The sequence below is a fragment of the Malania oleifera genome, chromosome 13 (assembly GCF_029873635.1).
Source record: "Malania oleifera isolate guangnan ecotype guangnan chromosome 13, ASM2987363v1, whole genome shotgun sequence".
Taxonomy (NCBI): domain Eukaryota; kingdom Viridiplantae; phylum Streptophyta; class Magnoliopsida; order Santalales; family Ximeniaceae; genus Malania; species Malania oleifera.
In genome coordinates this window covers 17791350-17935528 of record NC_080429.1, presented here as the reverse complement: position 1 = coordinate 17935528, position 144179 = coordinate 17791350, and the positions used below count along the sequence as shown (strand labels likewise).

At 36.2% G+C, this 144179-nt stretch overlaps 3 protein-coding genes and 1 pseudogene across 4 annotated transcripts; 1 reads left to right on the top strand and 3 right to left on the bottom strand.

Annotated features, from left to right (window-relative positions):
• Positions 1-17353: 17353 nt before the first annotated feature.
• Positions 17354-21998, top strand: LOC131145720 (SKP1-like protein 1A; annotated as a pseudogene).
• A 5726-nt stretch (positions 21999-27724) lies between these two features.
• LOC131146410 (LRR receptor-like serine/threonine-protein kinase ERL2) lies at positions 27725-36444 on the bottom strand. The gene is made up of 27 exons (XM_058096006.1): positions 36104-36444; positions 35395-35533; positions 35215-35286; positions 35041-35112; positions 34833-34904; positions 34660-34731; positions 34436-34507; positions 34246-34317; positions 34073-34144; positions 33902-33970; positions 32926-32997; positions 32741-32812; positions 32593-32664; positions 32437-32508; positions 32287-32358; positions 32049-32120; positions 31890-31961; positions 31742-31813; positions 31578-31649; positions 31405-31476; positions 31220-31291; positions 31074-31145; positions 30917-30990; positions 30698-30829; positions 30277-30615; positions 28878-29248; positions 27725-28367 (listed from the first exon to the last, which is right to left on the bottom strand). Exons 1-27 carry the CDS (start codon positions 36291-36293, stop codon positions 28032-28034), a joined length of 3018 nt encoding a protein of 1005 aa, XP_057951989.1. The 5' UTR covers positions 36294-36444; the 3' UTR covers positions 27725-28031.
• Positions 36445-71092: 34648 nt separating this feature from the next.
• Positions 71093-89296, bottom strand: LOC131146170 (cysteine and histidine-rich domain-containing protein RAR1). Its single transcript, XM_058095548.1, has 5 exons — positions 88987-89296; positions 76326-76408; positions 72584-72738; positions 71550-71788; positions 71093-71449 (listed from the first exon to the last, which is right to left on the bottom strand). The coding sequence occupies exons 1-5, from the start codon at positions 89074-89076 to the stop codon at positions 71354-71356; spliced, it is 663 nt and encodes a 220-aa protein (XP_057951531.1). The 5' UTR covers positions 89077-89296; the 3' UTR covers positions 71093-71353.
• Positions 89297-92045: 2749 nt separating this feature from the next.
• Positions 92046-138925, bottom strand: LOC131146169 (K(+) efflux antiporter 5). Of its 2 annotated transcripts, XM_058095547.1 has the most exons (20): positions 138483-138925; positions 136132-136175; positions 135806-135873; positions 135599-135683; positions 135431-135492; positions 135226-135301; positions 134965-135039; positions 132060-132131; positions 131831-131914; positions 131648-131716; positions 131471-131548; positions 131269-131357; positions 130822-130918; positions 114049-114102; positions 100472-100567; positions 94712-94900; positions 94543-94620; positions 93249-93293; positions 93072-93167; positions 92046-92446 (listed from the first exon to the last, which is right to left on the bottom strand). In XM_058095547.1, the coding sequence occupies exons 1-20, from the start codon at positions 138709-138711 to the stop codon at positions 92405-92407; spliced, it is 1728 nt and encodes a 575-aa protein (XP_057951530.1). In that variant the 5' UTR covers positions 138712-138925; the 3' UTR covers positions 92046-92404. The 2 variants fall into 2 exon arrangements, with proteins under 2 accessions (XP_057951530.1, XP_057951528.1); XM_058095545.1 differs by lacking the exon at positions 92046-92446 and having other exon boundaries at positions 92593-93167.
• Between the last annotated feature and the right edge of the window lie 5254 nt (positions 138926-144179).

Below are 144179 nucleotides of genomic sequence, written 5' to 3'. Positions count from 1 at the left end.
GTACGACTCCTGCTCTTAGACCTGCACGAGGAGGTTACCAGGAACCACGAGGAGGCTCGTAGAGGAATACGGCCTCAGCTGGAGTTTTCGCTTTAACGTCGGGCGACGCTGAGGCAACCAGCGACGTGGTGACAGGTACTGTTAGTATGTTTTCATTTAAAGTTATTGCACTTTTTGATTCTGGTGCCACACATTCGTTTGTGTCCTTGGAGTGTGTTAAATTATGTGGGGCGGAAACGCAATCATTAGATGTCGAGTTATTAGTAGCTACACCGACCGGGTTAGCGGTGAGGTGTAGTAGGGTACTCAGTGGTTGTCTAGTTGATTTTTAGGGGAAGATTTTATCTGCTGATTTGGTGGTATTAGATATGCACAGGTTTGACGTTATCTTTGGCATGGATTGGCTAGCGTCTAATTCTGCTATTATAGACTGTTGTGCTAAAGAGGTGATATTCAGACCTCCAGGGAAACCAGAATTTAGATTTACAGGGTCGCGGGTGCAGTCTTTACCTCAGATAGTCTCAACTATTCAGGCGAGGAGGCTGCTTCAGAATGGTTGTTTGGGGTTCATGGCTTTTTTGAAAGAAATGTCAGAAAATGAATTAAAGCTTATAAATACGCCTGTGGTGAAAGAACAGACGTGTTTTCGGATGAATTACCAGGTTTGCCACCTAAACGTGAAGTAGATTTTCTCATTGATCTACTTCCAGGTACAGCACCAATCTCCAAAGTACCGTACTGAATGGCGCCGGCAGAGTTGGCAGAATTGAAAGACCGGTTGCAGGATTTGCTTGATAAAGGCTTCATACAACCCAGTGTATCTCTGTGAGGAGCTCCATTTTTATTTGTGAAGAAGAAAGACGGGACCATAAGGATGTGCATAGATTACATAGAGATTAATAAAGTGACCATCAAGAACAAGTATCCTCTACCCCGTATTGATGATTTGTTCGGTCAGCTCCAGGGTACACGGGTGTATTCCAAGATCGATCTCAGATCAGGTTACCATCAGGTGAAGGTGAGAGCAAAAGATGCATCTAAAATGGCTTTCAAGACCAGGTATGGGCATTATGAGTTTCTTGTTATGCCATTTGGTCTGACGAATGTTCCTGCGGTATTTGTGGACTTGATGAACAGAGTCTTTCACCAATACTTAGACCAGTTCGTGGTTGTTTTTATTGATGATGTACTGGTCTATTCGAAGAGCTATGAGGAGCACGAGATACATTTGAGGTGGGTATTACAGATGCTTAGAGAGAAGAAGCTGTATGCCAAATTAAGTAAATGTGAGTTCTGGCTCGAGAAAGTGGTGTTTTTGGGGCATGTTATTTCAGGAGACGGAATTTCTGTAGATCCTAGTAAGATTGAGGCGGTGGTGAACTGAGCTAGACCAAGGAATGTCCAGGAGATTAGGAGTTTCTTGGGGTTAACTGGTTACTATCGTCGTTTCATCGAGGGATTCTTGGTTTTGTCAGGGCCCTTGACATGACTGATGAGGGAGAATGCTAGATTTGAATGGGATGACAGCTGTGAGTAGAGTTTTTAGGAGCTAAAATAGAGGTTAGTCACAGTGCCAGTATTAGTCATTCCGTCAGGGGGTGAGGGCTATACTATCTATAGTGATGCGTCCTTGAAAGGACTTGGCTGTGTGTTGATGCAGCATGGCAGGGTAGTGGCGTATGCGTCTAGACAGTTGAAAGAGTATGAAAAGAACTACCTTACCCACGATCTTGAGTTGGCTGCAGTAGTACATGCACTAAAAATTTGAAGGCATTATCTATACGGCGAGTAGTGCGAGATTTTCTCCGACCACAAGAGTTTGAAGTATTTCTTCACCAAGAAGGAATTGAACATGAGACAGAGAAGGTGGTTGGAGTTAATTTAAGATTTTGATTGTACTGTCAGTTACCACCCAGGGAAAGTAAACGTGGTAACTGATGCACTGAGCAGGAAGACCGTGAGTCTAGTGTTAGCAGTTATGGAGATCCAGCGTCCGATCATGATGGACTTAGAGAGCCTTGGCAGTGAATTGATAGAGAGTAATACTCTAGTATGTATCACCAGCCTAGTGGTACAATCTACTCTGCAGGAAAGAATTAAAGCTGCCCAGAAGGAAGATCCAGAGTTAGTAGAGGTGATGGATAGAGTGCAGAGTGGTCAGAGAGAGGAATTCTGCATTTTAAATGACGGAGCTTTACGGTTCCGTTCCAAACTGTGTGTTCCTACTGATGTTGACATCAAGAAGATGAGGCTCACAGATCTTTGTATACGGTTCATCCTGGCAGTACAAAAATGTATAGGGATCTGCGAGAGTTTTACTGGTGGAGCGGAATGAAAAGAGAGATTACTGAATATGTAGCCCAATGCTTGATGTGCCAGCAGGTAAAAGCTGAGCACCAGAGGTTGGCAGACCCGTTGCAGCTGTTGTTTATCCAAGAGTGGAAGTAGGATCATATATCCATGGACTTTGTTTCAGGGCTGCCATCGACATCACATGGTCAGAATGCGATTTGGGTGATAGTAGACCGATTGACCAAGTCTGCCCATTTTCTTCCTATCAAGATCAGCTCTTCCCTCAGCCGTTTAGCAGAGATCTACATTCAGGAGATAGTTTGTTCTCATGGGATGCCTGTATCTATTGTGTCAGATCGAGACCCGCGATTCACGTTACGATTTTGGAGGAGCTTGCAGGAGGCTCTAGGGTCTCAGCTATCGTTTAGTATGACATTCCACCCTTAGTTAGACGGTCAGACTGAGAGGATGATATAAATACTAGAAGATATGCTCCGAGCATGTGTTTTAGATTTTGAGAGTAACTGGACTTAGTTTATGCCACTGGTAAAGTTCGCGTACAATAATAGTTACCAGTCTAGTATTGGCATGACACCATTTGAGGCACTATGTGGTAGGAGATGTCAATCTCCTTTGTATTGGGATGAGACAGGTGAGCCGCGAGTTGTGGGACCAGGGCTAGTACAGCAGGTATACGATAAGGTTCGACTTATCAGAGAAAGAATTAGTGCAGCTCAGAGCCGACAGAAGAGTTATGCCGACAATCGCCGCAAGAATTTAAAGTTTGACATGGGTAACCATGTATTTTTTAAGATAGTTCCATTTAAAGGAGTTATGAGATTTGGTCGGAAGGGTAAACTTAGCACTAGGTTCATCGGTCCGTTTGAGATTTTAGAGAAAGTGGAACCGGTGGCCTACAGGTTAGCTTTACCGTCTTTATTATCCAGAATTCACGACGTATTCCACGTATCGATGTTGAGGAAATACGTCCCAGATCCTTTTCATATTATCAGTTATGATGAGTTGGAGCTTAGTGATTCACTGGGGTATGAGGAGGTACCAGTGCGGATTCTGGATAGGAAAGTATAGGAGCTACGTAACAAGAAGATTCCTCAAGTAAAAGTTTTTTGGAGGAATCATGTGGTAGAAGAGGCTTCTTGGGAGTCCGATGAGCAAATGAGACAAAGGTACCCACAATTATTCCAGGAAGTTTAAAGGTAATTAGAAATGTGAGTAAATATGTAGTTTTCTTTTGCAGGTACATGTAATGTTATAGATAGTATGAGGTAATTTAGTTTTGGGAGGAATTTCTTTTGATATATGTGATCTTCCAAGACTTGAGATGTAACCATGATATTCCTCCGCCACAAGTGAGGGTAAGTAATAAAACAAATAGACCATTTTTTCTAAAGGATGATAAACTATGTGAATAGTAAATTTCGAAGACGAAATTTTTATAAAGAAGGGAGGATGTAACGACCCAAATTTTAAATGAAATTTAAATAATAAAGAAAAGGAAATTGGAAAAATGAACAAAACAAAGTTGCCAAGCTTCGTCGACGAATAGGGGGTTTCCTCGACAAAGGCTTTAAAGATTTCGTCGACAAACACAGGGCTTCGTCAACGAGAAAATACCGAGAGAGGGTTTCTGAGCTGACTGAATTTCGTCGACGAGGAGTGGATTTCGTCGACGAAATTTGTAAAGGAGTCACTCGTCGACGAAGGTCAGGCTCGTCGATGAATTCTGCTGTCTATAAATATGAAAAATATGATTTTTATTTCATTCCAAGCTTCCTCTCCACTCTCTCTCTCTCCCTTTTGGCTCTCTCACTCTCTCTCTCTTCGATTTTGGGCTAGTTTTACGCCGGATCGAAGATTTGAGGCTACCACGACGCTCCTGGTGGAGTTCTCTACGAGTTTGCTGGAACGGATCGTTGGGAAAACGAAGTTGAAAACCATCTCTAGGTTGAGGTAAGGCGTTTTAAGCCAAATTAGACTTTATGGTAGTTATAAAAATTGATGTACGCATGAAAATACTGATGTTTAATACTGAGAGTTTTGAGTTTCAGGGTATTGATCAGGAAGTCATACGGGGTCAGGCTAGGATATTTTAGGGGGCTTTCTCAGTAGCCAGGTAAGGGAATAAACTAAAACAGTTATTTTCCACGCAATTTATTATTAATTATGAGTAAATTTATTTTCAGAAAAGTAAATGTTATACTTGTATATTATAGATGAAATGTACGTTTGGGAAATACTGCTATTACGATGAAACATATATGTATGCATGAGATGCCAGAGAATTACTATTTTAGAATAAGAACTATGATTTTATACAGTACACGTGTGGCATGAATATTATGTTATGTGAACATATTATGATATGAAAGATTTTATGAACAAAGTAGGATTTCAGGTATTATGAAAAGATATGTTATGTTACGATCATTTTGACGAATGTATGATAAATGAATTATTTTCAGAATGTATATACCTGAAACGATGTTGGCACAAGGCCATGTATTTTATGTTATCGGCACGAGGCCACATTCATGTTTTGGGGCGAGACCATGTATTTATATTATCGGCACGAGGCCGTATTTACGATTTTGACGCGAGGCCATGTATTTATGATTTTAGCACGAGGTTGTATCTATGTTTTTGGCACGAGGCCCTGATGATGTTATGTATGTTCACGTATTATATGTTATTACAATCAGGATGTTAGTTTAGTTCAGTTCATGGCTTGGTACCGTAGCTATATATGTAGATCAGATATCTACGTCAGATTAGTGCTAACCATCCCACGAGGGGATGGGAGATAAATAGTCGATGTGACTTTCGGTAGAGTGTGGACGTCCACCTGGTAGTCCGGACCAGGGTGTGGTGGGCCCATCGTACTTACAGACATATTTGAATCGGCAGTGGTCAGCCAGCCATTATCGGGTCCCGCCTTCAGGATGTACAACTCGTCATGGGGGGTAATACATGACATTAGCTAACTATTCATCCTGAGTATATTTTCAGTATTACAGTTATAGAAAATGCTTATGTATGTTATGATTTATTGACAACTATAAAAATACATGATTATCCAATATGATAGTATGATTATTTCCAGAGTTATGAAATGTACTATATATGTACAAGCACTTTAAATGTTCATGTTGCCACACGGCTGTATTTAATTTATTTTCCCTTACTGAGAAGTGTCTCACCCCTAACATTAATATTTTTTTTTAGGAAACCTAAAGAAATCGATGAGTCAATGTCGTCGTTGAGTGAGTGGAGCTTCCCTATTTGAAGGGTAAGCGTTGAACTAGGACTAGGAGATTTTTTTTGTTGTATGGTCCTAGGGTTGTTTTTGACTTTTTGGAGATTGTACATATAAACAATATATTGATGTTGTAGTAAACTCTGGTATTATGTTTTATGATTGGATGTTGAGATTTTATGTTTACTGCTGCTAGGTTTTCCGCTGTTTGACAGGTGTCCCCGTTATCCATGGGTTCAGGTTGACCATTCTTATTTATTATGTTATATTTTATTGAGGGACGTTACATGAATTATGTATTGTTTATATGTATATCACAGAAAATGCTCATGTTGTTACATACTGATATTAGTTTATCTCCCTTACTAAGAGGTGTCTCACCCCAACATTAAAAACATTTTAAGATATCTAGATAGGCAGGCGGACCGAGCTCCGCAGTAGTAGAGATTGACTGAACTACCATGTTTGGAGGGTAAGTAGGTGAACTAGGGTCATATTATTTTTGGGTTATGATCCTATGTTGCCTTTTTGGTCCTTTTCGGATGTTTGTACTTATATGACAGAATTAGTAAAGCTCTGGTATTGTGACTGGTTTGATGGTATGTATGTAAATTTATGTTTTACACTGCTTAGGTATCAGAGATGTATGACAGATATTTCCTCAGTACCTACGGGTCTGGTTTGATCATGATTAGTCCAGTTTATAAGCAGGTTAATAGGGTTATTATGTATGTTGTTATATAAAAAAAAAATATGGAAAAATTGGCAGATCGTTACAGTTTGGTATCAGAACCTAGGTTGTTAGGCTTTTAGACCAGAGAGTGCAGTGGAAAACAATACCAGAGTTTTAGGAATAAATCAGGAATTTAATGAGTCATTGTTGGGGAATGAAGAAGAGTATTTAGGGTTTTGTTTTGTGATTGTGAAGCAGAATTTTCGTGGTGGTTTTTGTGTCTTTCCTGGGATGACGATTTCAGGAAAGTCATAGTAAACTTATGTTGAGTTGTGTTTCTCAATTACTGGACTGGATCTTAAATTGAGAATAAGGACAATATATTAATTCATAGCATGAGATTTTGATTAGATAAATATGTTAGTTATGTTATGCAGAGAGTGATCTGCTAGTGTGTATTGCCAGCCTGGTTGTACAGTCTACTCTGCAAGAAAGAATTAAAACCGCCCAAAAGGAAGACCCAGAATTAGCAGAGGTGATGAATAGAGTATAGAGTGGTCAGGGGGAGGAATTCAGTATTACAGATGACGGAACTTTGTGGTTTCATTCCAGATTATGCGTTCCTGCCGATACTGAGATCAGGAAGACTATTTTAGAAGAGGCTCACAGATCTTTGTATACAGTTCATTGCGGTAGTACGAAAATGTACAGGGATCTACAAGAGTCGTACTAGTGGAGTGGTATGAAGAGAGAGATCCTCGAGTGTGTAGCCTAATGTTTGATGTGCCAAAGGTAAAGGCTGAGCACCAGAGGTCGGCAAGGCAGTTGTAGCCATTATTTATCCTAGAGTGGAAGTGGGATCATATATCTATGGACTTTGTGTTAGGACTGCCGATGGCATTACATGGCCAGAATGTCATTTGGGTGATCGTTGACTATTTGACTAAAACCGCCCACTTTATACCTATCAAGATCAGCTACTCCCTCAACCGTTTAGCGGAGATCTACATTCAGGAGATAGTTCGTTCTCATGGGGTGCTTGTATCGATTGTGTCAGATCGAGACCCGCGTTTTACGTCACGTTTTTGGAAGAGCCTACAGGAGGCACTAGGATCTTAGCTATCGTTTAGCATGACATTCCATCCTCAGTCAGACAGGCAGACTGAGAGGACGATACAGACATTAGAGGATATGCTCCGTGCGTGCGTATTGGATTTTGGGAGTAGTTGGAATCAGTTCATGCCATTGGAAGAATTTGCGTATAATAATAGTTATCAGTCCAGCATTGGCATGACACCATTTGAGGCTCTATATGGTAGGAGATGTCGATCTTCTTTGTTTTGGGATGAAGTGGGTGAGCGACGAGTAGTGGGACCGGAGCTTGTGCAGCAAGCGTGTGATAAGGTTCGGCTTATTAGAGACAAAATCAGTGTGGCTCAGAGTTGACAGAAAAGTTATACTGATAATCGTCGCAGGAATCTAGAATTTGATGTGGGTAATCATGTGTTTTTGAAGATAGCTCCAATGAAAGGAGTTATGCAATTTGGGAAGAAGGGTAAACTTAGTCCTAAGTTTATCGATCCATTTGAGATTCTAGATAAAGTGGGACCAGTAGCCTACAAGCTAGCTTTACCACCTGTGTTATCTAGGATCCACGACATATTCCATGTTACTATGTTGAGAAAATACGTTTCAGATCCTTCTCATATCATCAGTTATGATGAGTTGGAGTTTAGTGATTCACTAGGGTATAAGGAGGTACCAATACAGATTTTGGATAGGAAAGTACAGGAACTACGTAACAAGAAGATTTCTCAAGTAAAAGTTTTGTGGAGGAATCATGCAATTGAAGAGGCTTCTTGGGAATCTGAGGAGCAGATGAGACGGAGGTATCCACATCTATTCCAAGAAGGTTGATTGGATAAAATGTAAGTAGTTAGGTAGTATTTCTTTTGCAGGCACATGTAATGGTTTAATTAGTATAGCCTTTTAGTTTTGGGAGAATTTTTCTTTTGTATGTGTAATCTCCCAGGACTCGGAATATAACCACGGTATTCCTCCGCCATAAGTGAAGGTAAGTAATAAAATAAGTAAACCATTTTTCCTAATAAGGGATGATGAATTATATGAATAATAAATTTCGAAGATGAAATTTTATAAGGAGGGGAGAATGTGACAACCCGAATAAAAGTGGAATTTAAATAATAAAGAGGAAGAGAAATGGAAAGCAGTAACAGAAGGATGAAGTCGACTTCATCGACGAAATTGCACTTTGAAAGGAATAACGAGTGAATCATCAGGGCTTTGTCGACAAATACAGGGGATTCATCAACGAAGGTATTATAGAATTCATCGACAAATACAGGGGATTTGTCGATGAGGGTATAAGAGAATTCGTCGACGAATACAGGAGATTCATCGACGAGGAAATACCGAGAGAGATTTGAGCCGACTGAATTTTGTCGATGAGGACTAAATTTCGTCAACGAAATTACTGAAGGATTCGTCGACGAATGGCGTGGCTCGTCGACGAATTCCCTGCTCTATAAATATCAAAATCCAGATTTTATCTTCATTATTAAGTTAACTCTCCTCTCTCTTTCTCTCTCCCCTTCAGTTTTCTCTTTCTCTCTCTCTCTTCGATTTCGGGCTAAATTTATGCTAGATCGACAATTTGAAGCCACCGCGACGCTCCTAGGGAAGTTCTCTCCAAATCTGCCGGAGCGGATCGTTGGTGAAAGCAAGTTGGAAATCATCCCTAAGTTGAGGTAAGGCTTTTTAAGCCAAATTTGGTCTTGCGATAGTTATAGGAAATTATATACACGTGGAAATACTGAAGTTTAATACTAGAAGTTTTCATTTTCAGGGTATTGGTCAGGAAATCTTACGAGTGTTAGATTAGATTATTTTGGAGACTTTCTCAGTAGTCAGGTAAGTGGATAAATTAAGCTAGTATTTTATGAAAAATGTATGTACATTATTATAGAATTCGATTTCAGGGAAATGAATATATTTATATATGATTTGTATTTGGGAAAATACGGTTAAAATGATGGTATGTTAAATATGTGGAAAATATGTTCAATGTGGCATGAGTATAAAATGTTATGAAATACTGTTTTTTGGAATGAGATTGTGATACGGATTTTTATAATGGGAAAACGAGCATACGGGCCAAGATTTTTATATATGTTTGCTGGCGTATGGGCCGTGCTATGATGTGATTTGCCAACGTACAGGCTGTACCATAATGTAATTTGCCAGTGTACGGGCTGTGCCATGATGTGTTTGTCGGCGTATGGGCCGTGTTATGATGTGATTTGCCAACGTATGGGTTGTGCTATGATTTTTCGGCATACAGGCCGAGCTATGATAAAATGTGTAATACTAGCGTACGGGCCGATGATTTTCATGATATACATATATATGCAAAATAGTATGATTGATGTGAAAATTAATGATATGAAATATCAATATATCATAGTTTCAACATATGTTATATGGTATCAGAAACTGGTTGGCTTGGTCTAGGCTAGCATTTGCACGGTACCGTTGCTATGTGTCCATGGTCTTCGTGATCATGATATTTGTGTTAATGCTGATGTACAGAGTGGTGTGAGATTGGATGGTCGATGTGGTTTTTAAGAAGTGTGTGTGATCACCCGTGGTGTACAAACCAGGTCAGGCAGACCCATCAGACTTACAGACTGTACTTTTGACTTGGTAGTGGTCGGCCAACCATTGTCAGGTCCCGCCTTCGAGCCACACAACCCAGTCATATGGGGGTAATACATGACAACAGCCAGCTAACCTACCAGGAATGTTTTTGTGTTATTATTATTATATGAGATAAGATATGTTTATAAAAATGCAGTATGTTCTGCCATGTTTATATATATATATATATATATATATATATGTTTTCCTAGATTTGACAAACAGTTACTGGATATGTTATGTATGGTATATGTATAACATAAAATACTCATGTTGCCACACACTGGTATTAGTTTATTTCTCTTACTAAGAGGTATCTCACCCCAAAATTTTATAAACTTTTTAGGAGCCCCTGATAGGAGAGCGAGAAAAGTCTCGTTGATCTAGAACTGTTGTCTGCCCTTTTTTAAGGGTAAGTTTTAGTAGGGACAGTTGGATTTTTGTGGGAAGTGTCCCTAGATTTTGTTTCTTTTGGGATGTATATACTGAAATACAGTGGATGTAGTGACTCTGGTATTTATAGTAATGTGATGGATGTTTCCATATTTATTATATTGTGACTATATGTTTCCTACTGCTTAGGCTTTCGTTATATGTTCTGATGTATCCCCGGTACCCACGGGTCCAGGTGGATAATGATCTGCTGAACTGGGATTTGTGATATTGATTTTATTTTATTTTTTAAATGTGGAAACTAAGCAGGTCGTCACAAAGAAGATCCTCAGACTATGTTTATTTCCTTTTCAAAATGGATCCTGATTGCAGTAACATAAATGCTGGAGGTAGTGACAACATAGGGACTTTCAGCATTGGTGGCGATTATTCAGATCAGATGTTGCGTAGTGCAGGTCAGCAAGTTATAGTAGATAATGTAAGGAATTTTAGGGGACAGAACTGGTCACAAGTTGATCCAGGCTGCTCCATCAAGCAATTCACATGTATGAATCCCCCGACTTTTACGAGAAGGGCTGATGCAATTACTGCGGAGGAGTGGATCCAAGAGATAGAGGGTATATTGGCAAGTCTTCATTGTGCAGACAAATAGAAGGTGTTGTATACTGTTTTTAAGATGACTGGGGAGGCCAAGCTTGGTGGATGACAGCAAAGTTACTTGTGGAACAAAAACTAGTATTAGTGACCCTAACGTGGAATGATTTTAAAGAAATTTTCTTTGAGCAATACATTTTCCCTTCTATTCGGGATGCTCAGGCGGAGGAGTTTATGGAATTGAATCAGAGGATGAGGCCTACACCTCCTAGGTTTCAGGCCGGGCCCAGCCTAGGTCTAAGGAGGAGAGGTGGACCTAGCGATGGTCAGAGGCTAGAGACAGGGAGCTGTGAGGTTCAGGGCAGGCAAACCTATCCTGTTTTCCTGACATGTTGGAAATAACATAGGGGAGAATGTCGAGTAGGGAAGAAGATCTGCTACCAATGTGGTAGACCGAGTCATACAGCACGAGTCTGTCATGCGCAACATATTATAGCATCTACTCCCAGGCAGCTTCGGGATAATACCCAGGCGCCCCGTGGAGGTTACCATCGAAATACTAAGCAGGAGTGGGTTTACCCGTCGACACCGGGAGATGCTGAGGTTGTCGGAGACATTGTGTTAGGTACTCTTATTGTTTTACCATATAAGCCATTGTTTTTAATTTGACTCAGGTACCACTCATTCGTTTGTATTATTGGAATATGTTGAATTATTTGGGATTCTGACACGGTTGTTAGATGTAGAGTTGCTAGTAATTACGCCAACTAGATTTGCAATGGGTTGTAGATTATTTAGGAAAAAGTAGCATTAGTCGACCTTGTGGTGTTAGGCTTATGGGAGGGTTCGACATGATATTGGGGCATGGATTGCGGGCATCTAATTATGCCAGCATTGTTGCTATTAAAGAGAAGTAATCTTTAGACCCCCTAAGTGAGTAGGAATTCGGATTCGTTGGATTACGTGTGTGTGCCCCCCCACGATTAGTGTAGGTTACTCTAGTGGAAAGGCTAATACAAACTGGTTGTAAGGGGTATGTTGTGTATATCTAGCATACGTCAAAGGAAGAATTGAAACAAACTGATATTCTGGTAAAAAGAGAATTTCCAAATGTTTTTAGAGAAACTACCCGGCACCAATATCTAAAGTGCCCTACAAAATGGCCCCAGATGAGCTGAAAGAGTTGAAGAATCAGTTGCATGATTTATTGAATAAAGGGTTTATCAGACCTAGTGTATCGCCATAAGGAGCTCCAGTGTTATTTGTGGGAAAAAAAACGGGTCTATAAGGTTGTGCATAGATTATAGAGAAATGAATAAAGTAACAATTAAGAACAAGTATCCTTTACCCCATACAGATGACTTATTTTATCAGCTTTAGGGTACACGGGTCTATTCCAAGATCAACCTCAGGTTAGGTTATCACCAGGTAAAAGTTAAAATCGAAGATATTTCAAAGACAGCTTTCAGGACTTGGTATGGGCATTATGAATTCCTAGTTATGTCATTTGGTCTGACAAATGCTCCTCCTGTATTCATGGATTTGATGAATAGAATCTTTCACCAGTATTTAGACCAATTCGTTGTGGTTTTCATTGATGACATATTGGTCTACTCAAAGAGTTTTGAGGAGCATGAGACGTATCTAAGGCTTGTACTTCATATGCTTAGGAAAAAAAAATTGTATGCCAAATTTAGCAAATGTGAATTTTGGTTAGAAAAAGTTGCACTTTTGGGGCATGTTATATCAAGAGATGGAATTTCAATAGATCTCATCTCAGCAAAATAGAGGCAATGGTGAATTGGGGCAGGCCGAGGAACGTACAAGAAATTAGGAGTTTCTTAGGACTGGTAAGTTATTACCGTCGGATTGTATAAGGATTCTTAGCATTATCATGGCCTCTGACATGACTGACCAGAAAGAATACTAAGTTCGAGTGGGACGACAGTTGTGAGCAGAGCTTCCAAGAATTGAAACAGAGGCTCGTCACAGCACCAGTATTGACCATTCAATCAAGAGGTGATGGTTACGTGATCTACTGTGACACATCTTTGAGGGGGTTCGAATGTGTACTAATGCAGCATGGTAGAGTAGTGGCATATGCCTCTAGATAATTGAAATAATATGAAAAGAATTATACCACCCATGATCTTAAATTAGCTACAGTGATTCATGCATTGAAAATTTGGAGGCATTATCTGTATGGAGAGAGATGTGAAACATTTTCAGACCATAAAAGTTTAAAATACTTCTTCACGTAGAAAGAGTTGAATATGCGATAAAGAAAATTATTAGAGTTCGTCAAAAATTATGATTGTACTATCATTTACCATCTAGGTAAAGCTAATGTGGTAACTGATGCCCTAAGCCGAAAATCAAAGGAAACAGCACAGTTAGCAACAGTAAATCAGCGTCCGATCTAGATGGACTTGGAGAGGTTTGGTGTGGAGTTAGTAGAAAATGATCACCAGACATTTATTGCCAACCTGTTGGTGCAGCCTACCCTACAAGAAAGGATTAAAGTTTCTCAAATGGATAACGTTGAATTAATAGAGCTGATAGTTAAAGTGCAGGACGAATAGGGAGAGGAGTTCAGTATTTCAGATGACGGAGCTCTGAGGTTCCGTACCAAGCTATGCGTGTGTGAAGATGTGGATATCAAAAGGAAAATCATAGAGGAGGCTCACAAATCCTTTTATCTAAGAAATACAAAAATGTATAAGGATCTATGAGAGTATTTCTAGTGGAGCGGCATGAAGAGAGAGATAGTCGAGTTTGTGCAGCAGTGTTTAACATGCCAGCAGGTAAAGGCTGAACACCAAAGACCGGAGGGACAGTTGCAGCCACTTTACATTTCTATGGATTTCATGACGGGTTACTGCCGGTAAGGCAAGGACAAAATGCTATTTAGGTGATCATAGATCGATTAACAAAGATCGCTCACTTTATCCCTATCAAAGTCAACTACTCCATGAACAGACTGGCAGATATATATATATTCAAGAGATAGTATGGTCACGTGGTGTGCCAGTGTCTACAGTATCAGACCGAGACCCACGTTTCACGTCACTGTTTTGGAGGAGCTTGCAGGAGGCTCTAGGGTCTCAGTTGTCATTCAACACGACATTTCATCCTCAGGCAGTCAGAGAGGACAATTCAGATATTAAAGGATATGCTACGGGCATGTGTGTTGGATTTTGTGGGTAGTTGGACCCAGTATTTGCTGCTAGTAGAGTTTGCATACAATAACAACTATCAGACCAGCATCGACGTGGCACCTTACGAGGCTCTATATGGTAGGAGATGTTGTTCTCCTCTATACTAGGACAAGGTAGGTGAGAGGCGAGTTTTGAGACTAAAAATAGTGCAGCAGACATACGATAAAGTCTGGCTTATTAGAGAAAGAATCAGTGCAGCTCAGAGTTGGCAAAAAAGCTATGTAGATAATCGCCGTCGGAAGTTGGAATTTGAAATTAGGGACCATGTATTGCTAAAAATAGAGCCATTGAAAGGTACTATGAGGTTTGGGAGGAAGGGTAAGCTGATCCCTAAGTTTATTGGCCCTTTTGAGATACTTGGAGAGTGAGGTCAATTGCCTACCAACTAGCTTTACCACCAGTTTTACCCAGAATACACGACGTATTTCATGTTTCTATGCTGATGAAATACATTCCAGATCCCTCCCACGTGGTCAGTTATGCAGGGATAGAACTCAGAGATTCACTAGTTTATGAGGAGATACTAGTGCAGATCTTAGATAAGAAAGAACATGAGTTGCGTAATAAGAGAATTCCATTAGTGAAAGTCCTGTGGAGGAATTATGTGGTGGAAAAAGTTTCATGGGACCTTGAAGAAGAAATACGACAAAAATACCCGCACGTATTTAGTGAAGACCAGCGGTAATTAGGAAAAGGTGTAGGTGAGTATGTTAATTTTATTTTGTGTAGGTTAGTTAGTACATGTAATAATTTTTTGTTAGTAGTTAGTATTTGGTTTTTGGGAGAAATTTTCTTTTATATATATTATGTAATCTCCCAGAACCCTAAATGTAACCACGGTATTCCTCCGCTACAAGTGAGGGTAAATAATAAAATAAGTAACTCATTTTCCTCATAGGATGGTGTTCAATGCAGATAGAAAATTTCAAGACAAAATTTTATAAGGAGAGAAGAATGTAGAAACCCAAAGAATTATAGTAATTAAGTAAATAAAAAAAAGGAGAGAAAAGGATTTTTCAAAAGGGGATTGAGCAGGGTCTCATCGATGAGTGTAGAGTGCTCATCGAAGAACGGGCTCCTTGGGTACATCGACATGGACGCATGTCTCGTCGATGAGAATTCACCAAAAAGGTTATTCTCAAGGCTTGAAACTCGTCGACGAGGGTTAGTGCTTGTCTACAAACCTCCTTCTTGGACTCGTTGACAAGGCGTCGTGGCTCGTCAACGAGACCATGTGGACAACACTCTATAAATAGGTTCAAATTACATTTCCAGCAAGAAAACCTGCATGCAAACACTTTCTCTCTCTAAAAATTTGCCCCTCTGACTTCTTTCTAGGTTTCTGGTTTCGTCCTTCGCCGATTTGACGATCGGAAGCCGCCACGCTACTCCTAGGAAGATTTTCTTCAAGTCTGCTGGAATAGTTCGTTGGTTATGCCAACTTGGGCACCGTCCCAAAATCTGGGTATGTTGGTTATTTTATGTTTTATGAGGTATTTGGTGTTTCTGAACTGAAGAAAATGCTTTACATAGAATAATACTGAAGTTTTATTGGGAAAAATATAATTTCAGGGTGTTAAGCTAGGAACACCACAAGATCAGGTTTGGTTATTTTTGTAAGCTTCTCAGTAAGTCAGGTAAGAGGATAAATTAAGTCAGTTTTTTTCATAAAATTATTTATTATTATGCAAGATTTATTTTTAAGGAAATATGTATGTTATAAAACTATGTTTGGAAATACTATTGTTGAACAGGGAAATGATTTTAACACATTTTATAAGAAAATATGATTTCAGAACAAATTATGAGTTTAGAAGGTTACTTAGATTTGTGTGATATGAGTATAATATTTTCATGAAATTATGTTATATTTAAATATTATAATTTTTCCAAGATAAGCATGTTATAGTAGTTTTCAGGAAAACCCTAAAAACAGTACAGGAATTATGGTTTTAAGATTATGTTAAATAGTGCAAGAATTTATGTTTATTATGTTATGAATTATGTCGATGTAAATGCCGTGATTTTTATGTTATAAATTATGTCGGCATAAATGTCGCGATTTTTACGTTATGAATTACGCCAGCGTTGACGCCTTGATTACGTATGATATGTAAGAAATCATGAAATATGTTTATGTCAAATATTACTCTCAAATATGAAACAACTATGTTTTAATATGGAATGTATTATATGTTATCAGAACCCGGATAGTTTAGTTCAGTTTTATGAAGCACGGTACCGTAACTATATGTTCACGTTTTTGTTTATTTTAGTGTTACCACACATCTTATGTAGAGTGTGAGAGATGACAGTCGATGTGGCTTTATGGGAGTGTCGTAGTTCCCCTGGTAGTTCGGCACAAGTGGAACAGGCATATCATACTTACACACCTATGTTTGACTTAGCATGGTCGGCCAGCCATTGCTAGGTCCCGCCTGCAAGCTGCACAACCCTGTCATGTGGGGGGTAAGACATGACAATAGGTAACTATCTATCGTCAGTAATATATCAAGTATGGTATAGTCCTATAAGATGATTTTTCTATACAGAAATTTAGTATGTCAACCTATGCTATGACAAATCATGTTTTATTTATATATGATACAAAATTTTTTTACCAGATATGAATTATGTAATGTTTATATGTATATCACAGAAAATACTCATGTTGTCACACACTAATATTAGTTTATTTTCCTTACTTAGAGGTGTTTCACCCCAACATTACAAACATTTCAAGAAATCTAGATAGGCAGGCGGATCGAGCTCCACAGCAATAAAGATTGACTGAACTACCCTGTTTGGAGGGTAAGTAAGTGAACTAAGGTCAGATTATTTTTAGGTTATGATCCTATGTTGACTTTTTAGTCTTTTTGGGGAGTTTGTACTTATATGACAGAATTAGTAAAACTCTGGTATTGTGACTGGTTGGATGGTATGTATGTAATTTATGTTTTCCGCTGCTTAGGTATCAGAGATGTATGACAAGAATTTCCTCGATACCCACGGGTCCGAGTTGATCATGATAAGTCTAGTTTATAAGTAGGTTAACAGGGTTATTATGTATGTTGTTATATAAAAAAAATAAATATTGAAAAACAGGAAGATCGTTACAACGACGGCGTACCCCCATCCACCGAACCATACGGTTTTGGCGTTTCTTTTCTAGTTTCACAAGAGGAATCGACTATGTCAACAAGGAAGATCATGCTAAGGAGCTCCGACGGCGAGATCTTCGAGGTCGATGAGATTGTGGCTCTCCAGTCTCAGACGATTAAACACATGCTAGAGGACAACTGTGCCGACAACAATATTCCCCTGCCCACTGTCACCAGCAAGATGTTGGCCAAGGTAATCACATATTGCAAGAAACACGTTGAGACTCCAAAACCTGATGATCCAAACACCAACGGCAAGCTCAATTCATAGGACACTTGTAGAGACCCGGATAATTTCCATAAATTAATAACAGGAGAAAGAGAGAAAAGAAGAAATTAATATAGGATCTTGTCGACGAACACAGGGGTTTTGTCGATGAGCCCACATAAGGGTTTCATCGACGGTGGCTTGTCTCGGCGACGGGAAGACACCGAGAGGCTATTTTCCAAGTTTTGAATTTTGTCGACGAGTAGTAGGCATTCGTAGATGAACTTCCTTCTTAACTTTGTCAACGAAGTGACGTGGCTTGTCAACGAAGGTCAGTGTATAAATAGCCTAAACTTCATTTTCAGCTGGAATTTCACACACAAAACCCTTTTCTCTCTCTACTTCATCCCTTACCCCTTCTCTCTAAGTTTCCGGACTAGATTCTCACCAGTTCAACGATCCGAGGCCACCAAGATGCTCCTGGGAAAGTTCTCTTCAAGTCTGTCGAAGTGGATCGTTGGTGGGGCTGGTTTGAAATTCATCCCAATTTCAGGATAAGACATTATAATTAGTATTTGCCTTTCCCACAGTTATAAGAAATCTAATATATGAAGAAATACTGATATTTTGTTCTGAGAGATGTCGTTTTCAAGGTGTTGAATGGGGAACCCTGTAAGTGTAGGGCCAGTATACAGTAGGGGCTTTTCAGAAATTAGGTAAAGGAAATATGCTATGCTATGGTGGTTTTAGAATGTATAACAGAAGATTATGTATGTATATTTTCAAGCATGTTGATCAGTTTATTTTTCCAGAATATCATGAGTATTATTATTTCAGTGAAATTATAGAAATGAAGCATGAGATTTTAATTACACAGTTGTGTGGCCTGAGTTTATTATAGTTTAATATGTTGATTATGAAATTTTACAGATATCCAGTTATACAATTTATTAGCAGAAAGTAAGATTTATAACATTTCAGAATAACATGATTTCCAAACCATAACACTCAGACATATATTACAGATATTTCATATAGATATTTTAGAAATTACAACTCGGATTTATAATGTTATAGTTTTTTTGAAATCATGTTAAAACAACAAGATAAGTATATTTATATATATAGTATTACACAATATCAGATCCCTGAGGATATTATAGATATAGATACAGACAGCAGAGCACAGTACCATTGCTATTACAGATAGAGTGCAACCACATACTCAGATAGTATGTAGATTCCATCTAACCGCGCCAAGAGAGATTACATTTTCCCCAACAGATTGGGTTGAGGTGGCCGGTTAGACGAGATAGATTTGGAGATTGCCCAGAGAGATTGCAGTGGGCCAAATTAGCGGATGTTAGAGATATTGTTAGAATTGGTGTATTCCCAAAAGGGGGAGTGAATTGGAATTTAAAACATTTTTACCTAGGTTAATCTATCCAACAACAGTATATACACAACCTAGGGTCAGTCTATGCAATTTCCAAATGCGTAGATAAATATAATGTGAAAATTAAGTCATATGCATCATTCACCCATAACATACATGTGCGGTAAATATAAAATGCTGAAATATAAACAAACACACGATATGTTATCGGGGTTCGGCCAACTGTGCCTACGTCTCCGCCTCTAGCTTGCAAGCCCGAGGCTTCCACTAATAGCTCACTTAAGGGTGAAGTGGCACCGATTACAACTAGGTCAAATTAACATAGGGCTGACCTCAACCTTAACCAGGTCAATTAGCGGGGCTGACCTCAACCTACACGCCTTACTAGGATGACGCACCTAGCTTTCCTAACCGGGTCTAAGTCAATCCGAGACTATTCCAGGGCTAATCTCCCTCTTCAGGCCCGTGTCTGGAAATACAACAGTATTTAAAATACAACCAAATGGTACAATGAATATGCTTTCAAGTAAAGCAAATGTGTACCCAGATACGCGCAATTACATACCCAGATACACGCAATTACATACACCACCAATGATATAATATGTAAGCTCAGTGTGGTCCAATATTTCAACTCTCAGATATATATATATATATATATATATACTATCAGTGTAATGAGTGTGTGAGAGTATCAATCAAGCAATCTTTGTATCACAAGATATTCAGGTAAGATGTTCATACAAAGATACTATCCAAACAATGTATATTTCAATGAGAGGGTTTTCTCAATCGTATGATGCTCTAGTAATGTTTGGTTTGCAAAGGGATATTCAATCTTTGTACTCTGCAAAGCATATATGAGTTAATGAGTATTGCAACAAAGATTTTATCATATAAACAAATATCTCTTTAAATGTATTTTTCAATATAAAGCACACTGGATATTTGAAAGTATTTTGAAAATATTTTGCAACCAAAAACAAATACAATCTTCTCAAGATATTGCAACAAAGGTGCAAGCTTACAAGATCTAACAAAGTTTTCTTACGATAGAGTTATCAACAAAGTCTCCTAAGAATCCTTAGGTTTGGCTCTCAAGAAAATCGTGTCAATCAAATAGACTAAGGAGAGCAAACCTTTCCAAAACAAACATTCAATCAACTTACAGATGATGTGGGCAGCATGAGTGAATGAGGCTAAAAAATGAGTAGAATAGGCTTTTGGATTTTCAGAGAATTCTCTCCTAATCAAAGTAGTTAATTCATACTAATTTTCACAAATGATCTCATATATATAGACATGGGAGAAAATATGACCGTTAGGGACCTTTTGGGTATTATTAGGAAAGTTTAATGATATTTCAAATATTTTAACCCTGTTTAAAAAATGTTTAACTATGGTAAAAATCAGGGCAACCCGAGAGGTCTGGTCGACCAGAAATGTTTCGGTTGACTAAGTCTCAAATGGTTCAGTCAACCAGGGGGATTTTGAACTAAAGGTTCGATCGACCAAGAGAAGGCGATTTTTCAAATCTTCGAGATTCGGTTGACCAAACCATTGGGATTTTTCCCAAGGACCCTCGGTCGACCAGGTAGTTGGTATACAAAAATGGCTCGGTCGACTAGATGGTCAAATTATTGACCTAGGGAGGTTTCGGTCAACCGGGGCTTTTTGAACTACCTAGTTCGGTTGACCAGGACCTTGGTCAACTTTTGACCCAGGCCTGGTTCAGTCGACCAGGACAAAATGAACTGAGTTGGCCGGTCGATAGTGTACCAAGTGTGCATTTCGATCCTGTCTTAAACTGTACAAACCCTTTTCAAGTGCCTAATACATGAAAGTGCAAAGGTGAGTGTCCTAAGGTCACTTGGGGTCCAATTTTGAAGACACCGAAAAAAGTCCGGTGTCGATCGACCGAAGGGAAAACCCTAAGGTCATTTCTCATTTATGGTTTGTTTGAGCTTACGTATTATTATACATGTGATGTGTGTGAGCTTATTACAAACTAGAGCCTTAGTTACTATTACAGACCAATTAAATGAAATATATTACAACATTGAATAGAAATTGGTCTTCAGGCTTTAGTTGCTTTGTGCACATATTGATCTTAACAATCTTAGTTCCTGTACAAAACCTCAAATACCCATTAGATACAATGAGTATTTGTCATAATCAAAACCGGGCGTGACCTATAAGGTCAACAGATATAAATTGACTTACTTGGTAGGCCAACCAGAGTAAGTCCAGCCTACGGGCCGCACAACCCTGTCATAAGGGGTTATATCATGAGATACAGATCCCAAGGTATAGTAGAAGTTCCTATGTATATACAGATATATCATATAGCAGCAGTTTATATTATCATATTAGCAGTATGTACAAATAGCAATCTCAGATACACAGTTGTATTTTAAACTACACCACATGTGTTTTGTATAGTATATCAGCTTACTCGTTTTACAGTATTAGTATTATTTCAGTACATTAAATGTGTAACTCAGCCGCCACACACTAGTGATAGCATATTTCCTCTTACTGAGTGTTGTCTCATCCTAGTGACTTACTATTTTTAAAGAGATCCAGCTAGGCAAGCAATCAGGCTCGTGGGTAGAGATTATCTTGCACCACCCATACTGGATGGATAAGTGTTTCTATGATACCAGTGGTTTGGGGTAGATTCTAGGTTTTGGTAATGTCACTGGGTATTTTGTAATATTTACATATACTGTGAGATTTATAGTTTTCTGGTATTGTATATAACAGTTTACAGTTTCTTGTATACCGCTGCTTAGGTATATATGACGTATAGAGTATCCTCAGTGCTCCTTTGAACTTGAGATATCTTCAGTAGTATTTTAGACAGATGGTTTTTATGTTATATATTTATGGGGAAAAAATGTTATATAAGTAGCAGGTCGTTACAACACTGATTTTGTCAAGGTTGACTAGATGACTCTTTTCGATCTCATTCTGATTGCGAACTATTTGAACATCAAAAGCCTGCTAGATCTTACATGCCAGATGGTTGCTGACAGAGAGATTGAGATTGATGAGAAAATGTTGAGGTAGGGTCTATCTTGGTTGGCAGACCAGACCTCGTTTAATTATTACAGAGCTTCATCTTCCACAAATATTTCTTCGAGTTCTTTAGCCCAAAGAGGTAATTTTTTACAAGCTTTGAATATAACTTCTAAATCCAAAACTCTTTGGATTATTGATTCCAGTGCTTCTGACCACATAACTGATGTCTATCATCTCTTCTCATCATATTTACCCTATGCTGGAAATTTGAAAATTAAAATTGCAGATGGATCACTCTCGTCTATCGCAAGCAAAGGGAATATCCAACTCTCTGACTCCATCATACTAGAGTTCGTTCTTCATGTTCATATTTTATCCTGTAACTTACTATCCATTAGCCAGTTGACTAAGAATTCCAATTGTTCTGCTAAATTTCTTCTCTCTCATTGTGTTTTTCAGGACCTATCATCGGGGAAAATAATTTAAAGTGTTAAGGAATGTGAGGGACTCTACTACTTTAAGGAGGCAAATGTGAGTAAACAATGTAAAACTGCTATTTATGATTCTGTATCTAATTCTAAGGATAGTGAAATTTTTTAATAGCATTCTAGGCTGAGTCATCCAAATTTTCAATATTTAAGACATTTATTTCCTTCCATTTTTTCAAATAAAATGTCTTCTGAATTTCATTGTGAGATTTGTGAACTTACAAAACATCAACGTAATTCATTTCCAAAATTCAAATACAAACCATCCAAACCCTTTACTATGATTTACAGTGATTTATGGGTGCCCTCACGCTCTCTTAATCGCACTCGCACAAGATGGTTTGTTACTTTTATTAATTATCATACTCGTATTTGTTGGGTTTACTTGTTGAAAGATAAAACTAAAGTCCGTTCTATTTTTTCCAGTTTCCACTCCATGATTTAAACACAATTCCAAACTCACATTCAAATTTTACGTACTAATAATGGTATGAAATATTTCAATAATATCTTGGGACATTACCTTCAAGAAAATGGAATTGTTCATCAAAGTTCCTGTGCGGATACCCTTCAATAAAATGAGGTTGCTGAACATAAAAATAGGCATATTTTTGAAGTAGCTCGGATTTGATGTTCACTATAAATATGAAAAAATATTTTTGGAGCGATGTCATTTAAACAATTACATATCTCATTAATCGAATGCCTAGTCGGGTTCTTTCTTTTGCCACCCCTCTCCAGAAATTCAAAAAATGTTTTCCCAACTCTCGACTCCACTCCAATCTCTCTCTGAAAATTTTTGGGTCTACTGCATTTGTTCATATTCATGCTCTCAATCGGTACAAATTAGAACCTTGTGCCTTTAAGTGCGTTTTTATTAGTTACTCTCCTACTTAGAAAGGCTACAAATGTTATGATCTTGTCACGAAAAAAAAAAATTTTATGCCTTGATGTCACATTCTTTGAAACCACTCTTTACTTCCCAAAGTCCTCTCTTTAGGGGGAGAAATGAAGTGAAGATCAGTTCTTTGATTTCTTTGTTGATGAGTCTACCATTGCACCATTTCCTGACTTGTCATGTGCAAAAGATCAGTTAAACTCAGGGGGAGATGCAGAAAAACAAAACAACACAGAATTACTTGTTTACTCAAGAAAGTCAAACACAAAGAACAGAGAGTTGGAACCGATGATAACTCCGAGCAACCATGAGTCCATGCCCAATCCCGATTAGGTAATAAATGGCCATAAGTTCCCTTCTGATAAGACTGTACCTGATGACATCAATTTACCCATAGCTGTCAAAAAACAAACTCGGTCATGTACTCAATATCCCTGGTCAAAATACATGTCTTATAAAATTCTGTCTATAGAATATTGTGCTTTTACTTCTAACCTTGACAGGATAAAATTTCAAAGAATATCCAAAAAAGCTTGGAAATTCTTCAATGGAGGGAAGTTGTCATAGAGGAAATGTGGACTCTAGAAAATAATGGAACTTGGGACGTTATGAATTTGCCAAGAGGAAAGAAGCCAGTAGGCTGTAAATGGGTCTTCATAGTGAATAGAGCTGATGGGACAATTGAACGGTATAAAGTCTGACTTGTTGCGAAAGGGTTTACACAGACCTCTAACATTGACAACACGGAGACATTTGCATTGGTGGCAAAATTGAATACAGTTCGGGTCCTCCTGTTTTGACAGCCAACTTGGATTGGCCACTGCAACAACTCGACATTAAGAATGTGTTTCTAAATATGATGATACCTCCAAGCTTCAGTAAGAGCGGTGAAGAAGAAAGGTGAAGAAAACGAGATATGTAAACTCAAGAAGCCTCTGTATGGACTCAAGCAATCTCCTAGAGCATGGTTTGACAGATTTGTGAAAGTAATAAAAAACCAGGGATATCAACAAGGGCAATCAGATCACACTATGTTCTTCCAACAGTCTGAAAGTGGTAAGAAAACAATTCTGATAGTGTATGTTGATGATATAATTTTAACTGGAGATGATACAGTGGAAATGGAAAGATTGAAGAAAGTCTTAGCTACCGAGTTTGAAGTTAAAGACCTGGGACAAATGTGCTTGATCAAAAAAGGGTATCAGTGTCTCTCAACGAAAGTATATCCTTGATCTCCTAACCGAAATTGACATGCTTGGATGCAAACCTAGTGAAACCCCCATTGAAGCAGTAAAGCAAGTTGAAGACTGCAGAAAATTAGTTGAAAAGGATAGGTATCAGAGATTGGTTCGTAAACTCATCTATTTATCACATACCAGACCCAACATTACATTTGCAGTTATTGTGGTAAGCCAACACATGCATTCACCCAAAAAGATTCATCTAGATGTCGTGTACAAGATCATTAGATACATTAAGGGTTCTTCGGGAAAAGGACTCTTCTTCAATAAGTGTGAAAGCAAGAAAGTAGAAGTTTTCACAAATGCAAATTGGGTAGGATCAACAGAAGATAAAAGGTCTACCACCGGATATTGCACCTTTGTATGGGAAAATTGGTGACTTTGAGGAGTAAAAAATAGAATGTAGTGGCTCGAAGAAGTGCTGAGGCTAAATTCAATACAGTTGCACAAGGGATATGTGAAGGACTATGGTTATGGAAACTCTTGGAAGAATTACAGATTCTAGTGAAATTCTCTATTAAACTCTACTATGACAACAAAGCAGTCATCAGTATCTCTCTGAATCCAGTTCAACATGATAGGATTAAGTATGTAGAAGTGGACCGACATTTTTTAGCATGAAGAAGGAATCATTTGTATGACGTATGTACCTACCAAGGAACAAAATCCAGACATCTTTACCAAAGGGTTAGTTTGACAGAGTTTCGATGATTTTATCTGCAAGTTGGACATGATCAATATTTTTATGATCCAATTTGAGGGGGAGTGTAGAAATCCCGCGTATATTGGAGAGATCACGTGTATATTAGAGAGATTTAGGGGGTATTTATTGTATATTATTGAGTGAGATTTTTTTAGGAGATTGTTTCTATATTTAGAGTAGAAATTGTATTATAAGTAGTTTGTATTGGCTTGTACAAAATTATTCAAGAAATACAGAAATTTCATTCTGTTGTCTTGATAATTGAAATTGATTTAGACTTAAGGGAAGCTAATTAACACATTTTCTTTGCTTTTATTGAAGGGACGTTCCAATTTTGAAGTTATTTTTTGCATTGCTAATAGGTATTAAAATTTGATTATTATGTCTTTGAATTTCTTCAAAATTTTTGATATTCTTTTCAATTTGATCTACATAATTTCTCTTATTTACCCTTGCAGGACCTATTTGTTAGAGGTCCATGGTGCACTCGCTCATAGCTTTATCTACTACTGAGTCAGAGTACATGGCAATGGCTGAAGCTGGCAAGGAAGGGTTGTGGCTTACGGGATTAGTCAGGTAGCTGAGTGTCCAGTAAGGTGGAGTTCGGCTACATTGAGTATCCAGTAAGGTGGAGTTCGGCTACACTATGATAGTCAGAATGTCATATACTTGGCGAAGAAGAATCAGATGTACCATCTGAGAACAAAGCACATTGATGTGTGGTTTCATAGAGTTAGGGAATTGATTATTTCATGAAAACTTCTACTCGAGAAGGTTCATACGTCTGACAATGCAACTGATATGCTGACAAAACCATTTACAATGAACAAGTTCAAGCATTGCTTGGACTTGATCAACGTCTCCAAGTGCTAGACGAAAGACGACCCCATTCTAATGTCCCAAGAGGAACAACGATTATGTTTTCGAATTTCTCAAAAGTAGTGAATATCCGACAAGACAGAGATTGTTGCGTTTGTAACTCATATTTTGAGTGGAACGCATGCACCAAGCAAGCATAGGAACTAGAGAAAAATCTGCAAGACAAAAACCAATGATAGTTTGCTCGATAATTTCAGAATTAAGGGATAACTGTCAATGATTTGAGTGTAAACGTCGATGATTTTAGGCAAAATTTTGGGAGTTTCTTCTCGGCTTCAAACTGTCGATGGATTCGTTTGGCACAAGTTACAATTTTTGAATTTAGAGATCAATAAATTTGAGGGATTTAAGGGTTTTCCTTTGGGGGTTGCTACAGGATGATTTAGATAGATTCTAAGTTTCTTATACGCTTAGGGTTCTTATATGATCATATTTTATAACTCTAATTGTAAGTTTGACATTACTATGATAATGAAAATTCAATTGCTACTCCCATAAGCAGATTATCGAACTACGCAAATCTTGTATCTTTAATTATTACTTTTATTGATTCTCTTTGTGAGTAATTGCTTATCTCGTATTGTTCATCATTGAATGATTGCGTTACTTGTTTTGAATTAATAGTGTGATTTCCACTATGCACTTGCACCAACAAATACACTTAAAAACATATCCAAGTGTCACTATATATTCAATAGGAAATCTAAGAATCGCCTCATAATTTTTCTTAGGGGATGTAATGAGTAGCGATGAAGGGGGGCATTTACCTTCATATAAAGTCAATAACCCTCTAAAATAAGGATAGAGAATATTTATACCACGAGAACTCTCCCGTAAAAGATGTAAGAAAGTCGAGGGAAGGCCGTAAAGAGTATTCTACTATCTAATGCATTTTCTATAACTATAATTATAACACACTTACTCAATTCCAACTTTGACTTGAGCTTTAGAGAAGCACAGGAGACCCTTGGATGAACTAGGATCTCCCACACTCCCTCTTCCCTTCTATCCCTTTGATTGCAAGTAATCATTATGATCTATGTATGCGGCGATCAGGACCTAATTTTTTACCTAAACAAATTGGTGTCATCACATAGGGGAAGTTTGTCTCTCTCATGATGATCCTAGTAAGTGGAGAATAAAAAACATAAATAAATAAAGAATAAAAAAAAGAAAGTGCACCAAACACAGTTAAAAAATTTCTGCCTACTATAGTCGATTTATTTCTTAGTTCAAATGTAGCCATATCCTAGATATCGCCGAGCAGTGAGATTGGAATTTCCGGTGCATAAAACAGAGAACCCTGTATAAAACAGAGAACCCTCTTGAATTTGGTGGTTGGGCTCACGCAATTTTGACAGCTTTTGACAGATTCAGGCTTTAGAAATGTTCAACTGCAAACGTTTCTGCCCCACTGTGGGTTAGCAGCAGAGACCAGATACCCCAGTATTCTTAAATACTCGTGAAATCTGACACTGCATAACCCTGCTGCCTATCCTGTGCGAGGCTCTGAGCCAACACTAGACTAATATTTAATACCCAGCATTGAAAATTTCACTCAACAATTGAAACAGGCAAACCTTAGTTGATCAAATCAATATAGACAGTCTTACAGTAAGTGTACACACTACAAATCCCAAGTAGCTTGTACAAAAGAGTTGATTAGTATACCTGCTAAGATAGATTCATCTTCCAATTTCACTTATACTTCCCGCCCTCAAAACCAAGTATGGATAATTTACATCTATTCTTCAGATTCTAGAGAAGAAAACCAAGTATAATCAAAATTTGGGATCCTCTGTGCATGCACATTGTTTGATCTTTTCCCAAGGATGTAAAAACTGTGAAGCTTAATGAGTTTTAAGATATGACTTAGAACTTAACAAACCACTGCGCGTCAGATGAGTTATTGTCTGGCTGGCCAGGCGGCTGCTGCCTCACAGATTGCTGCTGTCCTTTGTCGATCACAAACTGGGCATAATCAATAGCCTTCGGGGACACTGATGAAGGTTTTGTGGGAGGAGGTGGAAGCAGAGAGACTAAAACCCGGGCAACTTCATGCATCGTTGGCCTCTCAGAAGGATTGTGCCTTGCACAAAGCAGAGCAAGTTGAAAGGTCTTTCTGACATGGTCTACATTCACACATGTAACAGAGACCTCAGGGTCGACTGCCTCCATGACCGTATTGTCATCTGCCTTTGACAATATCTGGATATAAAATAATAAAAACATGAGACTGATGTTAACAATTTATAATGGTGGCTCAATGCAAATTATTATCCAGTTGGTTAAGAGCATTGGTGCAGGGCTTATATCAAACCATCAAGAAAAAGATTTTATTGCCCCTCAATTAACTTCCTATTTTCCCAATCCCAGAGAATAATGTTCTGTTGCACACATGTAGGTAACAGAGTATATTTACAAGTTTTTCAGGCATTTCTACATATTGTTCATCCGATGAGCCAAAACTTTACAATAAGCCAAATCAACCCGCTAAGGTAAAAACTAGGGAGTTTCAAATACATAAGATAAATCATCTCACCACTAGAGACCAGGATTTTTAATTAAATAAAATGAATCACTTCACCAAGCCAAATGAAGTTTGGGACAGGGGACACACAACTTCAGGGCATTGAAGTTGACCCCTTCCAATGACAAACCCCCTAGTTCATTTTAAAGCGCGCTAATTAAATATAATCTTCGATACAGGGAACATACCAGTTGATGCAAGTTAGATTCATTGTCTACTGCCTTCTTTCCTGTCAATAGCTCTAGAAGAACGATGCCAAAGCTATAAACATCAGATTTTTCAGTCAGTCGAGAGGTTCGGGCGTACTCGGGATCAATGTAGCCAATTGTACCCAGAACATAAGTTGATGCATGAGTTTTTGCAGTTGGTATGCATTTTGCAATCCCAAAATCTGAGAGATGAGCATCAAAATCCTCATCGAGTAGGATATTTGATGACTTGACATCTCGATGAATAATTCGAGGGTTACAATCATGGTGAAGGTAAGCAAGCCCTTGAGCAGCTCCGACTGCTATCTTCAAACGAGTGTCCCAATCAAGTTTTACTTTCTTTGATGGCCCTGACACAACAACAAAAAAACCATGCCTTCAGTCCTACTTGGTGGAAATAGCCTTGACATACATCTGCAGAAAATTATGACATTTATACAAAAAGATCTGCCAGCTGACAACAATAAAAAGATGATATTACAAGCGTGATAATATAATTTATCAGGATTTGGACTGTACTAGGTTCAGCACACTTCAGGATGAGTAGAATTGCAGGCACACAAAGTTCTTCTTAGACTAAAAGATGCATGTGCGCATTTGTGAATCATGGATGTGAACACGTGCGACATAAACAGCATGGATGCGCATTTCTCAACATACATCTTTTCCACATTATGTTTTTCAACCCAAATCTTCTACAACCCACATTAGGGTCATATTACACCATTATTTTATATAGTGTGCTGAAAAAAAAAAAAATCAAACTATCATTGAAACCTTAATAAATTAAATTACTTAGCTTTGTGGATGTGATCATTCAACACTAGTCATATGTCTGAGAAGTCTTAACAGGTACCAAATAGACAATGTTTCCCTTCACAAATTCTTGCATTTTTTTTTTCTTTTTGGAAGGGGAGGCAGAGCAGGGGGAGGGAGGGTTAACAGGAACTAGTTTTGAGCAACAATCTTTGGCACACAAGAACTTCAGCAACGGGTTATAAACACTGTTCTGAAAAATGATTTTTATCAGCACAAAATTAATTGACATAGCATAAACCTCAAAAACAGCCAGAAGAAATTGATGTTCAGATTTTACAGCAGTCACAACCACAAAATTATTCTCACCCTTGCAACAACTAATAATGACCATAGTAGTGATGGTAGTAGCAGTAGCAGCAGCAGCAGCAGCAGCAAGAATGCTTCAGTTTTAGGTCATTACACATTTCATATTAATAGAGTATTTTGTTAGAAAAAAAGTTTACATCAGAAAACAAGTTTGTCCTGCAATTTAAATGCAAAGCACAGGGCCATCTGAAACCTATTCTTAGATTAAAATTTGATTTCATACAAAAAAAACCACTGATATAAGCTTACTAACCATGCAGAAGATCCCATAGAGAACCATTCTCCATGTAGTCGTAAAACAGAAGATTGCCATGCGGGGACAATGAGTAGCCATGCAAGCTGACCAAGTTTCTGTGCTTGATGCAGCCAACGGTGTCTAGTTCAGTCTGAAACTCTCTCAGGTTGTGTGAATAATGGGTGTAAAGTCGCTTAATTGCAATAGGTCGGGAATTCTTCAGTATGCACTTGTAGACAGTGCCAGAAGCACCACATCCTATGATGTACTTCTCATCCAAATTTTCAGTGATTCTCATTATATCTTCATAAGTGTGTACTGCCATATCCATGTGAAGAATCACAAGTTTTGGTTGGCCTGGAAAGAAGCAAAAAATCATCTCAGGGCAATTCAAAAAAAATTATAAAACAAGACTTGACTATCGAAAATGAATACATGCCTTGCATGGGTCTGTTGGATCTCCTCAAAAATTGCTTCTGTTTATATGATTTATAAACAGCCACTATAACCATCAATAACAATGTGATGAAGCCCAACGTCATACATGTAACTTCTACTCGGGAGAAATTGGCTGTGAAGAAACACACAGATCAGTCAACAGCCCATAAACATGAAACAAAAATAAGCTAATGGACCCACAGAGTCACCACATCAATACCTCTGGGTTTTCGTACACTAGGCCCACAAATTGATCCCAACCAATTGCCACATAGTAATGGGTTCCCAATAAAGCTGATGCACTCAAATGTCATAAAAATAAATATCAATATCTTGAAAGAAAATTTAATAATTTTGCCAGCACTTCACCATACTACCTTTCAGGTGAAAAACGAGAAAAGTTCTTCATAGGAGGTATAACACCTGACAAGTTGTTGTACGATACGTTCCTGAAAATATACAAGAATCAGCACCTCAAAAATGGCTCAATTTGTATATGATTGTGTGCAGGAAGATAACTCACAAGGTGGCAAGGCTAAAGCAATTGGTTAGCTGCTCTGGAATTTCTCCATGCAGATTGTTGTTGTTCAGTATCCTAGGGAATAGGGAATACAAATGAAAAAACCATCAAGGAGTCACCCTTAAAGCTGCAAAAAACGGAAGTGCCATGAGCAGAACATAGGATAAACGTCTAGACAGTGAACCTACAGAGATTCAATGTTCTGTAATTGCCCCAATTCTTCAGGAATACTACCCGAAAGCTTGTTGGAAGAGATGTCGCTACAAGAGTAGGGATACAAATCATTACATGAAAAATAAATTACTTAAAACCATGATACAGGTACAGTTTACAACTTCAATTTTTTCCAGCTGATACTCACACAACTTGGATACTTCTAAGATTTCCAAATTCAGCTGGCAATGGCCCATTAAGATAATTGCGGCTCAAATTCCTGTGCACAAGTTATTTTTAATTAACAATCATATTCAGATACAACCCTGAACATGACTCACCAATAGAAGCTATGCTAAAATCCATTCTTACAGTGTGAGAAGATGCTCAAGATCACCAACTGAATCCGGAATTCGTCCTGAGAAATCATTGCTTGAAAGATCCCTGGGTTTTATAACAGAAAAAACTACTTAGTCTTGGCAACAGCAAAACACACAAGGCATTATGCTATGAACCTTACAATGTATCAAGGTTGATAATGCGCCCCAGCTCATAAGGAATCCTGCCTTTGAAATTGTTCGATGAAAGATTACTGAACAGGAAAAGAGTTGCATAAATATTGATATGTAATCAGTGTTAAAACTGCAGCGGCTACCAGATATAAAATCTCAAAACTTACAGATAGGTCAAACTCCTGAGGTTCTGGAAACCCAAAGGAATAGATCCATTTAAATGGTTGCCATGCACATTGCTTGAAAAAAGAAAAGCAAAAAAATGATAATAAATAAGAAAAAGCAAAACAAAACATGCATATATGCACACAATTAAATAGATTTAAAGGTCAACCATAGACAAAAAATATAGAGACAAATTAAAAAATTGATGAATGCACTACACTGCTTCGGTTAGAATCCTACAATTGGTTTAGTGCTGTACAGGAGCTAATAGCATGTGGAATTGGTCCTTCAAGATGATTGTTAGCAAGATTCCTGAGCACAAAAAAGACAAAAATTGTCAGAACAGTAGTACACAATAAAATCCCTAACAATTATAAGTTGATGATTTACAGTTCGAACAGCTGCTCCAGCTTCCCAAGTTCAGAAGGAATCTTGCCAACAAGCTGGTTGTCATTCAATTGCCTGCATTTACTCATCTCAGACACCGTTTGAACAAAAATTGAATGTTAGTACAACAAAGTAATCATGTCAACAAAAGCATCTTACAAATAGCTGAGCTTTGACATATTCCCAAGTTCAGGTGGAATTGATCCAGTGAGCTTGTTTCCATGGAGGTACCTGTTCAACAAATAAGTGTCAGAGGCACAAAAATTAATGCCACAATAACTCACACTTCAAAGGAGACAGAACTCACAATTTTCCAGTGAAAGATAAATTTCCCAGTATTGGTGGTATTGGCCCGACCAGTTCATTTTCACTCAAATCTCTGAAGAAAAGCAGGTACATAAAAAACACATTGAATTCCTACATCTTTGGTCATAAATCAATGCAACAGTTGATCAAGATGTTTGAAATACAATAAATCCAAAAGATACTTACAAAACTGCAAGTGCTTGCATTAAGCCAAGCACCTCTGGAATCTTCCCAGTTAGCTTATTCCCTTGAAGGGACCTAATCAAAAGCAACAACGTGATGATAAATATCATACTTGCATCCATAAAAATAATTTATTGAAGATGTTACTGCAAGGAAAAATGTAAATCTCCAACTTCTAGGCAAATATTTTCAGTTAATATTTGCTCCAACACCACTAAATATTTTCAAGCCTTGCATGTGTTCTCATGGATATAGACCTCCTGGAAGAGGAGTGATCAGTCCTATAGATCAATCCTATAGATGAGTAATGGCGCCTACTTGGGTTGCAAGAATTGAGTCATCAAGCATGATTTCATTTCAAGGATAAGTGAAAAAAACTCACTAGGGAAATTGTTAAAAATTTCACTTAAATCTGTCCCACATTTGAAAAATTGAGTGGACAGTGAGTACATAAATACATGATAAGGTCTCGATGTTGATGCTCACCCATGTATATCAAACCTGCTCATGAAGACCCCTGGATCCTAACAGATCTTTGAGGGTAACTGTAGGAATCACCACTAAACCTATACCTAGTGGTGCAGATAAAATGTTTACTTGAAAAGATACAACTTTAACACTTATTTATTTTTAGGAAAAAAATTAAATAAATATATAAGTGCAAGACAAACATTCATCAATTATTTTAAACAAATGCATACATCTCTAAATTGGACCGCTTTCATGCCAGCAATGGTTCTGGTTCTCTAATATTACCCCAAAAACTCTAAATAGAATTTTGGAATATGATATGAGAGACCATTAAATTGAAATTGAATAAACTTGGAGAATTTTCAAAATGTAATTGTATAGAGTTTTGTTCAAATTCATAACCCAAATTTTGTTCCCATTCACAACTTTTAAAGGAAATTTAAGAAATCTCATCCATGTGAATTCTATCACTCTGAGATGATGCATACATTAGAGAAAGAGAGCTTACAGTGTGGCCACTTGTAGGAACCCTATGTTGTATGGAATCTCCCCTGTGATCTGATTGTATGATATATCTCTGAAACACAATTGAACAAAAAGATTACCAAGTCCTTAATCAGTTGGGTGACAATATTGCGAACAAAGAAATCCAGAACATAGCTAACAGATGGGAACCTACAAGATCTCAAAGCTTGTACAGTTACCGATGCTGTCTGGAATTGTTCCAGTAAGGTTATTGCCTCTTACATCACTGAAAGAAACATTAATTAAATTCAGAAAACCGACTCCAATCAACACTCAATGATGCCAATGGAAACAAAATCAACAAAATTAGGAGATCCAACTACGCACAAAAACCACAAGCCAGTCAACTGACACATATCAGGGGACAGAGTTCCAGACAGTAAATTGCCTCTCAAACCACTGCAAACACCATACAAACCAGAAGTAATTAATTAAAACAATCTTCAGCAAGATTAAATCATATAATCAGAGGACTAAACATGGATCATATAAGAAATTTAGCAAAGTCAGAAATTACAGGTATTGCAATACTTCGTTCCAATAGATTATCCTTGGGATCTCCCCAGTGAGCTGGTTCTTTGCAAGATCACTATTAAAGGAGGGAATCAGAAACAGGGCTTGTCAGGAAAGATTCAATATGAATGAGTAAGACCACCATAAATAATATTGCAACATACTTTCACATCTATGCTAATATCAAAACATCCCAAGGGGGCACCAACAAAGAAGAAAAGAGCTTACAGAGTCTTCAGGTTAGGAATCTGGGTCAGGGTTGAAGGGATAGGACCAGTCAATTGGTTGTTCCTCAGATTCCTGCATTGGGGCATTTTCCATAAGCAAGGTAAAAAAAAATTTATTTTTTATTAAGACAAAATGGTGTATAATACCAAATGTTATGGAACCAGCAAACTTACAGTAACTCAAGTAGTTTAAGCTTGGACAGAGAAAAAGGTATGTCTCCATAAAGCAAATTTCCAGATAAATCTCTGCATTGTGCAATGCAAAGTGCAAAATGGCCCATTAATCTTCAATCACTTACAAACCAAGCACCATGACGCTAACAAATACAACTCATAAAAAAAAAAACCACAAAACCAAACCAGAAAATTAGAGAAATATTACAGATGCGCCAGATGAATACAGTCCCCAATCTCATCTGGGATTTGACCAGTCAACCTATTCCCCTGCAAGTCTCTGCTAATTTGCATACCCAAAATAAAGAAAAACGGTGTCATGCAACAAGAAGTAGTGCCTTCAAGCAAATAATAAGAGTATATTAAGAACAAAGACATTTACATGGACTGCAGCTTGCTCAAATCTCCAATGGCCGACGAAATCTCCCCACCAAGGTTCAAACTAGACAAATTCCTTCAAACAGAGAATGGACAGAAAGCACCCAGAGGTCATCAATACACAATCAGCGAGCGAAAGTTACTCAATAAGTATAGAATCGAATAAGTTGATATGTAAACCTACAAGGAAACAACTGATAGGGTAATGTTGTCACAGAACACGCCTCGCCAAGAGCAGACATCATCGTTGTGAACACTGTCCCAGTCGAGAAGCTCGTTAGCTACGTTGCTGAATGACGACTTGATGCTCATCAACGCTTTTCCTGTATATATACACATACACACCCACACACGCACGCACAATTTCCCCATCAAATAATATTCAATAATTTTTGCATTAATTTAAGCATGAAAAGATAACAACTCCACAAATATATGCATATTATATCCAAAACGCAAGAACTCCTTCAACCCACACGTAGATTAAGCTCTCTCTCTCTCTCTCTCTCTGGCACTCGTTCGGTCACTCTAGCAAACTCTATGGGGATTGTAAGTTAGATTGGCGTGATGTGCCAATAGAGTGATCTGGGTTTGGCTTCTCTCCCTCTCATGCTCAACGGTGTTCATAGAGAAGGTATGTACGACATGAATCGTTGTACAGACTCTTCGGTCGGCATTAATGGAGATTAAGTTCTCGGAGCCAATTTTCCGAACGTTCTCAGTTTCATTAAACCCATTTGCCATTTCACTGTTCGATGAGCTAACGGACAATCTCGAACAGTATAATTTTCCACAAACGGAAAAAGAAGGGAAAAACGAGAAACAGAAAGATATAATAGAACCATGAGACTCGAAGCAAGAGCAGGAGAGAGAATGAGAGAAAGAGAGGGTACCTTCATCAGTAAGCGGCGATGCGAGAGGACAGAGAATCGCAAAGAATAAAGCCACCAACGAGCAGATAAAGACGTTCTTCCTGTATTCAAAGAACATTCGCAGCTCCATTATCGAACCAGGGAGGCTTTGGTAATGAAATGCTGAAACGGTAGAATTGAAGAACGGGCAGCCCGGCCTCCCTGCTCTCATTTAGAGAGAGGAATTGAAGCAGGCGTTTAGCGTGAGCTGCAATGGTGAGTGAAGGAGTTTATGAAGAGAGAGAAAGATCGCAGATAAGACAGGCTAGAGAGAGAGAGAGCGAAAAAGCGGTGTAAACGGCGGTGAAGAGACGTTAGTCAGTATCAGTGCAAATGGAGGTGGGGTTTTTTGTGGGGGAGGGGGAGAAATGATAAAGTGACTGACGGTCGCAGCAGCCGTCCGCCGTACTCCGCTTACGCCAAGTGCTCGCGCCGTGGCAGCGAGCCGTTTCTTTAATTTCACTCGCTGACGGAGCGCGTGTACGTAGAAAGTGTCCTGAGCCTGGGATGGATTGACCTGAACAGTAACACGCGCGATTTCTGCGCGTCCGGGAGAGAAAATTACTAATTCCACTCTGGATTCTGCTTCCCCAGATTTATTTTTGCCTTGTCGAAATACTAACCTGCTTAAATTTACTGGACAGCTGCATTAATTTTCTGGGCAATAGAAATTTAAGTGGTATTTAGTTTTGGGATTGAAATAAATGAAACTATCAAACTTGAAATTTTTATATGGGATATTTTTTTGTCCTGTAAATAATAAATTTTTTCACTTCCATAAAAATAAAAAATATTTATGACTAACCATTTCTTCTCAAAAGGTTATTAAAATTTTAAATCTAATAAATCTAAAAATCACTTTATAATACATATACTTGAGTTCGATTTTACTTTATTTACAGATTGTTACATCTGTGCACTTACATGTCTAAACAATAAAACCGTACGTACTACCATCAGGGCATTGGTGTGGTGGAAAAAAACACTAGCAATCCAATAGGGGGATTGTGTGTTCAATTCCAATTGACGTCCTCGAGTGTTCTTGGTGATGCCCTTCTTGAAAATATTCTCAGTTGATGCCTCAGAGGTGTTCCTGGTCTCGGATTTGACAAACGCCTAATCGGTGCCAGAAACCATAGCAGCATCCAATTCCCGACCAGCGAACTAGGGGGGAATGTCGCTGACCCGTGAGTTTGGTGTCGCATTAAGAGGGTCCAAAGAGTGGTTCGTTGATGGCAGAACTTATCACAATAATCCAAAAAAATAAATAAAAAATAAAATCGTTAGTTTTAGTGGTGTGCCTAAAAGATTTTACCCTCTCGATTAAAGGAAGTATGCTTTTTCTTATATTCATTCATTTGATTCACATGGATTTAGTTGTGTACGAATCATGTAAATATGTTTCAATTGGTAAGATATCGGTTTTTATTTGATCAAAATGTATGGAAATGATAATTTTTTCTCACTTCCACAATTATGAATAATAGTTTCTTCATATAAGATTATTGGACTAAAATCCTACAATTACAAAATTTATAATACATACATATATACTTAAATTAGTCATTAATAATGCTACCGTATATTGGCTTGTGATCATTACAGGCTCACGTAACTAGTAACAGAATGGATGTAGGAAGTGGGTCCCACACTGTCTTACCTTCTTTGTTGCTGTGGTGTGGAGTCGAATGGGTGCAACAGGTGGACCTTGTCTGAACATAGTGTTTGGATTTGTAAGAGATCGCTTCTTCCATTTTATTTTATTTTTTTCGAATCATTATTTGAAATTTTAGATCTTTTTCTTAATTTCCTTGATTTATTCCTTTAATTCACGAAAAAGAAGTACTTCTATTAAAAACTCTATATAAATTCACAGTATTAGGGCAAATTATATATGCATAAAGTTCATGTTTCATACAATGCATAGAATATGTTGGGATAAAAAAATTGTTGGAAAAAAGAAAAGAAAAGAAAGGAAAATGAGAAAAAAAATTCTCCCTATATTAAATACTACTAAAAAAAATGGAAATATGATAATATGGTAAAAAAATTAAGAAAAAAAATTTTTAATTGTGTATAAATCTAAATTTTTTTTATTGATTGAACATATATATATATTATTTCCTTTTTTCTTTTTCTTGATAATAAAACATGAAAATTATTATTTTTTATATATTTTTTTATTTTTTATCATATTTTTCCAAGTTCAAAATGGCATATAATGAATATTTATATCACCTATGAACTAATTCAAGTGCTTGTAATAAATAATATATATTCTGAAATATTTTTGTCATAATAACATTATATTATAACATTAAACTAATATGATGCACTAATACATTTTATATTAATTTTCAAATATATATTAATTTTTAGAATATAAACCATTAATTTAATATAATTTAAAGGCATTAATACAAACCAAAATGATGCTCACTTTTTTAAATTAAGAAACACCGCATCATGCACTGGGTATTGCATTTTGTTAATAGACTGCATCAAACAAAGCCTTGCCACGAGAAATTGGGTCACAAATACAAAAACAAAACAGACCAACAGGTTAGGAAAATTAATTTATCTATACGCATACATATTTTTATATGGATATAAAGAGAAATCCTCAAGGTTCAAGTGGTAAACTCAAGATTCCCAAAAAGTAAAAGTTAAGTTTTGAAATTTTTTTTTTTTTTGTGATAATACTTTCATATTTAAGTGAATAAGAATATACAAAGAGATAGGCTTATATATTATAAATTAGTCCAACATTCAAAGGTTTAAAATATTATAATTATTATATATATATATATATAAAGAGAGAGAGAGAGAGAGAGAGAGAGAGAGAGAGAGAGAGAGAGAGAGAGAGAGAGAGAGTGTGTGTTTTCCCATTTTAATATTATTTTATAATAAAATATTAAATAATACTTCGTTTGGAAAAAAAATTTCCATTTTGAGGCTTACGTAATCTCACAACTTGGTCCAGCAAAATTTAAACAGGTAAGGCTTCTCGTGGTGACGCATGGCCAGCTGGGAAGCAAATGTAGCAGGATCAAGCTGCGAAATTTATAGGAGAAATGAACTTTGAGTTGATGCGTGGCAAGTTGGGAAGCAAATCTCGAAGGACCAAACTGCGAGATTTGCAGGGGAAATAAAACGTGAGCGCGCTAACGCATGACAACTCTCGTAGCTTGGTCCTGTGAGATTTGCTCCAGCCCTTCAAGTGCTATTTTTCTTTCAATTTTCTGCGTCAACAGAGAGTAGAAAGACCAAAGAGGAGGAGACTGTTTATAATGCCCCAAAATTACTACCATTTTTTTTTCACCTCTGATACCATAACTGCATTACCCAAAAATACATACATGAAGCGGAATCATAAATATCAAGTTAGAATACAATATACCAGAGTTCTAATGCTATCTTATATACACATAGGTCGCTCTCCCCAAAATGCTATCATAATCCTTGGTGTACTGATACATCTCCATAAACAAAAATAATTTTCTCTCATACTTACTTTCAACACTCTCTCTCAATGCCATGCTCTGGAGCGCTAGGCTCGATCCTCTCGAGGTCCTGAAATGTTAGAATAAATATTGAGGTGAGACACATTTCAGTAAGACGGAAAAGGTTATCATTAGTATGTGGCGACATGAGTTTAAATATCATAAAACACATTTATTTAGTCAATAATTCAATCTGAGAAAAATGTCTAGATCTAAATTCATATATATATAAGACATGTGTTCTCTAGCATGTCGATACATTTAATGTTGGTTATTAATGTTTCGAAGGTCACATTGTCCCACATCAATTCTCTTCTTGCTAATTTTTTATGGGGAGAGGTGAAAGGTAAAAGGAAGATTCATTGGTCCTCTTGGGAGAAAATTTATAAACCTATCTCGAAAGGGGGTATAGGCTTGAGAGATCTTAAAGAAGTCCAAAAATCGCTTCTTATGAAATTTTCTTTCAGACTACTCACTTCTAACAATCTATGGTCAGGTTTTTTCAAGGCTAAATATTGAAGAAATGATCATTTATAAATAAGGAAGGGGAGGCCAAATGACTCTCAATTTTAGAAATCAATGATGGTCACCATTCCGAAAGTTATGGATAATGTTAAAATTTTGGTGAGAGGTGGGAACTTTTCTTTTTGGTTCAATAGGTGGATTATATCAGGCCTGTTAGTTGTGCACACTAAGGATATTTCGAATAAGAAGCTGCGTATTAAGGATTGCTGGCTGAATAATGACTAGAACTCTGATTTATTAATGGAATTGGTTGGGGTCGATAGAACAATGAAAATCTTGCATAATGTGCCAACTGGTAAAAGTGGTCAATATATATTCATTGGGAAGCCTACCCCTGACTGCAATTTCTCTACAAAAACGACATGTGAGGCAGTAAGAAGTAGAAGTGATAATTTTGAGTGGAATGACTGGTTTTGACATTCTTTATTGTCGAAAAGAATCTCAATGTGTTTATGGAAAGTTTAGTTTAGATGCTTGGCAGTAGATGATAGAATTCAGGCCAAAAGAATATCAATGACTTTGGCTTGTGATTGCTGCGTGCAGAGAATTCAGGAAAACACTAATCACATTTTTTCTTTAGGCAAGTTAGCTTCAGAGGTTTGGCGTCGGGCTAGTGTGGTGTTGGGGATTCCTTTCTAACAGTTTCTTCCCTATAAAAACAAAATTGCAAATTGGTTCCACTATGCTCAAAAATCATCTATTAAAGGTATTTTAATAGGTTTGATTTCGCGGTACCTCTGAAATCGAAGATGCAAAGCGAGAATGGAAGGAGTTTATCAAAGTGCGGATCAGACGTGGAGAAGTGTTCGATACTGGGTTAGTTCTTTAGTTGAAAGCTCTAATTCATTTCAAAAATTGAAGATATCGGACATTACGATTTTGAAAGAGTTTCAAATTCTGCATTAGGGAGTTTGTGCCAAGCCTGAAAAAATTATTTCGTGGATTAAACCCCTAGCAGGGTAGATAAAACTTAATTGTGATGGGAGCTGTAAGGGCAATCCGGGTACTTTAGGAGGTGAAGGAATTATTCGGGATTACCATGGTATGGTGAAAGCGACTTTTTTAAACTATTTTGGCAATGGTATAAACAATAGTGCGAAATTAAAAGCACTTCTGGAAGGAATTCGTTTATACAAGCGATTTCATTATTTTAATGTGATTATTGAAAGTGACTCGCAAATTGTTGTTGATTGGATTTGGAAAGGTAGATGTACCTTGTGATATCTTTAGGATTTTTGGGAGGACCTCATGGCAGACTTAAAAGAAATGAACTTTATGGTGATCCATCAATACAGGGAAGGCAATAGTGCGCCTAATTTTTTCGCTAGAGAAGGAGAAATGAGAAATAATGTCATTTACAAAGAACAACATCTTTTACCACGTTTTCTGAAAGGTATCCTTTAGATAGATAGGTTGGGTCTCACTTCCTTTCGTTATTAGTTCATCCTATCGATTTTTGTTTTGTTGGTTTAGATTTTTTTATTTTAGTTTATTTTATTATTTTTGTTTTTGATGGGCCTATTTAGATTTGTTTCTTATAGTGTAATCCTTGTGCGGGTATGCCAAGGCGGGGACGTAGGTAAGATTGACCCAATCTTGATATCATATTCGGTGTCAAGTTTACATTTCCTGTATTGTATTATGCTTTGTGCTTGATTTAAATTTCCTACTGAATATACTGCATATTTAATTGGCACAGAATTACTTTTTGGTTGAGAAATATTGAAGTTGTGGTGCATGTTCTAAAAATGGTTTAATATATCATATGTGCAATTTCATATACATTTAAACTGCCCCTAGGTTACGTAATACTGCTGCTAGATTAGTTGAACCCAGGGAACAAATTTTTTAAATCTCCAATTCACTCCCCTCTTGGGATTGCATCAAAGCTAACATAATTTATTCCCCTTACCTATTTACTAAGAGAATTCCTGCAAAAATCCTAAAACCTAAGCCCACAGTGATTCGGAGCTCAAAACCCTGAAATCACATTTTCCCAGTTCAATCAATTCAACCCCAAAATTACAATTATTTTAATATTTCTTAAGTCCACACATTCTCAATAACTAATTAAAAATTAAAAATAATTAACAAATATAATTTCATTATCCTTACCCTAACCTTAGAGTGGTGCTTAGGAAACCCAAATAAAAAATATGTTTTGCTTAAAATGGTGATAATCAAAGCTAGGACCCCAAGGTGGTGTCTGATCATCGATTTGGTTAAAGATTTAAGAAAAAATTGAGAAGAGAGAGAGAGAGAAAGTTTACCTTATCCCGGGAGAGGTGTCTACAACGCTATAATCACGAATCCACTCCAGTTAAAATGTTGGTGGCTGAGAATGGAACTCAATAGTATTTTTGTTCTTCAATCGACCAAGTATTCGCCGAGAAAATGAGGGGAGAGAGAGAGAGAGAGAAAGGGAATGCGAGGAGAGAGAGAGTTGGCATAAAAGGGGGTTTTGTGGATATTGAAATCCTAAAGCATCAAAAGAAGCTTCAAGTGTAATCTTATATATATATATATATATATATATATATATATAAATAATATTATAATATATTATTATAATATTATTAATATTAATTAATTTTAATTTAATTTAATCTATTTTATTTATTTATTTATTTTCCTCAAATCACTACACTGTTGCAAAGTAGAGGGCAAAAGGCAGAGGTCGGATGATTGGCAGGTGACCGTTGCTCGTCAAACATTGCTTATGAACGTTGAGGAGGAAGATATAAAAGGGGGAGATGGGGTAACTTCATTTTGAAACCCTAAACTCATTTGTTTTTGAATTCAAATTTATATTTTTGATTGAAGAATTGTTTTGATTTATTAATAAAAATCGTTAGTGTGGCTCATAAATTAGTACGTAGCATCTTCAATGTGCTGATTGAAGACTTCGTTTGGAAACGCCCAAATTTGAGGTTAGGGTTTTTTTTTTTTTAGTATTTTACTTCCTTTCATTTGTTATATATGTTATGTGTAATTTAATTGACAAGTATGTTATAATCTAATGTTTTAAATTTGGTATTAGAAAAAAATGAATTATTGATTAGATTTTAATTTAAAATGAATTATTGTTTGGATTGACATTGTGATTTTAGAGTTTGTATTTAATTTATCTGTATATATTATTGTTGTCCACCTTTTCTAATTTTGCATTCCATCTTCATGCTTTTAATTTACATTCTAATTTCTTAAAATGAACTCAGACTTGTTCAATAAGTATAAAATGTCTAATTATTATTCAGCTTGTCAAAATTTCAGCTTGTTGTTTGGGCATGTTAATGTGTAGCTTAGATTTGTTTTTTTTTTTTTTTCGCAATATATATGTTGAAATTCTTTGACAATAGTACCATTTAATCATTTTGGGATTTAATATAAATAATAGTACCAATATTAACACAAATTTAAAACATATGCATCATAATATATTATTTTTAATTAAAAAATAACAATATGAATTATATTAACTATAAAAATAATAATTAAAACTGTTGAAATATTATTAAAAAAAATCCACAATCATGTGTTAATTTACTATATGATATGTATTGTTGTTAATTAGAAAGTAATAATGTGAATTATATTAAGTAGAAAATAATAATTAAAACACCTAATTTAAATAAAAATATCATTAAAAAAATTAATAACTAATATACAATTGATAAGAGAATATTGACCAACACTTGATGAGAACTTTTTCAAGCAATATATCCCTTTCATAGAACTTTCTAAATGCTACTCAGTGCAAGCATGGATAAAAATTGAATATTATTAAAAGCATATTTGCATATTTGTATATCCGTTATGCCACCACGTTCTCGTCCAGAGTCATCATATTAGTTATCTCTCCATCCGCTTCGTATGGATGCTGATTACGCAATATCTTTTGGCGGAGATGATTCACAGACAGTACGACGACGGGACAGGACACCAGATGCAAATGACCAACAAAGAGAGGGCAGACGCAGACGACAACCACCCCGACCCTGGAGACAACCTCGCTGCGGCACTGAGTAGTATAACATTATGTTTATTTCATTTGTATAGCATTGATTATTTTCATTTCATTTGTATAACATTGTTATATTATTTATGTATATTTGGGAATGTTTATTCATTTTCCCCAACATGTATATGTGAATAAAAGTTGTGTATGACAGTTTCGAATGAAACACAATGTTTTCACCTATTTTTTGTGCTGGTGTGTTACATTAGTGATAGTTATTCTTTTAATATATAGTGATATAAACACAATGCATGCGTCTTTTAGCCTTTAATAATGTTCTATGTTATAATTTATTTAATTATTTATTTTGCATTTCACAACCCGAATTCATGCAAAAATGTATTTTAAATCTATTCATTATCAAATAAATAGGCATCATGATGCAAATTATCTCAAAAAATTATCATCACTATTTTAATCCTCCTATCATACATGCAATTCAACTCTAATAAAAAAAATACAAACTGAGGAAAACCTTAAAATCAAACATTCATTTCTATCTTCTTTTTTAGAATAGTGTTAAAAAAAAATTAAATGGTAAACATAAAATTTACAATGTATTGACTTTTTGAGTCTGATCCCTGATTTTGATAATGACAAACCGCAAGTTTCTTATGTGTGTATCCAGTGTTTGAGCAGACTTGATATGTTAGCACACACATAAGGGAAAGGATGGTGAAAGCCAGAAGACCTTAAAGCTCACATCAACTGACGTTTTCCATGGAAGACAGAAGAGCAAAGATGAAGAATAAGACTTATGTTTTTAATTTGTAATGCATTTTGTTTTATATTTGGTCTGTAATAATGCATGACATGCATAATGTGTATGATAAGTTCAACATGACCGTAGATTGACCATAGGGATCCAAATGACCGTAGGGCGATGCCGGATTTTTGGGGTTAACTCTAAAAAATCTCAAACTAACCATAGGTCCCAAATTATTGCATGAAAAAACCTCCAATAACTTAGAAGTAACAAATATATGAACAAGGGTGTCTTTAAAAGAGAGTTAGGAATTAAATGCATGAAGTTAGTGTGTTCGGTTGACTGAACCCTAACATACAGAGACACTTCGGTCGACCAAACCTCCCCAGGGTCAAAGGTTTTACTATTTGGTCGACCAATCCTAAAATGAACATCAACGCCCTAGTCGACCGAACTGGCACGTGGGAAATCCCAACGCCTTGGTTGACCGAACTTGAAGTTGAAAAATGGTTTGGTTAACCGAACATCCAAATTCAATTGACCGAACTTAGCCTAGTCAATCGAACCTTGGAGGTTCCAAAATCACCTCAAGTTTGGTCGACCAACACCTTAGTTCAAAAACACTCTAGTCAACCGAACTGAGTAACCTGGTCAATCGAACCTTAAAAATGGTCGACCGAACCTCTCGGGTTGTTCGAATTTTATTGAGGTTAAAACAGGGTTATTTTTTATTAACCTTTTCTTAAACTTTCTCAAATTCCTAATATGTCCCAAACGTTCAAAAAACCTCCAAAGTCTATATATACCCCCTCCATTACTCTTTTTTTTTTAACAAGAAGATTAGAGAGAAAATTCTCCCAAAAATAATTTTCTCTTCATTCAATTTTATACTATATTTTTTCATTCTTTTGAAAAATTCTTTGTTAAAAGAGAGCATTCATATTTTGGGCATTTGTTATTCAAGGTGTCACGCCCTAAACCCAGTAATGGGACCCAGGGGTAAATAAGTAACCTAACCTGTCCCTGTATCATGCAAATCATCAATGACACAGCATAATGAATGAGGGTCCGACCCTGTGGGGTTCCTGTACACCCTATACACATTCATATACATTACAGATACACAACGGAAAAATGGCTTTCTATACATATTCTGTACCATACCAAAGTCTATACAAAAGGAATCAGGATCCATAATACAAAATAGAAACCTAGGTGTCAGCCAAAACCACAAAAGACAACCCAATATAGTCCTAATACTTACCCAAGTACTTCCCGCAGTACACCGACCACTACGCCCCCAACACAAGGACGCTAGTTCTAGTTACTCGAAGGACCTGAAAAATATGTACGTACGATAGGGGTGAGACACCTCTCAGTAAGAAAGAATCAGGTTATATCGGTGTGTGGCATATGAGTATTATCATGACATAAAACATACACAATTAAAACAGTTCCAGTATTTTCACAAAATAAACAATACAATTTGGTGTTGTCACTCCCTTCGGCCGAAGCCGGACTGTCTGGTGATATTTAACACCCTTCGGCAAATGTCGGTGCCCCTGGTATAACATCAGCCCACAGTGTTGAACCAGTGCAAATCTGGTGTTTTCACACCCTTCGGCAAAATTTGGCCGATCTAGTGGTATTGCGCACTCTTCGGGCAAAATCGGACTTCAAAACCTGGAACAATTCGGAACCCCATTCCTATTTCATTTCATCAAAACACAACTCTTTTTTTTTTTTTTTTTTGTTTTTTTTAAAAGAAGGGTGACACCTCCATTTATTTATTAATAAACCCTCACTTTTGGCGGAGAAATACCGTGGTTACAAGACAATCAAAGGGAGAAACAAAAGACAAAACTTTAAAGGTCTCCAAAAAAATAACACCAACATCCAGCCAAAATAGGATTACAAGTCTAAGCAAAACAAAACAAGGACCTACAAAAATCTCATGCAACAAAACAAACAACAGATAAACAACATAAAGCATAAACCAAAACCAACGGGAAATCAGCTAAACATACCTCATATAAGTCATACCCATCTTCTCGAGTTTATACAACTCATTGATAATTCTAGAGAGTTGACTACTATTTGTAAACAAACTATTCCTTCCCATAGCATCATGACGAGCTAAGGCATCTACACAAATCATGCACAATTCCACCCCCATTTGGTAATCTAAAATCATGATTTTCCAAATAAATACAGTTTAAAAAAGTCAAGGCACGACCATCCCCGTAACATAATATATATCACAATATATTCACGGTTTTCCAACAAAACCAGAGATGCAACCCAATGCCCCCTTTTCCCGAAAATGTAACATGAAAAACCCATAATTTTACTTGTTAGATGTAAGAACCCGAACCGTGTGAGGTGGGTTTATATGTAAAAGAGGGATGGAAATGGAATTCTGCAGATTTCATTGACGAGGCCATAATTCGTCAACGAAGGCAGAAGGCTTCTTGTCAACGAAATTCAGACGTTCGTCAACGAGGAAAAGCCGAGAGGACCAAGAAAATTAAAATATCAGGGTTCGTCGACGAAATCGCTGCCTCGTCGATGAAATCCCTAAAGACTTCGTCGATGAGGACACCAATTCGTCGACAAAATCCTTTGAGTCAAAGGCTTATAAAAGATATTATTGACTTGCTTCATTTCTAAGTTTTGGCTTTCCTCTCTCTCTCTCTCTCTCTCTCTCTCTCTCTCTCTCTCTCCTCGATTGCCTCGCCGTTTGTCACCTGAATCGCAAATCCAAAGTTACTACGAGGATCAGTGAAGGATTCTTTACACTTCTAGTGGATCGGAATCTCGTTTGGAGCGATTTCGAGTTTCGAGCTAAAATCGAGGTAAGGCTCGATTTTTGTTTCCGATTCAGTATATGTGTAGTAGTACGGATTGTAAGTATGTTTTGTACTATGGTTTGTAGGTTTTGAAGTCTCGGTTCGTAGTTTTGAGGACCGTAGAGTTCGTAGTTGGTTTTCGGGTTAAGGTAAGGGGATTCTGTTTATATCAATTCATTTTTGAAATCAAGATTGGTAAGCCTGTAGGCTACGATTGTATGTACTTTTTGGCTACTTATTTAGGGAAATCTATCAGGTAAAAACGCAGGATTTTCGAGTTACAGTTTTCGGGAAAATTGGGGATTTCGGGTATCATCTTTACTTTGTTTGGAAAACTATTAGTTGTATTAAAATTGTATTATTGAGGTGACCGTAATCCATATCTGCATAAACTATATACTTGAAATTGTAAATGATATGATTTTTCGTAAACCAAATAAGTGTGGTATGTATGGTTGTATGAAATTGTTCAAGGTATTTGTAAAACAGTTATGTGGCGGCTAATTACCGTGAGCTGAAATGTATAAGAACGTGAGTTCCAAAATGATTCCAGGGATTTGTAAAACAGCCAGGTATTGAGTAGTTACCGTAGCGAGAGTGGCCGGCTCTATATCCGGGGTGTGAAATATCACCAGTATGTTCTGGCTGGTCACCGGTGGGTGTGATCTACACCGTATGTAGCAATGGATTCACAATAGGCCTAGGTCATCGCAACGTAGTTGTACATGTGGCAATATAATCGGGGTGAGATTAGGTGACCTAGTGTAGTTGAATATGTAGCAATGGATTCACTATTGGGCCTGAATTGTAGATCTTCGCAGTTGCATATGTAGTAATGTAATCGTTGTGAGACTAGGTGACCTTGTGTAGTTGCGTATGAAGCAATGAATTCACTATTCGGCCTTGATCGTCGCAGCGTAGTTGCGTAAGTAGTAATGTAATCATTGTGAGACGAGGTGACCTTATGTAGTTGCGAACTAGGGTGACGACATTGACCGTATGTATGTATGTATGTATGTATTTGGGTATCGTATGAACTGGAATGGTTTTTGTGAAAATACTGGAACTGTATGGAAATGTATGGAACTGTTTTGAAACTATACGAATTGTTTCAACTGTATCGTATGCATAGTGTTGTAAAGTATGTAAAATGACATTAGTATGCCACACACTGATATAACCTGTTTTCTCCCTTACTGAGAGGTGTCTCACCCCAAATATATAAAAATGTTTTTCAGGTCCTTCGGGTAGCTGAAACTAACATCCTAGCGTCCGGAAGCGAGGGGTGTCGTTTAGCTACTGCTAGTGCCTGATAGGTATGAGTTTGTGTAGCCGGGTTGTTGTGATGGATTTTGTAGACGCCTGTAGTATGTATGGTATTCGTAGGGATGTATATCCTTGTATGGTATAGACTCTGGTATGGTACAATTTATGTATATAAAGACCATATTCCGCTGCGTGTTCTGATGAGTATGGACGATTGTATGTATGTATGTAGGGCATCCGTTCACCCTACGGGGTCGAACCCTCTTTTTATGTTGTATCATGTATGTTTTAATTGATACAGAGACAGGTTAGGTTACTTAAATTCACCCCTGGGTCCCATTTCCGGATTCAAGGTGTGACAGCTTGGTATCAGAGCTAACCAAGTTGTTAGGTCTTGTAGACTTGGTTAGGAGTATTGATGTGTACATACCAGAGTATAGGATGTAGGAAATGGGTAGTGTTGGTCGAGGGTTGTTCTGTTACTAGATTGGGATGTGTCGGCGCTATTCCATGTTTTTCTTGGAATGACGATTCCAATAAAGGCAGGGCAGACCATTGATGGATTCGTGTTGGTGTGACTGAACAGACTTAGACCTGTGAGAGTAATAATTGACATGATTAGGTCTATGATTGTGTTAATTGCGTACGACATAGGAATTCTAACCGATTCCTATCCTATTTTTAAAATGGAGCCCAAGGATAATAACTTGGAGAGTGGCTCCAAGGAGATGGCAAGCGATGAGTCTCCTTATGTGTCTCGTGGTTTGGCGAGACAGGTGATCCGAGAGATTGGGCGGAGTGTTAGGAGACGCGAGAGTTCTTCTACTGATGCAGGGTGTACCATTGAGAGGTTCACATGCATGCACCCTTCGACATTTACGGGAGGACCTGATTCGATAGTGGCAGAGGATTGGATTGAGAATACCGAGAGGATTTTGGGAGTCCTCCACTGCACTGAGAAGCAAAAGGTCTTGTACGCTACCTTCTAGTTGACTGGGGAGGCAAGGCGATGGTGGACAGCGGTGAGTCTGCTTGAGAGGCAGAGAGCTAGTCCATCTGATATGACGTGGAGCCACTTCAAGGAGGTATTCTTTGAGAGATACTTTCCGATCTCCACTCGGGATGCGAAGGCTGACGAGTTTTCTGGCCTGATGCAAGGAAATTTGACGGTGTAGAGGTATGCTTCCAGATATATCGAGTTATCTAGATTTGCACCGTATTTGGTTCCGAATGAGCATGAGAAGGCACGGAGGTTTGAGAAGGGTCTGAGGAAGGACATCCGCCGTCTTGTAGGGAAGCTGCAGATCCATGAGTTATCCGTTCTGGTGGATAAAGCCACCATAGTTGAGACCGATCTTCGGGGAAATGAGGTAGTGCATGTTCAGGGGAAGAGGCCAGTATCTTCTGGTCCTCATAGTGGCCCTCGACAGGGTTAGTGGAAGAAGAAGAAAAACTACAGCTCTAGTTATCGACAAAACACCGAGCAGCCGAATGCTCAGGGGGATCCATCCTCCACACCATGCGCTAGGTGCCATAAATGGCACGATGGCGAGTGTCGACCATTTTGGGGTGTATGCTACAACTATGGCAAGTTGGGCCATATGACAAAGAGTTGTTAGGAATAAAGTAGGAATATGCCTGCACAAAATCAGAACCGTGGGAGTAATTAGTTGCCTCGGGGAAATTACTAGGCGACCACGGCTCCGGCGAGAGTATATTCACTTACTCCAGCAGATGCGGAACACGCTGGGAATGTGGTGACAAGTACCATGTTATTGCTTTCGAATAGAGCTGTTGTTTTATTTGATTCGTGGGCAACCCATTCGTTCATATCTGCTAGATTTGTGAAATTGTGTGGGGTTGAAACCCAACTTTTGGATAAATGTTTGGTTGTGGCTACACCGACTGAGAGTGTAACGATCTGTAGTAAGGTGTTAGGAAACTGCCTGGTTGTGATTCAGGAGAGACTGCTACCGGCGAATCTTGTAGTATACGACATGTTGGGTTTTGACGTCATACTAGAAATGGATTGGTTGTTCTCCAGTTATGCGGTGATTGACTGTCGGAAGAAGGTAGTAGTGTTCAGACCTCCTAGGAAGCAGGAGTATGATTTCATGGGATCGTGTGTGTGTTGGATGCCACACATTTTATCGGCTTTGTAAGTGAGGAGGTTACTCTTGGATTGATGTCAAGGGTACTTAACTTATGTGCATGAACTGCCGCGAGATGAGTTGAGACTCGAGGACATTCGGGTAGTCAGCGAGTTCCCGAATGAGTTTCCAGATGATTTATCCGGTTTACCTCCGGATCGTGAGGTGGAGTTTGTGATTGAGTTGCTGTCTGACAAGACACCGATCTTTAAAGCTCTATACCGGATGGCTTCAGCAGAACTTCGAGAGTTGGAGGAGCAGTTGCAAGAACTACTGGACCAGGGTTTTATTCGACGGAGTGTTTCACCCTGGGGAGCTCCAGTATTATTTGTGAAGAAGAAGGATGAGTCGATGCGTATGTGTATTGACTACCGTGAGATCAACAAAGTGACAGTGAAGAACCGTTACCCTTTGCCTCGTATAGATGATCTCTTTGACTAGCTACAGGGAACGCATCTCTTTTCGAAGATCGACCTACGGTCAGGGTATCATCAGGTGAGGGTTAGGTCTGAGGATATAGCGAATATTGCTTTCCAAACTAGATACGGCCATTATGAATTCTTGGTTATGCCGTTTGGGCTAACCAATGCGCCGGCAGTGTTCATAGATCTGATGAACAGGGTATTCCATAAATACCTGGACCAGTTCGTAGTGGTGTTCATTGACGATATTCTGGTATATTCGAAAAGTTCGGAAGAGCATGAATACCATTTGAGGTTGGTACTACAGATTTTGCGGGAGAAGAAATTGTATGCTAAATTGAAAAAGTATGAGTTCTGGTTGAATCAGGTCTCGTTCTTAGGCCATATGGTGTCTAGGGGTGGTATCTCCGTTAATCCCAGTAAGATCGAAGCTGTGGTTGACAGGGCTAGACCGAAGAGTGTACAGGAGGTTCGGAGTTTTCTAGAACTAGCGGGTTACTATCGTTAGTTTGTGGAGGGATTCTCTAAATTGTCTGGACCTCTGACACGATTGACCAGGAAAGGAGTGTAGTTTGAGTGGACCAGTGATTGCAAGTAGTGTTTTCAGGAGTTGAAGCACCGGTTGGTTACTGCTCTAGTATTGACCATTCCCTCAGGGGATAAGAGTTTTGTGATTTATAGCGACACATCCTTGAAGGGTTTGGGATGTGTGTTTATGCAACAAGGTAAGGTGGTAGCTTATGCTTCTCGGCAACTTAAGGAGTATGAGAGGAATTACCCTACGTATGATCTGGAATTGGCTACTGTAGTTTATGCCCTAAAGATCTGGCAACACTACTTGTGCGGTGTTCAGTGTGAAATTTTCACTAACCACAAAAGCCTTAGATACTTTTTCATGCAGAAGGAGCTGAATATGAGGAAGAGGGGGTGGTTAGAGTTGATTAAGGACTACGATTGTACGATCAGTTATTACCCGGGAAAGACTAATGTGGTAACAGATGCGTTGAGTCGGAAGTTTGAACATGTAGCAGTAATCGCAATTGTAGCTTAGCATCATGTTAGGCGAGATCTGAAAAGCCTTGGCGTAGAGTTGGTGTCTGGTGATCATCAGGCTTTCATTGCTAGCTTGGTGATCCAACTGACCTTGTTTGAGCGTATTAAAGCTGCCCAGCTAGTGATGCGGAGTTAGCTGAGATTGTGGAGAAAGTGTAGCAGGGTTTGACTGTGGATTTTAACATTTCTGACAGAGGTGTGTTGAGGTTTGGGACCAGACTGTGTGTTCAAAATGATGATGAGATCAGAAGGACGATTCTGGAGGAAGCACATCGTTCTCTGTATATGGTACATCCGGGTAGTACGAAGATGTATCGGGATTTGCGCGAGTCCTTCTAGTGGAGTGGTATGAAGAGGGATATTGCCCAGTTTGTGGAGCAGTGTCTGATGTGTATGCAGGTGAAAGCTGAACATTAGAGGTCGGCAGGGTCGTTGCAACCCTTGCCTATTCCGATGTGGAAGTGGGAGCACATTTCCATGGACTTTGTTACTGGATTACCGACAACACTTCACGGGCAGAATACTATTTGGGTAATTGTGGATAGGTTGACGAAATCTACTCACTTTGTATCGCTGAAGAATAGCAACCCTTTGAGTAGGCTAGCTGATATGTACATGCTTGAGATTGTGAGAATGCACGGGGTACTGGTGTCCATTGTTTCAGATCGGGATTCGAGGTTTACTTCTTAATTTTGGAAGAGCTTGTAGGAGGCATTAGGGATGAAGCTTACTTTCAGTACATCGTTCCACCCCCAGATTGATGGACAGTCAAAGAGGACAATACAAATCTTGGAGGATATGTTACGGGCTTGTGTATTGGACTTCGGTGGTAGTTGGATTCAGTTTCTGCCACTAGTGGAGTTTGCCTATAACAATAGCTTCCAGGCCAGTATAGGGATGGCACCATTCGAGGCTTTGTATGGTCGGAGGTGTCGATCTCCTTTGTATTGGGATGAGGTTGGTGAACGTCAGGTTTTAGGACCTGAACTCTCGCAGCAGGCATCTGAGAAGGTAGGTCTGATCCGGGAGAGGATTAGATCGGCTTTGAGTCGGCAGAAGAGTTACACGGATGTTCGCCGCCGTGAGTTGGAGTTCGAGGTAGGCGGTAAGGTATTTTTGCGTATCGCTCCGATGAAAGGGGTGATGAGATTTGGGAGGAAGGGCAAGTTGAGCCCGAGGTATATCGAACCATTTGAGGTACTTGAGCGAGTGGGTCCGGCAGCCTACAGAGTTGCATTACCTCCAGCACTTTCGAGGGTCCACGATGTGTTTCATGTATACATGTTGAGGAGGTACATGTTGGATCCATCTCATGTTATTAGTTATGATGAGTTGGAAGTTGGGGATACTTTAGCGTATGAGGAGATACCTGTTCAAGTTCTAGACCGTAAAGTTTAGAAGCTTTGCACCAAAGAAATACCATTGGTGAAGGTATTGTGGCGAAACCACGAGGTTATGGAAGCTTCTTGGGAACTAGAAATGGAAATACGCCGGAAGTATCTGCAGTTGTTCTGAGTAGTACTTGGATAGCAGAGTGATATGAGTATGTATGTATGTATGTAATCCTTTGTTATCATATTGTGTTTAGTGATTAGTCTTTGGGAGAGCCTTATCGTATTGTAAGCTCCCAAGGTCACGTATGTATGTAACCACGGTATTCCTTTGCCATAAGTGAGGAAATGTATGTACGTATTGTAACGGAGCTGCGTATAAATAACCGCTATATTCTCTAGAGTATGTATGTATGTATCGTGACGAGGCTGCGTATAAATGGCTGTCGTATTCTCTAGAGTGAGTATGTATGTATCGTAGAGGGACTGCGTATAGATAGTTACCGTTTCACTTCAGAGTATGTATATAGTAGTATAAGTGTGATTGTAAAGAGAGATTGCAAATTTCAAGGACGAAATTTTTGTGAGGAGGGGAGGTTGTAAGAACCCGAACCGTGTGAGGTGGGTTTATATGTAAAAGAGGGATGGAAATGAAATTCTGCAGATTTCGTCAACGAGGCCATAATTCGTTGACGAAGGCAGAAGGCTTCTCGTCGACGAAAGTCAGAGGTTCGTCGACGAGGAAAAGCCGAGGGTACCAGGAAAATTAAAATATCAGGGTTCATCGAGGAAATCGCTGCCTCATCGACGAAATCCCTGAAGACTTCGTTGACGAGGACACCAATTCGTCGACGAAATCCTTCGGGTCAAAGGCTTATAAAAGATATTCTTGGCTTGCTTCATTGCTAAGTTTTGGTTTTCCCCTCTCTCTCTCTCTCTAGGATTGAAGCTCTCTCTCTCTCTCCTCGATTGCCTCACCGTTTGTCCCTGAATCGCAAATCCAAAGTTATTGCGAGGATCAGTGAAGGATTCTTTATGCTTCTAGTGGATCAGAATCTCGTTTGGAGCGATTTTGGGTTTCGGGCTAAAATCGAGGTAAGGCTTGATTTTTGTTTCTGATTCAGTATACGAGTAGTAGTACGGATTGTAAGTATGTTTTGTACTATGGTTTGTAGGTGTCGGAGTCTCGGTTCGTAGTTTTGAGGTCCGTAGAGTTCGTAGTTGGTTTTCGGGTTAAGGTAAGGGGATTCTGTTTATATCAGTTCATTTTCAAAATTAGGATCGGTAAGCCTGAAGGTTACGATCGTATGTACGTTTTGGCTACTTATTTGGGGAAATCTATCGGGTAAAAATACGGGATTTTTGGGTTATAGTTTTCAGAAAAATTGGGGATTTCGGGTATCATCTCTACTTTGTTTAGAAAACTATTGGTTGTATTAAAATTGTATTATTGAGGTGACCATAATCCATATTTGCATAAAACTGTATACTTGAAATTGTAAATGATATGATTTTCCGTAAACCAAATAAGTGTGGTATGTATGGTTGTATGAAATTGTTCTAGGTATTTGTAAAACAGCTATGTGGCGGCTAATTACCGTACGCTGAAATGTATAGGAATGTGAGTTCCAAAATGATTCCAGGGATTTGTAAAATAGCCAGGTATCGGGTAGTTATCGTGGCGAGAGTGGCCGGCTCTATATCTGGGGTGTGAAATATCACCAGTATGTTCCAGCTGGTCACCAGTGGGTGTGATCTACATCGTATGTAGCAATGGATTCACAGTGGGCTAAGGTCATTGCAGCGTAGTTGTACATGTGGCAATGTAATCGGGGTGAGATTAGGTTACCTTGTGTAGTTGCATATGTAGCAATGGATTCACTATTGGGCCTGAATTGTAGATCTTCGCAGTTGCATATGTAGTAATGTAATCGTTGTGAGACTAGGTGACCTTGTGTTGTTGCGTATGAAGCAATGAATTCACTATTGGGCCTTGATTGTCGCAGCGTAGTTGCGTAAGTAGTAATGTAATCACTGTGAGATGAGGTGACCTTATGTAGTTGCGAACTAGGGTGACGACATTGACCGTATGTATGTATGTATATATGTATGTATTTGGTATCGTATGAACTGGAATGGTTTTTGTGAAAATACTGGAACTGTATGGAAATGTATGGAACTGTTTATACGAATTGTTTTAACCGTATCGTATGCATAGTGTTATAAAGTATGTAAAATGACACTAGTATGCCACACACTGATATAACCTGTTTTCTCCCTTACTGAGAGGTGTCTCACCCCGAATATATAAAAATGTTTTTCAAGTCCTTCGGGTAGCTGAAACTAACATCCTAGCGTCCGAAAGCTAAGGGTGTCGTTTAGCTACTGCTAGTGCCTGATAGGTATGAGTTTGTGTAGCCGGGTTGTCGTGATGGATTTTGTAGACGCCCGTAGTATGTATGGTATTCGTAGGGATGTATATCCTTGTATGGTATAAACTCTGGTATGGTACAGTTTTTGTATAGAACGACCGTATTCTGCTGCGTGTTCTGATAAGTATGGACGATTGTATGTATGTATGTAGGGCATCCGTTCACCCTACGGGGTCGGACCCTTTTTTTATGTTGTATCATGTATGTTTTAATTGATACAGAGACAGGTTAGGTTACTTAAATTCACCCCTGGGTCCCATTTCCAGGTTCGGGGTGTGACATTAGATTTCTCCAAATGAGTAACCAAAACACACATAGGACCGTGAACCACAGTTCTACTGAGTCTGATTTCGAAAATAACTGACATAAACAGAATCCCCTTACCTTTCCCCGAAAATTCAATCCCGAACTCTACGGCCCCTAAACAATGAACCGAGGTCTTAGAACCTATAAAACAGAATACAGAACATACTCACAATTATATTCCTTACATAACTACCGAAATAGAATTGAAAACCGAATCTTACCTCAATTTTGAGCCAAAACCTAAAAATGCCCAGAACGAAGATCCGATTTGCAAATCTTGTAGAGAATCCTTCCTTGATCCTCATGGTAACGTCAGATTTATGATTCCAGTCATGTACAACAAAGAAATCTAGAAAGAGAGAGAGAGAGAGAGTATTTTGAGTTTCTAGAGAGAGAGAGAGAGAGAGAATTTTATATTTCTTAGCTGAGAAATAATGGAAAATGATATTTATAGCCCTTTGACTCAGTCAACCTCGTTGACGAGATGGCGTCTTCATCGACAAGTTACTAAAGACAGTTTGTCGACGAGACGGTGGCCTTGTCGATGAGCCTAAGATTCTCGGTTTCCCGAAGCCTCTTGGCTTCTCCTCATCGATGAGCCTCTAAAATTCATCGCCGAACCTCATAAGGCTTTCATCGACAAACTCTGGCTTCGTCGACGAAGCCTGCTCAATTTCCCATTCTACCCTTGTCTTTATTTATTATTCCATATATCACGGTTTGGGTTATTACACAAGGCATCCACTCTCTCTTTGATTATAATTTCGAAAAATACTTTTGAGAGTGGTATTATTGTTTCTCCCACATATTTTCATTTGATAAATATCTTTGGGAGTAAACTTTCTATGCTTGTGAATCTTGCACATCTATTGCAAGATTTCAAAACTCATATTGTTTTATTGGAAAATCCTTTTTGAGTTTGAATCCTAAATCTCTTGCACTTCATTATTAAATATATTTTGTAGATTTCATTTGAAGTTTTCTTTAAATCTTTGAAGAGCACATATTTCATATTTCATTTTTATTAAAGATCATATATATTGTTTTTGAGAAAAATAATTTGGAAGCAAAAACCTTAGGTTCTCCTGAACTTTATTTGAAAAATTATTTTTGGGAGAAAATTATTTCTTAGAGTTTAAATCTTTGAAGTGCTTTATTATATACACCTAACTCAAAGAGTGCTTAAGTTATTTTGAGAAAATCACATACTCACTTGAGCTTATATTTCATATCATGTGTGAGTGTATTTGAGCTGTGTATTTGAGCTTCATATTGTACACATCAGTTTATATTAAAAGCATTTATTTGTACATTGTACTCCCGAAGTATGGTCGGAAGAGGGAGACTAGCCCTGTGAATAGTCCCGGACTGGTTCAGACCCAGTTAAGAGAACTAGGTGCATCATCCTAGTAAGGTATTGTAAATGGTGTTGCTCCACCCGTGAAGTGAGCAATTAGTGGAATCCTCTTACTTATTAGTTTGAGGCGGGGACGTAGGCAGTATTGGCCGAACCCCAATAACATATCTTGTGTCTGCTCTTAAATTTCTGCATTTTAATTTCCTGCACATGTATGCTCATATTTAATTATTTATGAATGTGCATGATTTAAATATTGTGAATAACTGGGAAATACTTAGACAGGCCCTAGGTTGTGCATTATTACTGCTTGTTAATTTGATCCAAGAAATAAATTTTTAAATACCCAATTCACCCTCTCTTGGAATACACAAATTTCAACACAATGAATTATCACTTCGCATGTTTTAAAATTGAGAAACATAACTTTGAAAAATATATCAAAACACACGATTTGAAAAATGTCGAATTAGTAAATAACTTTGAAAATGGTGCAAATTAAAATACAATAATCAAGACTTGCTTTGAAACTAAAACAAAAACTCATAATTTTTAAAAACTTTAAAATAGCTAATAGAATTGGATAGATAAACACTTTTTCTTTACTAGAGTGACAAATATACTATAGCGTGACAAAGTGTAGCTAATTTTTTATTTAAAATAACTGAACTACAATTTTAAAAAAGAAGTATGACTATTCACTTGTGAAAATAGTTTTATTTTTTATTTTTTATTTTTAAATTTTCAAATATTTACAAAAATGTCACATTGTTTTCAAATTATTCAAAATATAAAAAAGTTGGAAAACATCATTTTTTTTAAAAAATATTTTAAATTTTTGACTCTTACTTTACATATGTAAGAAGGTAATTATGAAAAATATTTATAATTATAGAGACATTAATTTATTTATTTTCTTTTTTTATATTTATTTTTTTAAAAGTTATATAAATATTAATTTATTTTTTAATCTCTCAATACTTGTGTTGAAAAGTTAAAAAATAAAGTATAAATTTAATACAGAGCTCACTTTTCTTTTCTGATTTTATATGGTTAGGGCAATCGTGTTTTAACACATGACAAATCTTGCAGGATAAAGCTGCGAAATTTCAAACAAATATTATTTAATATTTTATTACAAAATAATATTAAAATAGGGAAAAAAACTCGAAAGAGAGAGAGAGAGAGAGAGAGAGAGTAAAATAAAAGAAGAAGGTGATGAAAGAAGGTAGCTTTTGGTAGGGGTGAGAAAGGAGGCAGGAGTGCTACAGGGCAGGAGCAGTCTCTGCATGATGCAGGAGCAGCAGAGGAGAGCAGCAATGCGCATGTATATATTTTTATACGTGTAACATATATATATATATATATATATATATATATATATATATATATTTGCAGGTGATGGGTTGAATTCGTATAAAGCTGGGAAATGCTTCTCATGGATTTTGTCTGGACGTGGTTGGAAGTAATACACAAATGTATCTGTTGATGTACACATGCACACATTAAGTTGATCCATGCATGCATGCATGCATGCAGTTGCAGCACTTTCCTCCCTCTCCCTCTTCCTCTCCCTCTCCCTCTAGGCCTCTATCTATATACATAACCTTTCTCTGCTACTGTGTAAGGCAAGCATGCATGGCCTGGCAGCTTCTTCTCTTCTAGTTACCCACCCATTTCTAGGCCCAACTCCTATCTGCTTCCCTACTCAAGATAGCCCCCCCTGCCCATCATTTCTTTATATTTTCTTCTTCATTATTGTCTAGAGAAGCTATCATGCCAGTCAAATATATCATTATATATGTGTGGTTCATTGGTTTGACTTTTAATTTTTATGATACTATCATTTTCAAATTCTCCAAGACAATATGCAGGCAAAAATCATTATCTTCTTAATTAGATAAATGGATGGTTTAACCAAACTCTTGTTTGGTTTATTACAATTCCCCATATAAATGCATATCTTATGCTTTTGCGTATGTACCAATTAATTATCACTTTAGTAAGACATTACAACTCATGAATTGTAATTATCACCAAAGTTAATTTCTCCTTTAATTAGACATTTTTATATTGCTTAAAAAAATGTTATAGTTGTTATAAATTTTTCTAAGTTGGTTAAATCTGATTTGTGGAATGCCTATTCATAGGAATGAATTAATTTTAGTAGGGTAAAATAACATTATTTATAAACAATTAAAATTTGTCTAGCTAAAGCAAAAAATAAAAATAAAAAATTGGGTTGGTCTTAAATTACATGCCGACAACTTGTTTGATTATTTTCGAACTATCTTGTTTTCAATAGGAAATATATGAGTAGTCATTTTTTTTTTCTATTTTTGTTGTTTTTATGTTTGTTAAAAATAAATATTATATATTTACATTTTGAAATTGTGGTCACATCTTAGTCCAAGACCAATAAAATAGACTCACATAGTGTTTGAGCTTCCTTATTAGGCATGTTCTATCAAGCATGGCGACACATACGCTTGCGGTCCTCCCAATTCCTTTAGTGGTGATCAAAAATATTAATTCTATTCTCGCTTTTTTTTTTTTTTCAGGGGAGAGTGATGGTAGGGCAAAAAGGAAATGGTGTGCTTGGTCAAAGGTTTGTAAACCCTTAGATAAAGGGGGTGTTGGCGTAAGGGACCTTAATGACATTATAAAGATCTTTCCTTATAAAGTTTGCTTGGAGATTTATGACGTTAGATAATCTTTGGACCCGTTTCTTTAAAGCTAAATATGTTAAATCGGGTCATATGGCTTCAACCAATTCTACTCCTATGGGCTCTCCATTTTGGAAGACAATCTTAAAGGTTTTTCTAGAGGCTCATGAGAATGTTTATGTGAAGGTTAGATAAGGAAAAGCTTCATTTTGGTTTGATAAGTAGTTTAGCAGTGGTTCATTTGCTGAGTGTTCTTATACGGTCTATCATCCTGAGTTAAAAGTTCAAGACTATTGGGAGTCTGAGAATTGGGATACTGATATGCTGAAAGAATTAGTAGGGGTCCCCAAAACGAATGAGATTTTTTTGTCGTCTACAAAGCACAGAGCGGGGCCCAATGTGTTTACTTAGAAGTCTTCCATAAATAGAAAATTTTCAACCGCCTCGGCTTGGTAGGTGATAAGAATTAAAGGGGAGTAATGCTCGTGTATAGAGTGAGTCTGACATAAACTACTTCTTAGGAAAGCATCAATGTGTATGTGGAAAGTCATGTTCCAATGTCTTCCTGTAGATGAGAGAGTGCAAAAACTAGGATTTGATATGATCTCATGTTGCAACTGCTGCGTGGATAAAAAAGATGAGTCTCTTAATCACGTCCTACGTATGAGATCCATCGCAAGTATGGTTTGGAAGAGAGCAACATTTGACTTAGGAATTCTAAATTTTGAGGCTGAACCATGGAGGGTGAAAATCAGTAAATGGTTCAAATGTGCCAAAAAATCAACCTAAAAAGGTATGATCACCGGTTTGTTACCTAATATAATTTCTTGGAGACTATGGTTCAGACGTTGTAAAGCTCGCATGGAAGATAAGTATGAGTCGGGGAATACATTTTGGCTATCTGTGAGGTTTCGGCTCGTAATAATTGCAAAAGGTGTGAAGGGTTCCTTGCCCTTTATAGATAAAAATTTATTTGAAGAGTTTCAGGTGAAGACAAAAATGCCAAAATTTAGAACTCCTCAAAAAGTAGCATGGGAAAAGTCTCTAGTAGGTTGGTTGAAACTAAATATAGATGACTCTTGTAGAGGGAATTCAGGTTCTTGTGGTGGTGGTGGTGGTTTCATCCGTGACTTATTGAGTAATATTAATGCCACTTTCTCTGAAAAATCTGAACCAGATAGGCAGATTCTAACAATGGAATGGAGTTGCGGGCTCTTACTAGTGGTGTTCGGCTTTGTAAATAGTTGGGATATCAGAATATTTGTATTGAAAACGACTCGGAATTGGTGGTGGGATGTCTCACATATGAAATTTGTTCCTTCTGATCCTTATGAGACTTTTACGAATTGTTAGAGGAAGAGTTACAAGGTTTTTAGTTCTCTATAAAAAACTAATTTAGAAAAGATAATCAGGTGGCAAATTTCTTGACTCATCAAGGCGAGGGAGGCAACACGAGTAAATATTTTGTAGGTGATGCATGTGTTGCTGAGTAAAATGAGGAGTCTCATTCGTATGAATAAGATGAGTATTCCAAACTTTCGTCTTTAATTGTCATATTTTGACTTTCCCTATTTTTTCTCTAGTTTATGTTTGCAAGTAATTGACATCATTTTACAGGTAATTTGTTTATATTTATTTTGTTTGGTTTTGATTACATATAGACATGTTTAGATTGTTTTAGTATTGGTTTTGATGCTTGTGTCATGTTTGCAACCATGGTATTCTTTTACCATAAGTGAGAGCTATTAATAAAATTAGGATTTTCGTGAAAAAAAAATATTTGGGCTTGGATTTAAAAAAAAAAAAAAAAAAGTTTGGAAGTATAAAATTTAAACTTTAAAATTTAAATTTGAATTTGTATGAATTTAAATAGAATTTAATATGATTTTATATTACATTTCTTTTAATTTTAAATAAGTATAAATCTAAAGTCTCTTCGAAATATAAGACACAATAATTTTAACATTATGTAATATTTATTTTATATATTATTTTATTTAAGACTAACAATTTTAAATGTACACATATAATTTAAGAAGGAGATGGCACATTTTTCTCATACCTAAATTTTAGGCAGACCAGTTTAGTCCTCCAATCAAGTATTTTCATTTAATGAAAATATTTAATATAGTGGGTCCCATAAGATTAAATATAAACCCTACCATGGAAAATCTGATCGCCATAGTCCCATTTTTTTTTTTTTTTTCACTATCAAATAAAACGGAAGACACGTGGCATTATCTAACGAAACCTCCAAAACCCCACATGAGAAAATAAAAAAAAAAAAGAAAACCCCCACCAAAAGGAAAAATCATAAGAATCCAAATAAATAAATAAATAAGTAAGTGGTAAACAGGAGCAGTGTAAAAAGCTGGGGGCGGGACACAACCGGCGCCCTACCAGCCCGGCCGTGGCCCGCCGTCAGTTGCAGGGACCGTACTGCAAAGCAAAAAAGCAAAGCACAGGCTCACAAAATAAGCAGCGAGGGAAGGGTAGGCTGCCCCACAGTGGGGAGGACAGGAGCGGAGCAGCGTAGGGTAGGGGTCCCTCTCAGGCAAAAGCATTTAATAATATGGGTCTCTTCAGAAGATAAAAAAGATAAATGAGATTTCGCTTTCGAGGGCATCAGCGAGGTTATAGTTACAAGGAGGGCTCTGACCGGCCCTAGCTCTTAGGGCCTAGGCCACTTTTGGGGAATGTATTGGGATGTGTTTTCTTTTAATTGGTTGGAATTTTGGTTTTTAAAAAGTGTGTATTTGAATATTATCAGTCTGAATCTGATTAATGATTCTCGTCGTTTTAGGGTTCCGATGCTGTGGATGTGATTCGTTTCCAAGAGTTTAATGCATTTTTAATTCATAAAAATCTTCTTAATTATTAAATGCAATAAATGTGACTTTCTGTTGGAGTAAACCTAAGATAATATTATATTATATTATAATTATTATTATTATTTTTATTTCACCTAAGAGAAGAAAATCTTCTTGCTGGAAAACCTTTTATATATGTTATTGGAGTTGTAAATGTGCCGAGCGGAGTCAAGTTTTATCTTATTTTAATTTATTTATTAAATTTTAAATTAAGTTTGAACTCAAACTAAATTTTAGTATATTGATTGAAACTTGTTTATTATGTAAATGAATCGGCTTACTTATGAACCCTTATTGAGTAATTTGATTCTTTTGAAACCTTTTAGTAAGCCTCTTATATTAAAAAATGGAAAGTTTTATTAGGCAAAAATGTTAAAAGTAGCTCTTACTAGTATTGAATTAGATTTTTTTTTATAACCCATTAGTCTTGAACATTAGACTTACCACTAAATTTAGGTTATGAAATTTGAGTTAATTAATCATACACACAAGTAGTCCTACATTAGTTTAGTTTTATTGTCTTAATTTGGTTGGTTGTTGATGTTTGGTTTTTTTTTTTCTGAAATCTACCTTTTGCATATCTTATAACCATGATATTTTTTCACAAAAAGTGAGGATATATTAATAAATAAATGAAAATATCGCCCTCTTTTAGTTAAAAAAAAAAAAACGAGTTGAAACCAAGCTTATAATCGAGCTTACAATGCAAAATTTGCCCACATGAAAATTTACAAGTAAAACATTACTTTCCCCAATTCTATAAAAGATGAAGCCACCCAACTACCGTACCCCCAAAACAAAACATGATTGCCTTTCCATGAAAAAATACACTATTTATATATGGTACCAATGGCATAGGTCTATTTTCATTTTCATTTTGTTCATGGGCCACTTCATTTTGTATTTTTGTTTTTCTTCCTATTCTAGGAGGGGTCCAAATCTCCTTTAGATTTGCATGCCAATAATTTGTCCGGGAAATATTTGGATTGTAAATTAATTCAATTTTATCTCTGTTCTCCCTAGACTTTGGTACCTTTATGATACAGTTTTATATTTAACATTTTATTTTTTTTAAAAATAAATAGTATCGACAAAGAGGTAGAAGAGTTTGGCCGTTTGGGCTTATGTTAAAAAGTCATGATAAACCTTTGTTCATGCACATGTTGAAAGCCTCGTCCTCTTTCGTGTTCAACTTAGACAATATCAAGTAAGCAAAAATTTGAGAGAATAACAAATTAAGTGTGTAATTAACAAATCTATTCAACACTATTATAAAAATCAAGAGAATACCAGAGGAGTGGAGGAAAAATATGATAATTCCTTTATGCAAAAATAAAGGTGATATTCAAATTTTTGTAGTTACATTGAAATCAAACTTACGAAAGTTGTGGGAAAGGGTGTTACTATTATTGTTTATATATTTTTAAAAATATATGTTTACTAAATAATATATAACAATCCTCAATATTATTTTCAATTAAGTATATTTTAGTTTTAACATTTTTGGAATATTAACTATTTTTTTAACAGTTTCTTACTTATTATGCTGAAAGTTGTTCTTAATGTTGTCCATATAAGATGTGATCCAATTTCATATTAGAGAACATTTTCTCCTTCAAATAACTTTATCTTTTACTCTTTCTAGTGGTTCATATTTTCTTGGGTAACTAAATGATACTACATCTCTTAAAATTTTGGTGTTTGTGAGTGCACAAAAAATCAAGTCAGCTGAGTGCTTCTAAAATTTGTGCTTGCTGTAATTATATTTACTAAGATATTTTCTCTATAATAGGCACGAAATTGACTTTAAGAATAGTGATCTTTTAACACCTCAACTTCTGATAAGTACTTGCATTTTATTTATTGTTAATTTTATTAGTGTCTATTTTTCCTTCTATTATTTTTTACAACAAAGGGTAATTAAACAAAATAAGGTTAGAAACGAGCGTCCTAGAGAATCAATTTGATTTTGTACTAAGAGGTTGACAGCATAAGCTATTCATCTTTTAATAAAGTTAATGGAAAAACTTAGGAAAAAGAATAAGAATTTGCATATAGTTTTTATTAACCTAGAGAAAGCCCATGTTGGAACACCTAAGAGAGTCCTATGATGGATTTTGGAAAAGAATGGAGTATGCAGTTGAGTAGTTGACATATTGATGTCATTAAAGATATGTACAATAAAATAATGACTAATGTTTAGACTGAAGAAAAAAAGTTTAAAGAATTTCCAATCACAGCAGGAGTACATCAAGATTGTACTTCGGAGTCCTATCTTTTTACTTTAATGATCGATGAACTCATTACAAAATTCAAAATAAAATCCTTGATATATGTTGTAACGACCACGAAATTCTTATCATTTTTTTTTTATTATATACAATAAACATTCTTAAGTAGCGGAAACATAAATCATATAATCATTATACATAAACTGTACAATACCATAATCCAGAATATACAAACCATACAAAAATGCCCCTCCAGTATCATCTATCCTAAAACATACACAATTCTGTCAAAAACTCACCCTATAACCAGGGTGATTTGAGCTACACTCTATCCGCGAGCTTGATTTGCTCGCCTAACTGGCTCACTTGAAAAATGTTAAAGTAATGGGTTGAGTCGATGCTCAGTAAGTGGAAATATGCTATTACTAGTGTGTGACAACTAAGTTAAGAATACTTTTAAAATAATGACTGAAATGTAAAGCAATAAATCATCTATAAATCATATCTTTCAAACATATCTTTCTTTCTCTATTTAAAACATACTGTATCATCCGTTCTCTACTTTTCATACTGATAATATATCATACTATACTCATCATATACTGTAAAACTGTATACATATAAATATCTGTGCTTTATCCATGGGACTCTGTATGTCATGATTTGACCCCTCATGACAGGGTTGTGCGGCCCATAGGCGGGACTTCATCTGGTCTGCCCTCCAGATAAGTCAATATACTCTACACTACCTCAGCCTGACCAAACTACATACTCTCCTAGGCGCGGGACTGGCTGCTACCTCGTCAAATTGGCCCCCTCTACCCAGTGAACTGGGAAGCTACATACTCTCCGAGCTCGGCTGACGGTACCCACACACTATTTGAGATATGTGGTTGCACTCTATCTATATCTAGCAACGGTACCGTGCTCTGTAATCTGTATCTGTCTGTATATCTCCACAGGGATCTGATACTATATACATATATACATACATACTCTTTTACTGTTTTTATCATGTTCCAAAATTACCATAACTCTATCTTTCTGTACTATAAATACTGTAATCTCTGTATACTATATCCGTTGATGCTACCTCTGTATATCTGTCTATGTACGCTGTACATATACTCTGTCTATATACTCTGTACATATACTCTGTCTATATACTCCGTATGTTATGGTAATAAGAACATGACATACTATAGCTCTGTATAAATCTGTGATGTATATATGCTGATCTGAGTAAAACTGTATACATGTATAAGTATGTATATATATATATATATATATATATATATATATATATATATTTGTTTCATGAAACTATTCGTATAAAAGCTATATCTGCATGTAAATTCTTTGTATAATATTTTTGAATATATGTTTGTATCTGTATAACTCTATATACCGGGAAAAACTATATAAACTGTATATACTGACTATATCTGTGTATACTGTATAGTATGATTATAAAACTATACAAGTTTCTTTGTCACATGAAAATCTACTCAGGCCACACAAACATTTAAACTCATATACTGCAAATACTATATAATAAACTGGTATAAAAATGTGTCTATGAAATCTCTGATAGTATTATGAAAATTCCTAGCATAGCATATTTCCCTTACCTTAACTTTGAAAAGCCCCTATAAAATTCTGGCTCTATACCCGCAGGGTTCCTAACCCAACATCCTGAAAACGCAATCCCTCAGAACAAAATATTAGTATTTCTTAGTCTACATCATTTCCTATAACTGTCAGGAAATCAAAAACTGAATAAAAGACCTTACCCTGAATTTGGGATGAAATCTAATTTCGTTTTCTTGACGATCTGCTCCAGCAGACTTGTAGAGAATTCTGCCAGGACCGTCGTGATAGCTTTGGATCGTCGATTTGGCAACTGGTGGGGCTGGAATCGAAGAGAGAAGGGAGAGGGAGACGTAGAGAGAGAGAGGCGCTGGTAAATGGATAAAAATCCCGGTTTTCCTTTATTTATATTGCCAGATTCGTCGACGAGACATGTCACCTCGTCGACGGGTCCTTCATTAATTTCGTCGACGAAGCCTTGTATTCATCGACGAAATTCAGGCTACCCCAGAACTCCTCTCGGTATTTTCTTGTCGACGATGCGCTGAATTCGTCGACGAATTTCCTTATGTACTCGTCGACGAAACCCTGTATTCGTCGACGAGTTTCCTTATGCACTCATCGACGAAGCCCTGTATTCGTCGACGAGTTCTGACAATCTCTTGAAATTATTATTATCTTCAAAATGCGATTTCGTCAACGAAGCCTACTGCCTCCTTCTGTTTTGTTTCCATTTTTCCTCTCTCTTTAATATTTGAATATCAATATTTTCTAGGTTGTTATATATGTTATTTGTAGATGCTGTTCTAATTAATAAAAGTAAGAGTAGAGTAGAATATAAGTTAGAATTATGGAGAAAAACATTATAGTCTAGAGGCTTTAAAATAAGTAAGAATAAAACACGATATATGAAATGTACCTTCAACTACATAAAAGGGAATATTGGAATAAGATTAAAATTGGTGATCAAAAAATTAAGAACACTAATAGTTTTCAATTCCTTGGATTTATGGAGGGAGAGATTGAAGAGGATGCAATACATAAAGTTAAAATAGATTAATAAAATGGAGGAGCATTTCAGACATGTTGTGTAATCATAAAATACCTTTAAAATTAAAAGAAAGTTTTATAAGACAACTATAAGACCCACCTTACTATATGGATCAAAATATTGGACAATTAAGAATTCAAAAAGTAAAAGTTATGGAGATCGATGTAAATGTTAAGGTAGGTCGTAGATGAGTATAAGCTTTATAGAATTAAGAAACGAATATATTCACAATAAAGTAGACATAACACCAATACAATATAATATACGGACAACTTAAATGATTTGAGTATTTGAAAAGTAGGTCAAGAAGTGCTTTCAGCGAGGAGGAACGAGTTATTGTTAACAGTAATACAAGGAGTTGAGGTAAATTTAAAATAACTAGAAATTAGGTAAAAAAAATACATGATTTAATAAATTTTAAATTAGTCAAAGAAAATGCTCTTAATCTTGTGAATTCCACTAGAGAATAGAGGGAGGGAGAAAGACGCACGTGTGAGTGTGGAAGTGAAAAATAATAGTTTAATAAAGATAAGAAGGTAGGGTTGATGGATAAGGAAAGGGTCCACTCCACACAGCGTGGGAATTAAGTTTGGGATTGATTATACCCATCATAACACCCGTGAATTGCAATTGCATTTGGTCCCCTATCCAACCCACCTATACCTAGATCCTCAATTCCCACCTTATAATATACATACACACCTTATATAATATATACTTTTATTTATTTATTTATGATTATGATTATGATTATATAATGAGTGACCCAACAACTCCCACCTCTCTTCTTATGTACAAAATATTCTACTTTGCATTGACACAAATAAAAAATAGGCCCTCCTAGGTTAGCTAGATTTGGTCTAGTGGTAAGCACAAAATTAAATTTTGGTGATTTCAAGATCTTAGGTTTAATTCTTTACTTATAATTTATCTAATAAATTATTAAAAATGTGTCAATGAACAATTGATAACATTTTCATTCATAAATTTGATGCTGCCTATGGGATGTGAAGGACTAATCCAGATTAAAGTTTCAGATTTAGAAAAAAAAAAAAAAAAAAAATTTATTAGAGATGCATCAATAGACATATGACATTATTTTTATTTTTCTAATGTCGTGCTGCCTATATGAATCCAAAGGGTTTGTTCAAATTGGAGTTGGAGTTATTAAAAAAAAAAAAAAGGGTACCCTCCTTCAACTGTGGAATGTTGGCCTGTAAAAATCTTTAATTGCATCCAATATTTTGTGTTGTGCAAATTATGTCATTTATTTTTAATAGATTTTATACAATTTTAGTAGTAGGAAAACTTACCAAAACAATCATGCGCTTAACATAAAACTATGAAATTTATTAAATAAAAAATATAATGCATCTAAATGCACTTAAACTTTTTTTAATTTTTTTTTTTTGGTAGGGCTAGAGTGTATAAAGTTGTGGCATGCCACTTTATGCCCTTCAGGGGGATAATGGAGAGAATGGTGTCACTGCTGTTTAGGTTTGGAACATGAATTTTAAACTTAATTTAGCTTTATATGTGTTTAGAATAAAGTTAATATAAATTCATATTATATTTTAGATTTTGCAACATTCTCAAAGGTCCATAGTAACATGTACAAAATGATCTCACATCATCTATAGATTCTGTTAGGGAACAAAAAAAAATTAAGATTCATATATTGTAATATACTGAAGCAAAAAATAGGAGCCTCGAGACACAGCTAATGGTTTTTAAAAAATGATAATTTCCCCATTATTTTGGAATTTATATAACACAATTACTGGAGTATTGAAACTCTGAGGCAGGTTTTGAAAATATTGATTTTGAAAGTATGATTTAAGTTTGAATGGATTTAAAAAAATGATAAATACATTTGTTTCCCAAAAGGAGAAAATAAAAAATAAAAAATGAAGAGCACAATTTGCCTATAAAACTGTTGGTGTGGGCGAAAAGCATTCAGACTTGGTTTGGATAAAAAAATTTGTTCTGAAAATAATAGAGTAAAATAAAGTAAATATATCATTTTATTTTCTCCCTATATTAATTTTATTAAGTACAATTTGAGACTTGAAAAATATTAAAAGAAAAAAATATGATGGTACTGCCTTTTCCACATTTGATTTGTCAATGAATCGGTAAAAATAAATAGCAAATCAATGGGAACAATTTAAATTTTCACAAATTAGAATTTTATTTTTTAGAAAAAAAAAAAACAATTACCGTATCAAAGCAAATTTTTATTTTTAATAATATTTTACATAGTAAGAAACATTGTAAAAAAAATATAAATTTTTCTAAGCCTCCTTCACACAAAATTTTGGATCAATTGGAGCCTTGAGAAACAAAGCTCGGTCAAATATGATTAGAAATGAACAGTTTATGACATAAAATCAAGCCTTTAATTTTTTCTTTCTCACTTTCTCAACCAAATATTAAAAGGTGAAATTCTTCCTCTTCCTCTTTCTTCTCTAAAATTTTCCAAATTCCAAACCAAACCTAGATCTTCAAATCTGTTCATCCATAACAATACATTCTTCTGATATGATTGGGATACGACGGGATTTGAACAAAGCAATTATCTTAATTAGTCCTCAAATCACTGTGGAAAGGTGATTCTTTTGCAGAAGTTCATGGAAGCTAAAGAATTTTTAAACTTGAACCCGTAATAACATTCTAAAGACCATGAAGAAAACATAGATGAGTCGTCTCAAAATGTTTAATAAAAACTTAAAAACACCACACCACAAAGATGGTAATGGTAGTCTCTTGGTTTATACCTTGCAACTCGGTTAGATTGTCAAACATAAAATAGTATGCCACGAAAGAAATACACGAAGCAAGTCGGGTCTATCCACACACAACAATATAAAGAACGGGAACAACTTGCCTTCAATTGTGCCTGCTCCTTATGACACTGGATTTGCATTATGCCATCCCTGAGTGCACGGAGGTATGCTCATGAACTCATCGAATTCCTTAACATGCATGTCACAGCATTTCCACTGCAAAATGGAAAATGTAACCATGCGTTCAATTTAATATAAGGGTCGCAAAGATAAAATTACTTATCAAAATAAACAAAAGAAACTTATATTGTCCCACCCCTCTCATCCGGTCGTGGAAAACTGCTGGGCCAGGATGGAAATTGCATGCAGTTTCATGATTATCTTTTTCTTTGAAAGTTTTACCACAGCCCTTATTCCTACAGGTCTGCGGCTGGTTTATATCCACTTTCTTCTTTGCTGGAGCGGAAGAGCCTGCCTGAACATTCCCATTGCTTTCAGCCGGAGCAGCTGCCACTGCATTTGATGTTTTCGTATTCATTGCTTGCTTTTGAGAACCTAAAACAAGAAAAAGAGAAAAAATATTGATTTAGCTTGCAAGTCAATAAGAATCCCAATGAAAGCAAAGTTCTCCAGCTTCTGAAATCGTTTCAACGAATACTACTGGTCTACAATGTAAGAGTAAGAATTCCTGGAAGATGGTGAACCTAAATAACATGGAAGCTCTAGACTATATCATCAATAACTCAGAAAACCTTTATAGTATGCTTTCCACAGAGGAGTTAGCTCTGTTTGCTTGCTGAAAAAATAAGCAAGCGTAGAAAAGAATTTACATTCTGCGGCCTGTCTTTGTTATTACTTTGGGCTCGAAAACAAATCTTTAAGCCTCAACTCAACAACAATCAAGAATCTGGCCTAGTCTTTAGCACAAAAAACTACAAAACGTGAGATCAAAATTGTTATGTTTTTCCTTTACCCCAGTTTGACAACACCACCTGAACACTGACTGAACAATTACAGGGGGGCTGGATATTCAATGAAAATAAATCATTGCACCATGTTCAAAGCTAATTGCAATAGTTACATTCCCACTTATATTGAAACCAGTTGAAAAGGTAAATTGATTGCTTCAACTGATTCAAAGCTAACTGCAATGATTTCATTTTCTTTCATATTGAAACCAGTTCAAAATATGAATTGATTGCTTCAGCTGATTCAAAAACTGAGGAGAATTATTTTATTTTCATGGGACATGCAAAATATTCCTAATTCTTGACATGGAAAAAAAAAATGCAGAGGCAGAGTCTCTGCAACATTAAAACTAAAAAAAAAGAAACGTGCAAACAAGAATACCATGTTCTGAGCAGAAGAATCCCTGCCGGCACCTAGAGCAAGCTTGTTTTGACAAGGCATCAATTGCAGGAGCTGGAGCAGAAATTGGTTTCTTTGAAGCAACAGCCGGTTTTGTTGACACTGGCTTCTCAGTTGTGTGCTTACCTGTCTTACATCTTCATTAATAGAGGAAAAATATGAGTAACCGATACTCAAAAGATGTAGTCCAATGTTGCCTAGAACATGGAACATTCTGGTTTGTGGAAGAGAGTCAGGATCATGGGATTGCATATGCTCTAAAATGCAGCACTTTGGGGGCATACTACAATTTATTGGTGGAACTTCTATAACGGCACTTTTATATTTAAGAGAGGATGTTGAGGTGTTTCTAAATCTGAAAATGACTTTCTTTGACGAAATAGATCAATAATGACTGAATATATATATATTGTGATAATCCTCAGATTTTAAAATAGAAAATATGTATAAGAAGGAAAATATTGAACAAGAAATTCAGATATGGTGATTTACCATTTTTCAGAACAGTCATACTAATTCGCAGTTTGCTAGGCTGTGAGCATTTTCTTAAACTTAGGAGACATAAAATGATGGTCAATATAAGAATCTTTTCACATCTGAGACTCTCAGAGGGATTTAAATATTTTTCTACAAGAAAGTTTAACAGGGTCATAAATTTTTTTAATGAGGTTAGACATGTTCCTTTTCCTAATTTTAAACTAGTACGCAGTGCCATAGTAGTTAGAATCTTATGATTCACAAATTCGACGCATACGATTCATATCTATTCTGCACCAAATCGATTCGAACCTTACTAGCGAATCTAAAACCAACTGAATCGCTGCCGAATCTATAGATTCACCTCATGAATCTATCAAGTTGATCCAAATCAATCAACTCACACGATTCTGGACCTATCATATCTTGACAAACCCGACTAGTTTTAACTCCCCCCCAAAACAACATTCCTTTATTTTTTATAGCTTTTATTTTTACACAATTCCCTTCCATTTTAAACTAGTACGCAGTGCCATAGTTGTTAGAATCTTATGATTCACAAATTCGACTCATACTATTCGTATCTATTCTGCACCAAATCGATTCGAACCTTACTAGCGAATCTAAAACCAACTGAATTGCTGCCGAATCTATAGATTCACCTCGTGAATCTATCGGGTTGATCCGAATCAATCGACTCACACGATTCTGGAGCTATCATATCTTGACAAACCCGACTAGTTTTACAAACCCCCCCCCCCCCCTCCTGTCCCTCCAAACAACGTTCCTCTCTTTTTTTATAGCTTTTATTTTTACACAATTACCTTCCATTTCTTGTCTATGTCAGTTTTATGCTCAAAAGGAGAAAATAGAACTTTAGGTCTTATCTTGCGATTCTTGCCTTAACAAAACAATTCTTCGCTCTAAGAGTATAGTGCTCTGCCATTGAGAAGGAGTGGAACACTTGCCAGCTAAGGTGGTACTCATGTTTCATTGTGTTGTTAAGATTCAAAAGTTAGTTCTTTAAGTAGTTTGTTCAATTATTATCATTTTTTTGGTTAATTATTTTTTTTTCTTTTTAATCCAAGAAATAAAATGCATGAAATATATATATTTTTTAAATTGTTGATAAAAACCAAAAGTTCAATTATTTATTATTTTTTCTTGATTCCTTTTCTTAACAGCATACAGTTCATTATTTTAGCAATATTTCCTAACTCACTTTCTTACCTTTCATTTGTTCAGGGAAAACAGCATGAAATATGATTCGTTTATTATCAAAACTCAAATGTATTTTATTATTTTTCTGCTTTTTTGTAGATCAATATATGCATGTCATTTAAAATTGATTTTGGAAAATTTACCAAGTCTTATGAGTCAATTCGATTCTCAATTCTTGATTCCCAAAAGTTAAATTTTAATTCATGATTCAAATCCCGATTTGAAAACTATGCACAGTGCGACTTCACAACAGAATATAAATTCCATTGCTTGGACAAATTCTAGAAGTGTGTTTAGCTGTAGCTTCAACAAAAATGGTGCTACATTTACAATTATCTACTATATAAACATCTAGTTGGTGACCTAAAAGAAATTTACTGCCTAAAACAATTCTAATAAAGCATCTTCTTTTCAACTTTTTTTATTTTACATTAAATTTTTTTTATATATGTTTTGTTTTTCTTTCAAGAGGAGGTCTTATCTTCTTTTGTGAACTATCCTCTTCTTATATTCCCAACAAATTTCCTCTCTCATCCTCCAAAAAAAAATAGAGAAAAACATCATTGACAAGTTTTCTGCAGAATAACATTTCAAACTCACACTGATACACAATTATATGAAGATCAAAACCCAAGCTTTCTCCTTCAAGCTATTTACAAGCACATCCGGAAGTGTGTAAAGAGTGTCTTTACCCTGCTTAGCGTAAAAAAAGTGTGCTTTTATTTTCTTTATTCTTTGGGCTCTTTTTTTTTTTTTTCCCTCAGCTCACATTGGGGTTAGTGTGGATAGATAGCTTTTTTTTTGGTTTTTGGGGGGGGGTTGCATGGAGGGCAGGGAAGAAGCTCAGAACCAATCCCAAAGCTTGTAAAATTCCCAAGCACAAAAAAAAAAAAAAAACAAACTTTATTTAGAAATTAAAATAATAAAAGACCAGCGATAAGCAACCAATGACAAGCAGAAAAACAAATACATCAACAACAAAACCAAGCATTAAGTCCCACTAGGTGGGGTTGGCTACATGAATCCATTTCCACCAATTTATGTGATTATGGACCATTTCTTTTGACAAGCAGAGAAAAAAAAAAGCATGGTAAGAAGATTGGATAGGCAAGATTGTACACATGGTATATTTAAGGCAAATAATAGTTATCTTTTAAGCTTTGTGGTCACATGTTCAAAGTGACAGAAAAAGCATCTCTAACTTGCACACACATCATAACATCCCTAGACCCCCAAAATGGCATATGGGACAAGGAAAAAATGAAAGTGGCAAGAAAAAAAAAGAGTAAAATTATTTTATTTTTTTTACTTTTTTTCCCTCTCATTTAGGAGATGAGTGTCAAAGTATATATAGTCTCAGCTGCAGCACTGTTGGCACATCTTGCAAAGGTAGCTATGCTCTGATGCATTAAAGGAAATACTAAGTCAGTAAATGTTGATGTAATGCAGCTTATCATAGATATCTTAATTACATGTCTGCATGAGAAATCACAACTACAGAAGAAGATGCATCTTGAGTTGGTATGTAGAACACTCAGGCTTATTGAATGTTGTTTAGTTAGCTTTTCCCGATTTTTAAAGGGGATAAAATATCCAGACACCTCTGTTGGACTCTCTTATTTATCATAAAATGTGAACTGTTCATGTGGCATATCATGAAGACTGTACCAGTTCCCTGTATTTCAAATCTGAGTTCACTGTATTTCAAATCTGAACTAGATTAGGAATGTGATATGAAGATGTCATAGTACTGACAGGAGCAAAGAAAAGATGATTGATAAAAATCATGACATGCACCTATTTGAAAAAAAAAAATGTCGACTACAACGATACTGAAAACAGTGATATCATTTAGCCTATGAAGAATTTGAAATAGCAAAATCCTTCCAAGCCATGTTAGCAGGTAATTATATAATTATTTATAGAGCCTCCTGTTAGGACACATTATGTCACTTTGAACTTTAGATTGTGAAACAGGCTGCAAAATTAAAATTTATTTTCAATAGGAATAAGGAAAAATACTTACCCCGGAATTTCTAGAAATAGAGTGAAATCATGGCTTCTTCTCTTACAACAACTCCACTCCTTCATCCCATCGTGAAATATAGGCTGAGAAATATATATATTTTAAAAGTTTAAACAATAGTGGCTCCAATGTTTCATGTAAAAACAACAATGGGTAAGGTAACTGCAAATAAGAAAACTATTTCAAAAGATTTAAATGGCTAAACACAAGATTTACTTACTCCCTGATGGAACAAGCATGCACCAATTGCAACCAAGCCCAAACATGGAGGAAGGAAAATTGGTTAGTAAAATGAGCAAGGCATATCATTGTCAAAATTCATTATGTAAATAAATGAGCAGTCCTCACAAGAAGTAGTTTCCATGCATGGTCGACAGCAAAAGAAGAAATAGTTTAAATTTATGCATAGATACAAAATGCAAATAAACTAAAAAGAAAAAAGAAAAAAGAAAAAAGAAAAAAGAAAGATGAACTAACCATAGCATCCAATCCAGTACAAGCTTCTAAAATTAAAAAAGAATGTACAGACAAGCCAATTCAATTAGGACTACATCTGGACCCAATCTAAATTTCATAGACACTGTAAGGTTCCCCATCCCACGCTGGAAAAAAGATACACGCGTGGATATGGAATATAAGTTCAACATGCTTGTTTTTTATTATGTGCCCTTAAGCATGCCTAATGAAGGAATAGAGGAAAATAGGAATTCCCCCAAAAGTATCATGGTACTTTCGTAATATGTTATGCTTAAAGAGGTTCTTCTAAAATGGCTGAATGCATGTTGGATGCATTATGTTACACATACACACCATTTTATGAATGATATGAAAAGGACATAATCCCCAAACTATGATAAATTAACATCTCACCCACACCCAAATGCCCTAAAATTCAAGAAAAAATAAGACAGAAGACGCACATCAACATTTGAAACATACTTGAGTTCATGTGATAGTGATACATGTACCAATATTCTCAGCACAAGTTAAGTTCCCCCATTCTTCTCCAGCCCAATTACAAGAATGCATATTGGTTAGACTTGGACCCAAAGTTCAAATGGTGTGGTAACTAGCAAGACACTAAGAAGAACCTAGGTTGTCAAGAGACTTGAGAGTGGCATTGTTTGCAATACATTTTTTTCCCTCAAAAAATGTGTACAGTTGGAGGCTGGTGAACTGCAACAATACCGAGGTAATAGGTCAGCACCAAAATGCTTTTGTAGAAGGGAGACAAATTATGGATTCAGCCCGCCCTCCTTGCCTCAGAAGTGGGGGACTCCCATATTAAACATGGCAAAGGGGGTAGTGCAAGCTGGACATGTAGAAAGCTTTTGATCATGTCCTTGTACCTTCTAAAAAATGGGTCTTTGGGGGACTTGCCTCCAAGTGGATTGAGATATGCATCACCATGATGACCCTCTCCATTCTCATCAACAGCTGCCCAAGTGGTTTCCTCCACCACTCTAGAGGTTGACACAAGGATCCTTTCTCGCCCCTGCTTTTGATACTGGTTTTGGAGGTCTTTAGTGTGCTGCCAAGTAAAGCCACTGAGGCAAGTGTCTTTGGAGGACTCTAATTGCTAAAACGGCTCAGATATGGAAAATTCTCATTTCCTCTTTGCAGACAACACCATCATTTTTTGTGGGGTTGATCAGGCATGTTCAGAATTTAAGATGTATAGTTCTTTGCTTCGAGGCTATTTCGGGGTCTTAAAGTAAATTTTGGTAAACTGGAGCTTATCCTTATCAGCAACGTGTTTACAATTCTTTCCGTGCAAGAACTCTAGGTTGTAGTCTGGGGCCCTCCCCATGAAATGTCTTGGGCTGCCTCTCAAAGCCAAGTACAAAGACAAAAAATTAACACACATACACACAAAAGATTCCATTGTTGAGAAATTTGAGAAAAAAGCAACAACCATTTCCATCAGGAGGTCCAAGCATTAAATTACATGTTCAGTTCAACAAAGCTTTACTAGGCAATGGTTTTGGAGATTCATGAAGGAGAAACATCTCTACTAGAGAATAATTATTGTGGCTAAACATGGGCTTGAACATAACGGTTGGAAAACTCACAAGCCTTATGAAATGGGGGCTTAGAAGTGGATTAGAAAGGTTGGGATAATTTATTTTCTTCAATAAGTTTTTCACTTTTCTAGCATAAAATGCCATTTTTTCCGTTGGTTCTTTTGATAAGAATCTAATTACAGAGGCTGAGATTAGCCTCACATTCCCCGGGAAAGGCATTTGGAAGATCCAACTCCCAAAATTGCCTTCTTCGCAAGGCAAGCCACTTTGGGGAAAGTTCTCCCTATAAAAAATCTTCAAAAACGGTGTCACTTGTGTGAGAATGAAGCTAAATCTGATAATCACATCCTCCTCCATTGTTTATGGATGAAGATTTTTTGGAATGTTGCTCTAGTTATGATAGGGCAGCAAGAGAGCCAAGGCTAATTCACTGAGATGAAGACTTGGGCTTGGAATGAATCTCATTCTAGCAAAGAGAAGAGAACAGATATCACCATGAATCCTATCACCATCTTCTGGATAGTGTGGAAGGGAAGAAATGCAGGGCTTTCGAAGGGTCAGCTTCACTGCTAATTATGCTGCTGAAGGACATATGATTGATCACTCTCACTTTTTCATTCAGGGGCTGTTTTATGCTAGATACTTTTGCTACTTTAGACTTGCCGGTGATTCCTGTTCCATTTATTGTCATATTCGGGTGGCACCCCCTTGATGCCCTTCAAAGAAATCTCTGATTTTACAAATCAATATATGTCTGTGTGTAGCTCTTACTTTCCTCCTTGTTGTATCAAATGTCATGTCGATGGGAATTCATGGAATGGCCATAGAATAAATATCTACTTTCACAGTTACACCAGCTGTGTGCCTGTGTGTTTTTGATAGATGATATCTTCTACTAAAACAAAGAGAAACTAAAACGAAAAACCAAAGGTGTTTTCTGTTTTGTAATTTCACTCCATATTCCACAAATTTAGACAATTAATTTATCTTTGCATTCCTGCTTGGACAATTAAATTAGTTCAATTTATCTTCCAAATACACAAAATTCCAAATAGATCAATGCTACATATCAACACAGCGATATAGTAATCTTGTAGGAACCAAAAGTATAAAACAGAAGATATTGCATTTTAGGATCAGTTCACTGGCAAGGCTTGCTCTTTTATTGGGAAAATAAAAAAAATTTGTTTCTAAAAACAATGGGGAAGAAAAGTGATAGATTTTCATATAGGAGAACTAAGTTCATGCAGTATGAACCAATAGATTTTGCATTTGGGGACTCAGTTTGGCATCCGTGTGAACTGGCCTCATTATTGGATTGACAGCTTCTATTGGCCTAACATAAGCATACCAAAATGACGGGAGAAGTTGAGGTTTTTGGATTGAGAATTTGAGATTGGACTTGGGACAAAATCTTGAAGAGGCACAAACACCATTTTGAATAATGGATTAAAGCCTACATGATTACTAAATGGGAAATTGATTCTACACATTATTAAAATAATTTTCTATAAGATTGTTGTAAGGAAATTTTTAAAAGATCTTGACATTCTCGGGAAGGGGACAAGAAATGATTTTAATTAATTAAAAAAAAAATTGAAAGAAGGGTTCCTTAGAAAACTTAATTATTTTTTTGGAAATGAGATATCTAAGAATACTTCAACAAAGAGGGTGCTGGGGAAAGAAAAAAGCTTAACAATTTAAGGAAAATGATTATTGAGTCTCAAGTGAATAATCCTAATAAAGCTAAAATAAAAGGGGTTAAGAAATTGATAAGCTATAAACAACAATTTTAAAAAAAAAAAAACTTAAATTTACTTTCCTCCAAGGAGATGAAGCTTCAAATTCTGAAAAATCATACTCAACTATAACTTTAGCTCGCTTGGCCAAGATGGGATTTGTGGGTGGACAGCTTAAGGTCTTCTTTCTCTTAAATCTATTAAGGAGACAAACCAAACATTGTCACTCAACTTGCCAAAGGGGTGAGTCAAGACTTGGGGTCACTAGCCCTTCAAGGATTTCAGCTAGGATAAGATTGATTTGAATCTATCAAACGGATAGATCAAGGAGAATATTTTAACTAGAGAAAACACAAATCTACAAGTGACGACGATGATCTGAAAAGGGAAGACAAAGGGACCTTGGGTATTTGTACACCTTGAGATGAGGTGAAGTTCTTGTAAACATTTGATGTGGGATAAATCAATGAGTAGGATCGAAGGCCACTTTTCACAAAATTAAGTCATTTTTCAAAACAAAACACCAAAATTGCCATGTTTGCAAACTATTTGTCAAAGTAGGCATTGTACATGAATTCGATGTTCTATGCATGCAATAGCATTACTAAAAAAAAAAAGTTAATACCAATGCTAAACTGATTAATTTCAATATAAAATTGGATGGTACCGTTAAGAAACTCAGATCTATCTTTTAACAGATACAACTAAGTCATAAGGGAAAATGACACCAAGCGCTAATAACTAGATGGATTCCCAAGATATCTGAATAAATATAAATTAAGGTCTTATTACAAGAATAAATCCCAGGACAACAGGAAGATCTATTGTGCTTCCTTAGCTGACATGTTGGACACTCGATATGAAAAATAGATTTGAAAATTGGAAGAACTTGTTGTTTTTACAGAAGTCATGGATGTCTCAAAAACGTGCATGTCATTGATCCAAAGAAACACTGTGAAAGGGAACTGGAGATGCCATATGAAAGGAACTTGAGCTTCCACCACCTCCATCAAAGTAATATAGGCCATCCTTTTCAGGCTCTCCACTAATATTCTACATAGGGTGGAGATTCTAGATAACACAATGAGAAAAATTAAAGATAAGCTGTTAAAAGGTAACTGAAAAATTGAGAGGCCTCTAATATTCTTAGTGTGGAGATCCTCAATATAACAATGAGAAGGACAAAAGATAATTGATAAAAGGTAACTGAAAAATTAGGAGGGTTTGTCAACTAAATCAGGAATGGTACAAACACAGGCGTCACAATAATCAATGCCTCTGCTACAACCACTGCCTCCTCCATGAGCTCCCAAAGACAATTTAGATGCTGTAATTTTTACTTTCGCATTATCTGTATCCACCATAAAACAGCCCTAAAAACTGAACAGGACACAACAGATATGCTGCCCAATCAACAAGGGGAGGAAATACACCACACAGCAAGAAAGATCAGCAGAATACAGAGAAGACACAAGCCAGTGCAAGCAAGCAAAAAAACATAGCTGCAGGAACACTCAAAACGGATGACAGCACACACCAGTCACCAGCATCCTGGAATAAATCATAGGCAGGAAATGGAGCCCTGTAGGGCTTAAAAGATCAGCCACAACCATAGAACATCAGCAATAGTCCCCTGCAGAATGCAACCAATAGAAGCACAGAAAGAAAAACTGGATCAAACAATCCCCGGCAATCTGCTAGCAATAAAGAGAGATCGAAGGCACTCTAGATCTTCATGAGATCAAACAGAGCAACCAAGAACCAAGCAATAACAAGTCACCAACAGCATTGCATCATTATGAATGACTTGTAACATGCAGTGCAGGAAAGAATGAAACACTAGAAAGCTTTAGGAAGTAATCACGATCTCAGCAATACATACCAATTCACAGCACAGCAGCTTTAGGCCGCACAACCAACCACAACACAACTGAGCAGGGAATGAATAGCCAAAAAGTACTAAACCAGTTAAACATGGCAGGTAAGCATCTACTTCATATAACACGCAGGCAAGGACACTTGCAGCATCCAACAAGGAAGCACGCACTTGAATTGAAACATATAAAGGGTTCTCGAATGACTCAAATCAAAATGAAAGATTGATCTAGTTGCCAATTAGTGTTATAGAGAAACAGGAAAAAAGGAGACATCCGCGAAAAATATCAATGAACAGTAGCCATGACAGTAAGTAAACGCTCACTAAACACTAGCCGTGAACACTGCTGAACAGAACTAACAGTGATTGTGAATGGTAACGGTGTAAAGTAATTGCAAACAATCAGCAAAAGCACACTTGAGTATGAAGGATCGACTCTTGCTCTATTATCACTTCATGAACCTAAAAGACACCTGGAGAATATGTATACATGTTTATATGTTGCATTTCTGCTTCTTTCTTTCTGAAGGGAGGTGAGAATGCCAACATGTGCTGGATCATCCACATCAGCTCTTCATGAAGCCTTCGGATGTGATTTTGGCATTTATTGATGAGGATGGCTGTGATGTCAAATTTGTTCTCAACTTTGTTGGCAAGCTCCCTTTGGTTATCAACAATTTGTTGCAGCGTCCTGTTTGTGCAGGGGCATTTTCTGATTGCCAGTTGAGATTCATCTGGAGAAACTTGTTTAGTAGATCCATCTGGATGGTGACAATTGGATCTTTGATCTTCCAAGAATGTTTTGTTCATGACCTTGTATCTTCATACTATAATGATGGGAAATCACCATCATCATGGGCCTTAATTTTCTCCATATACCCCCTCCTTGAGATAGTTTTTTTACAAACATCAAGGAATGTCCGTGTCTTTTTTGCAAACTTCAAGGAGGTCTATGACATTCTAGAAACCTCAAGGTTAGCATATTTTTGGCAAACCTTCGATGAGATCTCTAGAATTTTCGAAATCTTAAGGAAGGTCTGCATCTGTTCACCAAATTTCATGAGAAGTCAATGTCTTTTGCAAGGGTTTTTGGAACATTTTGGACGAGATTGGGTAAAAAAGTTAGTCCAAGAGAGTGGGTTAGACTAGCAACTTAGAATACAGGAACACTTATGGTTAAAGGCAAGGAGATAGTTCACACAATGATCATAAGAGAAATAAACATAATTTGCCTTCAAGAAGGTAAGTGGGTACGTAAATTGAAAAATCTGGATTTAAAATTTGGTTCACTTGAAAATAAAAACATAGGGATAGGGTAGGAATCATTGTAGACAAAGACCTAAAAGTAGTGTTATAAATGTTAAAATAGTTGGGCATAGAATCATAAAAATCAAGTTGGTCTTAGAACAAGATGTGATAAATGTCATTAATGGCTATGCTCCTCTAATAGGCTTACCAAAAAACTTTAAAAGACAAATTTGGAAAGATATGGATAGAACTATAAAACTGATATCAGGGACTAAGAAATTATTATTATGAGCTAATTTGGATGGACACAATAAAGGTTAAGAGAGGATACATGATGGATATGGAGATAAAATAAGCCTAGTGATATGATCTTAGACTTTGCCATGTCATATAATCTTCTTATAATGAACACATGCTTTAAGAAGAGAGAACACTTAATAAGCTTCAAGAGTCGACAAAACAAAAATAAAATAATTTTTTTCCTAACTAGGAGGGTAGATCATTTATCATTTAAGGATTGTAAAAGTTCAACTATACAACAAGTTTTAGTGTTAGATATTTTTTCAGGTAACAAAAACTTCATTAACACAAGAAATAAGAAAAAAAAAATTGCAAGAAGAAGCGGACAAGCAATCCTCCTTCACAGCAAAACACAAAAGTAAAAAAGAAACAAATTATTTTACACAAATGCTGCCTTCCAATCTCTCTGAATATTCGACTGCGGAATACCCTTAAAAACCCCAAAAGACTAAACCCAAAATGCAGCCAAAAATGAAACTTTCTCCCAATTGACCTCTGAATATCCTAGCATTCCTTTCAAGCCAACAAGTCCACAATATAGCAAAAACAACACAAAACCAAAACCTTTTCTTTTTTCTCTTCCATTCGGATCCCCAAAACTGTGCCGATATGAAATCATAAGTGGTCTTTGGAGCCACCCAATCCTACAGTGCCTTGCCACCTCATAATGTAGGACTAAATGACAATTAGTCTCACTTTCTTTGCCACACATCAAGCAGACATCAAGACTGAGCCTTATAAGGCCTCCTTAACGCATGTCATTTTTACTCACCCTGTTGAGAACCAAAGTGCATGTGAAAGCTTGAATCTTAAAAGGAGCAACAGCCTTCCACACTACTATACTCAGTCAAATGAAAAAAAAAAATACTATGGAGAGAATGGACCTGAAGATTCCCTAATCCAAAGGCTATTATCCCCCCCGTTTTGGGATGAATTCAGAACAGTCAACAGGGGCTCTGTCTCTCTGTCTCACTATAAAAGATTGGGAATAATAGGTTCAGTCAAATGAATAAAAAAAGACTTTGGAGAGAGTGAACCTGAAGATTCCCTAATCCAAAGCCTACTCCCCCCCCCTGGTTTTGGGAATGAGTTCAGAACGCTTCTCTCTCTCTCTCTCTCTCTCTCCCCTAAAAAAATGGAAGTCCCAAAACACAAGAGCCCTCTCAGAAGAATAGAATTCGGGAATAGGAGCATCATGCACAGATGAAAGTGTATACAATCAAGGCACAGTGTGTTCCAACGAAGTCTCCCACACTCAAATATCTTCCCAAAAGCAAACCTATCCCAACACAAACAGAAAAACGAATGAGAGGAAAGAAAAAAAAACTAGAAACCTGAGAGACATATGTCCAAGGACTTGCATGAGAACCAAGTCCACTCACCTTAGTATCTCACCTGTTCCTATGAATACCATACTTACTCTTCATTACTTTGTGCCATAAGGAACCAGACTCTTAAGGGAAATCTCGATAACCATTTACCTATTAAAGAAATTCTTTTCAAAACCTAACTACCGATGCCCAGGCCTCCCTTAGATTTTGCAATATTTCTAACTACTATTCTTTAAAAAGAAAATAGCATCATCAACAAATTGTAAGTGAGACGCCTCCACCTTATCCCTACCTACCACCCCCTAATCATACCATATTCCTTAGCATGCGACACCATCCTACTCAAACCATCCACAACCAATGCGAACAAGAATGGAGATAGTGAATCCCCTTGTCTTAACCCCCTAGACATCTCAAACCACTCCCTAGGCTTACCATTAATAATCATAGGCAAATTGGGTGAACTAAAGCAACCTTTGAACATTTATGCCATAAAAACCCAAAGCCCTTCTTAACCATCACCTTATCCAACAATCCCCAATTAATCACATCATAAACTTTCTCAAAATCTCATTTAAAAATAATACCCTATTTACGTTTGGTTTTAATATCCTCTACAACTGCATTAGCTACCAAAAATGCATCTAGAATTTGTCTCTCTTTAACAAAAGCCGACTGAGCTAATGAAATAGTATCCCCAAAACCTCTCTAAGTCCCTTCGACAAGACTAGTACGAATCTTATAGATGCTAGTCACTCAGCTAATTGATCTGAAATCTCTCACATTCCTCGACCTCTCTTTTTGGGAATGAGCGCAATAAAAAAGGAGTTGATGCTCTTACACGCCACCATTTTTGCGAAATTCCTTGAAAAAACTCCTTGCATCATCCTTCGAAACATGCTCACTATCCTCGAGTAAGGCCAAAGTAAAACCATCCAAACCTGAAGCTCTATCTCTATCCATCTCCATCACTACCTTTCTTATCTATTCCATTTCAAACAGTCTCTTAAGGCAATTAGCAAACACTTCCCCAATGGATTCTCAATCAAGCCCCTCCACAATCAACCTATTCCTGCAATCCTCTGGGTAAAGGGATTTTAAAAAATTAGTAATTCCTTCCTCAATTTGAAACTAATCCCTCACCATCATACACGAATCCAATTCCAATTCTTTAATCATACACTTCCTTCTCCTCCCATTAGCAACTTAATGGAACAATCTAGTATTACAATCCCTCATCCTTAGTCGAACCCTAGATTTCTTACGCCAATTTCTTTCTTCTTTGAACAAAGGCAAACCCAACTCATTGCCATGGTTATCAAAATCCAGATCTGAATCGTTATACTCTACAATCCTACAATCCATACTAACCTAACCGATTTGGATCTTAAGCAGAATCTTTATAGAGTAGGATCCCAATAGGATCCCATCTAGATCGTTAGGATCTCAGGATCATGATCCTACTTGTGATCCTACCAATCCTACTTTTGCAATGGAATATGGGTTTTCAATATTTAGGATTTTAAATAAAAGGTCCCATATATAATATTATTGGCCCATACACTTTACTTTTTGCAATAGACACAAAATTTGGTTTAGTTGGCTCAAATGCATCAAAATTAGGGCAAAATAATGAGCATGTTCTAGGATTTGGTCGATCCAAGTCAAGAGAGCAGCTAAGCTGCTGAGCATCTCTTGGAAGCTCTGTTCCTTCAAAATTGAAAGCCCTCTCAAAGCTTAGAGTTCTTGATAGGCAGATCCTAGGTTGTCTATCACTAGGCTTGGATTGTTCCGTCTTCTAGCAACAGTAGAACCAGCTGAGAGCTTTGAGATCAGCTGAGATCTTCAACAAATAGGGAGTTGGATAGTCAGGCTGAGAGCTTAAAGTTGTAGACTTGTAGTAGTTATAAATTATCTTTGTAGATTTTTTTAATTACTTTCTTCCTCTTCTTCTTCTCTTATTAATCGACAAGCCAAAGACCTACCTTTTTTCCCAGAGCAGAGAGCATATAGCTTTCCTTTTCCTCTTCTTTTCTATGCCACTAACAAAAGGTCTACCTTCAATTAAAAAACTTTTCTTTTTCCTCTTTTCTTCCTCTTCCTTCTTTTCTTTTTTCCTTTTTCCTTCTTATCCTTCTTCTTCTTCTTCTTCTTATAATCTAATGACAAAACAACAGAAGTTGAGAAATTTACATCAGTCTATTGAATTAAGATTAGCAATTTCTTTTTACTTTATCTCTTCATTCTTTTTGCTTTTATTTTTAGTTATAATTATTAGATAAATAATCTAGCAATAGTTTGCCCTTTGCAAAGAATTTTGCATTTCAAGCTACTCAAAATTTTTTTTAGGGTCAACATTGTCGAAGGAAAAACTTGCTAGGTGCTAGCTAGCTACATTCCTAAAAAAATTGTTTTAATTTCTTAAACTTACTACCAAGTTTTTCATCATAAAATGTCAAATATAAATAAATTTTTAATTTACTTTACATTGTAAGTAGAATCTAACAATCCACGATCTGATCCTATGATTCGAGCCTACAAACCCTCCCAACGATCCTATATAGGATCTTGATTCTAACAACATTGCTCATGACACAGACGGGCCCTCCTTTCTCTATCTTCCTACCTTAATAAAGCACACTCCTAATCAATCTAAACCCCTTAAAATATTCAAAATGTTATCCTTTTGATCCCCAATATTCCAAAACATCTTGTTGTTCCACAACTTCAGTCTATCTTTAACAAAAAACAACTTCTTCATTAGCCTAAAACCAGCCCACCCTACACTTGACACTCCTTCCACCATTCCCCAATTCTCTCTTGAGAAGAGGAATGAGCCAACCAAATATTCTCAAATCTAAAGGAAATGGGTCCCCATTAAATTGCATTAGGATCCAAGAGAATAGGGCTATGATCGGAGGTAGGTCAGACTATCACCTCTTGTAAAATGTTCGGAAACAATTCTTCCCAAATATTTGTAAAAAGGAATCTATCAACGTGAAAGCAAGCTCTATCCCTTGAGTCCGCCAAGTAAAAATGACATTATTTATGGGAACATCTCTACAGCTGCAATCAATTATTGAATCTTCACATCCCACCATTCAACCTACTAGCTCACAACCTCTCATTCATATTATGAACAGCATTAAAATCACCCCAACCACCCACTGCAAGTTACAAAGAACAAACAAGCTAGCCAACCATTCAGGGAAAAAAAAAAAAAAAAACTATTCCACTAAGAATAAATAGTAGGTTTGTACACAGAGGTAAACCGCCACTCCTTAAGTCCCTTAATATCTAACAAAACAAACAAGGGAAAAGAACCAAGTAAACAACCTTTTAACAAACCAACTCTGGTGTCCCAGATCACTAATTGACCCCTGAAATTAAAAGATAAATTTTATAGAATGGCTATAAGACCCAACTACGCTATATGGATCATGGGCAACAAAGAAATAACATATCCAAAAAGTGTAAGTTATTGAATTGAGAATGCTAAGGTGGATGAGTGGTATAACCTTTAAAGATAAATTAAACTTATAAACATATTTGCAGTCATTTAGGCATAGCACCTTTAAAAATAGAGCTGTGACTCAGATGGTCTGGGCATCTAACAAACGTATGTCAAATAGTACACTGATGAGTAAGGAGGAATGAGCTAGTTGCTATTAGTTGCAGTAGAAGGACGTAGACCTAAAAAACTCGAAATGAGATATTAAATAAAGATTTAATAGCCTCATCAGAGGAAATTGCCTAGGGTACTGTAAATTGATGGAAAAGGATTCATGTAGCGGATTCCACCTAGTAGCCTAGAAGGACTTCAGGTTTGGTTTGTCGTTATCATTCGTGATTGGCCTGTAATTTTTTGCCTGAATTTTGTTCTAGTATTTTTGTGTTCTTTAATTTAGATTCAACAACAATACTTCTTGTTAAGAGACCTCAACAGTGTTTACATGCGCAAAGAAGAAGTAATCTTCAAAAAGAGCAAAAAAAAAAAAAAAGGAAACATCATTCTTTCTTCTAAGAAAGAATACGAAATAACTTGCAGAAAAATCTAAAATTATGAGATTCAAATAAGGATCAAAGCCGAAACTCAACCAAATGAGAATGGAGAGAAACTGATACTATGTAATGAAGTCTCACCGAATCATGATATGTGCAGGAACCTTCGGGATTATCGTCCTCCGTGAACATGGCGTTGCAGCCTATTCTCTGGCAAAGAAGCTTCGCCATTCTCTTTCTAACCTTTTCCTCGCGCTAGATTTTTCTCTCCCTTGAGCAGGGCACTGGTTATCGGAGGCTTCGAGAAAAGCGTCATGCGTGGGCTTGGGTGAGGGAAGGAATCGGCCCGATCTTGACCGCAGCGTCAGTCCCCACAACGTACGGCCAGGATTGTGTTCAGCTGCCTTCTCTCCTCAGTCGAGCGCTGCATTTCGATCAAGGGAGATCTTCCCTTTTTACCACTAATTATTTCGAGTATTTTTGCCAAAAAATATATTTAAAAAGATGCTGAAAAAAAAAAAAAACTTTGTAACCCATGAGACGACCTGTTTGGATTTTTGCAAAATATTTACATAATAATAAAAAATAAATTACTTTCCTATATTTGATTTAAACTAAATTAATGTCGGAAAGAAAATAAAACTATAATAAATTAGTAAACAAAATTATAATCTTAAATATTGCCAATATTTTAAAAAAATTTATTTTTAATGGTATTTGACATAAAGAGAAAATACAATATAAAATTAGTTTATTTTTTATTTTCTCAACAAAATCTTGTTCTTAAAGCAAGATCAATGTACAGAGGGACTTTATTATAAGGTTAATAATTGATCATTGATACGGATAACAATATTTTTGAATTATAGCAGCTTATCAAAATCTTTTCATAAATATTTTTTGAGTTTATCATATTCATAGTTTATCAATATTTAGTTGATACAATTTTGTTTACTGAATATATTTTTTTGTCTTAGCTGTCTTTATATATTTTTTTTATATATTTTTTAGAAACATCCTCTTGACACAAAGACGAGTTGATGAAGGGAAGTAGTAAGGGAGATTTGTATCACATAAAATCTCGTGCATAAAACTAACATACCGATGTATTGGATAGTCATGGGTTGATGGGTCCCTACAAAACAATCAAAGTGTTGGAATATAAATTGCTTATTTTATGCTCATTTCATTTTCGTTCTTTACTATTTTAAAATCTTTTTAGACAATTTAATAATTTACTCCACCAATGAAGGAAGGTGGAAAGGAGATCTTTCTAAATAGGATTCCATTACTTATCACTACATACTTGATAAATGTTACGCTCTATTTAGAACTGGAAAAATTTGAGGGAAAGGAAAGAAAAAATAAATATGAAGGAATTTATTTTTTTATATTTGGTTATCAAGATAAGTAGAAAAGAAAATAAAAATATATATATTTCAAATCAATGGACAAAGGTATGATTTTAGGCACGATTTACATTTAATTTTTCTTAATTTTTAACCACACTAAAATAAATTTTCGTTTGTAGTAGTATTTGTATAGAGGAAAAATATAAAAAGATTCCTTATTATTTTCCTTTCCCCCTTAATCCAAAGTAACTCTTACCTCAAATCACCCTATAAATAATTTTAGGTACAATTTAATAAATGTTGCGGACATTATTATTTTGTCGTATTTCAACACCTTTTCAAAATTCCTTTATTTCAAGTAAACAAGTGAAAATCATCAAAATTTTGTTTATGACAAGCATAAATTTTTGTGACTGCTAAATACTTAAATAAGCCTTCCTATGCATAAAAAAAAAAAAAAAAAAAATTATCATTGTGTATTTTCTCTGCATCTCATATATTAAAAAATATGAAGATTTTCTCTAAATATGATAAAAATCAAGAAAAATTAAATGTCAATATAACATGTAAAATTAACAAATTTTAATTTTTTTTGTACATTTGATTTTCTTTCTCCTTTTTCTTCACAACAAACAAAAGAAATGAATGCCTTCATTTTCTTTTTTCTTTTTTTTCCCTTCATATTTTCTCAGTTCCAAAATCCATAAAATGCAATATCATAATATGTTTTTAATATAAAATTTTGGCCCTTGGGTTTGAAACTGATGAATTCAACAAAACTCAATACAATCTCATTTCGCATTTTATACAGATCTACATAATTTCAAATTCAAACTTCAGGTTCTCAAATGCAGTGCAAAATATTCCGTCTTTAAGTTCCTTCCCCTTGGTTAGAAATCTATTGTGGGCCAAGTCTTCCAACTACTTCAATGGCATAATTAAAGATAATTATTTCAAGCAAAATACCACACAAACTGCAAGAGTCCCTAGTCCAAAAAAGAGGCATCCAAACAGATCCTAAAAGGTCGAAATTTTAGTTCACCTGATTTTTACTCACCATATTGAGGTTCCCTAGAGTTAAGACCCCCAAAACACTAATTTAGAATTGTTGAAACTAGCTTAATTCAATGAACCATACACCTAAGCCTACGCCATAACAAGCAGCAAGAAAGAAAATTCAAGTAAAGAGAATTGTTAAACCCAACAAATTTGGAATATCAACCAAAACGACCAGGAGCAGCCATGATATATAAGAAGTTTCTTCCTCTCAAATACTGCTGTAACCTCCACCAGTTTCCTTTCCTTCTGTGGTTTCTCTCATCAAACTAGAGGCTACCGAAGAATGATGTCTGACAATGGAAGGAAGCTGTCAAGTCCACGAACTATGCTCAACAAGTGAAATGAGTGCACAAGGATATTGCTCTAAAGCCTGGAATACAAGTGTCGGAAGTACCAGAGATTTCTAGCGGCATAACATAACAAAAGCTTCCTCTACGAATTGAGTAAATCAAGAAATCTACATGAGAAACTACGGCATGAGCCAAAATGCACCAACAGCCTGAGGACACAAACCAAATGGAAGCAAAGTTCCTGTTCAAAACCCAAGAAGCGCATAAACTGTAGCCAAATCCCAAATACCAAATAGGGGAAACAACAGGAGGTTTTATTTGCACCATTAAGCCCAAACACAATCCACCAAATCCAGCTGACTGTTAAGGGGTCAGAAATCACCCACAACTCAAACCAGCCATTGGGGTCTTGATCAACATCGTTGACCTTTGTCACTATAGTATCACGTTACTTCTCCGAATGCCAAAACTTATAGTCAAAAAAATGAACAAAAATATCTTGTAAAAAAAGATCAATTTTCTCTTAATTCAACTCCTCTGGTGTGTTAAAATGATACACAGGCAGTGAATTTGTAGCACTGTTATGGATCTCATGTTACAACATGCCAAACAAAATTAATCAACACAAGTGAAAAAGAAAAATATATACATACACAATGTTCAAAGAATAGAAAATTAACAATATATATATATATATATGTACATGAAAACCCCAAGCAGAGTTTTCTTGAGTTTTGGACTGAATATGCTGCCATGCCATCCAATTTGTGTACAATAAAATGGCAGAATGACAAAATCCACAATCTCTAACATCTATTTCAGAACCTTTGATATGGTTACAGACACTCACGTGGAACATCACAACAATCTGTTGTGTGATTCAATCATGGAAGTTCTTTCCTGTAAAAAGAATTTTAGCAAAAAAAAAAAAATCATTTTTTTACCCATACAGAAAATAAATAAGGAAAATGAAGGCACCATGGCCACTAGGTGCTGGAGTTAAAAGGATGTTTAGTTAAGGATCACCAAATTATTTCTATAGGATGTCTGCCAAGGCACCACCCGTTTCAACATTAGAAACAAATGGTATTAATCTTATTAAATCAATGCCTCCAGAGTGAATTGTGACAAAATTTGTTGCAATGTTAGTCTTGCATAAAATAAGGGGAAAACACTAATTTGCAACAAAATGGCTGCAAAGAAAAAAAAAAAATGTCTCACTAGAGCTTGAGACCCTGTTTAGGATGCCTATTGAATGTGAAACAGGCCATTTCTTCAACATAAGTATTTGGCAAGGAATTTTTAGCATCTAACAACTAGACAAAAACAAATTCCCATGCCTCCAGAGGATTAGGATCTGTTTCAGCATTTGAAAGATCCACATAGAGAAATTCTAGATGTAAGCTACAAGGACTTCAATGTGCAGAAAAATTATTTGTATAGATCTGAAGTCTGCACCCAGAAGTAATGGTGTAAAAACTTTCAGGAGAGAGAGAGAGAGAGAGAGAGGGAGAGAGAGAGAGACCTCATTCTGTGTGCTGCTCTCTGAGGGAAACCAGTGCATGAGAACGCCCAAGTGCATCACAGCAGGTATCAACTTGAATAACACCGGAGTGGTTACCTGCACCAACACTCTCTTTATGAACATTGTGAAGGAAGGAAAAAATATTCAGTCGCAGTTTTTGTACAGAAAAGAATTTACCAGACTCAGAGCTGTTGTTCCAAGAAGAAGGAGATACATCTTTCCCTAAATTATTGACCAAATTTCAGTTAACAATAATAATAATGTTGAAACAGTGCTGAAGAACAGTATATAAAAAATGCAAGAAAAAAATCAGGAAAAGAAATATTTGGATGCTCTTTGGATGAATTGCAAATCATTGAAGACCCTCAGTCCACATGATCTTAAACTGGACATACCAAATGTCTTCATCTAGAGAGGAATAAGAAACCTAGATCACAATGCCAACATTATTTTCCCAGTAACATGTTAAAAAGAGCGATTTATAGTAACTGTCAATCAAGTATTGTGATACGATACAGCATGTACAAACCAAAAAAACAAGAGTTGATATTTGGAATAAAGGTTGAGCCATTGTTATTTTATGCAGTATTACAAGACTCAAGGAAAGTCTCTAAATATCACTTTTCAATATCACCTATGCTCTGTAATCTATTTAAGATCTTTTTTGGATATTCATTAACATGATTCACTCAATCCCCTTCTCGAGATGGTATTGGAGGTTCACCAATTTTGAAACCTAAGGCTTCCATATTTATTCCTTTTGCTATGCAGCAGACGATGCCATATTTTCCAATAACGTTTTACTCTTTCTGTTTTTTTTGCTTTTTTTTTTTCCTGTTTTCTATTTGGTTCTTTCCAAGTCTTTGGCCTGCCGTTTGTTCACGTTTGATTGAATTATTGTCTTCAAAACCTCCCTTTAGACTATTCTCCAGTTAAGACTCCACTACCCTCTAACATTATGCTTGAAACCACCAGCATTGTCTCCATCAAATCTGCTAGCCCTGCTACACTATTCCACTACACTGTTAATCTGCTGTGGCAAACACAATCCTCAGTTCATCACTACCATGACATCACCTCAGTTAAGGCCAGCACGACCATTGCTACTACCAGCATTTGTGCTAGCCCCCAACTTTTCTTGACCGTGTTTCTTCCAAGGACCAAAGTTGACCATCATGTCATCAACCAATATTTTTTCACATTAAATTTCATTTTCCAAGAACAGTATGCATCATCAACATGAGTAGCATCCCATACTCAAAAGGACTACAAATGTCAATGTATATCCAATTATCAATAGAAGTAACAAAAATGGAAGGATCACCGAGAACTGGTGAATGTTAAGTTCGGAATCCTTGATGCATTATAAATACTGCAAACACATCACTAATAAAGATATCAAATCAACAGTAAAACAGCAAGGCTCAAGCATTAATCAACTTGAATTCAAATAGAGAGAGAGAGAGATCACCTCAATAAGATGAAGATTTGAGGCACGACTTAGGAGAACAAAAGCAAATTCTCCAATTTGAGCAAGCGATACTCCAACCTATAAAATTTAAACCCCAAACTTAAAATATATATTATACAAGTTAATATATGTAACAAGATTTTTCTTGACATTTAGAAATTCAACTTACAAGAAAAGATGTTCTATTGCTATAGCCAAAGGCTTTAGTGACAATAGTGGCAACAGCTGTCTTAATAACCACAACAAGAATGACAGATGCAAGCAAAATATCCACATGGTGCCATAGGAACTGCACACGTATAAGCATCCCAATACTTGAAAGGAAGAGAGCTGCAAATAAGTTACGAATTGGTTCCACCTATGACATAGAAAAGTAAAATATTTAAAAACTCTGCTCTTATTATTTTCACAATAATAGAAGCACAATTTGTAACTAGTAGAATCCTGAAAGTAAATCAAGGTGAAGCAGAAACTTCTAACTCAAAGCATGCATTTTGCAGCTAAATATTATCCATGTTGTGCCAAAACATTTATCGTATATTATATCAAGGCACATACTCTATCCCAGTTAATTGAACAGTATTGGACAAGAAACATCTCATTCAAGTCTTCATAACAAAAGCACAAATTTCCCATGGTCGAAAAAAACTGTGATGCAATGGCATTGTTGGACAAAAGGCAGCAAGCATACCCTCTCTTTCTGTGAATAATTTCTGATTTTGAATGGGGAATATGAGAAAGTATGTGCATCAGTTCCATTACAATACACACTGGAATTATAGTAAGCCGCTCCTTAGCAAAGTTGAGCATGTATAAACTTTCGACTATTAAATGATTATCATTTGCTCAGGACATGAATCTTTGACAAATTGATTTCACGGGGCATTTCAAAATTCAAGCTAATACAAGATGAATTCAACTAATGGTATTAGTAAAAAGACATCCTTAACTCTTAAGTGCGGCGAAAGTATATTTTTTGATTCATGGATTTGCGGCACCATCTAGTGATAATCCAAACAGGGCCAGTGAACAGAGAAAAGTGCATAAACGTGGCAGATTGGGAACTTCATGCCCTCTCTGACTTTTACAGATTTCTCTATAAATTCCATCACCAAAACATTCCCAACGAACGAACCAAAATGGACTTTGGACAAAAATGGTATTTTCACAGTTAAATTTTTCTATGAGAATCTCCCATCATTGGGAACAAATTGCAACAACTCCCCTTGGATTCACATTTGGAGGATGACAGCCCCTTCAAAGTTACCTTTTTTGTTTGGGAATCCATACATGGAAATATTTTAGCCCTCAACAATCTACAGGAAAGAGGGTTTATAGTCACAAATAGGTGTTTTCTCTGTATGGCTGATGAAGAATCAGTCAAATACATTCTTCTCCACTGCCCCTGGACAAAAAACGTGTGGAATTTGGCTGTTTCCTTGACTGGACAGGAAGTGGGTTACAGAAAATTCAGTTGGCAGGAAGATTTGGGTTTGGAAAGGCATCAAAGCCACCAAGGAGAAACGAAAGGCTTTAAATCTCATCCCTCTCACCATCTTTTGGTGTGCTTGGAAAGAAAGAAATAAGAGAGGCTTCAAAGATTCAACAACTACACTTCAGACTTGCAAGGACCAATGGATTGTTGCTGTCTCCCGCTCGCCTAGTGAGAAAATTGTCAATGATCATTATTTAATCCTTGATGTTTACAACACTCTATAGAGTGGTTGATGTTTTGTACCACAGGTTGGCATCTCCTTGATGACTTACTAAAATTATTTTCTCTTTTCTGATAAAAAAATTTATTTCTCATTAATTTTCTCTTTGCTCATAAAAAAATTTATTTTTCATTCGATTGAAAATAACCAAAACTGTTTTTTGAGACTAGACTGTTATTGCTTCTTTTCTTTTGCTCTGCTTATTCCATACTTTTGCCCCTTGTTAAGTCGAAGCTTGATCCTGGACTTGAGTCTAAATCAATTGTTATTGAAGCTAAGAAATATCCAAGCTAAACACTGCATTTCAAAATGCCAAAGCAAGGTGTATTTTAACTATATTAATCTCCAGTGATGGAAATGGAGCTTCTTTTAACATAAAAGCATTAAGGTGGAGTTGGGAAGAGGACATAGGGAGAGTTTGGGAAGGTTTAAGGTTTATGAGGAAGTTTAAACACCTAAAGAAGAAGCAGAAACCTTGGAATAAGGAGGAATTTGGTGATATTAGAGTTAGAAATACAGAACCCTAGGTGAGTTTGAATTTTTGGATAGAAAGAACAAGGAGAATAATCTCTCCGAGAGTTAGGAGGTAAGAAGGATCTCTCTGAAGAATGAACTGGAAGAGGTGATCTTTAAGGAAATGAGGAGCTGGAGGCAAAAAATTAAATTTAAATGGGTCAAAGAAGGTGATTGCAATACTAGCTTCTTCAAAAGGCTTGCTAATGGAAAGATGAGGAAAAATACGATTAGGGAGTTGGAGGTGGGGGGAGGGAGAGTTATTAATGATCTTAGTAGGATCGCTTCCAATATTTTGAAATTTTTTATTTTGGGGAGGAGGCTTGTAGTTCGATGGTTGATGGGTTAAAGAAAATTCCCATTTCTAGAGATCATATGTTGTGGTTAGAGAAACCATTTGATGAAAAGGAGGTGAGGGGGGTAGTTTTCGAGATGGAGAAGGATAAGGCTCTAGGTCTAGATGGTTTAAGTTTGGCTTTCTTTCAAGATTGCTAGGATATTATTAGGGATGACTTTCTTAAATTTCTTGCTGAATTTTATGGGAACGGGATTTTAACAAAGAGCATTAATTCCACTTTTATTATCCTTGTGCCTAAGAAATCTAGATCCATTAAGGTAGAGGAATCCAAACCTATTAGTCTAGTCTCTAGTGTTTATAAGATTATCACCAAAGTTCTAGCTAATAGACTGAGTGCAGTGCTTTAGAAGACAATTTCTACAGCTCACAGTGCTTTTGTGGAGGGTACTCAAATATTGGATGCTATTTTGTTGACTAACGAGGTGGTGGAGGATATTCGTGGGAGGAAAAGAGGGGTTTCATTTTTAAATTGGACTTTGAGAAGGCCCATGATAGAGTTAGTTGAAATTTTTTGGATAAAATTTTTATGAGAAAGGGTTTTGGTGAGCGTCGTCATAGGTGGTTTGGGAGTTGTTTGTCTAATGTGTGGGTCTCAGTAGTAACGAATGGGGAACCTAAGTCTTGGTTTAGGGCTTCAAGAGGGTATTAGACAAGGTGATCCAATTTCTCCCTTTCTGTTTGTTCTAGTATCTGATGTGTTGGGTAGAATGGTGAATAGGGCTATGGATAGGAGGTTGGTGAAGGGGTTGGAAATGCAAAGAGAGGGAGTGGTGGTCACACATCTCCAGTTTGCAGATGATACTATTTCCTTTTTAGACAATCATAAACTTTCTTTCAGTTGCATTTTGGGTATCCCTAAAGTTTTTGAGAAGGTATCGAGGGTTAAATAAATATGGGGAAAGTGGTTTAACAAATATAAATGTGCCTGTTGAACAAGTCAGGGAGTGGTCTTCTATTGTCGGGTGTGGTCTCTTGGAATGGCCTTTGACTTATTAGGGGTCCCTCTGGGAGGTAACCCCCTAGATGTGTGGAGTTTTGGAATCCGGTATTGGAGAGAGTGGCCAAAAGGCTTGATGGTTGGAAGGTGGCACTTTTTTCCTTTGGGGGTAGAATCACCCTTATCTATAGGCCTGTCTATCAAGTATCCCATTATATATATTTGGGATTCCAATGGAAATTGCTAATAAAATTGAGAAAATTATGAGAGATTTCTTGTGGCCTGGAGTCTAGGGTTGTAGGGATCATTTAGTAAGGTGGGAATAGGTTTGCAGTTCCAAATCGAAGGAAGGGTTGGGTCTTGGAAATTGGTGTCTAAAAACATTGCCCTCTTAGCTAAATGGTTATGGTGTTTCCCACTAGAAGATGATTCCCTTTGGCATAGCATGATTAGAAGTATGGGTTGGGTGAGAATGGGCAGGATACCAATGTTATTTTGCGAAGTTCATCAAAGAGTCCATAGAGATCTATTTCTCATATTTATCCCTTATTTACTCCTCACATTAAATTTTTGGTAGGGAGGGGCTCTCAAATTTGCTTTTGGAAAGATCCATGTCTGGGGCATGATGTTCTAGCCACATCTTTTCCTTGTCTCTTTTGTTTGAGCTCAAGGCAGAAGAGTATAATTTCCTTCTTTGTGGTTGACTTGGATAGCCCTCTAGTTTCTTGGAACTTTCATTTCAGAAGTTCCCTCAATGATACAGAGCTTATAGAACTTTTCTCCTTGTTGTCATTATTGAACAATTGTCATTTTCTTCAGCTAGAGATGCTTGGTCTTGGCCTTTGGGTCATGCGGGGGTGTACTCTTGTAAATCATTTTTTGAGTTTTTGACCCGATCCAATTCTAGGCCAACCCCCCCCCCCCCCCCTGGGGGCCAAAAAAAAAAAAAATCCCCCCAAAAAGTGAAGGCTTTCATTCGGCTGATTGTGCTTAATAAAATCAATACTAATGACCTATAGCAAAACAGGAAAACTTTGAAGGCCTTATCTCCAGATGTTTACATGCTCTGTTATTTGAATCCTGAAATGGCACCTCATCTGTTTTTACACACTGATCAGGCTTGGAGAATCTGGAATAAATTAATAGGTGTGATGGGAGAATCTTGGGTTTGCCCGGCGTTGGTGGAGGAATTGTTGTCTATTTCTTTTGAGGGGTGTGGAAGAAGGAAGGAGAGGGCTGCACTTCGGAAATGCAACATTTTTTGCAGTTCTCCGAGGATTATGGTTGGAGTGTAGTGCACAATTTTTTCAGGGAGAAAATTGAATTGGCAGCTGGTCTTGGAGAAGGTTCATTACCTGGCCTCTTTATGGTATGTTGGCTTCGGTTGCTTTAAGGGAGTTAGTTTTTCGGAGGTTCAGTGAGAATGGAAGAATATTTTGCTCTCATTTTGGTTTTTTTTTTTTCCCAGTTTCTTTTTATTAGTTTATTTTTTCCGGATTATTCCATAATTTTGAAGGGAGAAGTCTTTTCATTCTTTGAGTAAATTCTTCTCTTATCAATGAAATCACTTCCTTTGTTCAATACATATAAGCATTAAGGTGGGGATGGTTATTGAAGTATAGGTGACGTTTTAGGTTCCTGCAACACCAGAGCCATTCAAGCACCCAGACTTCCTCAAAGATATAAGGTAAATCTCTACTTCCTTCACCCTCTCTTCTTATTATTCCCTGTTGATAAACTGTCAAAACTAAATATTTTGGAAGAAATAGAAAAGAAACATGGAAGAACATGATCATTGACAGATATCCTCATCGTGAGGGATTCAAATTTCTAACTAGCAGTTCAAATAGAAACCAGAACATTCTGTCAAGTAACCCCATGCTGCATCATTTTTTTCTAACCAAGATTGTGCTTGTGTGATCAGTGATGATGTGCAAGCTGAGCTCAAACATGTTTGTAGTAACTTCACTTGAGCTCAAACATGTTTGCAGTAGCTTCACTTAATTAAAAGAAGAGGATGCATATTTCAATCTATCTTTTTTACTCATAATATTCCAAAAATGTCCTATTTTCAAAATTTTCTACCTAAAATGAAATTTTCACTTAATGGGTAATTTATTAAACATAAATCCTGCCCATCCTAATTTTCGCACACATTCTTGCTAATGACTATAAGAAGCTACACGTGTTTTATTTTAAGGAAGAAAGTCAATAATAATTCAAAGTATAAATATGCTATACCATATAATTTAAGAAAAAAATATAGGAAAGGAACAGAAAGACCCCATATCTTTAAAAATATATATATATTAAGTAAAAAAATAAAGAAATTAACTCCTTTTTTCAGTAGCACTATAAACATTAAATGGCATAAGATAGGACATGATGACCTGCCAAACAAAGTACCTGGTCTAAAGTATGTTGCGCAAAGTCAGTAGTAGATATCATAACTCCAGCAACAAATGAACCCAACTCAAGACTAAGGCCCAGCTTATCGCTGCACTGAAATGGAAACAGGATATAGAAGAGTATTAAAATGCAGATGACAGAACAAAGACTGGCAATACTTAAACATTCAACAGTAATAAATTCAACCTTCAGACTTGAGTCAACTCCTTTTGACTTAATATTTCAGACTGTTTTTAAGGGGAGTCTATGTCATAGAAAGCAGTACACTTTTCAGAAAACAGTTACCAACAGGCAAGGTTTCGAAGAAAACAATTGGCTAATTACAAGTAGGAGTTTTAATTGGATGCACTTCATTTCCTAAACTCAAGTTCAGTTATCAAAAAGGCTAAAATCTAATTATTTATTACTGTGTGAATTATCAATCAAGAGCAATAAATTGCTCATGCAAAGAACATATCCACAATATTGTGGAATGGGACTGAGTGTAGAAACCTTCCACGTGGTCCCATCCATCATAAAAAATTCAGGTGGATTGAACAAGAAAATTCATTATTCATTTTTCCCATTAGCTTTCCTAACATCTCCTGCTTGAGAATATCCAACATTTTCCATGTAAAATGATCGTCATAGTATGAGGGTCCGTGTTCCCCACCCCACTCTCTCTCTCACTCTCTGTGCATGTGCACACAACCACCTGTTTGTGTCCGGGTTCTGTAAACAGCAACCTTGATTTGTCAAGCCCCCTGAATGGTGTAGGGAAGCACAAAAGGAAGAAATGTCACTTCTTCAAGGTTGCAGGATCTTTCTCCTCCACAGAATGAATGTGTCAATTCCTTAGGGTCAGCAGGGTTCAAAAAAAGGTTTTAAAATCTGAATAGACTGGCTGGTCCAACCGGGTTTTACCAGAAACAATCACCCGGCTGGTACCCTTGCCCCCTCACAAACCAGATTTGAGATGTATAGCAACCCAGTCAGGAGCTGGCCTGAACCAGGGACCACCCCATGCACCAAAAATGTACATGCTGTGTATATGTTGCTGTGGGTGGAGCTGGAACCTGGTATCTGAACATACATAAGGAACTGAGTTAACCAACTTGTTTATTCATTTGCCAAGTAAATAATAGATATCGACAACAATTTATGCAACAAGACACCTACCTGAGTAAATTTTTAATTGAACCATTCTCTTCTCTCTCTACCTCTAAATATTTGTTTAATATTAATAATGGTAATAATAATAAATTAATAATAGTAAGTTTCAAGGAAATTTTAAAAAATAGAAAAAAAAAACTTATTTATTTAGATTATTGCTAGTAATTATTATTATTTTTTACTGTGATTAGCTAATAGATGACTATGACCAGCATTTTTTTTAATATTATCTCAGATCACTGTAATTTTATCATTGTATTTCATATATATATGTCATGCTAAAATCACCAGTTCGACCACCAAGTTGACCCACTGATCCAACTGATCCAAAGTACCAGATTGTTCATCAGTCTGGCCTTTGAAACCATGGTTCAAACTGCATGTCTAATCATCTATAAACGCTTTCAGATATCAACTCTTGATGATTGTTTTGATTCTTGTACAACCTCCTAAACTCTTCGTACTGCACAACTTCCTCAACTATCTCGGTGCATTTTCTGTGCTACTCATCATCAAGTAGATATCTAGCTTTGAGTAGTAGTCATCCACTCAAAAAAGGGTATAGGCATTATCATCTGCCTGACAAAAAACTGTTACACCACTGTGAAGGCTATGTTCATTGAGCAGGTGTTTTTCTTCCTGTCAGTAATATTACACCACTTTGAAGGCTATGTTGATTGAGAATAAGTTTTTATTTCCAAAAAAAATATTTGTCACAAGCCTCAACCGTGTAAAACTTTTCTCCCATCTATTGGCTCCACCATTTTTTTTTAAGAAAATAGTATATATATGATCAAAGAAACAAGATAAAAAGAGAGGAGATCAAGATGTCCTCCAAAGAAACAAAAGAAAAGATGCAAACAATTACAAAAGAGCTGCTCTAATACTTTTGCAGGTGGAGTAGCAACATCCCATAGGAAAACCCAAAAGCCCAAAAACAGACAAGAAACATGTCCCATAACAAACTAGGAGAAGTTTCGTAATACTTGAAGATTTTCAAATTCCTCTCGATCCAAAGGGTCCAGCAAAAACCACGCATCTCCATAAAGCCCCATTCTGGATTTGCCAAAACCCCAAAAGCTCACTTGCAGGAAATCCCCCATGACCTGTGAAGCCACCGAAGCTTCAACAAAACACAAGAAGAGAGCCTACCAAAGATAGTTAACCAACCAGCTAGGCGAAGGCAGACCAAAGACCTTTTATAAGCGGGAGAAATCACTTGTACTCTGAATTATTTTTGGTAATATTAAATTCTCAAAAGAGTTGTGATGCAGGGGCAGCATCAAGGATCTGCAGCATGGAGGAGATAAGAAGAAATTGAAGAGACGAAGGGGAAGAGAAGAGAGAGGAGAAGCAAGGAGAAACTCACATTTACTTCTCAAATTCAAATTCAGCAACTGCTGCTTACAGCATGGCTTTCACACACTATTTAAAAGAAAGCTTCTCCACATGAAATTACATATAAACCCCTAAATCTACATTACATTACAAACATACCCCTAGAATACACAAATACTACAAACAAGCCCCCAATGTACATAATCCTAATACAAGTTAAGATTTGATTAAAATGAAGAAGATAAGTCTCTCCCTTTATTTATAATACAAATTCGATACATTCTAATGACAATAATAGTATAATACCCTTACTAACTCTCACTAATTAACATACTAACACACTCGATAATAATAATAAAAATACTTAAGGAAATATATAACCTCTAACACTCCCCCTCAAGCTGGAGAGCATAAATGTCATATGTTCCTAGCTTGCTACAAATGAATTTAACGCGAACACCCTCCAATGCTTGGGTAAACAAATCAGCAAGCTGCATGTCTAACTCCACATAAGTGGTTGTAATGAGCTTCTACACAAGTTTCTCCCGAAAAAAGTGGCAATCAACTTCAATGTGCTTCATCTGCTCATGAAAGATTGGGTTGGAGGCAATATGAAAAACATCTTGATTATCACACATCAACTTCATAGGTTGACAATACGAAAAAACCCAATTATTCCAACATGTTCTTCAACCAAAAAAATTCACAAACAATGTGAACCATTGACCTATATTCTGAATCAGCACTTGACCTTGTCACCATAGTTTGTTTCTTACTCTTTTAAGAAACCAAATTGCCACCAACCAAGATACAGTATCCGCTGGTGGATCTCCGATTGGAAGGCGATCCAACCCAATTTGCATCTGTATATCCAAGGATATAAGTGTGATTCTGATCATGATATAAAAAACCTCTCCTAAGTGCACCTTTGAGATATCTCAAGATGTGAATCACTGCGTCCCAATGACTTGTCCTCAGAGAATCTAGAAATTGACTTGGAACACTTGTTACAAAAGATATATCCATCTGAGCAACTGTGAGATAATTCAACTTTCCAACAACTCTCCAATGTTGTCTAGGAATAGGCAGCAAATCACCCATATCCGCCATTAACTTGTTGTTAGGATCCATGGGCGTATCAACTAGTTTAGATCCCAACAAGCCAATTTCATCCAACAGATCAAGAACATACTTCCTCTGTGACACAACAGTTTCAATACAAGATCAAGATACTTCTATACCCAAAAAGTATTTCAACGGTCTTAAATCTTTGGTATGAAACTTAGTCTGTAGAAAAAGTTTGAGACTCTAAATACCTTTGTCATCATCACCTGTAATAACTATATCATCCACATAAACAAGAAGGATCCTTCCTGATGAAGTACGTCAATAAAAAAGGGAATGATCCACAATACACCGTCGAGGACCAAACTCAAGCACCACAGCACTGAAACAACCAAACCATGCTCTGGGAGATTGTTTCAAACCATATAAAGCCTTCTTGAGCCGACACACTAAACTTGACTCCCCCTGAGCAACAAACCCAACTGGTTGCTCCATATAAACCTCCTCCTCAAGGTCACCATGCAAGAAGGCATTTTCCACATGTAGCTGATGTAGAGGTCAGTGACAAGGAGATGAACAAACGTACTGATGTAAGTTTGGCAACCGGAGAAAAAGTATCAGAATAATCCAAATCATTATGATAATTTAGCAACAATATGGGCCTTTAGACAAACCACAAAACCATCAAGATTGACTTTCACAATGTAAACTTAGCAACAACCAACCACAGACTTGTTAGGAAGAAGAAGTACCAAGTCCCAAGTGTCATTGTCCTATAAAGCCTTCATCTCTTCAACCACAGCATCCTTCCACCAGAATGGGCTAAGGCTTCCGAAACAGATTGAGGAAGGATAGTAGATGATAGAGCAGTAACGAAACAATAATAGGCGGGTGATAAGAAGTCATAAGAAACATAATTGGAAATGGGGTGTTGAGTACATGTGTGTTTACCTTTCCGAACAATAATAGGAGGATCAATATCATGGGAAGTATAATCATCAGATGAGGAAACCAAAGGAATGGTAGTAGTAGCTAGAGAGGACTCTCTTCCTTGGAACCGCCATCGTGAATACACCTGAAAATTAGGATGATCAAGATGATGAGATGGAATCGAACTACATGGAGACGTAGATGGTTGGTTAGGCAAGGACAGCGACGTAGAATCTAGAAGATTAGGGAAAGGAAGAGACTCAATGAGCTCAAGAGCACTCTGATACCATGTTAAGATTTGATTAAAATTAATGATCTAACTTGAAGATAGGTCTCTCCTCTATTTATAATACAAATTAAATACATTCTAATAACAATAATACCCTTACTAACTCTCACTAATTAACATACTACCACACTCAATAATAATAATACTAAAAGACATATATAACCTCTAACACAAGCAAACTAAACACATGTAATTAAAAAACTAAGCACATTTGTGTTTAGAACCCAATAAACCATTGACCCTTTTCTTTAACGTAGACCTCCAAATTGGGTCGAAATGATTCTTTCAAATACCCACTTCCCATCCTACATCATTTCCCTTCTTCTAAAAAGAACTCGATTCCGTCAAGTTGGGGAAAGTACCAAAGATCCCATCACCATGAATAGAATCATCTTGTTTAATAAGAAAGGAACCAGCAGTACACTTCAACTTGGTAACTGGGAGGATTCGTGATGGCATCAACTAATACTTCTTGTTGTTAATGGAGAGGGAATGAGAATTCCTGTATCTTTCATGGTCAACCTTCCTATCAAATAACCATGGACAACCCAAAAGGATCTAACAAATTTTGAGAGGAAGGATATCACATTGCACTATCTCCACAATGGAACCAATCTTGAAGGAAAGCAATGATCATGGACCTTCAAGTTGGTATTTCACTCAAGCAATTTTGTACAGTTTAGGATGAGGATCAACTTCCAAATTTAACTTCATCACAACAAAAACTACATTTGTGCAACTACCATGATCAATAACCGAAGTACAAAGTTGCTTTTGACATATCATTAAGTTTGAAAATGTTGGTCCGCCTCCAATCTTCTTTTTCTTCATCCTTGTGGGAAGAAAGCATAGTCGAAGCACAGACAAATTTTCACATTGCCATCATCGTCTAAGTCACTTGGGATTTCAATTTCAGCTTCAACTACTTGAATTCCATAATCATCATCACATCTTCTTTTCCTTCACAGGCATGACTTGGGTTGGACATTGTGCAGCTCGATGTCCAAAACCTTGACATTCAAAGCATTTAAGTGATGGTTGGCACTTAGAAGTTGTTCCTAAATGATGGAGTCTTCCAATGGGTATTAGTCTGAACTCCTTTACCAAATTGCTCAACAATCTTTTTCATACAACTCCACTAGTATTCTTCTCAAACTGAAGGGCTGATGTAGCTCTAAAAGGATTATGTTGCATACCCTCCTCAATCTGACTGGCAACTTATATTGCATCGCAACTGTAATGAGACGACATGCAGCAAGTTTGGAGGCACTAGCTGGCTTCAGCCCTTTTCTATACAAAGCTATCATCACATCCTCTTTTTATTCTATGTTGACACGAGCGCCCAAGTGATAGAATCTACTAGAATACTCATAACTGTCTTTTCTTCTTGCTTTAAATCAAAGAGTTGGAGATGAACACCCAGCTGATAATTGGAAGGCACGAATCGCTCCTGCATGGCTTGCTTCATCTTATACCAGATTGTAATCTCCCCAAATCTCCTCCTTCTACAGATCTTTGCTTAATCCACCAAATTCCAGCAGTTCCCTTCAATTTTGATTCAACCAAGTACAGCTTTCTAGCCTCATTCATGTCATACCACCGGAAATAGTACTCCAGAATTATACCCAAAATCAAATTCATCAGGAAAATCATCATCATTAAAATTTACGATTTCTAGTTTTATTCCCTCGCTCAAATTATCATTTCAGCGTTCACACAACTCAAAAGTATGAGGGGCAGCAGCTATTCCACCATCTTGTTTGGTATGAAATTCCATGGACATTTTATCAAAGGCAGCAACTTTGACGGATAGCCTATTCAAAGCATTGGTAATAGTCTCTAAGGCCTTTTCCATGTTTTGCACCCTACCAGATAACAATTCCACCTTTGTGGACAATTCAACATTGGTTACCATGATGCAATTAAACATCACCAAAGACCCTTAAACAAGTTGCTCAATCTATTCCTGCAAACCAAAAAATAAACGAATTCACAGAGGAAACTTACAAAGCTGCGATCCAATCTGACTTTTTTTAATTGCTGGCAGTGACAAATCCATGCTCCAAAGTGCTGATAGGACACAAATTCTTCATTTTTTAGCCTTTCGTATCAAGAGAATGCACTTGTAGGCAAAATATCACGCTGCAAATCGAAACATCTTGGAAGAAAACCCAAAATATCGTGGTTGGAGGCAATTTATCATGAAATTGGAGGATGCAGAAAGATGAAATTCAGTCACAAACATGTCACAAGTGCATGGGGTGCATGAGTCGCAGGCGGCAAGTTTCCAGCGATGAAACTCCAATGAAGGTAAACCCTAGTATGGTGAATGCAATGGTGGTGGTGGTATACTAAGAAAATCACTAGAAATTAGGGATTCAAGAGGGGCCGACGATTGGAATTCTTTTGGCCGGTGCATGGGGGTTCTCCAGTGATTGGACAGCAAAGAAATTTCAAGGGCTAGGGTTTTCGGGGTTCTGTTTTTGTGGGTGCAGGTGTTGTTGTAAAATCTAGGCTGGAAACTAGGGTTTCAAAAAATGGGACACAGATGGAATTTTTGAAATTGTTCAGAACTGATTTTTCTTTTCTTTATTCCAGGGTGGAGAAGCATCAGAGAGAGAATGAAGGAAGGGAAGTTCCAGAACTGTGGGAGGATTGAAAAAGAGAAGAAGAGAGGGAAGAAGAAGAGTGAAAGGGAAAGATGGGGGAATTGAAATGGAAGAATGAGATCGTGATTGGGCTTTGATACCAAATGATGCAGGGGCAGCATCAAGGATCTACAGCCATGGAGTAGGCTAGAAGAAATTGAAGAGAGAAGGACGGGGAAGGGAGGAGAAAGGAGATACAAGGGGGAACTCACGTTCACTTCTCAAATTCAAATTCAACGACTGCTTACAACATGGCTTTCACACATTATTTATGAGAAAGTCTCGTCAAATGAAATGACTCATAAACCCCTAAAACTACATTACATTACAAGCTTACCCCTAGAATACACAAATATTACAAACAAGCCCCCAACATACATAATCCTAATACAAAGCAAACAAAGCACACACAATTAAACAACTAACTAACTAAGCACACTGGGCTTCGGACCCAATAAATCATTGACCATATTCTTCAATAGGCCCCCAAAATGGATCAAAATGATCCATCCACGTACCCGCTTCTCGTCCTACACCACCTGGATTATCACATGCTATTAGATCTCAAGCTATCAATTTAGCCACAATACTCAAGTATTTGAATTGGTCCATTCGAGTAAAGGTTTTTTTGCTTGAGTCAATGGGAAAACTTATTGGACCTATACACAAGGGGTAGCCAATCCGCCTTCTTAAATCCCTCCCACTTTTTTCAAAGCTTGAACATTAGATGTTTAGTAGAAAAGTATCACAATCAAACCATTGGTTGTCCTTTATGTGGTGTTTGGTTAGTGGATTCAACCAATGATCCTTGAGAATCCTCATTGATTTTAGCATTCCTATGTTTTATTCACATTTTATAATTGGGAACGAAATTCCCTAGAATGGCACATTTCCACAAAGCACTTCAATACCAACATCCATATTTTCATTTTAAAAGGTGGGTATCCGGATCCCCACCCTGGAGAAATTGCCTAAAATTATGAAGTGACAGAAAAGACTAGTTATATTTTACAAAATCTAAAATACACCAGTTATGAAGTGAAAATGACATAACTTGAATTAGCCTTTGAACTATATGCAGTAATTTCTAATCTTATTTTAACTACTGCTTTTGATTGTATTTTCAATGAGTTGGGATTTTTTTTTTGGGTGTTTTATTTTATACAGTTAATTTTGCTCTAAAATACTATGTCCAAGCATTTATTATTTTTAATTTTTTTGGTGAATATTACTTGTCAAACTTAGGATATTTTCAAAATAAGAAGTTACTTATCATCATAAATTAAGGAACAAACATATTCACGGTAAGTTAGGCATAGTACTAGTGGAAGATAAGATAAGGGAGGAGCAGCTTAGATGGTTTGGCATCTAATGCGCAGGCCAAATAGTGCACTAGTGAGGAGGCGTGAGCTAGTTACTGATGCTGGCAGTAGAAGGGTTAGGGGTAGACCTAAAATAACATGGAATGAGGTAGTGAGGAAGGATAAAATAGCTCTAAAGTTGTCCAAGGAAAATACCCTCAACTAAGTGAATTAGCAGAAAAGGATTCATGTAGTCAACCCCACCTAGTGAGACTTAAAGCTTAGTTTTTGTTGTTTGCTATCTATTCCCAAGAATAAACCAACATGGGTGGGAATACTGCATGCCTAGAAATCTATCAATAATATACTTCTAAACTGAAATTGGGAATCCTACAATCCTAGGCTTAATAAAAAAAAAAACCTATTCAGTATAGAAGACCCTATAAGGAATAGGTGTGCATTTGTTTCATTGGACTTATGGCATATGGAGCGCATTGCACACATCCAAACACAAGGCCCTATAGGGTCTTCTACATTGGAAGTAGGTCGTGTGTATTAAGCCTTTTGTGAGATACAGTCCAAATGAAATCTTAAAAGAAACCTTAGCATCCGCTTGATGCCTTTGCTAATATAAATGTCTCTTTACTAACGAAAAAAAAAGGACCTTAGCCTTCCAAATGATGTGGCTCCAAGAAAATGATTCGGAAAAAGAATTGGAGGGACTTTTAAGACAATGAAGGAAAAAAGGATTTGGTGCAAAAAGGACTAAAAAATTCCCCTTGCAAACTCTCTCATCTCCCCTATCAGAAGGAACAAAAGGCCCCAAAATTTTAGGAATGGTGGTAAGCTCATCAACTTACTTTTCATTGAGATTCCTAGAAAAATTAAAATCCCAAGAAAGACCCCTCTAAAGAAAAGAAAGAGTTGATAGGTGCATTGTGAAGAGGGGGAAATCTTAAAAAGACAAGACGCCATCAACTCCAATAAACTCTCACCAACCCAAACATCCTTCCAAATCGCACCCCATTGCCACTACCCACTTTGAAATGGGTGAGAGGAAAAAATAAAAACGCAACCTGGGAAACAAACTTCCAAGTGCTTGTATGAGAAACAATGTAATTTCCTCTAATGCACCACCATTTTGATGGCCCCATACTTTCTTTCTACCCCCTCGTGCCATAGGGAATTAACTTCTAAAGGAAACCTGCACAATCATTCCCTAAGTAGATAGATGTTTTTAGAACCCACAATGCCGAGGCCCAAACCTCCTCCTAATATTGGGGTCACCTAATAGTCTGCCAACAAACTATGTGATTTCTCTTATAAATGGGCAGTTGGAGAGGGAGGTACAATGAGAGTGACACAACCTCCAAGAGATAACTACATCCTCTACCCCTCCAACAACTTGTTGCCAACCCTCTCAACCACAAGCACCCAAAATGTGAACGAACTAGGGTTATCTCTAGGGGCGAACCAATGCAGGAAAGGAAAGCGGCTAATCTAAAGTCACAAAACCTGCCAAGACCCTAAACCTCTCTTAATTCCCTACCACTCATATTAGCGCCAGCCACTCCACTCTAAGACAAGTTTATCTTTAACCCCAAAATATTTTCAAAAAATTTCAAGAATCAAAATATCCTTTTGGAATTTCGCAACATTGTCCTCTAGAAATAAAATAGTATTGTCCACAAACTATAGATAGGAGACCTCCACTTCATCCCTCCCAACTAATAAACCTCTAATCACCCCTCCTAGTGGACTACGAGAGTGCAAAAGCATCCTACTTAAGACATCCACAATTAGAGCAAACAAAAACAGAGACAACATATCCCTTTGCCTAAACCTCCTAGAAGCCCTAAACCTTTCTCTAGGTTAACTGTTAAAAATAATTGAGAAATGAGTTGAACTCGAGCAGCCCTGATTCACTTCCACCACACATTCCCAAACCGTTCCTAACCATCACTTTATGACACCTCAATTCACCATATCATAAGTTTTGTCAAAGTCCAGCTTAAAGACTAGTCCCCTTCCTCCCATCAACCACCTCATTAGCAACCAACACATCATCAAGGATTTTTTTGTCTTTAATCAAACAACTGAGCCATGGTCAGTGTACCACTCAAAACCTCTCTCAATCTTTTAGATAAGACTTTTGGAAGAATCTTATAGAGGCTAGTAGCCAAACGAATAGGCCCCAATCCCCTCATCCTTGTTGACCTCTCCTTTTCAAGAATGAGGGCTAAAAATGTAGAATTCACACTGGTACCACTACCATATTATGATGAAATTCCTCAAAAAAACCTCAAAATGTCCTTCTGCACAGCTACCAATTGCCCTAAAAGAAGCCCGTTATGAAGCCATCAAGACCAAGAGCTTTCTCCCTCCTCATTTCAAAGAAAAATTTTTAAACTTCTTCAATTTCGAAAGGATTTCTTCAACTTCAAAAGGCTTCTCAAGCTACTAAGCTGATCTTCGCTCCGAAGGAGTCCAATCAATATGCTCTAACATCAATAGGCACTCTTCTGTATACATATGCTTGCATAAACATGTGCTTCTCATCTCCCATCTGTTTATGGCGCCTCATGTGTCTCCCTAAATCAAGTTCCAATTCTTTGGCAAGGCCTTTACTTCTCCTTCCATTGGCCACCCTGTGGAAATGGTGAAAGCCTCTTCCGAAGATGAGAACATACTTTCCTACTATTTACATCTAATTTGCAAGCCTGCAGCTAGCCATTTCCTAGTACATCAAATGCAGGAAGACTACAAACCTTTGGGTAATGATTCATTAGGTTTCAATCTTCACCAATGTCATTTACATCCTAATACATTTATTTTAGTTATAGCTAAATGACTTGTGTCATACAATCACAATGACACGACATCCCATATGTAACTTCCAATCATTTTCTTTTGAAGAAGAACAAGAACTCATTGAATATTAGGAAAGAAAGGGAAAAAATGAAGGATGAGATATCCCCCTAAATCGGGGATTAACTTTTTATTCTCCATCATTCTTTTATTACTCCTTTTTCAACTATATGGTAGCGTTTGTTTTTCCATGTTATTTAAGCTCTAACTTAGCCCGAATCAAAAGGGATGTCAGAGGAAATGTAAACTCTACATAACAAATCCAATGGACTTAGCTGATTTCAAATCTTTCGTTCCACTTCCACATAATGTTTTGCACATAAAGGATATGCATGAAAAAGTTTGAGGAGTGTTGTGAGACATTTGTAATAAGAGACTCTGTAATTGTTAAAGCTTGATTTACATTGTTGACCCACTATCTAACAGCTTAATCTTCTAGGTAAAGTGGTATTCTAACCTGGTGACAGAGCTAGTAACCAAGAGGTCCTGGGTTCTAGTCTCGTTGCCCACGCTATTGTGTGGTGTTTAAAAAATAATTGTATTCCTTGCATGTGTATTTATCATTTGTTAATCTCTCCATGTGCTGTCAGGCTGCATGTAAGGGGGAGTGTCAAAGCTTAAAATACATTGTTGGCCCACAGCCAAACAGTTTAAGCTTTTAGGTAAAGTGGTATTCTAAATGAAATAAAAAGAATCTTTGGGGTAGATTGTTCCGGTCCATTCTACCTAAACAGAATAATGGTTAACAAGAGGTTTGATACCCTCCTCCCCATGCACAGGATTTAAAGATATTTTTAATGCTTTCCCCATTTCTCATTGCACCTCCTCCTTGTATCCCTTTCTTCTCTAAATAAATTTTTTTTTTCCTGACCATTAAAAAAAAAAAAAAAAAAATCTCCACACCTTTCACTTGCCTCTCTCCTTTCATATACTATTTTCAAAGCACAGTTTCAAGTGGGATACTAAAAAAAACAGTAATCTGTTCCAACCATATATCCCAGTCATTTTGCAACTGAAATTTTCAAACCCATAAATGCCTCAGGAGTGGGTGAACATTAATCGAACATATAAATAAATAATCAGGCTATCAGCTCTGAGTCCTCTGACAGGCTTAAATTTGCACAAATCTCTTTTCAACAAAGTCAAGTAGAAAAACAGTATTTAAACAACTGAAGACTAAAGACATATAGAATAAAGAACAGGCAACAAAGAGCTTCAAACAACATGAAAAAAGAGCTTAAACATAATTGTTGCTCATATATAATTTATCAATAACACCAATTCAAAAGATTATTAACAGTTACATGGGATTCTTTTCATTAATTCATAATCGATCATAGCATCCACGCTTTCTTGCATGAAGTCTTTGGTCCATCCCAAGGAGTATAAGCAACATACTAGCCCACACAACCTTGTCCAATTGCACTTAAGACTAACCACCCTGTAGGGTTTTGGAAGATTTCATTTAAATGAGAATTCTACTGTAAATCTTCAAAAAAGCTTGTGCCCTACAACATTAGGTTATGAATGTTTATCATGAAATTACAGTAGACATTCACAACACCACACCAGATGGCAGATGTATGATATACACAAATTATCATCAACTTCATCATGTCTTGAGAATTTTCTCAATAAGATTCTAAAACAACACTGTTATCCCTATTAGTGTCCGACACACATTAAACAATTGTAGTTCCCCTGAGATTATTAATCCCAACAGCTAATACAGCCTCTGTCCTCTCCTCACGTGTAAAAGAGATTCATTTTACTTTACTGTTCAAAAATATTAAAGATTCTTAAAAAGCCTACACTTTCTAGCCATAATGTTGATAAATAATTCAAGCAATTAGTAACATGATGTAACTGGCAGTGAAGGGATTACCGCACAGAATAAGGATTGTAAAATGCATGAACAACAAGTTAACAAGCAGCACAATATGCACTCAAGGTTGCAAAATCAGTAATTCATGTTGATCTTACCCAAGCAGACAATAAGCAGAAAGCGACTGCAGCAAGCTGATAAAGTTCATTTGTCTGTAGATCACATAGAAATACATCCAAATAGCAGTCAGGCAGATAAACCAAAGTAGAATTGAAAAGATTAGCCAAAGGCACATAAAACAAGACATCCAGTGTAACAGCAGATAGAAGTAAAATCTACTTGTTCTGGACTTCATGATTAGAACACTCAGACCAGGCACAGTTGCTCACTTGCTTGAGATTAGTGGAACAGCTTTTCTTTTCTTTTCTTTTCTTTTCTTTTCTTTTCTTTTGTGTATGTGTGTGTGAGAGAGAGAGAGAGATAGAGTGGAGATTGTCCAGAATCAATCAAGGCTTTTCTGCTTAGTTCTTTTAGAGGCTTTCGTAGGAGTAAGGATGCTAGCAGGTTGTAGAAGCATGTGGCTTTCATAGTTTTCAAATTGACATTTGAATTGTAAAATAAATCCCAATTTTGAGAATTGAGAATCGAGAATCAAATTGAATCGTAAGACTGGGTAAATTTCCAAAACCAACTCCAAATGGCATGCATACCTATAGAAGACCAAAAATTCCTAATTTCTATACCATACATAGAAGTATGAGGGCGAGCCTTGAATCAATGATAAGGTTGCTCCTTGTGACCGGTTGGTTACGGATTTGAGTCAAAGGAAACAGCTTCTGTACATTAATGCAGGGCTAAGACTTCATATACTGTGACAACCCTCCCCCTACCTTCACAAAGCCAAGAGCCATGTGGCCAGGGACACCCTTTACCATATACAGAAGTATGAAGAGTGTAAAACAATTTGCGGCCAAAAGCACCCTCATCTTTTAAAAATAACACTAAATATTCCTAAAATAAATAAATTTCTATACTGTATATAGAAAATGTAAATTTTTTTAAATCATATTTAAAAATAGAAATATCCTTATCTTTTGAAAGTAAGACCAAATATTCCTAGTAGAAGTAAATTTCTATATCATAAAGTAATTCAAAAAAAATTAAATAAAATTAGATTTAAAACATCTAAGTTCTTGTTTGAACATAAAAGAAAAAAAAAACTTTCATTTGGTTAAAAAAATAAAATAAACTAACAATATATATATACATATCTATATCTACATTATAAGTTAATAAAAGTACAAATAGGATAAGTCATTTTGTGGAAAAAAATATAAACATATTTTAAAGGTAAGAAAAATATTCCTAACAGAAAGTAAATTCAATCAAGATTAGATAAAAATAAATCCACAAAATATATACTAGATAAGCTAAAAGTTTGTAAACTAAATAACAGTAATATATTACTAATTTGTTTAACTTCATTAAAAATTATAAAAATATTTACATAACACTATTTTAATGTAAATTATGTAATCACATGCAATGCACATGACATATTTGCTAGTACTGACAATAAATTTTAAAATTTTAAAATTAAAAATTTATACTTCATGTGTATGCTTTCTTCAAAAAATAAAAAACATGGGAAAGAGTCCAGAAAATTAATAAATTCATGAATTTTCTTTTGTTTTTAAGGGAAGGAATCAAGAAAAAATAAAATCAAGAACTGAACTTTTGGTCTTTAACTGTTTATCAACAATAAAATAAAATTTTAAAAAAAAAAAAATATTTCGCACATAAGCTTTCTCCAATTAAAAAGCAAAAAAAAATTAACATAAAACAAAATTAATAAATAATTGAAATTTTTTCTAAAAAACCGAACTTTGAATTTTAAAAAACAGAAAACCTTGAGTACTGCCTCGGCTGACCAGTTTTCTGCCCCTTCTTCTCAATGACAGAATACTGTACTCCTCCAACGATGAAGAAAGATTTTTTGAAGGCAAAAGAAGACAAGACCTAAAGTTCTGTTTTTTTGTCTTTCTCAGGAGAAATCAAGGTAGAGAAGGAATGGACGGCAATCATGTAAAAAAAAGCAATAAAAGAAGAGAGGTTGTTTTTGGGTTGAAACCAGTCAAGGCTGACTGGATCTGATAGGTTCAGGATTATAAATTGATGGACTCAGATCAATGTTTTAGATTCAGGGGGCTGAATCAATAGATTCAGCTGTTTTTTTATTCTCTTGTAAGATTCAAATTAATTTGTTGTGGAATTGATACAAATCGTATGATTTGAAACGTGAATTGTAAGATTCCAACTATGGTGGCTTTCATGTTTTGATTGGGATTTGGTTGGAAAGGGATGCACAAACTTTTAATATAAGAGTTCTGACTCTATCATTACTCAAGTAGAATTTGGCTGAGAATGGTCTTTCTTTTCTTCATGAAACATGTTTTGAGGCAGCAACAAAACCTCCCCACAGCAAAAATAACCATCCTCAAACTTTCATTAAAAAATAAAACCCTCTCAATGCCAACCTACCCACCCCCCACAAAAGAAAAGGGACTGCATTCTTGAGCTTAATTGTTTCCCTAGAAATCCAAAATAGTTGTTTATCCCAACAAAACTTAGATTAATGGGGGCATCTTTTGCATGAAACTCATGGATTGCACTAGCCTCAATGGTAAAAACAGGAAGCAGCTAAAATTTTCAATCGATGATGCCAATGGGACTGGATCATTATATCCATCACAACACACTCAATATTAATACAATTACAAGTTTACAACAAGCACCAAGCCTCAAGTCCCACTAGTTGGTGTTGACTAGATGAATCTTTTTCCATTATTCTACACAATCTAGAACAGTATCCTTCAAAGTTGGATTGCTACAAAATCCCTATTTACTACCTTGATACAAATTATATAAGTCACTTCCCACCAACCGCTAACATCAACAAAATCACTCATTCTCATTGGAGCATTATTTGGTCTATGTTGCAACTTCCAAACCTTCTTGGTTGCCCTTCCCTCATCTTGCTAGCTCTCATCATTCCTTAACTTACTTTTTAGTGTTAAACCACTTGTTCATCTTAACATTCTCATTTCTACTGCACTAACTTTATAGATATGTTGTTTCATAGTTGCTCGATATTCTTATCAAGATAACATAACTGGCCTTATGGCCATCTGAGAGAAATTCCTTTTTAAGTTTGAAGGCAATCTAAGATCACACAAGCAGCCTGAAGCACTAATTCATTTTACCCAACTTGTTTCAACTCTACGGATCACACCTTCAATTTTTCCTCCAACTTGCATAATAGCTACAGGGTACCTATACCTGCTACTCCTAGGAATTTCTTGATCATCAACTTTAATATTTTCTCCATTATTCCTCCTACAATGACTAAACTTGCATTTCATAAATCTTGTGTTGCTTCTAATTATTTTAAAACCTCTAGATTATTAAAATTCTTTCTATTTTTCCAATTTAGATTCTACTGCCCCTAGTTTTATCTATCAAGTCAATGCCTACAAGCAGCATACACCAAAGAACCTCATTTTGGTTATATTTATGAAGTTCATCCATAACTGAAGCAAAAAAGATAAGGACTCAACAGAAGCATAGGATGTACACTTGTTGCCATTAGAAATGTTCTAGATTCTCCTTATGCAGTCCCTTACCCCATTGTACACTTCCTTGAACTATATGCCTACTACTTACTCATTTTTTTTCTCTAAAACTCACAGTAGAACCTCGTACTGCACATTATCATAGGCTTTCTCTAGGTCAATGAAAAAACATATGCAAAACCATCTTCCTTTTACTGAATAGTGCCATTGATCTCCTACATAAACATATAGCCTTCATGCTTGATCCTTCAAGCATAAAACTGAGTCGAAACACTTGATTCCAACGTTATTCTTTATTCAATTACTCTTTGAACCTTTCCTAAAGTTTGAATATATGACTCGCAAATTATAATTATGAATATCTCCTTTATAATATACCCTGTTATACCCAAAGAACTTCCAAACTTCAATTGGGATGCCATCCAGCCCAACAGCATATTTATTTTTTATTTTTTTAATGTATAGTGTGTACTTAACTTCATACTCTTTTGTCATATGTTAGGCCTTCTACTTGGTTTTTATTAAATAGCTTATTGAAATAAGTTCATATTTTGTAATATTTTCTTCCTTAACCAACAAACTATCATCCACCCTTTTTTACATTCGATATTCCCTGGTCTCCACTCTTTATTTCTCTAGCGCCAATGAGGAAAGGGGTGATGAGAAATTTTCTTTAGCTGGCTATTGCTGAAAGGAAGGGAAATTCAGTGTGTTGGTTTTCTGTTTGCAGCATGATCTTAAATTTATGCAAAAATTGTCAAAATGAAATTTCTGCTTTCCACCACCCTTGGAATCAAAATGGGAGTCAATTTCTATCTTGAAAAATTTCAGTCGAAATTTCCCCAAATCATTCGAAATTTATCATAATTACAAAATTTCAGTGAAATTTGGAAAAATTTGAACTATAAAATAAAATTTCCTCGAACTTAAAATTTGAGATTTGACATCCAAATAGAAATTTCTCTCTTAGTTAATCATATAATTTATTTTTTTAAAACTAAAGATTCTTGCAAGAAGGATATGAGTGATAGCTTTCATTCTTCCAAATTGTATGGAAAATTAAAGTTACATATAGCTACAACATTTTTTGTCAATTATATTTAAATTATTGGAATTTGTATAATAAATAATATTTAGCTAATTTACGGATTTCATTTACTTTAACTGAATATGTTTAATAAGCTTACTATATTACACTTATTGCACCTTATACACCAAATACAAGTCATTGATGTATTTCGTTTGTAGTATTTTAGTTCTAAATCTTGCATTATTATGTTTATTGACAATTCTAGGGTTTGATAAAAGAATTCCATGCTTTATTAATTTCCATCATTTTCTAAAATCAAAATTAAAATCGACATTGACATTGAAATTTCCATCGAAATTTCCACATTTTTGTAGCCTCTAAATTTTAGTTGAAATTGAAATTTAAGACCTTGATGCAAATTGATTATGCGTCAAAGTAGCATAATTAGGTGTTTAAATGCGTTAATTAGTGATGTGTTCCTAAATATGCTTATTTAGTCCCCCATTTACCTATGTGATGTCTTTATTTACTCCGTAATTACCACTTCTTATTATTGTTCAGAGTTACACGTGGTATGTTTGATGTTTCAGGAAATCAGAGCTTAAATCGAAGAGTTACGCAGTGCAAGGAGTCAATGCAGCAATTTGGAAGCACAAGGCTCAACCAAGTGCTCGACTAGGTCTCCTTGGCCTTGATTCAATTACAGCATAATGTCCCTGATCAACCATGTGGTGTGACCAAGAAGTCACAAGGGGCGACCAAGTCTAGCTAGAAGACTCCGGAGTGCTAGTTAATAGCAGATTCATAGAGACCCTCAACCAGGGCGCAACCAGGGGCCTTGGAAGTGCGACCTGGTCGATGATGCCATTGACTGAACACATAAATAATTGAAGATTTTCTAGAATGTGTCGACCAGGGCGCGACCAGGTCGACTTCGGTTGACTTCAGAATCTGCTTCGCGAGATTGTTGCGGATTGTTTCCTTATTTGAATTTGAGCGCGTGTAAACCCTAACGAGTGTAAAATTAAACTTCGAAGAGATAATAGGGGAGGTTTGGAGACCGTGAAATTGAGGGCAGCACAGCTGGGAGTTTGGGAGCAGCAGTGTGCATCCATTCGGCTTAGACTCCCCTTCTCTTCTCTTCTCTTCTCTCCTCCTCTCCTCTCTTTTCTTCCAGCTTTCTGTTCTTGTGTTTTTCACTTTGAGGTTTATTTTGAGTGCAATTGAAGGAAGTTGGAACAGCTGCAGATTGTAGAGTTTGGAGCAGCCGAACCTAGAGAGGAAGCCCCTCCATTCGGCCTAGACTTCTCTCTCTTCTCCCCTCTCCTTTCGTTCTTCCATCTTTTGTTCTTTGTTTCTTTACTTTAATGTTTATTTCAATACCTTGTTTTGATTTATTGTTGGATTGAGTTTGTTTTGTTTAAGTTATTGTTGGATTGAGTTACTTTATTGTTGTATGGTTTATTAGATTAATCAAGCTCTTGTCTTTAGTTCATTGTTTGAATGTTTAAATGTTGGGTTATTTTGTTCGTTTCTTCTTTACAACTCTTGTTTACATATTTTTCCAAGTAAATTGAAATCCCGTTGGACTGGTCCCTATATTGTAACTAAAATTCATTCCCATGGAGCATTGGAAATTCATAATCCGAAGGGCAGCGCACCCTTCACGGTGAACAGTCAGCGTCTTAAACCCTTTATTTCCACTTATGATCCAGGTGATGAAACTCAGTTTGTCCAAACTCCTTGCGACTGTTGAGTGCTGTTTTCTTTGTTTATTTTATTTTATTTTATTTTTTGTTGTGTTTCTTTTAGTCTATTTTCTTTGTTTAGTTCCTTACTGTGTTTTTCTTTACATTGTTTTTCTTCTCTGTTAGCATTGAGGACACTGCTTTGTTTAGTTGGAAGGAGAGCATTTGTATGTGCCATTGTGTGCTGCCATGTTATAGAACTTTAATGTGATGTTTGCGTGCGTTAGACAGTTTGGTCCACTCTGGGGAAGTGCTGAGCTCAAAGCATACTAAATTCCTTATTATTGAATTTTACATGCTGAAAAAAAAAAATTCTTCTTTTGGAGGATATGGAACATGTAGGATGTAATGCAAACCAGAGTTTCATCAAAAGGGACATTTATCCATTTCACTTAGTTTCAACCAAGGGAAAGATGTTAAAAGCTTTTGCTAAAACACACAACACAGGTCAAAATACTTAGAAAGACTACCTTGGGTCGTTATTGGTTGATTTACACTTCAATTATTTGGGACTCAAACGAACCATATCCTAATGGCTTGGAAAAAAAAAAAAGTCTGAAGCGAATGAAAATAAGAAACAAACCAAGGATCAATTACCTAAAGAAAAGAAAAAAAAAATGAGACAAGGAAAAAAAAAGAAATAAAAAGATAAAGAAATAATTATGTATGGAAAGGGCTGCCTATTACCAAGGTCCTAACTAAATAAGAAAGTAGGTGCCTTCTAAAGTGTAATAGCGTGAAAGCCACCATTGTACATTTGTGTACTGAAAATGGCTACCTATTACCAAGGTCCTTACTAAATAAGAAAATAGGGACCTTCTAAAGTGTAATAACGTGAACGCCACCACTACAATGGTTTTGAATTAGAGTAAGACCATGCGGTTGTCTCAGATTAACTGTTGGGATTGAAATTGTTAATGCCTCTAGGTAGTCAATCTTGGAATTCTAACCTTATTCTCATGCACGCGAGCTTTGTTACACTCCATTACCTTGGCTAATTTACTAAATGGTGTAAAAATCTCTCAATTGATACTTAACTTACATTAATCTATTTCCTGTGTTCCTAAACTCAACAAGCATATTTCGTGGCATGTGATTTTCAAAAATACTGTAATTATGGTTGATACTCCCCCGGTATGGGTGCATTCACGTTATTTGCTAGAAACTAGCAAAACGTTAGTTGGGGGGTGTGATTATGCGTCAAAGTTGCATAATTAGGTGTTTAAATGCGTTAATTAGTAATGTGTTCCTAAATATGCTTATTTAGTCCCCCATTTACCTATGTGATGTCTTTATTTACTCCGTAATTACCACTTATTATTGTTCAGAGTTACACGTGGTATGTTTGATGTTTCAGGAAATCAGAGCTTAAATCGAAGAGTTGCGCAGTGCAAGGGGTCAATGCAGCAATTTGGAAGCACAAGGCTCGACTAAGTGCTCGACTAGGTCTCCATGCCCTTGATTCAACTACAGTAGAATGTCCCTGATCGACCATGTGGTGCAACCAAGAAGTTACAAGGGGCAACCAGGTTGAGCTAGAAGACTCCAGAGTGCTAGTTAACAACAGAGACCCTCGACTAGGGCGCGACCAGGAGACCTTGGAAGTGCGACCTGGTCGACGATGCCATCGACAGAACACAAAAATAATTGAAGATTTTCCAGAATGTGTCGACCAGGTCGCGACCAGGAGACCTTGGCAATGCGACCAAGTCGACTTCAGTTGACGCTTCGCGAGATTGTTGCGAATTGTTTCCTGATTTGAATTTGAGCACGTGTAAACCCTAAGTGGTATAAAATTAAACTTCGAAGATATAATAGGGGAGGTTTGGAGGCTATGAGAATGAGGGCAGCGCGGCTAGGAGTTTGGGAGCAGCTGTGTGCATCCATTCTGCTTAGACACCCCTTCTCTTCTCTTCTCTCCTCCTCTCCTCTCTTTTCTTCTAGCTTTTTGTTCTTGTGTTCTTCATTAAATAAAAAATCCCAATTGATTTGGGAATCCTAGCATTCTCACCTCCTTCAAATCAACCTTGTCCTCAAGGCTGAGCAACAATAAACTCTAGGAATCTCTCCTTTAGGAATTGATAAGTTTCCCAAGTTGCATCTTCAAATGGAAAGTGAGACCAATGAACTAAAACTTCTATGATGCCTCAACTTCTACATTTGACCACCCGATGATCCAAAATTGCTTGTGGTTGCACTTGAACTTCACCTGTAGGTGCAACATCAGGCAAGTGGCGTTGCGCGGTAACTTGCTCCCCTAACATCTTTTTCAGGCAAGAGACATGAAAAACTAGATATACCTAAGAACCTGTTGGTAAGTCAAGACGATAAGCAACAAAGCCTATATGTTTTAGGAACTTATAAAACCAATAGAATCAAGGAGAGAACTTCATTGAAGAACAAATAGTCACAGATATCTGTCTATAAGGTTGTAGCTAGAGAAATACCCAATCTCCCACTAAGAATTCCCTTTCACTATGGTGCTTGTCAGCTTGCTGTTTCATATGAGCTTGAGCTACAACAAGATTTCCCTTGAGGAGCAGCGACACTTTGTCGCGATCATGCAACTCCTTGTCAACTTGATCAACTCTAGATGATCTAGTTGAATACCTAGCAAGAACAAGAGAGCTCGACCATAAACAGCCTCGAATGGAATCAACTTGATGGAGGAATGATAAGTGGTATTATTCCACCATTCCACCCATGGGAGCCATCGTACCCAATCCTTCAGTTTGTCGGTACCAAAGCAATGAAGATAAGTTTCCAAGCACCTATTAACAACTTCAGTTTGCCCATCTAATTATGGATGATATACAGTGCTCTCACTGGTCATATTCAATTGTGTTCCTTGCAAACGGAAAATTTCCTTCCAGAAATTGTGGTAAGACTTTGTCACGATCAATGACAATAGTCTAAGGTATTAAATGCAACTTGACAATATTCTCAACAAAAGTACGAGCAACACTTATAGCAGTATAAGGGTGAGTTATGGCACAAAATTGAGCATATTTTGTGATACGTTCCACAACAACAAAAATACTAGACTTGCCATGAGAAGATGGTAGTCCCTCAATGAAATCCATGGAGATATCCATCCAAGCTTCTTCTGGAATATGAAGAGGTTGGAGAAAGCTTGGACTCACCATGATTTCCCCTTTCTTTCATTGACAAACATCACATTCTGCCACAAACTATTTGATTTCGCCCTTCATTCCCTTCCAGTAAAATTCCTGACAAATGCGCTTGTAGGTTCTAAGAAATCCAAAATAACCTGCAGTCTATGATGTGTGTAGCTCTTGTAGTATGGCTTACTTGTGGGCTGAATTAGGCACCAATAAAATCCTCCCTTTATACAATAAGTTTAAAGAGTCCCAAAGGTAAGGAGGGACTGAAGTTGGCTCATTTCATGACCTTTGGATAATACCTTTAGTCTCCAAATTTTGCCACCATTCCTTCCTAATTTTTTCAAGAGTAGTGCATGTAAGTACAGAAATAGCTATAAGTTCAACTTGTTCACAAAGTCATGAGAGTGCATCTACCACCACATTCTCGGTCCCTTTATTGTAAACAATCTCATAGTCATAGCCCAACAACTTAGTGACACGCTTTTGTTGTTCCACAGAAGAGATTCATTGCTCCAAAAAATACTGCAAACTCTTGTGATCAGTTCAGATTTGGAAATCTCAACCAATTAAATATGGTCTCCACTTTGTAACTGCATGCACTATGGCTAGCATCTCTTTGTCATAAATAGACATGCCAATGTCGGATGGAGAAAGAGCCTTACTAGTAAAAGTAATGGGGAGTCTGTCTTGTGCTAAAACTGCACCAATGCCAACTCCTAATGCATCAAACTCAATGATGAACACCTTGTTGAAATCTGACAAGGCAAGAACTAGTGTGGTGGATATTGCATACTTAAACTTGACAAAGGCTTGTTCAGCTTCCTCACTCCATTTGAATGCATCCTTTACCAGTAGAGTAGTAGCGGAGCGCTAATCTTTCCGTAATTCTTGACAAACTTGCGATAGTAACCAATTAACCCCAAAAATCCTCGCAGCATTTTGATTGTTTGTTGAATAAGCCAATATGTCATCACTTGTATTTTAGAAAGATCAACTGAAACACATGGTATTCCACATGTGATCGGGCAAAACTGCATTTAGATTTCTTGACAAACAGATAATACTCACAAAAAGTGGCGAGTACAATTTGCAAATGACCTAAATGATCTTCAAAAGATGAGCTATATATATCAAGATATCATCAAAAATATAAGAACAAACTTACATAGGTAAGGTCGAAAAATGTCACTAGAAGGTCAAAGGCACATTGGTTAGCCCAAAAGGCATAGCCAAGAACTTGTAATGGCCATCGTGAGTTCTAAACTTAGTCTTCTAAATGTCATCTTTATGTACCCTCATCTGGTGATAGTTTGATCTCAAGTCCAGTTTGGTGAACTATTGGACACCTCCTAACTCATCTAACAATTCATCCACAACCGGTATCATATTTATCCTTCAAAGTGTTCTTGTTCAGTGCTCAATGATCAACGCACATCTGCCAAGAGCCATCCTTCTTCTTCATCAATAAGACAGAAGAAGAATATGGAGTGACACTAGGTTAAATTATGTCCACATCTAACATTTCTTTCACTATCTTTTCTATTTTTGCTTTCTGAAAATAAGGATAACGATAAGGGCAAACATTAGTAGGGACACTAACCGGTAATAGAGGAATACGGTGATTATGTGTTTGCTAAGGTGGCAATCCCTTTGGCTCTACAAATAGGTCAGAAAATTCTGAAATGAGAAAGTCTAGCCCTTCATCTTGGTTAGATTGATGTTGCAACTATGGTGTTCGAAATTGTACCAAGCAACCATGTTGCTCCTTTTTAAGGAGCTTCTCCATACGATGGCTTGAAACTGTAGTGTACCACAATGTTTGCCTTAAAAAGTCACTCTTTATCCATTCATGGCAAACTTCATAACCAGTTTAGAGAAATTCCAATATCACCTAAAGTTTTTAAGCACTCAATACCCAAAACCACTTCATAGTCTTCTACTAGCAGCAAAATGAAAACAACATACAAGCCATGGTTTTGCATGGTAAGTTTAACCTTAAAACACTTGATCTGACATGCCAAGGTCCTTCCATTTGCAACCTTCACATCAAACTTTTCACATTGCTCCACAGGATAGGCTAATCATTTAGCAATTTTAGTGTCCATGAAATTATTAGTGTTACCCATATCAATTAAGATAGTAACAAGTTGGCGTTTTAGGAGGCCACCAATTTCCATGGTTTGAGGATTAACATAACCAGCTAAAGCATGAACTAAAGAAGCGATAGATTCATCAATATCATCAAATTCCATATCTTTCTGATCTAAATAAGGGGGGTCATCCTCAACCTCTTCCGACTCCTCCACTGCTTCAATTATCAATAGTCCTACCTTTTTGCAATGGTGCCCTCTATGCCACTTTTCATCTCAATACCAACACAAACCTTTTGTCATTCTCTCTTTAAGTTCATCCTAAGTCATTCGTTTGGCAAGAGGATTGCTAGGAGTAGGTAGTGTGCTAGGAGTAGGTGGTGTGATAGTGCTGCTAACATTCTGCTAGCTAATGGTCTTGTTGGATCAACATTGTTCTTCTCCCAAATTCTCTTTTTCTAACTGTGCAAACGAAATTGCAGCAGGCATAGTTCGTGGCTGACGTACTTTGACCTCACACCGAATGTCAGTAGGAGACCTTCAATAAAAGTAGTGACAAATTGGCCTTGATTCCAATCTTTAGTCCTATTTGATAGCCGCTTAAATCATCTCTAATACTCCAAGATAGTGATAGTTTGACGTATTTTAGCAAGCTCTCCATCGATATTCTCATATCCAATGGGCCCAAATTAGAGAAGTAATCTTGAAACAAATACTGCCCGTGCAGGCATTCCATAATGAGCTTCAAACCAATCATACCATTGAATAATATTGCCATTCAGACTAATAGAAGCAATCTCAACTTTAGTTGTTTTTTGGAGTGCGGTGAAAGCGATAGTATTTTTCAGCCCTAGAAACCCAAATAGTAGTGTCATCACGCTCCCACCGAGGAAATTCCACCTTCATACGAAAAAAACTACAATCACACTCTCCTTGGTAACCTCTTCGTGCACGTACAGTTGCTCTCTACAATTAGCAGATGTAGAGGCATCATCTTCTCTCTCTTTGTGAGAAGATATAATGAGTAGTTTAGAGAGCAATGCATGGATCTCTTCAAATTGAAACTTAAACATATTGCTAAGTTCAGCCTTTAGCCAAGCTTCCATATGGGATTCTACTAAATTTTCTGAAGCCATTGTGTATGAGTGAAGATCAAGAATTCCAAGATCTTGCTTTTGTTGGCAGGTTAACAGCATCCACAAGAACGCTGGTTCTAATACCAAATGATAAGACCCTACGGTTTTATCGTGGAGAAATTGGAAAAATTTTAAGAAGGGAAAATGACGAGAAAATAGGGTTTGATCACTTTGAGGAGATCTGCCTCCAAATTAGCCAAAGGCTATGAATTATATTATTGCTTGGATGGAAAAGCCCTTAGGGTTACATATATATAGGGTACGGAAACTTTCTCAGATTAGGAATGTAAAATATCCCAATCGAAGCCCTTAATGGACTCAATCCCAATTGATTTGGGAATCCTAACACATTAAATAAAAATCCCAACATTAAATAATTATAACATTAAATAGAATACATTGGGAATTATTATAAATTTATTGGAAATCCCAATTGATTTGGGAATCCTATCATTAAACAGAAAATCCCAATTGACTTGGGAATCCTGACAAAACCATTTAAGCTGCCCCTCCCTTACCTTGTCTTGGACCTATGCTATACTTAAATTATTGCCTATTTGCTTGTTCCTCAATCTATCTACCACTCATCCATCTCAACATTCACATTTCAGCAACTTTTAATCTTTGTACATGTTTTTTAGCTACCCAACATTCTAAACCAGCATATATGGCCTTATAGTTGTCTTATTAAACTTTCCTTTTAGTTTTAAGGGTATTTTATGATTATTACATCCTCCATTTTACCTAACCTGCTTTAATTCTATGTATAACATCCTCTTCAATTTCCCCTTCTCCTTGCATAATAGGTCCAAGATATCGAAATTTATAAGTGCTATTAATTTCTTGAATCTTGATTACCAAGCTTAATCAAGTACTCCTTACGTTACTAAAATAACATTTCATAGATTCTATTTTATTATACTTATCTCAAAACCTTTAGACTCTAAAGCAGTTCGCCAAAGCTCTAACTTAGATTCCAGTCCACTCCTACTTTCATCAATCAAGACAATATCATTTGCAAACAGCATACACCATAAAGACAAAATTCTGGGAAAATACAGGAAAAAAAAAAAAACTAAAAACACAAAAAAAGATACTTTGAAGTATCAGAGCAAAAAAATTCCTCCAATCTGGCTGAATTTCCAAAAAGTTCGCTCCTTAAAGCATCCAAAACCAACACACAATAAAGAGGCCAAGTAATGAATATTTTCCCAAACCAGCTGCCTCTTCAATTTATTCCTTGAAAATATCCAAGCATTACGCTCCAAACATAAATCAGTTAAATAAACAAGCAGAACCTAAATATGAATGAGCTCAACTCATTTCAGCTCATGGGTAGCTCAATTACCAGCTTGGTTGGACTCATTTTATAGGCTTGGGTTAGGCTCGTTTAATAAGGTTGAATTAGACTTGATAGACTGTAATGAGCTTAAAAGTAGGGGTTGACTGGGCATAGGCATATTTAGCCCAAATACCATAACTTGAATTTAGAGATAGGGCCAGTGCCCAAGTACAATAGGCTGGGTTGATGGGACAAACAAAACCTAAGGTGGTACTAGTAAGAGCCCCTTCCTTTAAGGATGTAGGAGCATCCCCCAAAGACCCATAAATAACTGAATCGCACCCGGAACCTGCTTGTCAGCACTCACACTTTCATTTACCCTGTGCAGTGCAGTAGGTATGTTGCTTTTTCCCAGTTCTGCAATGTAGATCTGCCGTTACCCAGTTCTGCAAAGATGATATACTTGGCTCACCCTTCTCCAATTGAGAATCATCTGTGATGGGGCCATGAAAGCCCTTCATCAAGCTAAAATTGAGCTGAGCGCCTAGACTGCATGGGTTAGGATTTTAGACCTGAAATCAAGACCCATCTAACTCTTAACCTTTTTTGGGCAGAAAGAGTTCCTTACCTCCAAAATAGGCTGATGGGCCCATTCCAGTCCGAAAGTGGAAGAAGCCAGATAACCCAGCAATTGGCCCAAATCTAATGCAATAGTGAGAGACCCAAGCCCAGACTACCTCACCTTCAACTCCTGGATTGCCTCTTTCGAAACCTAAGCCACCTCTGTCATAAGCCGATATGTCTTGTCATTCCAATTGCTTCCAGGTTCCCACCATCTCCGATTATCTTCTGCTGCACATTCTTGCCGCATTTTGCACAAAGATCTTTCACTGGCAACATAACTTCCATGACCGAGATACACACTGCCCTGTAACATCAGTTCCATGTACTGTGTAAGGATCTTCATTGCCTGAATCCACAACTAATAGATGAAGCTCTCTTACAAAACTCTGCCAATCATTATCACAAGCACCGCCTGGGATGAAAATAGAAAACCTTTTACAATTCCACCCCAAAGCAACTCTACATGTACAATTTTTTTTATGGAGGATGACATTTAATAGTCCATTTTTTATATGTATTTTCTAAAAAAAGTCTCCAGAAAAGAAGAAAAATTATGAATATAGCTCAGTTGAACCCAAAGTAAACTGACTGAAGGCCAAACTCTGTCACACAGCAACCAATGCATTAGAATTTAGTACAGATTGATGGCTGAGCTCTCTTGTTTTCCCCTCCCAACTGAGAAAACAAGTCCTCATGTTTAGAAGGAACAGAAAAATTATATTTGAGCATCCTCATTCCTCAGTACATGACAAAAACAGAAACGAAGTAGATTGCATTGCCAGGTTTCCAGACTGATGCAGAACAGCAGTTGCAGCTACTGCCAAGAGAGAAAATAGGGAGGCAATGACAGACAAGAGAAGGAAGACGAAGAAAGAAGAAAAGGAAGAAGAGAGAAAAAAGGAGACACAAAGGTGTTTACACATTAACTTCTCAAGTTCAAATCAACAAACTGATTTTACATGATGTCCACAGACAAATTTATAGGAAGGATAAGAATACAGGAAATTGCAAATAAACCCCTAAAAGACACATCTATTACAACAAACCCCCAAAATACATAAGCCTACTAAAAATTAAAAAACACATATAATACCTACTAATTAACTAACGCGTGTTTAGGACACAACAATCCCTTGACCAACTCTTTGAAATTGGTGTCTAAATTTGGTCAAAGCAATCCATCCAATAATCCACTTCTCATTCTATTCCTACCTCATACCCCTTAGACCATTTTCCATTAAGCCATTGCTATTAGAAATGGTCATTTAAGTGCAAACTTAAAATGATCAGATGTAGAATGCACAATCAGGGTACAAGTTGAATAATAAGAAAATTGTCTTTGTTCACTTTTCCTTCGAGCATAGTATGTCTCCTCCTTGCTCTGTTCACAAAGGGAAGTGAGTCAAGTGACAGAACTATTCTCCAGTAGTACTCCAGCATAAGCCATTAACAAATAGCTTTTTCCAAAACAACCATATTTAAACTGCTGGGTCAAACACCTCTTTCCTTTTATCCCAATTGCAGCTCCTTACACATAAATGTTCCAATAAAGTAATGGTGCACAAAACTTTAGAGGTATTAGGTTTCCAATGCAATGGTCAATGAAAATTTTGTAGCCAAACACTTCTGAACTTGTTACCATTGATTTCCCAACTTGACTATCTTCTGCCTCTTCTGAAACATTATCCTAGGTAACAATAGCATTTAAACACAAGGCTAGTAAATTTTCAGAAACCATGCTAACAGTGATTAATTCAACTTCCATGAAATCTATTTGACCAACAAGCTTTCCAATGTTTGTTTACAACCAAACTGAGGCAAACAATCAAGAATTCCAGATCAGCACTAGCAGATGCATGGAAATCATCCAGGACGTTCCATACTATTAGGATCAACCAACAATATAGCAACAAAGCATTGATGAGAATCTATGAGACATGGATGCAGGCATGGAGACAAAGTATGAAATGACAGTTACAAGTTATAGTGATTACACTGGATCGCCAAATTCGGAAAGTAGGAATTTACTAATGTGTTACTTCTTATTATCTATTGTAAAAGGGAAGTCAGTGCACAAAGCTCCCGCATATGCTGGTTCTGGGAAAGGAGAGGACCACAACTCATCTCTACTCTCTAGTAGACAGCCTTATTATCTATTGTATTATAAATATATTCTTGCCAATAAAAAATATGATCTGAGGTAAAAACAGTGCATGCATTTAATATAAGCATATAAAATTTCCATTCAGGGTAAGATGGCTCACTTGGGATGATAGCTGTATCATCAGCTTCAAAAAGCGGGGAATGAATGACCAAGACAGCACAGATGCAGTGGTGAGATAGATGGACAAAACTAGCAACCTGGCGTGAAAAACAAATACATTTGAGTTAACTTTGAGAGAGTGTAGAACAGAGAACACACATGCACACATGGAAGGGTGCTTTGTTGCAAAAGCAAAACACACACCCTACACACCGAAAAAAAAAAAAGATTTTTTCCCCAAAAGGACCAGCTTGAACAAAGAAAAGGCATATAATTCCTGTACGGCTTGCAGCATTAGAGTAAACTCTCAATTGCAGTAGGATTTAAAACACAAAGATTGGTATCCAAGTACAAAAGAAAAGTGGGGGAAGGGGGGGAGAAGAAAGAAGAAATACCAAAAAAAAAGACAAAAAAATCAATATGTATTTTGGGCAAAGAACAAACTTACAGTTTTCCCATTGACATAATTCCTTGCAAAAGGCCGCTATTACCACCCAAAACTGGGAGCAAAGCAAATAGTAAACCAACAGCACAATCCTGAAATAACCATGACAATGATGCAAATTGAATATGAACCACAAACAGTATCAATAGATTTGGCTCAGCACTCTATTCTATTGACCATCAAAAGAAAAGAATTTAAGAAGCACCTGCAAAATGAGTGTCCCAATTGTAACTTGGCCATGAAGAACATTATTACTATTTCTTTCTACCAAAAACTTCACCACCTGGTGAAAAAATGTGTGAGACATGAACCTCAAAGAGATTATGGCACCCAGAATGGCAAGGGAATACTAGAGCGTTGGAGAAAGGGACAAGAAAAATACCACTGCCGTAGATGACATGGAAAGGAAGGAACCCACAAAAACACCCTCTGACAATTGTGCTCCACATATCTGTGAAGTTGACAAATGCTCATTCATTTACTACAGGCATATAATTCCAACACAATTACTTCTGATAAATGTAGCACAGGTTTCTGACAGAAGAAGTGAGTCTTAATACTGTACCATGGCAGTAAAGCCACACAATAACATAAATATGATAATTTGAAGTAGCCCTCCAAGAACAGCAACAGGCCCCACAACTTTTAACTGTACCAGTGACAAGTTCAAGTTTTAAATAGCCACAAACAAAAGAACTGTAAAGATGATAACAGGAGAATTTCAGGAAAGGACACTGTAGAAACATTGACAAAGTGAATGTTAGCCCATTTGAAAGCTGGAGAAGATGATATACTTTTGTAAGAGAGAACTCAAGCCCTAAAGCAAAGAGAAGAAAAACAACTCCAAACTGTGCAACAGTCTCAACCTGAAATAAAAGGAAAATAAGATGCAATGTCATCAAAAGAGACCTGAAATAAAAGGAAAAAATAAGATGCCATGTCATCAAAAGAGAGGTTGTGAGGAAGGTAAACAAGATGCTTCTTCCCAGATGAGTAGCACTGAATAGAGAAACCTCTTAAGCTATGCAAAAATAAATATGTTATTGACAAAGAAACATTAAGATAGGCACATAGTTCAAGAACATTTTCTACATATATTTCCACAACAGGTGCAAGGGGTTCACTTCATGACTAAAAAGGCAAGGGAAAAAATGAACTCAGATATGGCCCATCCAATCAAATCAGCATCTAGATTCTCCCCTATGTATTGCTTCGAAATACTAAACTGCCTAATAACCATCGCTAAGCTCAAGAAGGATAGCATAACACAACAACAGAGACAATGCAAAGACCACAAAGCAATAATGACCAAGTAATTGCAAGATAGTTATATTGGTACTTAAAATAGGCATTTCAAATAAACATTGAACAAGCCACGCCTAGAACCCTAGAAAGCCTTGGGGGTAGAGGTTATTGTCCAAAGAAAGGGGCTCAAATGTTTCTACAAATAAAATGAATATACAAATATATAGAGAAATAAAGAACGACTAGAAAAAGTACCCGTGCGAATTTTAAGTAAAAAAACTATCAGAACTTAGTAGATGGCACGATGTGACACTTCAATATTTGGAACATATACAAAACCTAAATCATGCATATTAATTACGCCAAACTGCACGTATTTAGACCGTTCTTCATAATTTAAATGAGGGCATAAATAAGGCAGAAACTACAAAAGTCTGTCAGCTAAGCGCAAGGCCCAAAAAATAGCACTCTGATAATAACCAAATTAGGAATGCATTAAGAAGAAAATTAAAAATCATTCCATCCTAATGCTTTTCATTATAGGAATTCAAGATATATGCAATTTGGTAAAATAAGAATTAAGAAAAAAGGAAAACCATCAAAAGGACTGGATGTCCATATCCCCAATCTTACCAACCCAAACCCGAAAGACCAAGTCCTCATCCTCAACCGAACACAAAAAACAAACCCACCCAAACAAACTAGCCACCCCAAACCCGCCTGGATATAAACAAAAACCGGGTAACACCACCCCCAAGATCAATGGACCAGCTCACTCAAACACACCCAGGTCCAAAATGTAAAGGGGGAGTGCCACGTCTCAGCACTCAAAACTCAATTTTAATATATGTTATAAATTAGCACAAGATAAGAATCAATCCTCAAAACTGCAACAAAAGTAATGATCCAAATGATAATGGACATTCCTATTTGAACTAAGAATCCTTCCTAAAGAGTGTGCAGCCCAAAATAGCAGTATTAGACTTCCCAGGGGATCATCATGCTACAACTATTTGTCAATAAGGTCGGTGAATTTTTCCACTGGTTGAAACATTTTGCTTTTCCTTGTGAATTCACAATCAGGGAAAATTAGTCAGGACGACTCCTAGTTCTACTTTTGTATCCTTGTTCGTTCTTTCTTAAAATCTTCAATAAGGATGGCAATTATTTGTCTTAATCATCGAAGTACATCAATCCAGGCAGCAAAAAACACTGGGTCCTTACTCCTACCAAAACATTCCCGTGTGAAACCAAGATGAAAGACTAAAATTTGAGTTCAGTTTGGGTCATAACATGCCAAGCTGATGTTATTGCCCTTTAACCAGTCGAACAAATCTTCCTTCACTACCTGAATTTGGCATTATGAACAGTCTGCTTAACAACAAGGTCTTGTCAAAAGATTAGCGATAAAGACACAACTCAAGTATGTACTTAAATGTTTTCAAATGCACCAACTTCTGTAAAATTATTCTCATTTTAGTCACCTGGGGCATCACCCATCCCATGCATCAGTGCATCACAGCACCCTGTGGGATTGAAGAGAGGAACAAAGGGTCATTTCCAGATAATGTCTGATCACACAAATCATAACTTGAGCACACCCAATCATTTCAACCTAAATTTGCCATGTAACCCTGTTTAGAATGACCTTAGCCCTAATAATTAGGAACTACAAAAATTTTGCAAACAACCACATTCCATGACACCAACAACCTGAGAACCAAAACTCAAGAGTCTAGATTGAGGGGTGTTAATTACTAACATACTCATCAACCTGCCTACATTTTTTTACGGATTGAGGTCAATAAATTTACCAATTTTGATAAAAAGATAAAATTACAGGTGTCCCCTCTTAATCTGTTTTAAGCCTCACAAACTCAAAATTCATAACACAAGGCCTGCCAATAAAAATGTCTACACAAACATTCATTTCCAAGTTCTGCCTTAATCTAAAGGGTACTACAACTTAATGGCCATATCCAGTTATTTATCTACCAGAAGGTCCAAAACAATTGTTATTTGCCACTAAATTTTTATGGCCAATGAATCTTATTAATGTTCAATTCCCTTTGGGAAAACAAAAATTAAAAATGGTACAAGCAAAAGGCTTTTTATAGACCAGGTTGTAGTTAACTTCTCTGAGCATGTGCTTGATTCATTCAGGTTTAAACTATTTATCCATCCAATAAGGAGGCTACAGCTAGACCAGGGTTTAAACTGGTAGCTTGGTCTATTGGGAAGGAAGGGGTCATCTAGAAGCAGGTGCTGGAGTTATCAACAAATAAAAATAACATAATGCGCTTTCGAAGGCTAATAACAACAAGAGAAACAACCCCACCACCCCCCAATACACCAAAGAGAAAGGAGGGAAGAGAAAGAGAGACTGGAAAAAAGAAACTGAGAGTAAAATTCTTCCTTAGAAAAATGGTATTATAACCATTCAGAATTACATACCTGTACCATTTCACTGATGAATTGCAGACCCCCTGGTCCGATAATTGAACCCGCAAGAAGATAGCCAACAATCACCTACCACATGTAGCCATAATGAAACAGTGATATCCACAACAAAAACAGGGCATTGACCATGAAATACAGTTGCATAACAAGCTAGTGACATCCAAGCATTGAAAATTTCCAACAAAGGAAGGGAGGGTGATGCAAAAACATAATAAACTAATAAAGTAAAAACAACTATGGTGAACAAGTACAAACCGGTTGTCCTAGACACGAAAAGATAATTCCACCAATGGCAGCAGAAACAATTACAACAACCAAGTCTGAAATTAACCTGCTTGAAAGCAACAAAATAAACCACCACATGAATCACAAGCAATGGAAAGAAATCTACACACTAAAAACAACTCAAAGACTCAAAAAACCATGCATCAGTTTACATGAAAATATAAAAGAATTGAACCTTAAATCTACTTGAAGCACCGGATATTTAGATTTCTTGTTTGACATGACAAACACATTGTCCTACCATTAAGAAACAAATGTCAGCAATGCGAAGGCAACACCTGAAACTTAAAGCAGCTCTCCTAAAATCTCTATATCAAGAATTAATTACAGAACTTCAACATACCTTTTTGTCTATCAAGGTTGTCATGTCATCAGAACCTTCATTTTCCAGGGAAAATACATCTTGTAACTGGAAGGATCTTGTACCGCTGCCAAAAAATTTAAGTTCAAAAAATTATAGAACAAGCCAATATTAATATTTATCACGATATTGTCATAATGCAATCTTTTTCATCTTCATCGTAAAGTCAATTTTTTTACATTCCCATACTTCGCCTCTTGTGAATCATTTTTCTTGACCTTCTCGTGGGTGATCTTCGCTACAGTCTCCAACACAGCCTGTGAAACAGAGGCAGAGAACTTGTATTTAATACATTTAAATTTAACCAAAAAAAAAAGAAGGAATAACAGAAAATTCTGAAAGCCAAAGTTAATGAGAAACTTATGACAGCAACAAACTCAAGTCAACTGCAGTCAAAACCAGACAAATAAAAAAATATTTCAAAGCTTGAGGTGTCCAAAAGTAGATCCACTACACGCACATGAAAGTACCATAATATATTATGTTATAATAGAACTGAAGTAAATCAAACCTACTTGTTGATCTGCTACACTGTTGTTGAAGCTGCTCCCATCAGATCCTAGTAGAAGTGGAATAGCCAGTATCAAACAAAGGATGAATCAAGGATCAAGAAACTGATTGAAACAACAATATCACGAGTATAATACAATCAATAGCTGAAAGCAGTAAGGCTATGCAAGTAATAATTCTAATGAATGAACAATAATAAGGTCAAGGAGAGGATATAACAAATGTCGGCCCAGGCCCTAGAGTTTAAACCTGAAGCATTTAAGGGGCAAACACACAATACAGCGACCCTTTGAGGCATAATGATAGAATATTTTTAAATCATTCAGTTTACATTCAGTAAAAAATGTATAGAAACAGTTACTCCAGTTAAATACCAGGAATAGAGGCTCAAAGCTAAAATTTATTTGTAAACTCGAATTTCCAAACCTTTTGGCAAGACCATGATCCTATATCTATTGGGATTTTCATTTTTGTGGGAAACTAAATGGTAGGAGGTCTGTGAACTTTCTTCTGCTACTCAGTCAGTTGGATTTTTTCCAGCCTTCTTCCATAAAGAACTTTAGGATCTAAACTTCAGATGGTTCTGGGGTGTTTTCTTGTAAATCATTTTATTCACAATTAATTCTTTCTCATAATACCCTTTTGCCTCTTGTTAAACGTATATGAGAAGCTAAAGTTCGCTCCAAGGTCAAGGTTTTTGTTTGTTGGCCATTCTTAGGAGAGTTAAGTAGTGAACAGCAACAAACTACATCAAATTAGAAGACCTCACAAGGCTTATCTCCTAATGCGTGTGCAATGTGTTATGGTAGTGATGAGTCTCATTCTCATTTATTCATGCACTGCTCAATGGCTTAGAGCTTATGAAACAAGCTACTTGGTTTATCTGGTGAATGATGGGTGTGCCTGAGCTCATTCTTTCAAAGGCTTTGGGATGTGAAAGGATGCAATCAGGTTGTGGTTGCATCTTGTGTGTTATCTATGTGGTGTTATGGGTCATTTGTCTAGAAATGCTTGCATCTTTCAAGGTCCCTATTTGCCTTCCATATGCTTTGGAACAGAATCATGTTATTTGCTTCGCTTGTATTTGTAAGACTACATAAACTCATTTCAAATGTTATGGAACACAAAAATTGTTTAAGCCCCTTAAAGACATTGTTTGTGCCTAGTGCATCGCTCAGTTTATCCTCTCTCTTTTTAAACACAAAAGTAGACATGCTTTCCCACTGTAACGCTTGAACACCAACTTAATCCATATGATGAAGAAAAAAAGGCGCTTTTGTATTATGTATAAACGATCACATTCCTTTTCTTTATAACTACTATTTGCAAACTGCGTATGAAGAGAATGAGCACACAGTTGCTATCCAAAAAAAAAAAAAGAGGATGAGCACATAGAGAACAAAATTGCACAAAACACCTCTCACTTGTCAATCAAGAGATTCCTCTAAAAAAGTCAAGCTTGCAGAGAAGAACAGTTTTGTTCCACTCATATATATTCCTACACTGCCTCTTACATGTGCCTCCTCTTTGTGCTGGCCAAATGCATGCAATTTTTTTAAATAAATTTTTGGAGGTACAGTGATCTGAGCACATGACCGCCTATAGTAATACATACCACAAGCATTCATCTGATTGAGTGTTTCAATTTATCAAACCCTTGCAGTAATTTAAGTTTGTTGTCGGTTGTTGTTTTATTGAGTAGTCATGAACTGTCAGTTTTTTATTTCATATTCTTCCACCCAACCAAAAACAAAGATATAATAAGAAATGTTTTACTTAAGGATATAATTACTAAATAAACAACACAAAAAAAAAAAAAAAAAAACTTGAATATATGAAGCAGAGTGCTTATTGATGATGTTCACTTATAGTTAATAATAAATACAACTTTTCTTTAATTTATAAGGGAGCCTGCAGTATATTCCTACATCTCCCAGATGAGATACTTCACAACACATCATAAGATTGCATCCTACAGTCCATACTTTATAACCAAAACCTTTACGTGAATTTCCCTTAAACTATGCACGCGGAAAATGACTTCACAAAGGAAAATTTTACATGAAGTTCATAGCTCATACAATTTCAAAAAAAAAAAATGCACACGCAAACACACACATTGAACTGCATGCTAAATTCTAATACAGCACAAACCCATAATCCTAAAATTAAAAATTAAAAATAAACAGTAGCCCATAATTTAGAATCAAATCCTCAACACAAATTGTGGTAAAATTTTACTGAAACAGCTCATACCCATTTTCTAAAATCAAGTCTGTTAGAATAATTATGATAAAACAACACAAGCTGGAGAGAGATTGTTAAAAAACAACATAGAAAGCGGCAAAGCCCTAACCTTCAGGCTGATCATTCTCGGAGAACTCTTTTTCGAGAACTCGATCGAACATTTTCGCTATACTACCCTCGCTGGTGTTAGGCGCCGACGAATTGAACATAGTGCCGTAGAATCTCTCTCTGATCTCATTGTCAGATCTCGCGGACGCAGAGATTCGTGAACAAGCGGCAATTGACACAAGGCAATACCAAAACCCGTACATCCCTAGTCTGGCATTGAAACGCGCCATCAAAGACGGTGCCTCTCTCTCAAATTCCTAGCAAACGCGAATGCATAGAGGGAGAGAGAGGGCGGAGGCGGTGAAGGATTCGTGAATTGTAAGATTTGATTTGAAGTGTGGGGTTTGTGTGTTTGTTGGAATTGTCAGATTTGATTGCTGAAGGCGGGATCGTACGTACGTACCTTTTCGGTGATTATGGAAAACAATTGTCAAAACCCAAAATATTTCCACTTCTCTAAGGTTGTTTTAAGAAATACGAATTCAATGTTCCTAGAATCGTTTTTATAAAACACGTATTGCATTAAATTGCTTGACTTCCATTGATATACTATTAAAATAATTAAGGAATTATTTGATATCATTAACAAAAATTATGATAATAAAAATAAAAAAAATAAAACCTAATAACTGGAAATAAAAATTAAAAACGTGAAAACAACAACAACCTATTTGAATAATATTTATAAAAATCAAATAAATTAAAAACTCAATTAGATAAATGTTCTTTTTGTCCTTGGTTTAAATAATGATTTTAAAAGATATCAAATAATAGAATATAAAATAACATAGATTAAAAGTACTGTAATAAAAATAAATATATTATAGTATTTTAATTTAACTACTATTATATTTCAAGATTCACTTTACAAAAATAATATCATTATATGTGACAACTAAAAAAATATTTAAAATATTTTTTAAATGATTTTTATTATTTGTTGTTAAATTTTTTTTATAATTTTATGGATATTTTTAGTTTAACTATATTCCAAATTCATATGATCATTTTTCATTTTTATTTTAATTAAAAAGTATGTATAAGGTGAATCATTTAATTCAAAAAAATAATGAAATATTCTGGCAACAAACAATCAAAATAAATTGAAAATCATAAAATATGATTTTTTTTTTATTTTTTTTTTTTGCAAATAGTTGAAAATTAACATTAAAAATAAAAAGCGAACAATGTAAATAAATAAGTTATTGAAATGTGTATTTTTCACTATACATAAACAAATACATAAATTAGAAAGCATAAATGATACCAAAAAAAAAAATTAGGGCTTATTTGGTATCGTTACTATTTTCTATTTTCAATTTCCTATTTCCATTTCTCCCAAGTAAAGAAATTAATTATGAAAACACGCTTATTTATATTGTTAGTTTTCTATTTCTATTGCAAGTTTTCAGTTATTTGCCAAAAAACTAAAAACCAGATTCTATGGTTTTCAGTTGTTTTGACAACATGTTACTATAAATTTTAATATCTTGAAATAGTTTTTTCATTTAATAATTCATTTTATACGCTTCTAAATTGAAATAAAAATTAAATGATCATATGAATTTAAATATAATTAAAATAAAAAATATAAATAATTTTTTTTAAAAAATCAATAGAACCAATTACAAAATACCTTTACTATTTTTCAATTGTCATATCTAATAAAATTTTTATTGTAAAATAAATATTGAAAGTAAAATAATTATAATAAATTTTATTTGTATTAGAGTCATTTTTTTAATATGTATTATTTTGTATTTTATTAATTTAAGCATATTTGAATTAAGGATGAAAATTAGTATTTTTAATTATTTTTTAATTTATATTAGTTTTATAAATTAGTTTTAATGTTAACTAAACAGGTTGTTGGTTTCTAATTTTTAGTTTCTGTTTCTAGTTTTTTATTTTTATTTTTTATTTTTGTTTATCTAATATTTGACAATAATACCAAATAGCGCCTTAGTTTTATCCCACCATTAGTCTTAATTGGCCATTTTGGAGGAGATTATTGTAAAAAAATACTTAAAATAAAAACTTAAATGAACAAAAAATGAATATATTTTTTATTTGTATAAAAATAAGTACTTACTGAAAAATTATTCTTTGAAAACTATTCTCAAGGGGAGGGAGAAATATTATATATATATTTTTGAGAAACAATCCCTCTTTATCGGATCTACCCATTTTTAATAATTTAAAGGAAAAACAAATCTTATTTATCATATCTTCAAAAAGCATCTCTCGTAAAAATTCAAGAAAAGTACATTTTGAAAGGCGTAAATTTAGAATCATTTTTAAATTAATAAGTTTCAAATATAACTTTTGAAACAATCATAATTTCATAAGAATTTAAGAAAAGCATATTTTGAATAACATAAATTTGAAATCATTTTAAATTATTAAGTTTTAAATATAACTTTTAAAATGATTATAAAACTATAAAAATGTTACTGCAGCATTTAATTTATCTTATCACGAGAAAATGACCCCACAAATATAGGTTTGTACCTATGCTAATGAGTGAATTCATGTATCTAACATATTTTAATTTTATTATAAACTAATTGTAACGCTATTCATATCAATTTTTAAAGGGTAAAATCAAAACAAGCATCATTAAAATCTACTTAATTTTAAATTAAATCTTTTAAAATAAATTCAAATATGCTTTTTAAAATATGTCAGACACATTTATGTTATGGGTGGCATATTCCAAATCTTACAAAATATCTCGATAAAAATGACAAGTTATGGAGAACAACATAAATTCAAATGTTTTGATTTGATTCTTACAATTTATGTTTTAGTATATCCTTCTAAGAAAAGTTATTATATCATATGTAATAGAAATAATCGATTAATTTACAGGTCTACTATTAATTAAAAGAAATACAAATATTTAAAATTTATTTTTTTCTTGTGCAACCTGTGAATTGTCAATTTGTTTAAAGTTAAAATAAATTCACCCGTCAATGAATAGATTAGTAAATTATAATTTTTTATTGCAATTAAAAAAAACGAAACGTGCATTTTTTGAGTAGTAATTATAAAAAGACACTACGAAAAAAATGTAAACGACTTTTTAATAAGAGCTTTCTATTAGGACCTATATATAAAAAGAGCTATCTACTAAGCTCAAGCTCAGCTCGGGACTAAAATTATTAGCTCGAGCTCGCTTGGGCTTAAGCTCGGGCTTGGCTCATTGTGTGAGCTCGAAGGGCTCGGGCTCAGGCTCCAGCTTAGGCTCAGGTTATACTTCCAATGCAAACAAAAATAAAATCATGGCAATATGCCTAATAATTGAAAAATGTCCAAACTATTTGAGCAATACTTTCTTTATTAGCAAATTCAAAGTCATGAAAGTTTATTAACTTTATCATAGTAGGAATGAGTTCATAAATAGAGATAAATTTTCAAAAAAATATAAAAAAGAAAACAAATATTATGATAATTGTAAGAAAAGATTAGAGGACAAAGTTACCTCAATCGCATGGATGAGGGGCTGCGTGTTTGCGCTACTTTTGGCTCCTACAGGCTATGATAACAAGGGATAGAGGAGGCGCAAAGGGGCGAAGCGAAGATGCGACTGTCGATTGGTAGTGGTTAAGATGGGTTACACTGCAAACGACGATAACAAGAGATGAAGAAAGATGCAGAGGGCAGAGTTGAAAGGCGACTGTCGACTGGTAGTGGTAGCGTTGCACTGTAAATGATGATGACGAGAGATGGAGAGAGGTGCAGAAGGACGAAGCCGAGAGGCAACTGCCAATTGGCAGGTATAGGGCGTAAAGTTGTGAAGGAGGCAAATTAGATATAAGGTTTTACTGTTTTAGTTTCACAATTTCATAGTTGTCCATCATTGGGTTGGGTTGTGTTTTTTGTTTTTGCATTAGATTTGGATCGTATTTGTGTGTTGGGCTGCGACTAATCTTGGCTCTTGGCCTTGGTTTGGGTTTAGCCAACTATAATTATAAATATAAATTACATAATAATTTTTTATAGAGAGTTGTAATCGATCTTATCTACGAACCTACTACCGAGCCTCTTAATGAGCTCATTCGAGCCTACAACCGAGCTGCTCATGAGTCGAGCTCATCTATGTCTATGCTCAGCTCATTTATAAACAATGTTTGAAAATTGATTTTGAGAATCACACATTAATATAATGAGACGAGCTTGAACGAGTCCTTACCGAGCCAAACTCTCAAGCCGCTCATGAGCAACTTGGTTCGTTTGCAACCCTAATTTTAGGGGTCACCCATTTAGCATTTAAAAAATTTGTAAGGATTTCGAATCATTTTTTTAAAAAAAATTTTAAATGGCTAAACGTCTTTTCTTTTAAAATTTATTGCACATGCCTATCTCAACTATAAAACAGGTGTGAATAAATTTATATTACATATATATATATATATATATATATATATTTGTATATGTATGATGGAGAGGATCTTTAATGAAAACGTGGTGGGGGTGGGTTTCACGCTTCTAACTAACGGCATGAAAATGGTGTTGGTTGGTTAACATGACCATGCCCCTATTTCTTTCACGTGGCCCTTGGTTGTTGCGGTTCATCTAGGGCATGATGGAGCAGTAATAAAATTACGTATCTACCCTTTTTGTCCCATGCAGCCACGCTCTTACAGAGTGGACTATATGGTCCGTTCATAATATACCGCCTGACGTCGCTTTTTATATATATAATAATATATAAAAAGCTTATGAAAAGCAACGCGTGGATTTAGGAATTAGGACTAGCCCATTCCATTTTTAACTGTATTAAACTAATTTGTCACCTTTTCTTTTTAACAAAAGTTGGCTTGACCCTTTAGATCCAATTAAATTATAGCTCCCACTTTATCAGTAAAATAAAAATAATAGGAATTTTCATAATAAATGTTTAAATTAAATATTCATTATATATATATAATTTTTTTCAACGAAAAACTTAAATTTATTAATAGCTTTCACTTATGTCGAAAGAAAACCGTGATTACAAATAAGTCACGAGAGATTTACAAATAAACTAGTAAAATCATCCCAAGTAACAAGATCAAAACAAACCTAACAAAATATGACCCAAAAACCAAATTAAAACAAACTAAATAAGACCAAATTAATCAAAACAAAACAAACACAGACAAAACCAAAATACCTGCAAATTGATGACAAATACCTACAAAATAAAGAACTTAAGGAAAACATAGAAGAACCAAATGATGTCAATTAAAACCGAAAGTTTAGAATACTTATCTTATCCATACGAATTAGACCTCTTATTTTATTCGATAGCACATTGCCTACAAAATATCATCTCGTGTTGTATCCCTTACCTTGACGAGTGAAGCAATCCGCTACCTGATAAGTACTAGGAAGAGCAAATCCCATATGTGATCCATCCCACCACTAATTCTGAGTCGCTTTCAATACAAATATTCTAATATCCCAACTCTTTACATAGCCGAACACAACTAATAAGAGTCTGCAACTCCGCTCCATTATTAGTACCAGACTCAAATTTTTCAAAGACAGTGGTCTTAATATTACCTAAATAGTTGCGAATGATACCACCACCACCACAAGACCCCGGATTTCTTTTGAAAGACCCATAAATATTTAGTTTTAACCAACCTACAAGAGGCTTTTCCCAAATTACTTTTCTAGGAGTTCTAACTTTAAAAGTTATCATTTTCAC

Coding starts and splice junctions, on each gene's coding strand:
- LOC131146170 (XM_058095548.1), bottom strand. CDS start 89,076: ATGGCGAAGCTTCTTTGCCAGAGAATAGGCTGCAACGCCATGTTCACG. Junction 72,739..76,325: donor CTATTTCTAGAAATTCCGGG/GTAAGTATTTTT, acceptor CTATTAATGAAG/ATGTAAGACAGGTAAGCACA. Junction 71,789..72,583: donor ATTCTTCTGCTCAGAACATG/GTATTCTTGTTT, acceptor TTCTTGTTTTAG/GTTCTCAAAAGCAAGCAATG.
- LOC131146410 (XM_058096006.1), bottom strand. CDS start 36,293: ATGAGAGCAGGGAGGCCGGGCTGCCCGTTCTTCAATTCTACCGTTTCA. Junction 29,249..30,276: donor TCTATGGGATCTTCTGCATG/GTTAGTAAGCTT, acceptor TTGTTGTGTCAG/GGCCATCAAAGAAAGTAAAA. Junction 28,368..28,877: donor AATCTAACTTGCATCAACTG/GTATGTTCCCTG, acceptor TTTTATATCCAG/ATATTGTCAAAGGCAGATGA.
- LOC131146169 (XM_058095545.1), bottom strand. CDS start 138,711: ATGGCGCGTTTCAATGCCAGACTAGGGATGTACGGGTTTTGGTATTGC. Junction 100,568..114,048: donor TCTGCTTATTGTCTGCTTGG/GTAAGATCAACA, acceptor TTTCCATTTCAG/TGCAGCGATAAGCTGGGCCT. Junction 93,294..94,542: donor CAAATCTTCATCTTATTGAG/GTGATCTCTCTC, acceptor TCAATAATTTAG/GGAAAGATGTATCTCCTTCT.